Genomic DNA, 142,990 nt, shown 5'->3' on the forward strand with positions numbered 1-142,990 from the left:
CTTAACTGTTACACTGCAAATTTTTCTGCATCTGCTTTTCTTTACTTGATAGTTGCCATGATGCATTCATGTGACATCAACATAACAGCTGTGTGTGTTGCGTTCAGGGACCGCTCAGAAGGATAGTCTACTAGTTTATGTAATTTTCTTTTATCGCAGAACAAAGTCATTGCTGTCTAGAGATTTATTTTTGTAATTCTGAGCTGCTTTTTATGTATTTATGAACTGCCTCGAAGGCGATCTTCTACCACTGCACCTCTTCACTTTGAGTAAGAGCATCAGGTAACAGGCTAAAATGTAAATCTAAGAAAATTACAAAGGTGCAACTACACCCAAGCTCTTCGCTGATGCTTTTAAGATGGTCTGCTCTCAACAGTCAGCAGTTGAAGGTTATTTTTTTGGCTGTAAACGGTTCAGCTCATCGTGGTGCAGGGGGGCTCACGGGGCTTTTAGTTGGGTTAGGGCTGTCACTGACAGACACTTCGTTTGCAGGAGATTGCATCAGCCTGAAACCAGTCAGAGCCGCCATGCAAATATGAATCTAAATTTAATATATCTCACTGTCAGCGTCATTCAGACCATCTCCCATCGCTCATTGTTTGCCAGCCGTTGTTGTTCCAGACTAATATCTTGTAGTCGAAAATGCTTTCAGGGGCTCCGGTGACTTTTCTGACACTAACTAACTGAAGCCTGAGAATTAAAGGGCGGTTTTCTTTCCCTGCAGGCAGGCTGGATGATTAAAGCCTTCAGATTGAAGAGTTTATACGGAGAGGTGAGCAGAAAGGTAGAGGACAGGATGTTAGAGGCAGAAATGGCAAACACTCACCTTCTGGACGACTGACAAACAGCCTCTTCAGAGAGTTGTACGTTCCTATCTTGATTGTCCCGTAAGAAGCTTGTCTCAACAAGGCAGGAGAAATCCTGAGAGGAGAGGTCAAATATGTTTATTAACCTTTGCCCTGGAGGTAAACTCAAGGCAGGTGCAGAGGAAGAGAGAGCTCATCTGTGACTGTCCTCTCCTCAGTGTGTTCATGAACAGCAACAAAACGAGGAGCGTCAAGTCTCAGCTTACTGTCAAGACCAATCTTAATATCACTCGAATCACGAGGTGCTCATTGCTTTAAAGCTGAACACTGTCCCGCTGGACGTCTTTCAAATCTGTAGCTGGATTCAGCAACATCACAGTTCAACCACCCACAAAGTGTGACAGCTCCATAACCAAATCTATCACTGCAGACTGTACTGAACACATGCTGTTTCCATCAGCGTGGAGCATTTCAGCCTGTAGCTGCAAGAAGGAACTGAATTTACTCAACAGCACATTAAGTCTAACTGAAAGCTCTCTCTATCTGCGGGAATGGCAAAACACCCGCGACTGTATTCACACCTCCTGGAGCTTAGTAATGAAGTTTTCCACGAATTCACCCATTAACTTAAGACTGAATGCTGGTTTAAAGCGTATTAGCCCCTAATATAACGAGCAGGTAGACTTTTCTGTAGCTTAGGTGTTCTTCAGCAGATGTGCCTTCAGTAAAAGCAGGTAAAGAGGTACAGAGAGTGCAGGGATGATCCATGCTGCTAACCCCGATTCATATGCAATTAATGTTATATCACAGCCTGTTTACTCCATCCCCATCAAACATGCACTCCAACTGAACAGCTTTAATGGATAGACAACCGCTGTGCCGTCAGTCTCACTGATGGCGTCCACGTCGATGTCAGCGATAGCTTATTTTATCGAGATCTGCCAAAAATACAATACTTGAGTAAATACAGCAGTAATTCATCTCTTCATATGTTGAACTGACAGAAAATGATTGCCACAATCACGTCACATTTCTGTGATTACGGAGTGGTTTCCTGTGGACACTGTGAATGATGAAGGAAGCAGGCTGGGATTTCACTTGACTGAAGCGACAGCACTTGAATGGAGCATTATGCATAGCAACACGGTCAACACCACCTCCCCACCGAGACACTCGATTTTTGTGCATGTTGCATACCCAGAGTACAGCGCCCGGATGCCTTCCTCCTTGCCGATCCTGAAGAGGGCGTGGAACATGCCTCTGTAGCGCACCTCTGTGTACTGGGACTGACCCTGGACCTGTAGCCGGGTCTTAGTCAGGTCAATGGGAAACGTCCCTGAGGGTTAAAAGCAGAGTGAGAGGAATGATAATAATAAAGAGCCACTGAAAAAAGATATTTAAGGTAGTGGAGTTATGAAAATGATTAGACACAGAGAATATTTTGTAGATATACTGCAGCTTTAATCATTACATTGAAGTTATGGAACAGGACACGTTTTCATGATTTTTAATAGATCTGAAAGCAACATCAATCATACAAAGACAACCAGTAAATTTTAAAGTTTTGGGTCAAGTCTTCAGTTAGGAAAATGGGTTAAATACATTTTTTTTTTTAAATCAAGCAGCAGATGATCTTCATATATATAGTTTTCTGAGCTGTGACTCAAATGTAATAATAATATCTGACAGAAAAAATCTAAGGCTAACTAAACTAGCAGGCTAACGTTACTGTGCGCTGTTCAAATGATAAAGTAAACAGCGTGCGTGTGTGTGAACAACCCTGACAGATCTCTAACTTTGGGGTTTGGGTACATCCGCAGTTGCAGGAGGTGCATATATAATGAGCACCAAAGAGCTTTGATATTTATTAATCTGGATGAATCGATGCCTTTTTGAAGCCAGCGCTACCATCACTTTGCAGGTGCCGATGCAGAAATTTCCAACGACAGCAAATACATGGCATTAAAAAAATCTAATATTTGCATAAACCATATAGTGCAGTGGCATTACAGCGAATAAAGCCAAAGACATACATGACGGTTACAGAGCTGCATGTTGTGGTGCATCACGTAGCCTACCGAATTCTGCGACAATCGAGGCCATCCCTCCGTAGATGAACGGCTTCCAGTTCAACTGAGCCATCTCCGCGGCGGCGGCTGCTTCCACCTGCTGCAGCCCCGCTAAAAACAACAGTAAGCCCCCCAGACAGAGGTCAACACAGTACTGCAACCTCAGACAATACAACATGTCGACAAACATTGAGATGCACTGATGCTACAGTTCAAGGAGGCTCCTCAGCATCAGCATCCCAGCGTACTGCGCCGGAAAGAGACGCCCGCCGTGTCGAACACGGCACGGAGAGCCATCATATTTGTTGTGGGGTTGCTATTGGCTGTGAGTTCAGTCAATCAAAATTTTAGGCGATTTAATTGGCTGGTGTGCCGGGGAGGGCAAAACATAAGGAACAGTTAGGTGACAGCAACAGTGTCACGAGAATTAAATGAAGTTATTTCACATGGGTAACGCTGTCATACCACATGATAAACACACATCGCTTAATTAAGGGATTACAAGTCATCCTTCCAGTAATGATGTACAGTTGTAATAACTGAAAACCGTGCATTTTAATCGTCTTTATTACAGAGATGGCCGTCCCAACTGTTTGGAGCGGTTAGCTCGAAGCAGATGGCTCCTGCTAGGCTAACGGCTAGTCAGCTAGCACTTGTGGAAATTACTAGCCAGCTTGTTAGCGAGGTTTAACAGGTAGCAAGTAGTTCCCGTAACATTCAGCCGAAATGTCACGTACCTGTGGTGTCGATAAAAATCCGCGAGCTGCTATTTGACTTGGTTTTCCATCACTTAAGTCAGATACGCGGCTTGACTTTACTGAAGTGCAAGCAGAAAACTTCACCTGCTGTTAGCTTCCCATTTCAGCTAATGTCAAATACACCAGAAGTGAGTTTCTGCTTCTTCTTTTCCTTTGAGGTTTAACGGCAGCTACCATGCTTAGTGTCGCATTACTGCCACCTTGTGGAGATAGTGAACTCCTGCAGGGTCCTGTTGGTCAGTCCTGACTAATCATCCACATGAACTACAGGTTCTGGCAGATTAAAAAAAAAAAAAAAAAAACATAATAAAGATGTTTCTTCTCTTTTCTTTTTTATGTTTCTTGTAATAGATAGATAGATAGATAGATAGATAGATAGATAGATAGATAGATAGATGGAGTAAAAATTAAAAATGACAAAGGCTTTTAAAGAAAATTACTTTTGCTTTATTGGAGTGGACCTGTTTATATTATATTTTAATAATCATATTAAGGAAGAGAAGGTATCTGTATGTCATACAGACTCTTTAGGGACTGACCGCAGTGAAAAATAAGACCTAAAGTTAAAGTCATCAGTCATTATCACCTCAGTAGACAACTGTCATATCCCAGCTTTTAGTCACCACTGGTTAACAGCCACAGGATTTTTCTAAATTAAATTTATTCAAGCAAACATCTTGACTTATAACACCTTGGGATTTCTTCCAGGGTGGAAAAGCTAATGCTGGAGGGAGTGTTACACATTCACTCAGTTCATACACACATGTGGAAAAAGTCATGTTGTCACCGCAGCCACACTGACACTGAAATAACTCAAATGTCATTCATAATCAAACAATCACTGCAGTGAGCTACCATGCCATAGGCTGTCTGTGTTGTTGGCCGTCCACCTCTAGTGGCCATAGTAATTATGACGGGAGCAAAGGAGGAAGTCATGTGATGTAAAGAGCAAGAAAGTCTGCATATGGAGGAGGAGGAGGGATGGATGGATCAAACAAACACAGGACTTTCACTCAGGAGACTGCTCTTCATGTCCCGTGTGAAACCAAAGGTTAACGCTTATTTTACGAAGCTACTTAAAACTGTTCTGTGAACTTTCCAGAGTAACAGCCACTCGTGTTTGGGAAGACATTTTGCGCCTGGATTCTTTAAATGTAATTTCTTGCTGCTGGAGCACCACAAACTACATTCCATTCACCTCCTTAGGCATAAATCTCAGCGATATCTCAAAACCTGCATAATCTGATGCTCATGGTTCCTCTTTTCCAGTCATTGAATTTGACTTGTCTCTTGCTGTATTGTCCCTGCAGAGCTCTTTCACCTCCACAAAGACACGTCGAGTTACAGTACATTGTCGTACTGTGCCAGGTACTTGCAAAGCACAAGCCAAGTTGACGTGGCCTGTGTGTGCTTGAGTAACTGGGTGTGGGTACAGCTCACTGGTATTGCTGCAGGTTTCAGATATATGTTTGATTGAAGAGGACTCGCCGTCAGCTCTGATCACGTTGTGTTTCAGGGAAAAATCATGTGTTGCTGCTCTTTTTGACTACTGCTGCCAGTGCTAGAGCTCTGTTTGTGTTGACTGCATTTTGGCTCAGATCTGATTATCCTGATTTTAGATTCAGTCGCCTTCCAGATCTTTGCTTGAAAATTCACCCTTACATGTTGAGTTCGGATACGTTTTCCCAAATTTTAGACCAATATGTTTGTTTCAAGCTTCACTCTGAACAGCTCACACTCAGACTCCAGGTGCTATCTGCCGGCTACAGTGCAGCCCCACTGAAAACCTTCTGCCTTGCTCAGGTAAGGGATAAAGATTTGCACCTTCATACATTGCAGCAACACTGCCAGCGTGTCCAAGGATTTCTCCTCCTGGTGACGAGCCTGTTTCTTTAAGCTTCATTCTTCTGCCGGTGTAGTGAACAGCAAAGCAGCCAAGCTCGCACTGAACCCTTAAATGCATTTAAACGACTGTCTTTTCCACCTCACTCGCATCTCACGGCAGATACCCACAATGTTTATCTACGTCAGTAAAAAACAAACATTTTCAGACACTCCTCGCCTCCTCATCTAGAGTTAAGTCAGAGAGCTGCAGTGGTGAACACAGCAGGGCAGCTGGTGGAAACTTCACAGTCCAAGAGTGGAGCGACACCGACCCCCTTCCTGTGCTTCTTCTTCTTCATCAGTGATGCACTACTGGAGCGCATGCTTGACAACAGCCACAGTGGCAGGACAGGTGTGGAGTTATTGGTTTAAAACCAGGAAGCGCTGCAGATCAGAGAGTGGTGCGCAGCAGTCGAATGACGCGCTGGTAAAGCTGCTGGACGACTGACACCAGATTCCTGCAGAGGAGGATCAAACAATGAGGAGAGTGAGGAAGGACCAGAGATGTGGACAGAGAGAGATGGAGAAGATATGGTGGGAATGAAACGAAGGAGTGAATCAAGGGAAAGAGCAGCAGAGAGGGAATGCCAGTTCAAACCATTAGATTTTATCCCACATGACAACCCTTGAAGTGAAGATGACTCACTAGTTTGTTTGGTTTGGGTTTCTATGGGTCTTTGGGATTAAGAACTCAGGCTACTGGTTAGCTGCTTGCGGCACAGGCTGCAGGGGTGAAACCAAGACTAAATAAAAGCTCCTGTGCAGGAGTTACAACAGAAACCTTGAAACAGAAACGTCCCCTCTCTGTAAAAAGGCATAAATGCATGGTTTCCTGTCAGGAGACATCTGGAGTCATACTCAAATATCTGGTAATTCTGTTTTTAAAGACTCACAACTACAAGGTAGGAGATCAGGTTTTCTGTGATTTTCTGTTTCCATTCAAGACTTAAAAATCCAGCCAAGAAGTAAATCCCAAAGATCACGTCTGCTGCATACCACACTGTTGTCTACATACGAAATGCATCACAGAGGGAAATATAATGGGTGTCTAGAACATTTGTTGTCACCGTAAAAAAAAAAAAATTCTACATTTGCCCATACACACACACTCACCGAGCTCCGATGGAGAAGCAGTTGTTGCGGTTTGGGTGGAGGCAGAAGAGCGAGGCCACGCAGTAAACACAGCACAACAACATGGACAGCAGCCGTCTCTTTAAAGACATCTTCAGTCTGATGGACGCAGAAATGAACTTTCACTTCAACACACCATGAACAGGAAGTTTATACTGGTGACTGTGGCTGGTACACAGATATCTGCTGGACGCAGATAGTTAGTGAAAGTTCACTGAAGCACAGTGACGTAGGACCGGAGCTAATCCCTGCTATTTAGGCAGCTTTTCCAAATGATGCTTGTCTTGTGAATTACTCCAGGCCCCGGTGCATAGCATGAAGGTGCAGTTTTGCCAAATTCAGAACAAACTTTGGTGACGCTGAAGTTTGTCTTCATGATCTGAATAAACTGTTGAACAGACAGGAGAAATTTTTCTGCTCCCATATTGAATTATATTATATAATTATTACATTTTTACAGCTGCAGGAGGTTAAAGAATGAGATCGTGAGGTGAAAGTATAATAAATCTGGTATTTTTTCTTGACAGTTTGGTTGTTCTTGCTAATCAGGCACAACCCCAGGACCTCTGATACACCTCCAGCTCTGCTGCAGGGCACATGATGCGTAACAACAAAGGGAAGCAGCAGCTGCTCCCGTTGAATCGCCCTCCAATCACCACTCACATAACATCATCAGCATCACCTTAACAATCCCGTCCAGAAGAGCTCTTTCCTTGCAGATTGATCCTCCAAAACCAGAAAACTCCTCGCTTTGGTTAAAAAACACTCAGCAGCTCCTTCGAAACAGATCCCAGGCCCGGCTGGACTCACAAGAATCCGTCGCAGCGGTTGGAGGACGGCGTTGGCAGAGGTGTAAACAGGATCCTGGCTCCCTGGGTGCTGCTGGGCACTGGGCACAATTACTGCTGACCCACACTTTGTTTTGAAAGGTCCTGAAAGGTCTAGCAGGGGTGAATAACATTCCTACATTGTGTGTCCGTTGGAGCTATTTTGGCTAGCTGGGAGGGAGGGGGGGGGGGGTGAGAGGTGATAAAAAGAGGATCTTTCCTCTCAGGTTGCTGTGGACTCATACTGAACCCGGTGAAACGGTGCTCTGCTGCTCCTGGCCGGCTGGGATTGTTCGTGCTGAGGTTTAAGTGGCTGAATGCGACGTGAAAACACTCATGTCTGGCTAACACATTCAGATTTCAACCAGGCAGTCTCATTTACAGTATTTGTGGCAGATTATCCACCAAGGTCCAGTTATGTTTAGCTCTCGGTGTGTTATTCTGCACACACTGGCTGATTTAATGACAAATTTCAGTTTTTGCAGTTCAAAGTCGAGCAAGATTAAGAGTCTGCAGTCATGCTAGCAGCTCAGTCAGGCTGTTCTGAGCTAAAATAACGTTAAAATGCGACTAACATCTACCAGGTTCACCGCATGTTGTGTGTTAGCATTTGCTAATTAGCACCAAACAAAAGATGCAGTTGAGACTGATGGGAAAGTCATTCATTTTACAGGTATTTGAGCACATGCTCAGTATTGGACAAGATCAAATTTGACCTCATGATGGTGCAAAGCCATTTCTTCAAGCTGCTCTTTTGTGTATTTCTCAGTTCCTCTGGACAGTTTGGGGCCACCATTCTGACCTCTGAAATTCTGATCACTTTGAACAATCCCGTCCTGAGTTGTGTCAGGCCCCGTTGTTCTGCTTTAGCTGGAAATACGTTGACTCATGGAAGCGAGTGCAGTGCTGCGTCCTTGAGACTTTGGCATGATAAATAAAGAGATTCTCCAGAACACAACAAACAGAAAGGTCACTGGGATGTCTCCAGTCCCTCGTTTTTCCTCCAGTATTTTTCTCACAGACTATAGCAGCGACTCTCTACTTTGAGAAGCTGGTGTGATGCCAGGTGATGTCCTGAGTGTGTGCAGTGATAATGCATCATTAGTCAGATTTATTTGTGTGTGAATCTTAGTGGAAAATGGTCCCCTCATGCCAGATGTCTCCCCTGGGGACTCTAGGGCCGGAGTAGGACAGCAGCCAGCAGGGTTAGAGTTTAACTAGGCCCATTCAGCTCTGCACAGCACACAAACACGGTTGTAGCTGCTTATGTTTCATCTTACTGAATGGATTTTGGTAAACGTCTTACTTGAGTGATGCCATCTTAATGCCATCGCACTTATGATCAATACAGTACATGCAGGAGTCCACAATCCAGTAGATTTATGGAGGTGTCTGCAGGAAGATGGAGCTCAATGGCGGGTTGGAATACAGTCAGTGTGACTATTCTGTAACATGCTCCTCTATGTTACTGCCCTGCAGGACACTCGCCTGCATTAAAGCTGCAGAGCACACCGCTTGCTTGAGTGCACGTTCTGATAAGATGCTCTCAGGCTGAGGTATGAAATACTGTGTTTTGCCGGCCATATATAGAGGACCAAACCTGAAAAAAAAAAAAAAAAGCATGGATCAATAAAATGCATAAAAGTGTTGAGGAAGGTGCAATACATTAGACGCAGAGGATTAGTTTTAGCTTTTAATGTTATCTCTGCATTTATAGTTCATCAGTGGAGTTCATTTTTCCTCCTGCGTGGTATGACTTAGATGTAAATGAGGATGTGGTCTCTTTCTTTAACATGCATCATCATGCTGGACTAATAATTTCACATCTCCTCTGTATCACAGCAGTATCATGCTTAATGAATTATAATCTTATCATGTCTTCTTGAATGTATTTGCATTGAGGTAGTTCATGAAACACACCCTGACTCACATTTTATTTTGCTCAAATTTCTGAAATTCACTTAGTATTTTTTACCCCATTATAAATTCCCATTTGAAAAATTCCTTTTAACAGCAGCCATGTTGGAATCGGCCTTTCCCCTCCCCCCCCTCTGTGTCTTATCAGTCTCTCCCTGCCTGTCTGTCTGTCTGTCTGTCTGTCTGTCTGTCTGACTGTGTTCTGCAGGTGGCAGGTAGCAGATCAGCCCCGCCTTCCCATCTCCTGACCTCACCTGATCCCAGTCTCCGATCAAGGCCAACCTGTCTTTAAGGACCAGGATTGGATTATCATGTGATGTACATTTCTTAAATTGATCATTCAAGATCATCACTTACTCACCACCTCCAGGTCTCTGCATCCGAGTGCTGCATTTGGCTCGAAAAAGACATGACAGGCTGTTGCGGCTCAAAGCAATGAAATGAAACGTTTCTCAGTGACAGTAAAGCCATGAAGGCAGCAAACTAACTCAATGACAGCAATATTCACCTCAAGTTAGCTAACGTTAGCAAAAGTTGGTCACACCGGACCAAGCAGAGCTCTTTTAATGGTTTGTTGTGTGTTATGTTACAGTTTAGCTCCTTGTTTGACTCTTCATCAAAGAGTCAGACATTTTCTTTTCTTTTTTTTTCTGACTGATGATTCAGTCAGTTTCATGTACCTCCAACCCTCGATGTGCTCCAACTGTCAGTCACCTGTCTGTAAGGACATAAATGGGATTTTTACTTCTGGAGCGCCTCACACCCAGAATAATTCCTTCTACTTTGCCTGAAAACTGAACAAATGATCACTTTAGTGTTGGCTCAACATGATTCCCCATGGTCCTGTGATCCTTTAATGCGTTAGATATGAGTCACAATGCTAAAAACAAGATGAAATGAATCAGCCTAACGTGGACCAACAGACATTTCACAGGAAAAGCACATGTGTTACTAATAACTTTAACAATGGCTCCATTCTACTCAAGCGTCTCAGTAAGTCAGGACTCTGCGACAGTGAGCCAGCAAGCACAACACCAGGACCCTGAAACTGAAGCAGCTGAATGGAATTCAGCCACCATTAAATTTATTTATTATTAACACCAGAGCTTTTTCTACTGTGGCAAGAAAAGAAGGGAAAAACGCCGGTTTAGCCATTCATTCATTCATTCTACACTGATTCCATCTAATTTTGTAGAGTTTGCGACTCCAGAGTATATTAACCCGAACCAAGCCGTAGTTTAAAAAAAACTTTCTTAACTAAAAATTATAAATAAAGTAAAGAAAATAAAAATAGAGATCTTCCTGCCTGGCAGAGAGCCAGCAGGCAGGCAGCTGGGACAAGGGTCAATCCAAGAGAGGCAACAACAGCAACGGATGAGCAGTGGAAGGGTCTGTGTGTGTGTGTGTGTGTGTGTGTGTGTGTGTGTGTGTGTGTGTGAGGGGAGGAGACAAGCCAGACCTGCTGATAAAGCCGAGTGTTTTTGTCTTTCTGAGTCTGTTGAAGAGATTTTAAGAGCACTGATGAGAACAGTGAGATAGATTTGATGTTGTAGCAGCTTTCCTGAACTTTGATATGAGCCACCGTGGACGCGCTGCTCGACTCTGGATTAACAGGACACGACTACACTGGCTGAGAAGATCCTTCATCTTGTGGTGATTAACAACTGAAGCCTTTGTCACTTAAATACAGTTTAGCTGCTGCAGCAAATTCTTTGATATATTCGGTATCTCATTTTTTACATCATTTTAAGCCTTAAGCTCTCTTAAAGTTGGAACATCCTTCATGTTTTACGTCTCTATTTTTCTGATGGTAATTGACTTCAAGTGCCACATTTTGTGTCTTGATGGACATCGGCTTTAAAGGCTAAAACACAGTTTCTGGTCACAATGTCAGCTCATCTCCACTGCACACACGTTTGGTGAATTTCAGCTTCAAATCTTTGGGATTTTGCTATCAACATGTCATATTTGTGCGGACATGCAAGCTCTGAGCTCTCTGTTAGCGTGGCTCCTGAGTGCGTGGACTCCATGGAGCCAGTGAACCCAAGCGGCTTAAGGCCTCGGGTGATGGGTATGATCCTGAGCGTCGCCTCCTGCCTCATCATCTGCACCAACCTGCTGGTGGCAGCCGCTCTGCTTAAGCTGCTCCTCAAAAAGAGCAGCCAGAGCTGGTGCTTCGTCCTCAACCTGGCGGTGGCCGACACCCTGGTGGGCGTGGCCATCACTGGCCTGGCCACAGAGGACTTCAACAGCGGCACAACAACAAACAACACCTTTCAGAACCAGTACAGCTCCATCACAGCCGATCATCCCACAAACGCCACGCCTCCTGCTCAGGGCAAAACCCGGTGTTTGTTGCGGATAGCCTTCGTGACGTCGCCCTGCACGGCGTCCATCATGTCCATGTTCCTGATCTCACTTGACCGCTACACAGCCATCAAGATGCCCCTGCGGTACTCCCAGCTGTGTGGGAGGGGGGCAGCAGTGGGGTCCCTGCTGGCTCTGTGGATCAGCGCCCTCATTATAGGATTCTTGCCAGGTGAGACTTAAAAATGTTCTACTGATTCATTAATTTAATTTGTATTAATTTATGGTGTGTTAGACTAAAAGAAGCTGGCGTTCAGACAGAAAACAGTACTATACAAATTAAGTTTGAGTACTAATTAAGCAAGTAAACCGTGTCCTCTGTTCCTCAGTCATGGTGCGGCAGCTGCAGACGGATGGCTACAACGGCTTCTGTGCCTTTTTCTCCGTCAATCACCAGGTGGTCATGATCGTGTTATTCAGCGTCTGCTTCTTCCCCGTGTTCTCTGTATTTGTTTACATCTACCTGGACATTCTGAAGATTGCCTGCAGCCACCAGAGGCAGATCCGCCAAGTTCGGCAAGTCGGTTCCAGGACAGGTGACCGCCGTGACCATCAGCATCACAAGCATCATCATCACCATCAGCAGCTGAGGAGCTGGAGCCATGTCAAGGCCTTGAGGACAGTGGCGGTGCTTGTGGGCTGCTTCTTGGTCCTCTGGTGCCCCTTCTTTGTGGTGTGCATAGTACACCTTCTGTGCAAAAGCTGCAAACTCACAGGCGTGTTGGAGAATCATCTGTGGCTCTTGGGACTGACCAACTCATTGATCAACCCTCTGGTGTACGCCTTCTGGCAAAGGGAGGTGCGGCTGCAGTTAGCAGCCATGTTTTCCTGCTTTGCGTGCAGGTCGTCAGCTGCTGGACCACCAGGTGTCACTGAAAGAAACTGCCTGCTAAATGTGCTGACTCAAACTGGTTCCCCGAGTGAAGGTACCCTCAACCCTTCGCTGTTGCAGCCAATTGTCAGCAGCAACAAGGTTGTGCAACAGTCTGCCACGACCAGCTTATGAGAGAAAGTTGAAATCCAGAGAAACAGGAGCAACACAAACTAGACAGAGTGCACTCTCACTGCGATAATCTCGGTAATCCAGAGGCTCTAGAGTTAATACAAAGAGAGGGACGAATGCAAACAACTTCTTTTCAGAGCTGTGAAGAGAAACTTCCTCCATGCTCCCCCTTCGTCTGTCCAGGTTTAGAGCTAAATTAATTTATCTCTGAGCCAAAAATAAATTTACAATGCTACACTGATTAGAATTCATACACATGTCCTTATCTCACTCCATCACTCCATTGTGCAGCAGAGCCATTCTGTAACCTGCTGTGCTTTATGACCCCCGACCCGATTCCACCCAGCTCCAATCAGGGTATCAGGCTCAATCAGGGCCTGACAATGAATAAAGTTTTAAAGTCAAAACTTTCTCTCCCTTTCTTTTACTCTAGTTTTTGGACGAGCCATCATCATATGTTTAGTACTATCTGCAAAATATCAGGCGGCTTGTTTTTAGCCATGCTGGCAACATGGCTCTGTGGATCGCAATGTCGCGCTGTCAGTGGGTTTGTTGCTGCATCGATTTGGTTTATTATTTGCAAGAGAAAACAGGCGAGCTACGAAAGAAAGATCCAGATCATATGAAACCAGAACTTTCTAGAAGTTTTTTATACAAATGATCTTACATGAAGCAGCAGGCTGGGATTGTTCCACAGTTTACCTGCTACATGATGGGCAGACTATCAGCGTCTCTGTAGAGTGATGGGGGACTCATAACAGTGTTATCAATACAGTATAATTTGTCCCATAGTTCCCAGTGAAGCAAAGAGGGGTCAGAGGTCAGTGGCAGCAGGGGGAAGAAAAGAGTTCAAGGCTCCACAGAGTTTGTCATGCATTCCTGACAAGTCCACAAGGGTTCAGGCCTGTCCCACTGTAGAATCAGCAAGCCCATGACTTCATGAGCCCTTTATGCACACTTACAAGGCCGATACCCCGCAGAGACTCGCAGAGGACACTGTCTGTGCGCAGACAAGGGAAAAAAACACAAGAAAGTGAAAGAAAAATTCAAGGATTTTTTCTAAAACAATCCTTGAACAGAAGAGTGTTGGTATAGTATAAAAAGGAAAACCTCCTTGATGCTTGTTTTGTGTGTGGAGCCACCAAACTGACACTGTCTGTACTGGTGAAGTGACTGCTCACTTCATTTCCAACGGCAACACAGGCAGTGAGCCACCTGTGGGTCTGACGTTGTTATCTCTGGCTTAGTCCCATCTGTTATTTGAACACTTCCTGCATCACTCCTTATCATGATTCAAATGAGACGGTTAGTCATCGCTGTTTTGATGGAACAATTCTAGGATCTTTCAGGCTATGACACGCTCCAGTCAACACCACAGAAGCTGACCCTCAAAGGTCAGTCTGCAGTGGGAAATGCCCACCTGGAGGCTTGAAGCTGCGCTGTCTCCACTAATAGGCCAAAAAATAGCTGCAGTGACATTAGAAGTAAAGGAAAACGTGAAGAGAGTTCAAATTTCAGTTCAAGACAAAAGCACTTGGATGGAGCTGACAAGAACATTTTATATGTCGTCTCTGTGTTTGTCCTGCAATGATTTCATCTGGTTTGATTGAACAACAAAAGCATTTTGTGCATGAACAGCAATCATTCCTGCTACTTATGAAATATGAACCTCATTTCATTGCCACAGAGTGCCTCGTACCCCTGACAGCATCCAGGGTGACAAAGTGCTGCCACATTTCTGGTGACCCCCGTGGGGCCCCCGCACACTTCACAGTCTCACGTTCATACTGATGTACGAACACCGTTCACATGTTAAGACTTTAAGGTAATTTAACGAGCAAAGTGCTATTAAAAGAAAACCATGGAAGGTATTTTTACCCGTCAAATGATCACTACAGTCATACAACTGTCTTGAGTTTTCCTATGACTCAAAAGCAAAGTTGTAAACACGGGACTCTTTGTGATCGCTGCATGAATCCCACATGACACTGAGGACCAGTGCTGCCAAACTGGGACAGTTTTGGAATGGCTTTGATAATTTGGGCTGTTTTCAAGTTGAGTTCAATAAGGTCAGCTCGACAGTTGAACAGCTCTGTGAGATGTCGCCTGGAAAAGCTCATGTATGTTCAGACAGTTTTTAACATTTAATGTAAATTTATTTGAAAGGCTTTTATCTTATTTTAGGACTTCTAAACGTTTCATTGCTGTAACCATGGCTGTGAATTTGCCTGTATTTTTAGGTCTAGGTTCTGATTGGTGAGTATTTGTTCAGTAGAAGTTGCAGAATAGAAAAAAGAAATTACAAAATATTCAAGACTTATCAAGAGCAACCAATCATAAAAACAGATACCGAAAGAAATATGCAATTAAAAAGTAAAATATAGGTAAAGTGCTGTGACCTGTTTAAAGTCCATCTTTCGAGTAGTTGAAGCTTCTGCAGCTTCTTCCCAGAGACTCTCCAGAGGCTTCACCATGCCGCATCATTTTGACCCTAACCTCAGACAAAACAAAACAAAGGCGCATTCATGAATTCGTGACGTTAGAAATGTCCAGGCTCTGCCCCAGAAAGAAAGATATTACTCTTATTCAAAATTTGAGCCCCAGCTTTTCTCTGAAAAATCACCATATTTCAACATTAGACTTCCGTTGTCTCTTCTGTGCCAAGGAAATTGAGGCAGGATGGATCACAGATGACACGCCTCAAAGGTCATGAGACAGACTGGAACCCTATCATTATATGTAAACTGTATGCCTTGGCCCAGATCCACTGTGTTTCATACTGCTTTATTACATCCGTGTGCTTTAGTAGCTTTAAACTGATGGATCTCAGATAGCAGAGGAGCCTGCTGCCGGCGGCCGCTCCGATAAGCAGCACATGTAATATTTTATAGCTGGATAACTGTTCAGTCATGGAAACTTCCTCGGCTGCTTGAACCTTGTTAAATATCGTCCACTTTACGTGTCAGCAGCCTGTATCAACAAGGCCGTTGCACCAGGTGACATCAGAGGTTTGGAACATTTCCTTTAGACTGATAGACTGCGGTGTCTACATAAAGCCTAACCGGCTGAGCTGGAAATAGAGCTAATTTATTTGGTTTCATCGTCATTTGTCATGCTGTTACACGTCTAGGCTTTCAGCGGTGCCCAGCGTGATCACGCCGCTTTCTTTGTGTGTCCACCTAAAGAAGGCATGCAGCTGGAACAAAATGCATTAAAGGCAAATGGATTCATGCCAGCTTTGTTAAGTCTTATGAGTAAGTTTTGTCCACATTTTGGATTTTAGCTCCAAATTAAGTAATTTAGTCTTAATTTGGCTAAAATGGCCGATCAGATGATCGCTCTTGTAATTGCGGCAGATTCCCAGATCAGTATGATGGATTTGGAGAGTATAATGTTATAATAAGTGATAGAGATGATGATCAAATCTAATTTTCTTGGTGATTCTACCCTCCTCTGACGCTGTGTTGTTGTAGAAATTAACTGTATGAAGCAGAATTAAGACACACCAAAATGCAAAACATTTATTAACAGACTGCAAACCAAGGAAAACAAGGAATTTCTCAGCATTACACTCGACTTTGTACAGTGACAGGTGGACTGTTGGATCATGATGGCATGTCAAAAAATAAAATTCAAATAGACAGGAATGCTCTGTGAAGCTGTCGTGACTGTAAATGAAACTCTTCAACTCAGAACTACAAACCCAAACAGTTTAGTAATGATAGCATTTATATTACAGCACAGGTAGATGTTGAATGTGTGTGTGTGTGTGTGTGTGTGTGTGTGTGCGTGTGTGTGTGTGTGTGTGTGTGCTAGCTGCGTTGCTGCTGCTTCTGCGTCCTCAGCGGGCTGAAGAACGGGTGCCACAGCGCCTCCTCCAGGGTGATCCGTCTGCAGACGTCGTACTCCAACATGCAGCTGAGCAGGTCGAACAGCTGCCTCTCCTCCTCCGTGTTCCTCCGCATGCACTGCTGAAACACAGACAGTCACTTTGACTTCCTGCTGCCTCCTCTACCTCACGGCTGCAGCTGATTGGCTGATCTGAGATGCTGTCTACCTTGAGAGGTTTACAGTGTTTCCTGATGTAATCGTTAGAGGAGCTGTGCTCGTCCCAGTTCAGGCTCTCGTTGTGCACGTAATGCTGCTTTCTGCACACAACACAGCACATGCACACAGGTTGTACAGTAGTTAGTAGCAGGTAAGGTCCAAACACCTTCGCCACCAGCTCTCCATTTCAAGTCACACCTGCAGCAGTTGAGCTTCAATCATAAGCAGGAAACAGCCATCAATTTTGCCATCTAAAAATCACTAAATGAGGCCTAAACGTCACTCAAGCTGGCCACTGGAGTGTCTTTGTGTGTGTGTGTGTGTGTGTGTGTGTGTGTGTGTGTGTGGTCACCTGCTCTGCTTCAGCAGGTTGGGGGGGATTGGACCCAGAACTTTCTCCATCATGGCCAGATGCTCTTTACTGTCGTGTGTCTGAAACACAGAGCAGAAAAACTAATTACTGTGTTACTCACCGTGTGTGTGTGTGTGTGTGTGTGTGTGTGCGTGCGTGCGTGCGTGCGTGCGTGTGTGTGTTTGTGTGTGTGTGTATACCATGAAGAGTGTACGTCCCAGGTAAAACTCCATGAGAACGCAGCCCAGACTCCAAACGTCACACGACTGGTTCCAGCCCAGATCTGAGCACAAACACACGGTTTAAACTTAAAATATGGATTATTGGACATGCAGCTAAACTGTTCCAATGTAGTAATTCTGTGTGTGTTTGTGTGTGTGTGAGAGAGAGAGTTGTGTGTGTACCCAGTATGACCTCCGGAGCTCGGTAGTGGCGTGTTGACACCAGGGATTCATGGTGCTCATGGTCGAATGTGGCAGTGCCAAAATCCACCACCTTCACATTCAGATTCCTCTCCTCACTCTTCAGACACGCACACACACACACGCACACACACACACACACACACACACACACACTGCATGACAAACCTTGAACTGACAGCGTGACAGGTTCGATTTTTTGTTTTTACAAAACTTTTACCGCCTCAACATCGTCGTTGTCAGAGCAGACAAACAGGATGTTCTCCGGCTTCAGGTCCGTGTGTGTCAGCTTGTTACGATGCAGGACTGCAAACACACACACACAAAAACACACATTCAAGTTTCCATCATGATGTGGAGCAAATCTTAACAAAATTCCCAGAAAGTCGACAAATAAAAACAGGAATTAATGCATGTTTGCATCCACTGTTGGAAGCACCAATGCTCCGGTCAGGTGCCATTAAACCATTGCAGAAGAAGAAGAAGATGCAGTAATTAAAACAGGGCCAATCAAACACTCTTGACTCACAGCAGACGGCTCTGAAGATCTGGAAGGCCATGTGTCTGATCTGCTTCACGCTGAACGGCAGGAACTTGTTCTGCCGGAGGAACTCGAAGGTGCTGAGGCCGAGCAGCTCGAACACGATGCAGATGTGGCCTTCGTGCTCGAACCAGTCCAGCATCCTCACACAGGCACTGGCGGGAGAGAGTCAGTGATTCATGAGGCATCTGAACAGCTGAAAAGCTGAAGAATTCAGCTAATTTTGCACATGTATCAATTGAAAACCAAAAACCCAGCTATCCTTAGCGTCAGCCCACAGGCAAAGGACATGTGAGTCTGTGCTGCAGCTGTACTCTCACAATCTGTTATCATCATCCAGGCTGTTGATCTCTTCCAGCACTGCGATCTCGGACCTCGCCACTTCACGGAAAGAGTCAATGTTCTTCACAATCTTCACGGCTACACGCCGCTCTCTGTAGGTGCACACAGAAGCAAGTGCAAGTGAAAACTCAGGATGTCGTCGTGATGGATGGGCAGCATCGGCCGCCCCACAGTTAGGAGGTGAGGGTTCAGTCAGCATGCATGCTTACGTGTGTCTATCAATACACTCCACCACTTTCCCAAAGGCTCCTGTTCCCAGTGTGAGCACCACCTCGTCTGAGGAGGACAGACAGGCATAGATTTGGGTCAGCGGCGTAGGCAGCAATGTCAGCAATTGCCAAACCTCTCACATAACTCAGTTTGTGATGGATGAACATGTTCAGACTCTTTCTGTCAACATCTAATCTGTTTTTCAGAGTTGGACCTGAGTTCTTAAAATTTCCTCAAGTTTTAAGACATTGTGTTCACGCCACTGGCAGCCTTTCTGCTACTGATCCACCTGGATCGACCTGACGGTTTGCATGACGAGTGTGACATAAATACTGATGGCTGTGAATGCAACGTCACCTCCAACCAACGTTTCTCCACAAACAAATGAAAAGACGTGACATGGCGGCTGCAAAGTATTCCTGGAGTTGCTGATGTTGTGCGTGTTACCTTCAGGCTGCCCTGTTAGAAACTCGAAACATGAACACCACGACACGGACAGAAAAGACACTGAAGACAAAAGGTTGGTGTCAAGTACATCTTTCTTTCATCAGGAGGCCGACGTGGTAGACCAGGTGGCCCTCTTCATCGTCCTCACAGCTCTTTCCTTTGGGACCACTCTTCACTCCATCATCCTCAGCGTTGACAGCATTGTCACCAAGAAAAGGTGATTCGGCCAGCTGAGTCGAGTGTGCCGACAGGTGACGGATGGGAGATGAAGCGATGAGGCGTGTGGTGTGAATGGTTGTGTTTCGATACGTAAAGGTCGACGAGACGGACAGTACAGACAAGAGAAAGACAGGACAGGGTGACAAGAAGGACGTCAGGACTGGAAACCACCAAGAAGAGCAGTCTCACAAGCTCACATCTGAAGCCGAGCTGTAAAGCTTAAGATGTGAACTCTCACCATAGCTGATAGCAGATGATTCAACAAAATTCAAAAAACTAAAATTTCTGTCCCATATTTTTAGCTTCTAGCTTCATAGCTGGTACGTCTACATAGGGTCAACCAAAAATAATAATACATGTATTAATCTGTTAGAAATCAAGATGTTTAAATCAATCAGCTAAAAATAAAAAAGACCCTCACTCTGACCATCAGTCAGACAGAATCTGAGAGAAAGAGGAAGGTAATGAGGAGGAGGAGAATCGTACCGGGTTGCCAGTTTCTGCCGGGGTGCAGAGCCTGTGCTGGTTGAGGCTTCCAGGCTTTTTGTCAGCTTGGACGTCCGTGTTGGGGTCGTCACCGTCTACCAGCAGAGAGAAAGACAGAAATGAATTCACTTCTGGAAGGAAAAATGCTCTTCTTTTTGGACATCTTGTCAAGATGCTCCTGCTCCACTAAATATGAAGACAAAAACATATTTGGAAATACGGTTACCTCTCCAAGAACCACAATCGTTGTCCTGAATGCCCATAGTGTTGCTGTGCACACTGGGCTCTGTGACCATGTTGTGCTCCCTCTGCTCCAGACTCTGCAGGTCTGATCGCTGCACAGATAAGACGAAGAAAGACAGACGAGTCTCAGTGATGTGACGTGTCCATGCTAACGCCTACAGTGTGTCCACACTGCCATCGCTTTACAGCTGATAAGTAACAAAGCTGCTGGAGGAACAGGTGGTTTATCCTCTGCAGCACATCTCACACTCTTGCCTGCTAACTTTGTACTTTAGCATTTAGCTGAAGATCCAGGTAATGTTGACATTGCAACATTTAGCATTGCAGTGGAGCTGAATTGAATTATTCTTACATTAAACTAACTGAATTAATGCATACAGAATGAGGGCTTTGTTTATGTTTTGATCATCATTCTTTACATTTGCTTGCATTTAAATGAGACAGTGTGTGTGTATTTATGTAAATCCTGCCCCGTCTGGGATCTTTGGGGATTTTATATATCCAGGCTGTCTGCATATTTAATCTCACGTGAGCCCAGTTTTTTAAGCAGTTGTGCCGTAAGATGTCGGGATATCAGAATCAAGGTTCATGGCTCATTAACGCGCCTGATTAACTCCATGAGCGATGGTTCATGTTCATCACCATACTGGAAAATGTTCATTCATTATTCATTCATTCGTAGCAATAGCATTAGCATTACTCATTGCTCACAAAATGTATGTTGATGTAGAGCTTATATAGTTTTCTAATGACAGAATTTCCCTGAACATGCCAACCGTTCGTGTGTTACAAGTTTTTTTTCCAGTAAAAAGTCTGCGTGTCAATGGGATTCATCCTCCAGGGACCAAAATGTCTGCACCAAATGTCACAGAAATCCATCCAATAATTGTTGAGGTTCATTCCAGATCAAACTGGACCGTCAGACTTGCAATCGACCTTCATCGCCAACCCTTACTGACAAAAACAAAAACCTTGTATATCCAAGCATACAACTCCTTTAACGTCATACCAGTGCGAGCAAAGTGGTTTAAATAAAATCAGTGGGAGCGTTGAAACTTACGAGATCTGTCGCTGCACCTGAATGAAGAACCAGATCCCTGAGAGTGAAGCTGAAAAACTCTTCAGCGTCCTCCTTTGTGATTTCTCCTCTCTGCGCTCTGCCTGGTATTCAAACCCTCCTTCCTCCACAGGCCTCGATCTGCGAGTGCAAAGGTTTTACCCTGATTCCTTCTTCTCTGTTTTCAAAGCTATACATAGTGTTACATCCCTCCAACCCACAAACCCACTGGTGTCTCTATCTCCAGGGCTTTCCCTGGCCTTTTGGAAAAGGCTTAGTTACGACCCCCCAGCCAGAAGGGCAGCCTCTAGAGGGGCGAGAAGATAACATGAAACTATAATGGCCCCTCTGTGGAAATTAGGTTTTTAGAGCAGTCACTGGATATGGCAAAGGAAAATAGAATATAAACAAGAATCGATTATATCTATAGAGCAAAGTAGCCTACATAGAAATACATGGATGATGTTTGAAAAAGGTTTTGCTTTTATTAAAAAAATCCAGCTCTTTCACCAGGTCAGAATATTTCCAATAACTGTGGCTCTCAGCTCCAAGCCCATTGGTTCCTTCTGAAGCCCTAAACCTTAAAAACAGCACAAATAAAAGCTGAGTTTCTAAAAGGGCTGTGGGTCTGTGTGTCAATGTGCTGTAGGTTTTAGCAACCATTACTCAAACAGGAGGCTATAGTGCATGTTTTGTGGGACTATTTTCAGCATTTAGCATTCTCGTTTTTCCGGCAGCAGCTGTATGTGGGATAGGCTCAAAATACACTAATGTGACCGTGTTCATGGCCATGGAATATAATGTGACCGGTGCAACAGTGTGGCTCACCCTTAACAGTTTCCGGACAACAATGGAATGAGCGACATCGAGATCTGTTCGTAAATCGAATCATGCTGGTTTTAGTCTCACGGTGAGAGAAATATAGAATATTTCTTATAAGCTGCGTCTTTGCATTCCAGTAGCTAAATGCATGGGTGACGGGCATCTCGACAACAGCACGTCAACAAGCTTGCAGCCTGCGGTGGCAAATCCAATGCAAAGAAAACCTCCCCCCGTCCCTTCCACAAATAGCAGACATGCCATGCACAGCGGGGGTCCCTCTCTCACTCTGAGTTATTTCTTATTCATCTTTTCATCACCTCCTCCTCCACTCCTGCCGTATATATGTGCTATATGTCTTTTTTACATTTGCTACAGGCGTTAAATGTCCACCTACAGTTGCCAGATTTGAATATTTGCATTTGTCTGCAGTTTTCCAAGTAGGAGAAAGTTTTCACAAAAAAAACTCTCTTTTTTTAATGTTTTTCAAATGTATTGCCTGTTTTTTACTGTAATATCTACACGTGTTGGTGCACTGGCCTATGAGATGCCAAGGTTTTGCTTTTTATAGCCAACAATATGAAGGAGTGTGAGCCGTTCCAGATCAGGCCTCCCCTCCTCCCTCTCGCTCCATGCTGCCGGCCTCAGCTGTCTCTGATCAACTGTAAATCAGCGCTGAGGACGACTCAATCCTGCTGACAACCTGAAGGACCGTTGTCACTCACTTAAGATCCTCCAGCATTCACCACTCACCAGGCGGAGATAAGAGCGTAAAGGGTTAGAGGCCCCATTCCAAAAGAACACGCTAGTTTAGACTGCTCTAAAAACTGGCATGTGGAGCTCGGCCTTCTCTGGACGCTGTTTGTGTGGTATCCCTCAGGGATCGATGTCTGCCCCTGTCATGTTCTGGTTTTATAGAGAGGAAAAGAGGGAGGAGCAGGTAACAGGAAGAATCTGTCATGCTAACAAGCTTATAGGACAGCAGTGCTGGTGTGCTGGTCAGTCAGCCACTGACATACATGTAATAAACACTGGATGGATTGCCATAAGATTTTGGTGTCATTCATGTTCCCCAAAGGAGTCCATCTGACTTTGGTGGCCCTCTGGCCTTCAGCTGAGCTACACTGTGTGTTACTCGTGGTTCCTCAGTGATGTATCTCTTGCTGCACCTTCAGGTTGACATTTGTGGTTTTGAGTGAAATGTCTGTCGTTAAAGTTGGTCTACACGTTCACGACGCCCTCGGGAAGAACGATAATGGTGATGCTTTAACTTATAACCCAGAGCCATCATCCGGTCAAAATCATCATTTGTATAAATTGTAGAAATTGTCAGATACTTTTGACCGAACAGCCAACCTGCAAAACTAATGCCACTCCCATCAGCCCCAGCTGCGCTGTGTGTTCAGTGCTAATTAGTAAACACTAACAGGTGATAGTATGCAATATGCAATATCACCCAGAGAGACTCTCAGTCCTGCTTACCTGTCTTTGTTTTTGCCGCTGTGATATCTTCTGCTTCTCCTCCTCACTGTCTCGCTGCTGTTTGGTCTCCTGTTGGTCTGTTTTAGTACCTTACCCTCCTCTTCTTCAGCTTCTTCCTACCAGTCTCTCCCAGGGGGCACGCAAGCACTTGTTGCCACGCTGCATAGCTGCCAAACAAGGGACAGAAATGGCGTCCGAGGTGCAATAAAACCTTATGTCCCTCAGAAAACCAAGACGTGAACATTCCTGCGTACTTCTAGGCAGTAAAATCCAAAGCCAGCTGCAGTGAAAAGGGACACGGGGAGCTGCTCCAGCCTTGACCCCTGGCCTGACCCAGTGGGGGCTCTTCTTTCGTCCCACATGAGGAAACATAGTGTACTGTGTCTGATCTGGAACCGTTGCTGCAGGATGATGCAGGAGATTGTGTGATGCACTCCGTGAATAAAACCGGACACTCAATACGCGTCCAGTGTGCATTTCATACTAGATTATTGCTCATGTGTAAACACAGCGTCCACACCTGTTGGTCCATATACTGCCTTATGTTGTTTTGTAGCAGAGTCCTTAAAACTGGTTGGATCAATGTTGTTTTCACTCGAGCTTCAGGATATTTTAAAAATGTGGTGTATTTTAGGATTTACTTTATTTTTAAGCTCTGGAAGTAGTACAATTTAGTGTATTAGAAATGTAATTTAAGCATAGAAAAGTCATTACAAATACACTTTTACTTTTGTGCTTAATTTGAAGAATGCGTTTAAAAAATACTTCTATGAATACACTCATTCTTCATTACTTAACGTGGTATTTCAAAGCACTTGTAAAAAGTGTTCTTTATTGTAAAAACAGCTGTCGGCTAGACATACAACAAATTTTAGTCTAAATTTTCAATTAGCATTCAAAACTGTTAATTGAGTCGATCCCACCTCTTAAACAGCATCTGCTCATGACAGCTAATCAGCAGATGTTGGCGTGCTGTTCCTCAGAGCTACGTTCAAGGCCCACTGTTGATCTCTGTATGTGATTCGACTCAGAAACATCATGAAATGATTGAAATAATAATCACAGACCACCTCCCCTGAAAGTCTTCCTGTTCATTAAGGGTTGGAGACTCAATGTGCAGCCAGAGGACGCTGCATGAAAAATTAGACAAGGCGAACTGAGCAGCCTGTAACTTCCCTTTTGCATTTAAAGGTCATGTTTTCACCATAAAAGTTCCAAACAAACTGTTTTAGCTTTACAACCTGCGGCAGAGCTAAATGTGACAACAAAACTAAAATTAACATCAAAACACTGCGGCTAAACGAAATGCGGCGGTGGACGTGGCAGACGGACAGGCAGCCAGACGCCTCACAGATCCTCACACTAAATATTTTGTGGTGTTTTCCATCAGCTGCCAAAATTCAAAGTTCCCACAGTGACACCGACGTGCAGCAGTTTGTTGCCTCGTGTGACTCAAGTGTAGATTAATTCTTTAAATGGAGTGAGGTCAGCCTGGCAGCAGCCACAGTGAAACACTATGTACTGTAGATCCAATATCACGACACCCGATTGCATAAAGAACTTTATGTACTTTTACCACATCTATATGTTCTAGATGTTTGCAAATTTATCCAAAAAGCAGGAATATTTGCAATAATATATCAGTTTTTAGTCTGAGTTGAACACCTGCACAACTTGAAGTCATGAATTTAGAGAGCCAGACTCATTTGAAAATGTTTAATGCTGCTGTTTGTGCTGAGATGAGAAACAAGTCTATTTCCAACATGTATAACTTTATCACTGAGGCCTTTTTACCAGCCAGATGTTCAAATGCAGTTTAGTGGGAGGACGTGACAGATGGCATTTTCCCTGCAGCTTTGACGCACCACCGCCACAGGCTTGTATTTCCATCCTAAACATAAAAAATAAAAATATCCTCACCTTTGACAGCATAGTTCAAATTCCGAAACTAGACGCCGAGCCCATCGCGAGGAAACACGAGCGCTCCTTTTCTCTGGAAATGTGATTATTTACCACTAATTTCATATTTTATTTAATCAAAGTCCATATTTCTGACTTAACTCTCACTCTTATCTTAACTTTTTCTTCCTCATGAGTGCGTGATGGTGGTTTCTCAGATGAGGCAGTGTCTTTTGTAACTCACTTTTAATGCTTCAGTTCAGTGAAAGCAAAGGAAAACTCCATATTTGTATAACTTCTATCATGTGAAGTCATGAGCTGAATTAGCTGTGCTAATAGTCACTTGAGGGTGCTGCTGCTGCTGGACGTCATGTTTTTACTTGAAGATGCAGTGAGGTCAGTTCTCTTGACAGAGACAGAGGCCGCAGCATTTCCATGCATGTGATTCACTGCAGACATGCAGTCAAATTGAAGAGGAGAGGAGGCGACACATTTCATTTAGCGGAGAGCGCACACACACACACACACACACACACACACACACACACACACACATGCACACATGCATTGGCACATAGCACTTTGTAATGAAGAGCATGCCGTCCGCTCGTATTGACAGACGGACGTGGAAGCTCTCAGCCGTGATTGAGGTTCAGTCCATCAGACGCTCGGTCAGGCAGATGTACAGTAGCATTAATATATATTAGCCTGTGAGTCTGTCACACTAAAAATGACCTATTTTTTGTTTGCCCGACAAAGACGTCTGTTTGTCTGTCAGTGCAAGTAGTTCAGCGCTGTTCCAGCACCACAAAACCGCTAATGGAGGAAGTGAAGGCGGACTGTCGGCTCACAAAGTGTCTGACTTTAACACCACAAAGTGCAACTGCGTTTTCTCCTGCTTGCAGTCAACAACAGATTATTTTAACCATGACAATGATGTTTTGCTAACCCCTAGTTAGCTTCATCTTGGCTAACACAGCTCCATAATTTCTTTTTCCTGTCACTGTCCATCGCCGTGCAACCTTTGTGATGTCAAAACCTAATCAAACCTCAAGTATTGTGGGTTGTTTTTGAAGGGTAGTGTAGGTTATAGGACTGGATAGACAGGCTGCAGAGAGACAGTGTATAACATTAGCTATTGGATCGTGAGTCTGTCAGTGTTTCTTCAAGTACCAATAATGGCATTCCCATAAAAAAGTGCCATCATGATACCTGACAATGTGTCTCACCTGTCTGCACAGCACAGGTGGACACTCGTCTTCACCACAAAACGAATAGCAACAAAAACAAAACTCGGTGGAGCGCCCGTGGTTTTGGATAACTCGTCCAATGGCTGCTGTGGCTGTGATGTTAACATGTCCTCATGCTTTTAGTGATGCAGTTATATCTGGTGTATATTTCAGCCTGTAGGCAGGACAGCTGTGAATATTTGATTGCTTATATTGATTACTAACAAAGCTTTAGCAATATATTGTATGCCGTATTGTACTTCAGGCCAATGAGGCTTATTGAATTGGACTAGAGAGAGAGAGAGAGAGAGAGAGAGAGAGAGAGAGAGAGAGAGAGAGAGAGAGAGAGAGAGAGAGAGAGGTTCTTCATACTTTAATTGAGTTCAAAAGTTGACTGGGCCGACCAGCCTCTCTCGCTTTTATGTCCACTTGAATCATGGTGACAGTGTGTGTCTGTGTGTGTGTGTGTGTGTGTGTGTGTGTGTGTGTGTGTGTGTGTGTGTGTGTGTGTGTGTGCTGCAGCAGACCATACTTCAGCAGCAGCAGAATTTGAGCCAGATCATCTCTCTCTCTCTCTCTCTCTCTCTCTCTCTCTCTCTCTCTCTCTCTCTGTCTCTCCCTCTCTCTCTCACCATCAGCTGTGATTACTTTGGTAAAACAGCACTGCGTCGCAGAGAACCAATTTTCCTAATGCACAGCCTTCACGCACACACAGAGCATGGTTATTGATGAGGCAAATGGGGAGGGGGGCGACAAGGGGGCACACACACTGCTGGGAAATGGAGAGAGAGAGACAGAGAGAGAGGGTGAGGATAGTGGGAACAAGGGAGAAGGGCGAGCTGGACAGGGACAAAGACAGAGACAACGGGAGAGACAGAGGAAGGAAGAAGGGACGGAGTGAAGGAGGAGAGGAGGAAGAGGGACGGGGGTGATGAGGAAGACGTGGACATTCAGTTATGTAGGCTGTGTTCTGGGGATGGAGAAGGGCGTCCACCTAAAGAGCTAATAAAGCAGAGGACAGAGAGGGAGACAAGGAAGGAGGGAGGATGCAGAAGGGAATACTAAGATCGTCTCCTTCCTCACGGACGATGGAGTAGTTAGACTCCCTGGCTGGTGGAGGAGGCGAGAGAAAGAGTAAAATGCTCCTCGAGGATGGTTTAACTTTTTGTCTGCTGCTGAGAGAAAATGTAACACGAAAAGAGTGAAGTACAGAGAAAGAGACAGAAATCCTGGTCCTCTGACGGTCATCATGAAATCCTACAAAGACAGGAAGCAAAGTCAGACGTCTCACTCCTGCTGCTTCGGCGGACCGGAGACAGTTTGGAGTTCATGGGTGTGAACGGGTACAATCTCCACAGAGTCCGTCCCCTTTAAAGCATCAAAAGGACAAATTAAGATTCTCTGTGTCTGCGGCTCTGGACATGGACGAATGCACCCTGAATGATTTCCTGTCTTCTGTGGTAAAGGTAGAAAGGTTCTACCGAGAGGAACCGGCACATCCGATCTGAAGTTTCTACAACGAGCAACTTGGAGCATTTCGAAGGTTGTGTTTCTCACTAAGCATCCATGCACATGTGTGTTGACATCATATTTTGAACTGTCTGTCGGGAATTGCTCAGAAATCAGAGGGACGTTTGTCTTTTCAGTGGCTCTGCAGAGATGGCTTTTGTGAGGAGAAGCTGGAAAAACTACCGGAAAGTGTCGACTTTGTCTCGTGAATGAAACTGTCTGTGCATCCACGACCAATGGAGACTTCAGAGGAGAGCAGGGGAAAATATTACAGCATCCCGGGGCTTTTCTCTCTCTGCGACTCCATTTTCAGGAACATCTCTTTAAGAATATCTCCTCAAGGTTCTTTACTGTCCACCAGGAACTTCTCTTTCTGCAGCAGACTCTCAGCAGCCGCTCCTGAAGGTGTGATCCTGCAGCCAGTGACCTCCCTTTAAGGCTTGGTACCCATCAGATATCTTTTTCTAAGGCCCCACGTCTACAAGGACCCTCCTCTCTTAAAGACATATATCAAGGACAAGCCTTTTTTAACAATAGGAAAAGTTCTTTCTCTTCCAAGATCCTTCATAGCCATTGAGGCTAACTTGGGGTTAGCATAAACAGCAGGAACCTTCCTACACGTTTACACATATTTGAAAGTTTAATATCCAAATGCAGCCCTTTGGGGCCCTATGTTCTCCAGCCAAAGTCTCACCTGTAACTTCTCCATCATGCTAGTTGAAACATCCTTTAAAGGTGGAATTTCTTCCCTTTTTGAAGCCTTTTGAATCTTGGAATCTCTTATTAAGGCACTATATCAACCAAAATCCTCTCTTTGAAGTTCTTATAAGACAATATCCATCAGGAACATCAACCAAGGGCCTCCCTGTAAACTCTATCCACCACTTGAACTAATTCTTTCAGCTGAAATATCCAGGAAGCTGTATTTATGGGTCCATGTGCACCAAGAAAGTGGCTTTTTTAAGGTTTCCCCCCCAGGAGCATATCTTTATGGCCATACATCTACCAGGATGTTAAAGACCAAGAGCTTGACTGATGCATGACAGTGATTTCTGTGCACTGCTGCTGTCTCACCTTCTAGATTTTCACAACTGCGGAAAAAATCCACCCTCACATCCTTGTGTGTAATTTGCATTTAGCATCTACAACCATTAGCGTAGCAACCGGAGCAGGAGTGCTGCAGCATGGGACTCAGCTGCTTCAAGTCCTGGAAACATGACAGCACAGGCCACAAAGGTGAGACACACACACACACACACACACACACACACACACACACACACACACACACACACACCATCAACATATTATTTGTTAATCCCTCCAGAACTGCTTGTGTGTGTCGCCCTTAAGTGACATCTGCTAAATGCTGACTCTGGTCTTCAGGCTTCTATCTGAGGTGACATTGTGTGTGTACATTCACGTATGTGTGTCCGTGTGTGTTTCATGTGACTTTGAGGAGGACAGACAGTGAGGCATGATGGGACATGGGGGAGAAGAGAGGAAAGTGTATTAATGAGTCCATGTATTGTATAGAGATGGGGTCGGGGAGAGAATACTTGAAGTATACGACAGTAGTATTCAGTCATTGTAACGTCAGCAATGATCTTGGTAATAAAAGCTTGAGACTCGACTTTACCAGCCCCCTGAAAACACCATGTTTGTAGGTAACAGAGACGTGTTGGCCAGCCCAGGCTCGTATTTCTTCCTATCTAACAGCGCCGGTCAGGGTGACGAGTGGCTGAAGAGCCTCAACAAAGGAGTCTGGATCCCTTTCACAGGTGCGCACATAAAGACGCTTTCTCTACAAGATGCGTCCAAGTGACACAAGCATCCTGACGTATGCTAATGTTGCTCTGTGTCTGTTTTAAGTAGGAAACAGTTTGATGGAAAGTCAGCCATAACAACATTATTGATAACATGTCACAGTTGTGTCTCAGTCAAACCTTCATCCCTTGCAGGGGTCTTCGGTCAGCGTCTGGAGGAGACGGTGCTGTATGAGCGACGTTATGGGGTGCGTTTGGTTCCTCTGGTGGTGGAGCAGTGTGTGACCTTCATCCGGGAGCGGGGCCTGCATGAGGTGGGCTTGTTTCGCCAGTCAGGACAGGCCAGTCTGGTGAAAGAACTGCAGGAGGCTTTTGATGCAGGGGAGAGACCGTCCTTCGACAGGTACAGTCGCTCTCCTTTCCACCTGTTCTGGTTTCTGATCATAGGTTCTTTAAAGGGTTAAAAGCTAGCTTGCTGTGTGTTTTGCCTGCAGCAGCACAGACGTCCACACGGTGGCGTCACTGCTGAAGCTCTACCTCAGACAGCTGCCGGAGCCTCTGGTTCCGTACAGTCGCTACCAGGAATTCCTGCTGTGTGCTCAGAAGCTGTCAAGCGATCGCGCACTGGTAACTGCAGTTCTGTTCACTACAAGTCAAACAAGTCGTTCACTAAAGGAGCAGTGTGTAGGATTAGTGGTGAGCGAAGGGTGGTTTGTCAAAAGATTGCTCTTTGTCACCTGAAATGGTAAAAATTAAAATCACTTCAGTGTGTCGGCATCGATATTAGAGGAAAAAACATTGTCTTCCTTCTTAACTTGTCTTTGCTTTTGTCCTTCATTTCCTTCTTCATTCTTGACTTCCATCCCTACATCCTCTTATTCTTCCTCCCTTCTTCCTCCATCAGGGTTTGGGGGAGTTGAGAAATCTTCTTTGTGAGTTGCCAGTTACAAACTTCAACCTACTCAGGTTTATCTGCCAGTAAGAGCCCTCCTGCCTCGTTGTTGTTGTTGTTTAAATTGTTAAACTTAATTGAGACTGAGGAAGAAATCGTGAATTTTTATGGATATTAATCAAAGCTTCAGATCAATTAACCGTGTGTGTGTGTGTGTGTGTGTGTGTGTGCAGGTTTCTGAATGAGGTCCAGAGTTACTCCAGCAGTAACAAGATGAGCAGCCAGAACTTGGCCACTGTGTTCGGGCCAAATATCCTCCGAGCCAAAGCTGAAGACCCACAAAGCATCATGGGAGGTAAAGCAGATAAACTGGCCCACAGAGACATATGAATGATTGATTATTGAAAGATGCTGAACTCACATAAAACATGTGTGCTTATGAGCTCCACAGGTCACAAGTGAAATTTGAGTGCATTAAGCAATATTTTGACAAAATCATGAATGTTTGGATCAAAGAGCGTTGGATGGCAAGCACAAAGTGGATACTTTCACAATGAAGCTGGATCCATTTAACCACAGAAACTTAGCCCCAGAAACCCATGGGTAGTATTAAATAACACTGTTAATGTATCACAAGAACCTGAGAGAATTAAAAGGGTTCTGCCTGGATATCTTAATCTATGTGTCCCAGGTGCAGCACTGGTCCAGGTGCTCATGTTGGAGCTGATCAGAGAGCACGAGTCTCTGTTCGTCAAAGTCCCTCCGTCCATCTCCGCCCGTCCACCAGGAGGTTCGCGTGCATCACCGAGTGCTTTGAGGCAGCCTCATCTCCACCCGTCACCCTGCCTCCGCCAGCTGTCTCTGCCTCTCATCGCTGAGCGCTCCAGAGAGCCAGGCCAGCCTGCCGCAGATGCTCAGAAGACCAGGTACAACACACCTGCTCTAACAAATCTTCACCATACAAACATCTCACAGGCACAGGTGCCCATAAACTTCATCTTCTGTGCTCACCACTTCTTCATTCATTCATCCTCAGTGCCCACCCTAACCTGTCTTTTGTTGCTTTCTGTAGCTGTCTTTACGCTGCGGTTGCCAAGTCAGACTTGTCGTCTGGCCAGAAAAGACTTCTCGGCCATCGCTACACCTCCTCCCACCCAGAGAACTGCTTTTACCCCTTGCCTTCCACCAGTCAGCCTGTTCAGCACCACTCTGGCGAAACCAACATAAATTATCACCAGAACCACACTGGCCACAGACCATCTCCTGGAGATATTCAAGCCTCTACAACCAGCCTCCAGCTACAAGACTCACTGCCAGACAGCTCCAACCCCAGAGCGATGCTCATGGGCTGGGCAAACGCCTGGACAGGCCCAGGAGCAGCAGGCGCTGATTTCTGGACCTCTGGTACTGCAGAAGAAGAGGTTGCAGTGCCAGAGATAGCCAGTGGGGGCAGCAGTGAGGCTCAGGAGGACAGCACACCTTCTGCCTATGACAACCTGAACAGAGTGTCTCAACATCAGAGGATGGAGGATGTGACTGGTGGACACCTTGAATCCAACGATCCAGGAGGCCACATTGGAACTTGTGAAGAGGAGGCAGAGATAGAGGAGGCAGGACAGACAAGAGACTCCTCCTCTTCATGGTCTTCCTGTGAGGTTCTACCATTGGATGAGAGCGGTGATGTTGTGGGTGGAGTTAGTCCTGACGTGTCACCAAAGAGACCTAAAAGGTCACTTTCATGTCAAGTAGCAAAAGAGGAAACCGGCCAAAATGACGAACGTGAAGACAACAACAATGACAATGATGATGATGATGATGATCAAGATGATTATGAGGATGGCCATGATGACGATGATGATGATGATGATGACGATATCCACCACCCTAACTCCCCAGCCTCAGGGTCCCTACTCAGTGACAGCTTTCTGAGTACAGGCAGCTCTGAGGTATTCCTTCCCTCTGGTCCTCCAGACCTCCAGGGGCCTGAGCCTCAGTCACAGCCCGGCGACGCTCACTCACTCCTGGTTGAGCTGCGGCAGCAGATGGCCCAGCAGAAGGCTGAGTATCAGACCAGGATACTGAGGTGAGATACCAGCACGAGGAGGAAGGTAGCATCCTTTCATCATCCAAACATTATTCATCCACATCCAGTACTTAAGTGTTGAGTATTAAAATCCTTGTTTTGTAGAAGATCTGTCCTTTAAAACTAACTGGGTGTGTTTCTATTTCCAGCCAGAAATGTGGGTTTTCCTTTTGTGCATGCGTCTCTACTCCAGCCTTGGAAACCATTGGCTGGGTCTTACACAGACCTAACCGAATGTGTTTCATCAGGATATTGTCTTATTTGTAATCGTAGTGGTACACTAATGTGCATGGAAATGTAGTCAATAGTTTTGAAATGAGATTGTTAAACAAACAAAAAAACCTTTGTTAAGCTGCACCAGGTACTGACACTGACATTAACAGCCTCAATCAATACAAACAAAACAAAGAGAACATAAAAACATGCTGAACTTGGAAAACATCAATAAATACTTAAAGGAGCCTTAATTTAAACTGATGTTTCACATGTGTGAAATTCTAATGAGCTTTGCTGTATAAGCCTGTGTATGTACTATGTGGTCCACAGTATGTGTGTGTTTGCTGCAGGTTGGAGCGCTGCAATGACGTCCTCAGGCGTCAGGTTGCGGTACTCCGGGTCAGTCTGGAGCAGCAGAGGCGCAGCCAAAGTGTCGCCGAGGTCAAGATCCGCAACATGGAGCGAGCCAAAGCTGACGCCGACCTCCGAAACAGCACGCTGCAGAGAGAGATGGACCTGTTCTTCCAGATGTATGGAGAGTTCAGAAGAAGAGGGGGGGCTGAGGGAGAAAGAGGAGGAGGGACACTCTGAAGAGGAACAGAAAGAGAAAGATGGAGGAAACCTTCAAAGTGGATGGATATGTCAGAGGACGACGGGGACGGAGGGCTTGTTGTGCAGAGCCTGCAGAGCAGATGATCTCGACCGGAGATCCAGCTCCTCTGAGCAGACCCTGAAGGCATCATGTTATCGTCTGATCCATAAGACAATCAGTGAAATAAAACAGCTGTGTGTCAGTTCCCCTCAGGCTCCGTTGGTCAAGTTCACAGTTAAGGCTTCACCTGTCTTCACCTGTGCAGTAAATGTCTGGACTTCCCCATCAAGGGCTTATTGGAGCAGCTGATGAACGCTCTCAGTGTCTTCCTGCTTCCTGCAAACCAGTCACCAAACTGCGTCTTTCCAGGAAGCCTGAGTTTGGGTACCAATCAACATAAACCTGTGTGCCCTTTGAGAAACCAAACTCCATTCTGAACTATTCCTGAACAACAAAGATCAGGTACTGGAAACTAAGAGCTTGTCCAGGCGATAAGACTTCCAGAAGTGTTGTTCACGCTTTAGACCTTCTGTCATGTTGATATGGGGGCTCAAAACCCACACAACTGATCTCAGATGAGGTTTACAAGATTATTCCAGTTGGAGAGAACGGCGACTGGAGTGCATGATGCCAGAACTCCAGCTCAGTCCGTCCATTTCTAGGTAACACAGGGACTGCCAGTGCTGGTCTTTGAAGCCATTTTCCATTATTTTGGAGTATTTGCTGCCTCCCTCCTTCCCCACCCCTAATTTCCTGACAATCCTATTGGGTAATAATCAGGCTGTCTAAGATTTGTCTCCAAGATTTGTCAGCAGCAACAATGATAGAATCAAATATGTTGAATGTTGAAAGTTATGTATCCTGCGTTAGGCTTCAGATATGACAGACAGGTGATGTTTTTGAGTTTCTACCATCCGAATGGAAGTGACAACCTCTCAAGTCCCTCGTGTGAAATTCAGTCAGGATGTTTGAAAGATTTGCCTGAAGGTTTGAGAAGTGCGAACACTAATCTTTTTACATATTTACCAACTGCAATATACAGACGTCTCATTCTCTGCAAGTGATCCACAGATTCCTAATTGTACTGTCAGCTAATGTAAGATGGAGCACAGGGAAAAACTTGAATCTGAACGTCCACGTTTCCTTGTTTTTGCACAGCTCAGGACCAAAGTCACTGAGAATTCTGACTGTGACCTGAATGCAGCATCATGACCTGTTGTCTTTGCTATGAAAGATTAAGGAACTTGTTAGAAATAAAAAAAAGTATGAATCAAATGGTGTTATGGAGCAAACATTGGCGATCACACTGTTTTTTTTGTTTTTTTTTTACTATAATAATAATACTACTGACTGGATGCTTTACTAAACGACTCGTTTTTTCAGGAACTGGACTGATTTACAGAGCAGGGACTGAAACACAACCAAGATAAACATGTTTTTGTGTTCACAGTTTGTGTGCCAGGCATCACAGAGACCGAACAATAAAGACACCAGAAGTCCTGCTCACTCTGCGTGAAGATGCTTCTCCAATAAATCACTCTGCTCTCGACTCCACCTGAAACACACTCAGATAATTTAATCCAAGAATCCTTTCTGTGCAGGTGTGCAGTGGGGCTGGTTGACTGTAAAATCACAGATTATTTGATTTAGTGGTAATCGCTGGGGTCTGATGGATTACTCAGGATGAGAAATATAATCGGACTGATTACAGTTTTGTTCATCCAAATTGTGTTGAAACGTGGCTGCTCAGGATTTGGAGGACGGGAGCTGCAGGAAGCTGCTCTCAGACTGCAACAGGCCACAAGAGATTCCCTTCATTATGGAAGCAGATTCCTTTAAGATAATCCTGATTTTTTTCTTTAGTCCTACTTGCTTGTTGAAGTGACTCAACACACTGCTGTTGCTGAATGGTGAACTGTTGCCCTCTAGTGGCTGAAATAACTTGCTGCAGACACACAGAGGACATTTAAATGTGGACAATACTGTGTGTGTGTTTCACGGTAAAATGATGAAGCCTGCCTCTTATTTTTCTCATGAGAATATTTAACATTTATTCTCAAATTCCAAACTGTGGCAACGAAACAGAAACAGTACAGAGACTGTATAAGACTCTTAACATCAACTGGAAAAAAAATAAACAGAAACATACTGAAAATCAGTCAGTCTGCACTATGGAGTCACATGACCACACAGAGGAGATTGGGATGTGATACTTGAGTCAGGGGGAGATTTAAAGGGAACAGCGTCACACTGTCAGCACAGAGCACTTGTGAACACACACCAGGAAACAAGCTACGACGGAGCAGAAACAGTCATATTCAGTTAATAGATACAGCTGCTGACGGCCGACTGTGTTTTCCTTCAGGATCGTCTGACTGACACCACCAGAGTTACAGGACACACATGACAAACTCCTCCGCTGCTGTGTCACGTTATGCATGGGATGTATGACCAGCAAACAGAAGCGTTTCCATTGAGTAATGAAAGTGCAATAATAATAATAACAATACCACAAACAGCCAGGTGCTACATTTCAGCTCACAGATGAGCTGTAGCGCTCACGGAGAGCTTCGAGGCTGCGCACACACGTCATCGTGCAGAAACCTTGTATGAAACGACTTTTACTGGCAGTCAGCTAGCACTGCAGACATGAGACAAACTGACTGCAGGTCACTGTACTTCACTCATCTTCTGATCCTGTAAGGAAACATGTTTGCTCAGGTCTGCACGACGCGTCTGCGCGCTGTGACGGCTGCACTCATCTTTAAAGGCCAAAAGCAAAAGTGAGTCTTGTTGTGAGCGACACGAGGTTTCTGCAGGATGTGGCCTGCGTGCACAGCAGCTGTCTGTTCAGTCACACACACGCACGCACGCACGCACGCACAGAAAGTGGAATCCTTCATATTTGACCTTTCACCGTTTTTAACAGGAACAAAATGTGTTGCTACAGTAGCAGATAAAAAAAATCATCATCTATACATTAAAACATAAAAAAAAAGCGTACACAAAAACACAGAAGTGGAACGTTTCAATGAGCAGGAGCCTGCCGAATTTCCCAAATTTCCTGAGACAAAAATTCTACAATTATTTACGGATTTCTTTTTTTTTTGTTCTGTTGGTTTAACTCGTATTAAACTACACTTAAAGGAATTGATTCGACATATTGTTCCCACCCTGCTTGGTGAAATGCCCCTTTAAGAAGAAGAAGAAGGTTTTTAGACAGACAGGATGTGAAGACTTTCAACACTGAAGCATGAATTTGTACCCTGGATGACAGATGATGGAGCTCGTCTCTGCGATGGGGATAAAGTGCACGTACAGGGGATCATCTTAAACCAGGACCACCATCATCTTCACCTTCAGCTGGACCGAGTTCTCAAGATCAGTCAGGATCTGGACTCAAGGGTTGATTCATGCTTGTTCGACTTGAGCCCACGTTCATGTCAGCAAGCTGCAGCTCGATGTGACAGTTAAACAGATGAGGGACAACAGGCGAGCGACACAGTGAAGCTTCAAAGCAGCACAGATGGAAAATGGTCTTTTTTTTTTTATCCAGAATGGTCTGATGGTGATGGTGGTGGACAGAACAGTGGTTATCTGGTGTTAAAGGTCCCATGAAATGGCTCGTTGATTACATGTTTTAACATGTTTTTAACTTCAAGACTGTAAAATGGACGCTGGTAATAGCTGCTCTCCTCCAAAACTGAGGAGGAAGACAAGAAGGAGGAAATGTCACCATGAAGGCCCCTCAGCAGTTAAATGGATGAACATCATTGATAATGCTGCAAACTGGCAAACCTATGCATTTGCTGCTAGGAACAGTTAGCTTACAGTTTAGCAAGATTAGCTAATCCACTTCATTTGCAGGGAAATCTTAAAGTTAGCACACATGAGACATCAGCACCTCATTAGACGGGAAAACTACGGCAATTATGGAGGGTCAAAGGAAGCAGGAAGGTGGACTGTAAGTCGTCTGTTCTCTCCTCAAAAAACATTTGTCTAACTCGGGCTTTGTTTACCAGCTAAGCGAAGTTTTGAATGATGTACAAAACAACAAAAATGGAATAAAACAGAAACGTCATCCCGGGTTCAAGATGCTAACAGCTAAGAAATGCTAACAGATGAAGCTACTGAAGATGAAAGGACTTGGAAATGAATGAAAAGAAGTTGTGTGACAGCATGTGGGAGCAGCTTTCACTTCATGGGACCTTCAGGATCTGCGTGACGGGCAGCTTCCGCGCCGCCTGTCCTCTCAGAAGCCGGACGGCGTCAGGATGTTCATGTCTCTGGGTTTGAGCTTGTGCGGTCGCGCGCCCTGACGTCGACCCTCCACTGTGGGGATCTCCATTTTGGGAGGGGCCACCGCCTGAGCAGCGGGGTTGTCTGCCAGCCGCGTGGCCTGCGACTTCATTACCTCCATGGGGGTCGGCTTCTGGGCGCCGCGGTACGCCTGCAGCGCAAAGCCTGCTGGGAAAGAGAAAAGAAGATAAGTCCAGAGATCATAAGCTCCTCCTGAGGATCTCTACTAAACCCGTGAGCTTGGTGCACAGGCTCAGGGAACGAATGAGAACGAGTGACGCAGATGGTGTGTTTGGGTTTTGCAGGAAAACAGAGCACTGCTGGTGGAGGCCTGGTGGAGGTCAACGTTGGATTTTTGGACACAGTTTAAACATCTGTGTGTGTGTGTGTGTGTGTGTGTGTGTGTGTGTGTGTGTGTGTGTGTGCGTGTGTGTGTGCGTGCGCAGTGACCCAGACATCAGTGAGGACGCCTGAGGTTTTTCATCACTGGGTTATCACAGGAGCTGGAACGCAGCCAACAGAAAAGGAAAAGTAAAGAACAGCTCATACATGTTGTAGCTGTTAAAAACTAAACTGAACTTACTGAGATGAGACGTTTGAGTCCGTCTCTCGTGTTTCCTTCTATGTCTGTTTATTCTCATTTACTGAAGCTTCCTGTCCTGTTCTGTTCTCATCCAACAGTGTTTGCTCGTCTTTGATTGAAGATTATTTTTGTAACTATGAAGCATTTTGTAACCCTGGTTATAAACAGCGTCAGTGAAGTTTTACTTATTCACTCCATCTTGTTTCTATTTTCTCACTTAAAAGTTTCTTTAACAGTTATTTTGAATACATTTTAAGATTATGTCAACATTCCCGCAGTACTTTAACACCACTTCAACATGCGTTTGCATGTGAGAAGAACTGAAGAGAACTGAAGTGACACCTTCATATTTAGGTTGAGGGCAGCAGTTATCACTTATTAATGCTTGTTCAAACAAGCAAACATTAACCTGCAAATCTATTTTTTGCATTCTAGTTATAAAAGGCTTCCTGCTGAGGAAGTTAGTCTGTCATGTTACTGCAGCCTTTCTTCTAAATATCAATATCTATGAATTTATGCATTTTGATGCAGATAAAAAACAGCTCCACAGGTTATTGTAAAGTCTAGAGAGCTTCTTCTTCTTCTTCTTGACTGTTTTCGCTCCTCAAACTAAACTGAAAACAAACGTGTATTACTTCTTACCTAAAGTCATCCTGGGAAAAGATTCGTAGTTTCCAAACAGACCGAAACGTCCCACATGGGAGCATCTAAAGCAGCTGCCAGCGGTCTGAATTTCAACTTGTCCGATCTGATTTTTATGTCACAGCAGTGCAAAGAAACACGTAACAAACAGAAAAAAGTCAACAAAGCTTACAGACTCGCAGGGCAGTGAGCTCTTTTGGTTAGTGTTTACTGTCAGTCTGAAGGTCATTTGTTTGCCATTAACCCAAATCCTGGAGATGTAACATCTGCTTATATGGGACAAAACCCACCATTCACCAAGGTTCTGTTTACGCCTGAACATGCAGAAGAAGTCTTTAAAGCAGGCTTCGCTGGGATTTATCAGAGCTTTACTGAAGACTTCCCATCTCCACTTTGTTTTGATGCAGAGGGACGCTGGCGGACAACCAATAACCAAAGCCCTTCATCGTCTGAGAGAATCACAGTGTTTCATTCTGTTTCCATTCAAGCACTTTAACGCTGTTTACCCGCAGTGTCTGATCCCAGGTCAGAGGTCGACTTATGGACGAGCGGCCGCGGCCCAAACACGCCCCACCGTTCCACCACGCCTCCGACTCCTCCCGCTGCTGTGTCTCCTATGTCCACGCTGCTGTTGGAGGAGCTGATGCTGATCTCCGAGCTTGTGCTGCCGAACCAGGTCCTACAGGGACCCACAAACATGAGCAGGTTGGAGATTTGTCGATGTTTATCCCATTCTGTGGTCAGGATGGATGGTGGATGCTCAGTGTGTGTGTGTGTGTGTGTGTGTGTACCTGCGTTGTTGTTTCGGGGAGCTGTGGGGTGTGTTGGACGGAGTGGACTGGGCGGAGGAGCTCTGCCGGTCCTCTCTGGACTCCATGCTCTGGATCTGCAGTTTCTGAAAAGCAACGACGAAGCAGGCTGAAGTAAAATCTGAGATGTACAGGAGGAAGATTTAACTTTGATAGGTGATAATATGTTGTGAAAATATGAGATATTGACATAAAAGCAAACCAACAAATACAAATTTCAGGTTCAAGGTTCAACCAATCACAACAAGTGACGTCAGAAAGCAACAGCTTTGACAAAGTCCAAAAAACATGTTTTTCAGACCCAGTTCGGACTAAACTGAGAAAACTTTCTTTAAATACATCCTTACTTTCTGTAAGAATACCCAGTTATAAAGAGTCTTGTGGAAATTAGTGAAAATTAGTGATTAATAACAGTTACTAGTTACTTCTGTCAAAAGTAAATGAATGATTTTATCAATAACTGCATATGAAATTAGTTAGTTGGTAAGCAAAGTAACCTTTTAGCACAGTGTGGAACATGACAAATGTCATTATCAATACAGCCATTGCAGTACTACAACTTCCGACCACCAGAGGGCAGCAATGACCGGCAGTCCTACCAGTAAAGCTTGGTTTAGGCTTCTGCGTCGCGGCGACGCCGTACCTACGCCGTCGACGCAGACCCCTACGCGGACCCTACGCCGTAGCCTGACAATGACCTCCAAAAAATCCTGACTACGCGTCGCGTCGACGCGTAGTGACGTGAACGTCGAGGACTGTGATTGGTCCGTTCAGAACGTAATTTTCGGTTCAGTCGCAGCCCTATGGTCGCAGCACAACAACACCGCCATTTTCAAAGTTTCTGTGGTGAGAGCTACAAGAAAAACTGGACCAAGCCGAAGAAAGAATTATCGAGGAGGTACGCAAGTACGACCACCTCTACAACTCCTCTTCGCGGCAGCAAGAGCCCCCCAAAACCATACAAAGACACAGCCGCACCCCCCTAGCGGCTTGGCGGTGAATTGCGGAGCAACGCGTTCCCTCGACGCAGAACTACGAATGCTCAGTGACGGCGTAGGGTGTACGCCGTAGGTACGGCGTCGCCGCGACGCCGAAGCCTAAACCAAGCTTAAGACTTCTGTTTGGTCTTTGTCAGACAGCAGGATTTTGTAGACGACGCTCCACGCTGCCCCAGCTTTGTTACAGTAGGTCATAAATACTGTGCGATGCCATCGAAAGCAGTGGACTTACAGTGACGTGTATGTTGGCTGTGCTGTACGTGCGTGTGTGGTGCGCTCAGCGTGTATCTCACATGCAGGGATTCGGGGATGCGGTGGTGGTGTCTCGTCTCCTCGGCGGTGAGGCCTTTGTGGGGCGTGTAGCTGGCGTTGCTCAGCCCCACCCGCTGCTCAAACTTGTACACACTATCCTGAGTCTGCTCTGAGAGGCGGAGGAAGAAATACTGTTAATACGTGTGGAAATCGAACTTTTAACATCAAACATTCAAACCCTGTACCCACAGACGGTGGCTTTAAAAGGTCTTTAAGAGTTGTGGGTCCCCTCAATGACGCACAGTGTTGACAGTCCACCGTTCTGTGGAAGCACTAATACATGTATAACATGACGTACTGGTGATGAGAGAATTCATGATGACAGAGGAGGCCTTGGCTTTCACTACAGTCGGTGACCTGGAGGGGGCGCTGTCCGGCACTGAGTGAGTCACAGCACTGCTCTCGTCCTCCTGGTGAACAAACACACCAGCATCATAATAGTCATCATCACACTGCAGCCACTCGAGAAGGAGAACGTGTGTGTTGCCGATGCCCCGTCTCACCTCGGCCAGGTGTGTGAACTTCCTCTCCGGTATGATTGGTCGCTTCCACAGGTTGTTGATGCTGATGTCATGGGGGGGCGTGGACATGGGGGCCTCCAGGTTATCGTCGTAGCTGAGGGCTCGTCGGGTCATCCCGACGGGGAGCTTCATGCCGCCCATCCCAGAACCCTCTATGGCTGCGGACACAGAGGACAAAGACGACTTACGAGAGAAGGAGCAGAGTGACGACTTTTTAAAGGCAGTAATTCATCAAACTACGTGTGGAAATATCTTCAGTGAACATGCTGCCATAAGTACTCGATGTGTATTAATCCGCTGCCAAAAATAGTCCCCAACAAATGAACCATTTACTTCACTTTGAGCGACAGCTGCTAAAAACAGCTCAGCTGCTGAAAAATTCTGTATTTTTGAGACACTTTTAGGATCTTCAGGAGGAGCGAATGATCTCTGGACTGAAGGACACAGATAAGACGCCGTAGGGAAGACAGAAAGGATTCAGACAAATGAGACAAATCAGGAAAATCTGAAACACTGCAGCCTTCTGCTTCAACATGTGTCTGGAGTAAATCCATAGAAATGTTCGTCACCCTACAGAGACTTCATATTTGCAAATTGAGGTTGTTCACTCATGGATACTGGGAGGGACGTCCATTAACTGGCTCACCAGTAAACATATTCACATGCAAACTATCCGTTTTTGGAGTATTTCTTTTCAGAGTTTGTGCATGTAAACATGTTTAGAACTGGCTTAATTAGCAAAACTGAGAAGAAAATGGGAAAATAAGTTGATATCTCAGTCTTGGAACATGTTATATTAGTAGGTTCATAGTTTTTTTTACTGCCTTTTGGTTTGCTGTTGTGAAATAGCAGCGACTGCTGGAAGCTCTAATTTCATGCAGCATTCCTGTAACCATGGGACGAGTTTAGGAATTCATATTAGAGCCAGCAGTTACAGACTTCCCCAATCAGCTCCAACAACCTGCGTAATCCCGTTCTACCTGTGATGTAACTGTATTTTCTCTGTCCGCCTCCAAGCCACAGATGAAAACATGATGCTGCCTTCAAGTTCAAGCTCACACAAAACATACTGGAGGTTGATGCAAAAATCAGCTGAAATGAGGCCTGATTTTGAGGACAGAAAATTCACGACAGGGCCAAAAATATGTGGACAACTGGACATTACATTACTAACATGTCATTCCTAATCCAATCACAACAGCCTCCACTCCTCTGGTTTCGGGCCTTCCACAAGATTTTGGAGCCTGGCTGCAGGGATTTGCTCCCATTCAGCCACAAGACCATTAGTGAAGTCGGACACCGATGTTGGGTGATAAGATCTGCCTCACAGTCAGCGTTTCGAATTCAATCCACAGTTGTCAGTGGGAAAATCACTTGTTTGTGAAGCTTTGCAGCAGAGGGCATTGTCGCATTGAAACAGGAAAAGCCACAGAGTCAGCAGCACACTATTGTCCAAAATCTCATTGTATTATAGCCCAAACCATGAAAAACCAAAACGACTTGTGCTGCAAGACGTGCTCACCTGGTAAGTCCCCCGGGCCAGACATGATTTCAGTGAGACAGTGAACAAGAGCAACGAGGACAGGGCCTGGAGAGAGAGACAGACACAGGCTTCAGCATTATTACATCTGCAAAGAGGTAATCAAGAGAAAACGACAGCACAAAAGAGCCTCTGCTACACATTTTATCCTGCAGGTTTTCCCATAAATATCTACACGCCTCAGATTACAGCATTGATGCAGGAGAGATGCAAACACAGTAAAAGAAGACAGAGGGTGAACACGCTCCGACCTTCCCGCCGTGCTGCTGTGATGTGGACCGGCTGATGAAATAGCAGCAACAATGGTTACACTGGTCTGTCTGAGAGACACAAAACCCTCTGGCAATGCATTGTGGGTAAGCAGTCAGGCCAGGGGAGGAACTAGGGGGAGAGCAGAGGTCAAAGGTCAATTGTATGACAATCTCAATGAGCTTCACTCTTCTGATGTTTTGTCCTTCCTTCATTATATTTCTCAGTATATTGGAAATATACTATTTATTTGGGATATTTGTCCAAAAATAAAGAACTATAGAGGGTCTGTGAAACCCATTTCCCCCCATTTGTCAGAACAAAATATCTTTTTCCAAACTGCATTTTTTTTCTTCAAAATTTACCCTTTTATTTTGGAAATTTTTCCAAATATCTATTTTATAAAGAGAAAAAAATGGAACTTTATTGATCCCACAGTGGGGAAATGATGTTGTTACAGACAGCAAGAATAGCAATAAAAAAGGAGACGTAGAAAAAAAACAAATGCACAATAAAATGGAATAAAAACTATTAACTTTTCATAAATGTACATTCTGTCCAAACAGTGGATAAAAATCCAGCTGCCTTCAGACGGATGGCTCAGTTCCTCTGTGGAAACATAGCGGACATGTATCACAAAGGGATCTTCGCCTCTCTTGTGACTGCAGGATTATTCCAGAGGATGATGGCAGACAGGCTGGATTACATAACTGCTGCTGCAGCAGCGGAGGCGCTGCATCACTGCCAAAGAGCAGAGGTTCACTTCAGCATCAAGGCTTTCATTTTGGTTTGAGGGGTTATTTTCAAGCCTCGCACGTCCACACTGGGCTCACTGCCAGTTAAATGATGAACATAATTACATGCTACACGCCTTTTCCGACGGTTTCAGCAAGCTTGTATACATCTAGTCCTTTGCTCAAATTTCACATTTTCACTCTGCATTCAGGAATAAAAGATTGCAAACACAATCAATCTAACAAATATGAAAGGATATGTGGACAGATGAGGTCAGTATTTAAGACATGACAGTTTTTAGCTGCTTGGCAACGGTGAACTGAACAAGCTACCACTTAAAACACGTTAAATATGTTGTTTACCTAGTTAGTCTAAATAATAATTAAGTACAATCGCATGACTGTTATAAAATTGATTTTAAAATGTAAACGTAACATTCTGCCTGCGACAAAGGCCACAATCTCGTCCTCGCAAAACTCCATTCAGACATTCGGCATTTTAAGGTGTTATGAGGTCAGACTAACAGGTGCATTTATCTGTGATACCTCTGACATTCACATGATATCATGATAGCTTCGGCAAATATCTGAATCACCCGAGGTCATTTATTTCCAAGCAGTTCTTACAGGTTAATCGTTAACGTGCGTGACGGTGATGGGAGAAACACAGAGGAGCCTGTTTTAAAACGTACTTTTTTATGAAACACTTGCTGCTTAATGCGCTTCAACTGATCCCGAATTAAAGATTGGCAGCGACAGCATTCGCAAAATGCCTGAAGTCGAATTTTAACATTAAAATACGTCAACCGACAACGTTGTGTTGTTAAATTATCTATTTTCTCAACGCAGTTTGGTAAGCTACAGGATGCCCCCATAAAAGGTAACGGAACTAGCCGGAGTTGAAGGACAACAAGATGCCAACGCGCCGGCGACTAAAAACGCAACGACACATTGTGTTGTCAGAGAAATCTGTTTTATTTTCTCTCACCGGAGGTAATGGCGGCTTCAGGTCGACGACTGACACATCGCTGACCCTCCACAAACGACTGGAGCGTACAGGAAACAACGGACTTCTTGGGGAGCAGCCATTATAGTGCCCGATAAATAAAAGACGCTTCCTCATTGAACGCTAGATTACGTTGGCTGTTCTCGCTACACATCGCGAGAGTAGACGACATGAAGCTCTATGTGTGTAGCCCGGTGTTTATGATTTTATTGTTTATCTGTTTTTATCTATTTATATTCATCATTCTTTTTCACATTTATTTCACATTGAACCCTTTGGCTCTCCAGAACAACAACAAAATTTCAAAAAAGATTTGCCGACGACGAATAGCAAATGAATTGTTGATAAATAAATAAGTCTTGTGTTAAATCTCATGTTAGAAGGCACTATGTCCAAGGCAAAAGTGGTTTTCCGTGTGATAAGCTGTACATCTTCCTGCCACTTAGCAGTGATGGAAATTAACATTTACTCAAGAACTGGAGTACTTAAGTACAATTTTGAGATACTTATTTCTTGAGTACTTCAGAATCAGAATCGGCTTAAGTCATGTGTACACAAGGAATTTGAGTCTAGTTTATTTTAAATGCTCAACTCTTACTTGTGGTATTGCTACTTGTACTTAAATAAAGATCTGATAACTTCTTCCACCACTGTCTCTTCGCATAAAATGCCTTAAACATTTTTATTGATGCACTGTTGGACATAATTAAACACCTACATGCAGTGAAAATCATATGTTTGGCTTTGAATGGATTTCTGTGATGCGGGCTGATCACACCTGTGCCCCGCAGCAGCTCACCTCTGTCTGTGGCTGTTTGTCTCCACCTAGCGGCTGCTGCAGACTCTTTACCTTTGCCTCACCTGCTGTGTTTTCTCCAGGTGTTCTTTCTGTGGGTTAAATCTTCGGGTCTGCTTTCCTCTGACAGCACTTTATCTTAAGATATCGTCACTTGCATTTGCTTTAAAGTGTCATCTTTCACCAGAGAGTTTGGGGAATGTGAGATGAGCACCTGGACTGACCACACAGACATCCCACAGAGACACGTGAACCAATCCACGTCTCAGCTTTTCAGCTTTGAACCTGCGGGCGCATCCTGGCGGAGGAGCCAGGTGGGACTTCCCGCAGCACTGGGCCCTCCCACCTGATGCACACAGCTGTATTTGCATAGAGGAGCAGAGCACCTCCCTCAGTTGTTTGGTGTTCCTCCCCGTGGTATGACTGCTCTAAACCGGCCTTTCCTCTCCAGTTTGTCCCGCCAAGGAGGAAGTTAAACCGGGGCGGCCGCTAAAAACGCTCACAGGAGAACAACCTGAGGAGAACCTCCGTGCTTTTATTCCGCAGAGACTTTCACAAACCAAACTTTTTCGGCGGCTCTACTCGTTTTTTACCGGTTTTGTTCGGGGTCTGAGCTGATCCGCTTCAATACATTAACATGTCTGTCCAGACGAGCCAGAAGACGTCGACGACCTATCGCACCGTGAAGGTGGCCTCTCCGGAGCCGGTGACCAACACGGTGACCAACACGGTGATCTCGGCCGGGTCGGTGTCCCCGATGCAGTACTCGGTGAACGGCTACGAGACGGTGCGGTACCTGGTCCCGATGCAGCAGGCCGTGCAGCAGCAGTCCTACGTCCTCATGCAGCAGCCTATGATGCAGCAGCCTATGATGCAGCAGATGGTGTCCCCGGTGTACCTGCCGACTCTGCGACACCTGAGCGTCAGCAGCCAGGAGTCCGACCTGATGTACCAGCAGCAGAACACGATGGAGGTGAGACCATGTTCAGCTTCCTCTCCTGTGAAAATGCTTCTTTAAACGTAAGGGGGGCTGGAGCAAAACTTTTTGGGGCCCCAAGCAGTATGCCCCCCCCCCCCCCCCATTAACATACAGACCTCAAGGGTCAGAGCTCATATTGTTTGGTCAGTGCAAGAGTTTAATAACTTGTAAAACAGTGATATTGAAAGGCAGCATCTGCAGGGAAGAAAGACCAACATAGGAGCTGCTTTATGTAACCAGTGCAGCCCATTATACACCTGCAGGCCACCTGGATTTCCTAAAATCCATCTTGCACCATCCTCACCAACAGTCAGCCACCTCTAAATCACCTCAGTTACTATTATGAATGAGTAAACATCTGTTTAATGTATGGATTTCCTACTTATGCAAAGTTAAAGCATAAAAATGTGCATAAACAGCTAAATACTCTAAAATGATGTGAAATAAATAAACAGACCTCTGCAGGTGTCATTTCATGCTGAGCTGTGCTGCAGCTATGATTAAAGGGAACAACAGGACGACGAGCTGTCAATGTAAATCTCCACAGATTTATTGTGTTATTTTAAGAAATGAATGAATTGCTTGTTCTTTGCCTCTGGGCTTCAGCTTTTTCATGTTTTATGTCCTAATGTGACCAGAGTCCAGTCCCTGAACCATCAGCTGTGCACACTGAACTAAACACATGAATCCTGATGGTTTATGCTCTGATTTCATGACCGACTTGTCGTTAAAGTCGGCATCTGTCTCAAACTGCACGTTGGCTGTTAAGCGCCTCACAAAGTTCATTAGTTTGTCAGAATGAGGTACGTCGCAGCTGTCAGAGGAGCACCAGCAGTGTGAGCGTGTTCCCACACAGCCACGATTTATTCATTCTGACACCGAGCTTTGAATTTTCACAGCTTGTGATCGGAGATGATCACTGTAGGTGAATGTGACAGAGTGTTGTGGGAGCGAGTGGAGGCCTTTCTGCAGAACAGACGAGGAGAACGTACAGTTAAAAATCAGGACGTTTTGAGAAGCCAGTCGCGCAGCAACAGGAACAGTAGTTTTCACCTTTTTACTGTTTTGATAAACTGGGTGTGGTTCACCCTTTCTTTCTTCAGATGTCAGGATTTGATGTTTTCTGTGTCATACATGATGTAACATCTGATCTCGGGCTGTGGGGAATGTTATCTTCTGACGTGTTATAGACAGATTTTTGTGATTCCTCGAGAAACCAAAGGGCAGATTAATGGTTAATGAAAATAATTGCTAGTTGCAGCCCCTGCGCCATCGCCTCGCTGCCAATAAAAGGCTACAAATGGCAGAAATGAAACGGCCGAAATGCGTCTGCTGTCTGCTGTCTGCAGCTGCGAAGCATCACGAGTCCAGATTCAGTCCGAAACCTCCTGATTCCAGCCAAACTTTGCTGCTTCTGTTTCTCTGGATAAATTGCGTGTGCGGCTGCTCGTGTAAACTCCAAACACTCGTGCAGTTAACTTATTTTGTTAGGTGGAGAAACGAGTTTTGAAAGGAAAGAAAGGCTGTTTGTTTTGCAGGGTTTTGGTGTTGTTGCTCAAACTAAGGAACCGTATCTGCACTGACATCAAACCCTTCGTGTCCATTAATAAGGTTTGGACGTGTCGCCCTCTTCCTCACATGGTCTGCTCACGCTCTCTGAGGGACTCTGAAACTCTTTGCCAGTCGACTGATGAATTAACAGCCTAATTGCTCCGTCCTGCAGATCAAGTCAAACTGAGCTGCAGGTCTTAGAGTTCGTCACCTGTTACCGTGCTGCCTCACAGCTCCGGTTTATCTGACTCTTTGCCCGCACTGATGACTTTTTGCCCGTCTGTTCCTGCACCTGCTGACATCCTGCCAGCGAACTCTTCCCTTCTCTGACGAATGATCACTTCCTGAATGCCGCGGCCTTCGCCCTTGGCGTGGTTTGCTCAAGGTCTGTGCTGTTGGCTGAAAACATTTGGATAATATCTTCCTCTTCCTCCGTCTCTTTGATAAAAATATTCTTTCCACCTCTTTCTTCAGCCCCTGCTTTCACTCGCTGTCTTTCGAGTGCAGCAGAATACGTGGGGGTTCGCTCTGCACCTTCCTCGTAGCTGCTTGGTGTTCTGATAATTTGCTGATTCGAGCTCATTCTGCTGTTTGAGTCACCACGCTCTGAGCTGAATTCTCATGGCGTGTTAGATAGGGCAGCGGCGCCACACCCGGTCTGATTCTCCTGATGCGGCACACCCTCACATTTGAAGACAAACACATTCTTCCACCTGGTTGGATCACCTGTGCTCAGTCAGGTTGCAGTCAGACAGCAGGCTTTCCTCGCGAAAGAATACTGCATTCTGATTGGCTGGAGGGTATCCTTTATTTCTATGTAATCTACAGTGCTGTATAAACCAAGATGTGTTGCTGCGGTCTGTTAACGGCTGTAAAATAAGAGCCATTAATTGCTTCAGTGTTGCTTCATGCAGTATTTTAAACATCTGCAGGTTTTGACATGTTGCTGTAAGTCATGGTGCTGAAGAGAGACACTGACTGACAGAGGATGAACTCTGAGAGCAGTTAATGGTTTATCAAACAAAACTCCAAACATTTCCTTATTCCAGTTTCTCTCGACATGTATCATACATCTGGCCTCATCTGAGTTTATTTGGACTATTTTTGGCTCTGATTCAATTTTCGCTCTTGCTAATGCCCTCAGAGTGATGAGCGCCAACATCCTGTTCACGCTGTCAGGAAGCAGTGCTGCTCTACAGTGTGCAAAATATGAACTAAACCTGCATGTGGCACATTTTTAAGGGCGAAGATAAGTTTTTTTATTTGCTGTGACAGTGACAGTTTTGTTGTTTGTCAGTGGTTTGAGCTTCTCAGTCAGATTCCGGTCTGTAATTTGGACAAAGGAGGGTCAGAGCACAGTCGACGTACTGAAAGCTGAGCTTTGGGCCGCACGCTGACACACGGTGCATCGTGCTGAGAGTCTGTGTGCTGTGACGATGTGATGAACAAACAGAACTCCAGAGACAGACTGTGAGCAGAGATCTGAGCGTTGGAGGCAGTGATGGGAACACTATCTGAGGTCATGTGGTGCTTAAAGGAAGAGTCAGAAACAAGCAGATCCCTTTTTAGGTCCGAGTCAAGTCTCGAGTCCATCGGAGAATATCTGAAGTCAAGTCTGAGTCAGTCAGAGCAAGTTTCAAGTCAAATCCTCGTTTTAGGACTGAAGTCTGAATCCAGTTCAGGTCTACAGAAAAGAAAAAGTTTTGTCAGTTCGCAGCTGAGTCTGCATTTTTCTCCTTTAACAAACGCGTCAGTCAGGTGGAGTCCTGGTTTGACGTCGCCGTGTCACCGTTGACTTGAGATCGGCATCCTTATCTTGCATCCTGCGCTTCGATAAGGACGCTCCCTTTGCGCTGCCTCTTGATTCAGAAGAGAGACATGTTTTTAAGACAGTTTCTGAACCTTCACTCCCTTTGCAGTAAATGACCACGTTTCTACCTCCACATGATGCGGTGCACTTCAGAAACAAATGCTCGTTCTCTTTTGATGCTTTTGACACAACAAAAATGTCCTTGAGGTGGTGTTGGACTTTGTTGGTCAGATAAATCTAACACTGTCGTATTTGTACTTGTAGATTGTGTTGTGTGTGTGTAAATGGAGTGTGTGTTAGTTGGCTAACTTCCCTGCCTCAGATTACCTCTCGAGAGACAAATAAAGTGTTTTACTTCAATGTAAGTGCACACAGGTCTAATCCGTTAATTGTACTAAGCAGCGATGACTTACAGGTTCAGCTGTGGCTGATTCAAGATGGAAGTAAGCTGGTTTAATGTTGACTGTGTGAGTCAGAAGCAAACATGTTTATTGATTTGCTTTGGCGTCAACATGGTTTTAAAACATTTTCCAGAACAGTTAGATGATAAAGACGATGCCATGCATTGTGTTTGTAGAGGTTTGTCATTTTCTCGTCACATCTGACAGTTTCTTCTTTTTCTTCCCCTCATTTGTTATTTCAGAGCATCAGCAGACAGTCCTCATCAGTGTTCAGCCAGTCGTCCAGCCCCATCAAGAGCCCTGAGCCGAGTGCTGAGGAGGCGAGCACACACACACACACACACACACACACACACACACACGCACACACACGCACACACACACACGCACACACACGCACACACACGCACACACACACACACTCAAACACTGTACACACAAAACTACAAATTAGCCTCAGCATGACAGCCTGCTTAGTGAAACTTCCAGTAAAACCAAAGTCTGGCAGTAACACAGGTATGTCCTTCACGCCGTGTAAACCGACGGCAGCAGAACCTTGTTAAGTCTTGCCTTCGTTTGGTTTAGCTCAGTTTCTCTCGTCCACTTCACTTTGTGGTTTTTTTGTGCACATAAAGTCGAGGATAAGCATAAAACAAGCACATGAAGTGGAAACCCCCCGACACACACTTGAGGTCAATGGCCTTGGCAAACACAACACACTCCCAAGCTGATCAGCCTGGAATGTGTTGTGGCAGGTTGTGTGTGAAGCCGCTCACTGAAGCGTCTTCAGATGATAAGAGTGCAAACGCACTGCCGTGCTGCGACTGTGGAAGAGCGGAAGAGCCTTTGATAGACGTCTAAATGCTGAGCCATGAACCCAGCAGACGCTACCTAACCCTCACTTTAAGCACATTTAACAGAAGATGCCAAACTTCCTTCTGAATATTGAAGATTTCCTAAAACACAAGCAGCTGAAGAGACAAAAATGACCTTGAGGTGACTCTGAATCTGAGCTGCGATGCCGACTTTTGACACCTGATGCTACTGACACATTTTGGGTGGTACCAAAAGGTATTTAGAGTGAGTACCCAGCCCAGGTTACACACCCAGTGACCACTTCAGAGGGCACACCTGTATAATCTATAGCAAAGCAACACAACAGCTCAGCCAGAAATTCTACCTTCACGAAGTCTCTCACCAGTTTCTGGTGATTTGTGTATCTGAATTAGGCTTATTGCTCAGGTCACAGTCGAAGGTGTTGTTGTGTTGGACTGCATCATGTTTTGTGATGGGGCCAGAATATTAGAAACACCTGTGAATACAAAGCAGTTCATTATGACCTTAATGCTAAAATCCTATAAATGAATGAATGAATGAATGAATGAAAGTGTACCTAATAAAGTGGACACTGAGTACAGCCTTGACAAAATGTACGTTTTTCAGCCAAATGCAGCCCAGCTTCAAGTCTAAATGACCTGCAGGTGTTTACTGAAGTAGTTGCTGAGTGTTCGAGTACACAATCTCTGTCTAAAGTCTCCATTCTGGTCAAATCAAAGCCTGCCGTGTGGTTTGTGCCAACCCTCCAAATGATTCACGGGTTCAGGAGTCAGAAGCAGAGGGTGTGTGGAGTCCATCTGTTGGCTCTGTGCAGACACACCCGTCAGACTGAAGCCTCCACATGGGAACGTGTCGGTGTGGAAGAACAGTAGTGCTTTTTTATAAAGAAAAAAAACCTCTGTCTTCATGAGCAGCTACGCCCTGCCTCCACATTCACACTGTTACAACAGCTCTGTGCTCATAATGACAGGAACTTCAACTGTCGCAGCCCATTCAGGGTGGGTGTTAAATTTGGGTGTGTCCGGCCACTTCCCAGAGGCCTCTGCTGTGGGTGGGTGCATTCCTGTGATTTGAACCTGCAGCGTCATGTGTATGACTGTTGTCAAAACAGGCAGGTTCTCTTGATTTACGGCGCTGTCGATTGGCGTTTTGGTGTTTGTCTTGGAATGGTCTGACAGAATCATTTTGCATTTACATGCAGCTGTAAATACGTCTTTGTTCACTGGAGCCTTTGAGAAACCAGCTTCTGTCTCAGTATAGAAAGTAATTTCTCCATTCACTCTGTCTTTGCTTTAGCTTTTCATCTAATTTAGCGCATAAAATGTTAGATAAATAGTGAAAAATGTCCCTCACAGTCACCCGGAGAGACATCTTCATATCGCTTCAGGTGCCAGACAAACGGTCCAGATCCCAAAATATGAAATTCTGCGAGTATAATGCAGAAAAGCAGCAAACTGTGGCATTTGAGATGCTGGAACAGGCTGATGTAACATTTTGGTGGCCTGTCCTTTTGTCACTTTCACTGTTTGATTAGTGTCTGTCTGGTCCGCTTTGTTCAGTCTTTTTACAACAAAGCACAATAAAACATTAGGATAAGATATTAGAACATGTTTTCAACTCTCAGTGCAAAAGTCAGTAATAAAACAGATAAGATAGTAATCAAACGGCTGCTGTATCTGAATTCAGTCTGTTTATTTCATATGGAGAAATGAACATCTTCAGAAGCTGTTGTCTCTGCCTGCACCAGACTCTTCTGTGAGTGTGAGCCACAGGATTTCTTTCTTCTTCTTCTTCTTCGTCCTGTGAGAATCAAACCTTAAAAAGCTTTTTGTGATCACGCGTTGAGCTTTTTCGTCTCTTCTGCAGAGCGCGAGCTGGACGTCCTGCCGCCTCTGAGCTGTTTTCACTGCAGCTCACTCAGCACGTCTTCAGTCTTGAGTCAGCTGCAGCTTCAGAAACTGATCTGAGCCGTCAGGCTTCAGTAATCCGTTATTCCACCTCACTGTGATGATTTTATTGTTCGGTGAAGCTATGACCACACCGCTCTGTTTTCCTTAGGAAGATTGTTTTATGTGACGTATTTTCTGTCTTTCAACACTTCGGTTTCTTGAAGAACATTTCAACGTTTCTCGTCTCATGATAATTATACCTCAATTAAAGTCTGACACACATTATGGATGTAAACGGACACACCCCTGACTGACGCGGGGTGTGCACTGATTCAGCCTTATTCACATGTATTCATAGTCACGGTGTTGTACGAGGTCGGGAGGTTACACAGCGTACAAAGCAGTAAAAAGGTTTCAGAATATGGAGCGTAATTATAAATCATCATGTGTCATCATGTATTTTGGAAAATCTAAGTGCTTTTTATGTGTAGATACACATCAGGAGAAAGAATTCATGTCATGTAACACACCCTGTGGCAGCCACAGGCAGGTTGGAGGGCTGCCTGATGACTGTGTCAAGGGCGAAGGTAAAGAAGTAGCATATGCTTAACTGCATATTGTTGTTACTTCAAACGCAGATCAGGTAAATGGAAGGTGTCTTCACACCTGCGAGACGAACAGTGTGATGTCAGGACTGACTTCGTTTGATCTTTCTTAAGGATGCACAGGTGCCTGTTCAGAGCAGACCGAGTGCTTGGCCTCCGGTGTTCCAGCTTCAATGCTGCGACTCGAGGTGATGTTGTCCAAGCGGGCGCACAGCGTCCAGAGAACGCGGGCTGTCACCAGGATGCACCATGCATCTCTTCCAGGTGTGGCCATCAAAGCAAAGCACAGCCGACCCGCTGGCGTGGTTACAGCTCCATCAACACATGATCTGAGATGTCAATCACCAACAACCAACAAAAATAGTGTTCAGCTTAATGGCATCCATGAGATAATCATCTGGCTGCTGTCATTAGATCACAAGTTCAGTCTTGTGGTATCACAACATTGTGGCAAGAAGCTGTGCACATTTTGTTATGGTTGCAGTTAAGTCCCTCTTCATGCTCTTTTGACTGCATTGACAAAACCAACAGGACCGATCACAGCCTGAGTGGAAGGTGTGGTGAAATAACAAAACCAAAAGCCAGATTTGATCAACCTCCAGGGCTGAAACATGAAGCCAAAAGCTGCAGTTCTCTGCGTGGCCACCTGAGGCCAGCTCCAAAACTGAGCCAGCCCCCATAGACCTCCATTTTAAAAATACTGTTTTGGTCTGTAACTCGCTCATTTAAGTTATATTAAGATTCAAAGTTAAACATAATTATGAGCATGGCCACTTTGAGTGACAGCTAGCTGATAGATTTCAGCAACCAGGCTTCATTTGACCCGCCTCAGCTCCACCCACGCCCCACCTCTTTGCCCATTTTTGGAGTTTTAGTGGAGTCAGGCGCTGAGTCGGGCAGCCTCTCCACTGATTGGACGACACGGTCCTTATAGTCAAATCTGCAGCTCTGCCTGCGGTTGCAGGTCTGAACAGGCCACAGCTATATATGTTGGATGTGAATCGCCCGGGGTTTCACAGCACGAGACGAACATCCTGAAGAAGAAGTGAGGCTCTGCTTTCGCTTTGCTCCTCTCTCTGGCCGCCATGAAAACATTCAGCACCAACAGCAAACAACACACTGGTTTCATCAGTCGGTTTTGGATTTACACAATGCAGCCACAAAGCTTTTGTCTGCTTTTCTTGGTTTGGGCTGAGCTCTCGGAGGTCCAGTGAGGCGAAACGTCAACGCTGCAGTAAACAGTGATGTTTTTGACAGCGTGGTGTTCCTGTTTCGACACGACAACGCCTCCATGCACAGAGTCTGACAGGGAAATAACGTCCTTCACTGCATTAAATCTGACAGCTTCAGATTAAGATTTTTGCACAAAAGCACATGAATAGTTTATGAAATATGTTGTAAATCATCTTTATGATAAACGACCCAACAGTATAGCTGAAACGATTGGTCAATTAATCATTTAGTTGATTGGAAGAAACTTAATCAGCAACTGTTTCAATTGTTTTCATTTTTCATGCTTTTTTCCAAATTTTAATAATTTAAATGTATTTTTAACCAAACATTAATAATCAGCAGATTAATGAAGAGAATCCTCCACAAAATAACGTTAAAATCCTGCTTTTACATGAACTACATGAATGCACGAGTCCCAAAAATCTAATGAGATCAGATAGAAGAGGACAGCAGTCACAGGGGACTTAAGGACTTTTTCTTGTCAGAGAGTATTTTCACAGTGTACTCTTAGTACTTTTACATTAGTTTTACTTTTCCATTGTTACATTTTAGGTATCGATTGTCCTTTTATCCACCAGCAGGAACAAACCTCTAAATCTTTAACAGCATGTAAACAATCAGCTTCGTGAGGTCAAAGGTCAGAGCCGTAGTTTTCGAACAGAAAAGCTCTGATGACAGAGCATCTCGAGGAGCTGAGTGAAAGGTGCGTAATGCTTCTTAAACCGGTGGAAGTTCAAGTGTGACTGAGCAGGACGGCCGCTGACAGACGTGTTTGCTGCCCGTCATCCTTGAGTCACCTGAGACTTTCCCTTCACCTGCTGCTCTAACAGAATGACTGTGCAGCGTTTGAACCCAGACTAAACTCAGGGATTAGGGGAGTATGACGAAGCGTGTCTGACAGACTGGATGGACTTCAGCGCTCTTGCTTTCAGAGTAGTTTTTGGTCTCTGCTCAGCCGCGTCTTAAGAGGCTTTTCTCACCACTGTAGGGTATGTGAAGCATTCAGGCTTAATTATAGGACAGTGAAGGAGGGCGTCATGTTGTGGTTAGAGAAGAACGCGAAACAGTGCGTCTTGTTTTTAATGTTTACTATGAGCAAATCTCTTCAGTATCTTTGTGTAGGAACGTAGTTGTGTAGCTTTAATTCAATGGACAGAAGTAAAACTTTGTTTCTTTCTCGCAGTAGGAGTGTCGATGTGTCTGCTTTGGGTGGATTTGCAGCTTTTAGGATTCACTTTCATTGCCATTGTGCAAGAGAAAGCTTTGCACCAACAGTCGTTTAAAACCCCTTTTTACGGCGTCAGCAGCATTCACTGTTTTGTTCCTGCTGTTCAGGTTTGCAGCCGTGTTCTTGTCACGGTCAGCTTTCACCTCCTCAGTGCTTATTTGTGGCCCTCAGACGTGTTCACAGGCAGGTAGATGACTTCGAAGATAGCGTGTTTGATGCAAAGTTGCTCATTTACTGTCTCCTCCCACGCTGTTGACTGAGCTGACTGACTTGTTTTCATTCAGATTCATAAAGTCATCTGAACATCTGGACTCCATCTGCTCTGCTGCTGCTGGTAAATATTCACATTTCTGAGGCTGGTGGTGCAATCGCTTTGTATCTGCACATGGTGGAGTCGAGTTGGTTCCTCGGTGAACTGAGCGACTTCTCCACCTCGTCATCATATCTCTCAGTTTACACAGTCGCTGCGATGTCAGTTCAGAGGAGCAGCGAAATCTGCTGATTTACAGCTGATGAAATAAACGTGCCATTATTCCACATGTGACACAGAAGGAGAAAGACTTTCTGGCTCATAAGCTGGAGAAAACCCTGAAACTGCTGGTGCAAAACATGAACGTCACTGTAAACTGATGTTAATGGAAAGAGAACTGCGTCATTATGTTATACTTGAAGGAATAGTTTGACTTTTAGGGAAAGAAACCTGAGAAGCCTGACAGTCATGTCTGTACGGTAAATATGAAGCTGGAGCTGGAAGCCAGTTAGCTTAGCTTAGCATAAAGACTGGAAGCGGGGGGAACAGTTAGCCTGGCTCCACTTGAAGGTTAAGAAATCTGCCTTCCAACATCTCTAAAGCTCAGTGAACATATTGCATCTGGCTGCTTTAATCAGTACAAACACTGAAATGGAAAGCGAGTTAGTTGTCAGTCTGATGAAACACACGAGGTCCCACAGAGCAGCTCGGTCCAGCTTTGTTCAGCTGTTTATCGTGTTTTGATAAAGTGATTCAGGAACATGTTGGTGTTTGAATGAGTTCCATTATCGGCTGCAGTGACTCTTTCATACCCAGAACTTGGTGAGCCTCAACATTTTTACATATTCTGAATTAATCTAAGATCATATACAGCAGAGAGCAAGAAGATGACGACATACAGGAAGAGATAAGATAAGATAAGACTTTATTGATCCCACACTGGGGAGATTCAGTCGTCACAGCCAGCAAATATTACAAAGAGCAAACACAGTGACATGAAAGGGTCAAGAACGCTGCACTTCAGTGATACTGTGTCTGTGTATATGCACAATATATGTAGTTTATAAAAATACTGTTTCCAGATGGATAATAAATAGTGTTATTGCAGAGCTGAGAGAAATATACGCCTGAGGTCTCCTGCAGAGCTGTGCCTCTTATTTGTACACCTGTGCTGTGTTTTCACATCGCACATGTTCTTCATCCTGTGAGCGAAGCACGTTCCTCACTCAGTGTTTCACACAGTCCGTCCTCATGATTTAAAACGATATACGTCCTGTTCATTTAAAAACAGATGCATACATTTTTAGGTAATTTCCAGGTTTTTAAAATGTTTTTATTGTAAATTTCTTGACGCTTGCAACACTTGAAAAATGAGTCTGTATCTTTACAGCAGACGGAATTTGGCTGCAAGAAGAATCAAGTAAAATGAAACTTAACTTTGGGAAAAAATAAACAAAAAATCTTGAGATACGTGAGATTCAGGTGGAAATGTTCTTCCTGCGCTGACAGACTGAATCACACACAAACGACTTCGGTGTGTGCACACACAGACACACACACACACACAGACACACACAGACACACACAAAGAGCCAGTGTTGTAAAGTGACTCTTCTCTCTCCAATAACAACCTCTAGTGTTACTCCGTCACACAGAGTCCTGAGAGCCTGGCTCACACACTGACCTACATCACTGCGCACACACACACACATGCTGGGGAGGTGGGACGATGATGTATTGAGTTTGAATATTGGGTTACTGCTCCCTTCAGGGCCTGTGGAGCTGAAGCTCAGTCAGCTTGTGGTGCTGAAGTGTGTGAAACAGGAAGGAGCTGCTCGTTGAGCTCGTGGGACGACATCAGATTCACCTTAAAGAACTCCCGAGGTTCCACCACATTTACAGGAGGTTTGCCCTCCAGGCAGGGAGAAGAAAAATAAACCTGGTCTTATCTCTCCTGTGGGAGAAAAGCTGACGGGATAACCCGAGAAGCTGCAGCTAATTATTGTTTTCATTGTGATGTTATCTATTGATTACTTTGTGATTCGTCAGCACTTTTTTAGGCTTTAAGATAAAAGCAAATGAAGACCAACAGTCAGAGACTTTTGTCTGACAAACTTCCAAAAGTTTCAGCAACATCTCACACTCTTTCATTGTACCTGTTTTATGATTCAGAGGCTTATTTGTAGAAAACAAGACTTTTTTCACGTGTTTTAAGAAAAATAAGGTCTTTTCTGACTCGGACAGAATTTACTCGATAAGATGGAAACACTTTGACCGATGGCTGCTCTGTTCTCTGTGCTCTCACACTTTTCTAGGTCAGTCTGCCTTACATACACACACACACACACACACACACACACACACACACACACACGCTGCAGCCCTACTGACCTATCATCATACAGCTCTTGTTATCTTCCCACTCATTCTGCACAGCGGCATGAGCTCAGGTCTGCACTGGATCCCTGGAATTTAGCGACTGCAGGTTAGCTGCGTATTAAACTGTGTGAGGCGTTTGTGTGACCCCTGAAAACTCAAACCACAACCAGCAACAACAGCCCTAAGAGGGCAGTTTGAGCCTCACAGCTGCACAGCGTCTGTGTCCTTCATGCTCTTAAAGCAGAATCATTTCTGTCCGTTTGTCCGTCCATTTAATTCTTTCATCCAACGCTTTAGTGAAGAACAAGACTGCTGTAACTGGCCCGACTGCCATGAATCAAGTCTCAGTTGTCAGACTCCCAGAGGGTGAATCCTGATTATTTTGGTGACTTTTTAAGCGTTCATATCCAAACTGAACTTAAGTCTGTGACAGGACATCTTTAAATATAAAAGCTGCATTTCCGTGACTTTTGTTGTGTGTATTCATGATCCTCAGAGGATGACCCTCACAGGTAACATCAAGATGTCAGATCACCATGAAAGGTTTCAAAGCACCTTCCTGCTCCTCAGAGGAAGAACTCTTTCATTTTGGACTCGCCGTGAGAGGACCTCCCTCTGTGAACCTCATCCACTGTAGGGCTGCAAATCTTCAAAATGAGGCACCGACTTGTATTTCTGATCATTCCAGTACTGCTCAGGATGAATGTCGTTAGCATAAGCAGCTTCTCATCAGCAGCACTGATGCCTCCTGGTATGTGTGGCGATAACGAGCCGGTTGTCCTCGAACCTGCTCTGCATGCAGACTAGTTCAGGTTTGCTCGTCTGTCGTCTCTACTCTCCCTTTCTCTGCAGGAATGACAGGCATGTTATCGTGGCAGCCACAGCCCTGCAGCTCTGACACACCCACCTCCAAGTGATCACATTCATACGCTTCTTCTCCTGAATGTTGCACTCCTGTGTTGTTTGTGTCTCTTGTGTAACGGCCAAAATGCCCTGAAAATGCTGCCCTTTGGTCCTGGCGTGACTTCTGAGCTCTTCAAGATCATAAACTAAACTGCAGGTTTCGTATCGTCTTTACTGCTGCCAGACAGGGTTTGACTTTACAACCTCAGTCCGTCAGGTACCAGAGTGATGCGTCATTTCACTTGCTTTGGTGCCAAACCCTGATTCAACCACAGTGAGGCTTAAATCAGTTGATCAAGATGACTCCACATGTGCGAATTGCTGCATAGAAAACATACATAAAGACATGAAACACTTTTTATTGAATTTGGGTGAATACACGACTGTGTTCAGGTCAGTTTGACCTGCTGTGTTTCAGGTTCTGGAAGAGTGAACGCAGGATTTTAAACAGCAAGAGACCAATTTTTCCTTCAGGTTGCAAAGTCTAAAAAACCTTGTTAGCAGGTCTCCGCCTTGAACAACAGGCTCTCTGCAGGAATCACATTCCTGACAGCCTCAGTTTCTGTCGGTTCCTGCAAAGTTAAAAGAACTGAGCTTGTTGGAGTTCAGTGAAATCAAACCCGTGATCTTTCAGGCCTCCTCACAGCCTGTGTTGTTCTTCCCGTCTGTGGCGTTTCCTTGATGTTTTTGTTTCAATGAAAACAATACTAAAAGCTGCAGTGTTTCCTGGTCATGATGGCATTATTTTGTGGTGGTTCTGCTGCGTGGGCAGTGGCTACAGGAGGCACAAAGGGCCTCGTGCAGACCTGCTCTGAGCCTGCACATGAAGCTCATAATGTTCAGCTTTTGTTGACAGTGTCACAGAAGAGTTGACTCAACCATCAGGTTATAGTTACCGGCTGCACCCAGTGATTATTTTCATTAATGGTTAATGAAATTGCTTGTCATTTAGGCGATAAAGTGGAAAATTCCCATTTCCCAGTTTCCCTCATCAGAACAAATCTCCAAATTCTGATGATATTCAATTAACAATGATTCTGAAACGGAGAAAAGCAGCAAATCCACACATTTGAGAGGCTGGAACCACAAAATTGTTCCCCAGTTTTTGTTTGTTAAATTCAATATTTATCATAAAGTGCCTGTTTTACATCGCAGGACCTAAAAATAGAAGAAAACAGGTAGAAACAAGACCAGACAAACACTCTAAACAGGGTTGGTGTGGACCACCCGTCGTGTGTCAGCACACTGTGTGACAGCCAAGTGTTTGCACAGAGCGAAAGCACTTTCTGTGTGAGGAGCCACACGGCAGGCAGCTCAACTCGGCCCAGCGTCAGATAACAGGTTAAGCAACAACTGTTTGACTCGACTCTGTAGCTGCATGTCAGATAACAGGAGGCGACGGGCGTGTTTGGCTTACGTCATGTAGCCGCAGCGCGCACTGTGCAGGATGGTAGGTGGAGATCCTGGGACCTCAGATTTCATCACCGAGCCTGTTAGAGGTGATTGAGCACCAGATGATCAATGTGCACGATGTGGCCAAAAGTATGTGGACGCTCCCATTCACAGCTGCCGTCCCAGTAATATAAGCAAAACACTCCTTCAGACACAACACATCGACCTGCAAACACACAGCGGTTAAAATCTGTCTCTGCCTTGTTCCTCCAGGAGGAAGAGGAGGAGGAGGAGGAAGAGGAGGAGGCGGTGGAGGTGGAAGAGGTGGAGATTGTCAACGTCATACAGACCAAGCCGCCGCCCGTCGTCGAGAAGATCTCCAGGACGGAGGTGAGGACCGAGCTGAAGGAAGTGCCCCAGCCGACCAAGATGGACACGCGTTACTTCGGCGAGCTGCTGGCCGACGTCTACAGGAAGAACTGTGACATCCACTCGTGCATCTCCGAGCACGTGTCCAAGATCCGTGGAAAGTAAGTGCATTAGTTCATTCAAGTCCACTGCAATGCAGTGCAAAGTGATTAAAGACAGACGAAGAAGTTCATACTTTTATAGACATCCTGCAGGGTCCTGAACTTTAGGATGCACGTTAATTAACAGGATTTGAATGAAAGGACAGAGCACGATGAGAAAAAGGAAATAACACAAACAAAATGCACAAAATGAGAAGAACCTTTTTGATCTTGTGCTTCTAGTCTTTGGTTTGAGAAAAAAAAACATTAGAAACACTCCGTCTACAGCAGCATGATTCAGATGCACTAAACTGTAGACGTCATAAAACTGAATCAGCACCTCTCTGATTATTGGATTATTGGATTTAGACTTCATTAGTTTTAAATATGTGTACCTAATAAACTGGCAGCTGAGTGTATCTGCTGAGTCAGACTTTAAACGCTGTTAAACTGGCTCTCAAACGTGAGGCTCTAATCCTCCTGCATCTCTGCTGCGGGACTTTCTTAGCGGAGGAAACTCGTAACGCAGACTTTAATGTGATGATGTCATTCACAGTCTGGCTTTATTATCCTGCCAATGGCTTAGCAGATTCCTAGACAACCGTCGTGGGTTGCTGTCATGGAGCTAGACGCTGGGTTTGGCAGCTTGGATCAGCCCCGTGATTAGCATGCTCAAACAGGTGACGGGCGAGTTTCGGTCGGTTTGTATCCGTCGTAATGCCTTCAGTTTGTTTCCTCCTCCTGCTGCAGACGTGACAGGTGCACAGAGGTCCACAGGTGGATCACGCTCTGGAAATTAATGTTTGCCTACACAACATTGCATAAAGAGAAAAAGTCTCATAAAAAAACCTGAAAAACTGACTTCAGTTCAGTTCAAGCTGTCAGATCTGAAAAGGCAGATTTTTTACGGAGAAGTTCTACGTTCAGTTTCTGTTGTTACTCTGACGCATTACGTCACCTGAAAGTCCTGCATGAGGCAGGTAGCTACAGGAAATGTGGGTGGGAAAAGGGAGGATGACATGAAGACGAGGGAGAGACGCAGCTCCGCGCTGCAGGCTGTCAGTCAGGCTTTTGTCCATCAAGTTACCTCCCAGGTGATTCATGTGGCGTCATTTCAAAGTGTGTGTGTGTGGTTAGAGCTCAGGCTACTTTGGTGGACACGTTTCTGATCCAAGACCAACAGCTGATTTTTGGGATTAGTGGTTAAGGTCAGGGTTGACTCCAGGCAATGGATGAAAGTCTGTGAACTTTCCCAAACATGACCTACGTCAGGCTGTGCCTGCTGTTTGTGTATGTGTGAGAGTGAGAGAGATTAACCATAAGATCTTAATCGTCCTCCAACTTTTCACCTCTCTGTCAACCACCTCTGACGTGAGGCTCCAAATCCCTCCACGCCGACACCTGTGCGAGCACGAGCATGTGTGGCCGTCGTGTTGACTTACAGCTGTTGACGGATAAGTTTGGTGATATGCCTTTTTTTTTTCCTATTGTCATCAAATCCCTTGAAAACAAAGTGAATATTAACGATTAACGAGCACCGACTGTGAATCCTGACGTTATCCATCCGCTCCATAGAGCTCTGCCGTAGTTTACTTTGACTCAGTCCCAAAACACACACTCCTTTCACCACAAACACTCACTAGAGCTCTAAGTGTGTATTAATCTGCAGATGAAAATAGTCCCAAACAAAGCGCCATTTCCTCCAGTTTGGCTAAAAACAGCAGAGTCCAGCTGTTTTAGAGCATCACTTTTCACTGCCGTTTTATGAACTGAAACTACATATCTGTGAGTATGTCGAGTGAAGGAGACCCTGTGCTTTAATAAGAATATGATCTGATATTTACGGCTGAGGAAATGCGTTTTTCCTTGAATTCCTTGAAGGCTTCAGCTGACCTTTAATGTAGCTGCTACACACTGTCCCTGTAGAAAGACTCATGAGTCTCCATGAGAAACAACCGGGTTGTGTGTTCGCTCTGCAAACGCACGCACGCACGCACGCACGCACGCACACACACACACACACACACACACACACACACGCAGGCTGCTGTTCTCATTGTTTGGCTTTCCTTTCTGTGTGTTACAGGAAACACCAGCTTGATCCCTGCAATGACTACAAGGTGAGAAACACATCAACATCACACACATCTGATAAACCCATCTGATCTGAGGTCAGCAGACACAGATTCATCTGCGGCCCGAGTCAGAAAACGACAACGACAAACATGTGGAAGTTATTTATTTCAAGGATTTTCGTCACTCTTCATTCTTTCGTTTGTGTCTGCATGTGTGTATGTGCAGGTGGAGAAAGAGGAGGTGGAGGCTTTACTTCCCAAAGGCGCCACTGAACTGACCAAACAGCAAATCCGCTACCTGCTGCAGGTGAGCCACAGATTGAGTGTCACCCTCAGTCGTCGCTGCGTTCATGTCATGTTGAATCCACCGAGGAGGTTCAGAGTACACGAGCTTTAAAGAAAGGATGCGTTCACTGCTTCCTTCCTTTTACTTCACCGTCAAGCAAACGACAAGTTTCACCTTTTGGGTTGTTTTTTAAATGTATTTTCTTGCTCTACTTTTTATTTATCCATAATTCAGTTGCTTCAACTTGTGTTTTAACCTCCCAGTCAAACACTTCATACACAGCTTATGATGTACAGTATCACAGTAAATACTCACAGTATCACGTAGCTGGAATCATTCAGAATAATGTATATTTACACACATGGACAAACCTTTAAGGAGTTCTATGTTTATAAACTAACATGTTTTCATATTCGTTTACAGCTTCATTAGCTTGTCTCATAAGCCATTGAATACCGTTAATAAATACTAAATAGTAAAATGAAGTGATATCCAGCGGCGAGCCTCATCTGTCACCTCTCAGAGATTTGATGTGTGGCTGCAGGTCAGCGCAGGACGCTGGAGCCTCTCTGGTGTTAATTCGTCTTCCTGTGTGTGTGTTTCCCCGTCAGACTCGTCTCACTGCAGATAAGAGCATGCGTCTGCTGCTGTCCACCTTCAGCAGTCTGAGAGAGGAGCTCCTCCACATGTCCGAGGACCTGCGGGTAAGAGCTGAACGCCGACTGTGACGCCTCCAACATCTGGATGATTACACATCTGCATAGACCATGAAATAGACAAAAAGACACAACCACAAGTGATCCTTTTCTTCATGGTTCACTTTACTATATTGTAGAGTGATTGAATTTACTCAAGCTAAAGTCCTAAATCACATTATTTCTTTGGCAAAATCTACATTAAACATCTTCCTTCCTTCCTCCTGTAAGCAGCATTTTAATGCTGGAGCTGCTGGTTGTGGGCTTAATGAATTTAAAGTTACTGCATAAGAAATAGGTCATCTTTTTATATTATTATGTATGTTTTTAATTCCTAATTTGCTCAGTAACTAAAAACTATAGCTGTTCAATAAATGCTGTGGAGTTAAAAAGGACAATATTCTGATCAGAATGCAGTGAATTAAAGGTGAAACATACCATAAAATAGAAATATGCAGCGCTCCAGTTCTATAAATTGACTTTATTGTTTTCCCACCGGATACACAGATAAAAAACTTAATGGTTCATCAGAATTCTGCAATCATTTATCATTTCCATGTGGAGGTGATCCTGCTATATTTACCTTGATGTAACTGACCAAAAACAACATCAGGCTGTCTGGTTACACAAATACAACCTGTACAAACATCCAGATCCAGATCCAGAACAGCGTGTCCTGGTGGCCTGCCTCGTTCCTGTACATGAGCGTGTGACAGTCACACCACAAGCTAATTAAAAGCTTAAAGTTACAGCAGATATTTATGAGCTTCAGGCCACATAATAACAGCCGATCATCAGGTGGAGTCACTTTGGTTTGGTGCTTACATTCCTCAACAGAAACAATTCGACACACGAACATAAGCAGCAGAAATATTCTTTCTCAACTCATCCAAATTCAGAAAGTACAAACAATAAAATAAATAAATGTGATTGGTCCACTGATTACTCATCGGTGTGTGTCTGCGGCCGCAGCGTCTGGAGAGCGAGAAGGAGGCTTTGGAGAGAGATCTGAGTTTCAAAGCGGACCAGGCTCGTCAGTATGACTGCCTCCTGGAGGCCGTGAGGGAGAACAACAGACAGCTCCAGGTACAGAGTGTGTGTGTGTGGGTGGGTGTGTGTGTGCGCGCGCATGTATTACTCACATTGTGGGGACACATCTGTTTGCAGAGTCACATAGTTTGAACTCTCTGTACTTGTGGCAGGTCCCCATAATGTAAATCATCCAATTTTAGGGTGAAGACTGGGGTTAAGGTTGGGGTAAGACTCCAGGACATGGATGTAAGTCCATGTAACGTCCTCACAAGTGATGAAAACTTAGAACACTTAGACTTCCTGCATCTGTCTCGTCCCCGTCCAGCTGTCTCTGAAGGAAACCACCACCGCCCAGCGGAGCCTGGAGAGCCAGCTCCAGAGCAGCCAGAGCGTAGACTCCAGCCGCAACTTCAGGCTCAAAGAGATGGAGGGAAGGATAAGAGCGCTGGAGAAGGAGAACGAGATGCTCCGACAGAAGGTATCGCACCGCCCGACTCTTCCTCCACCTGCCAAGAACTAAAGAGCTCTTTGTTATCATGTGCTGTAAACAACTCATGGACAGAGCTCATGTTTTCCATATTGCAAAGCTTCCATATACACAGCTAATGTAAGGTGATGATGACGATTTTCTTTCTTCTTCCCTTCCTGTCCCATCCGTCTGTCCTTCAGCTGGCAGGCCAAGGCACTAGCACCACCCTGCACATCAAGACTGAGGAGTTGTCCCGTCAGTACAAGGACCAGCTCAGCTCCCTGAGACAAGAGAAGGAGGACGAGATCCAGAGGCTCCGGGTGAGGCTGGAACGAGACCAGTGCTTGGATTACAATGAAGTTTGGTTCAGACATTCACGTCCACGTTGGGCTGAACTGGAAATGCTTTGGAAATCTTTGAGAATCTCATATAGCGCCATCACCAGGTCAAAATATTAATTTGTGCAATTCTTTAATCTGTTAGCAAACACCTGCAGCAGTAATGACGTTCCCTTTAGCCTCAGGTGTACTTTCTGCTCATTAGCAACTGTTAGCATGCTAATGGCCTGATCTCAGACGGCTAATGTGCTGAACAACACACCTTCAAGCACTACATTAGCATTGTCATGGTGCGCATATTAGTGACGGGTTTCCATAAATATTAAACTGACTTCACTGAATATTCAAAGACTAAACGCCCTCAGAGAAGACAAAATCATGCCGAACAGGTTCTTATAAGAACAGCTTTAATGTGAAATGTTGTCATTTACATGTATTTGTTTTCACTTACAGTCCCAGATAATGCAGCTCCAGACAGAGTTCAGCAGCACCAAGTCCTCCTCAGAGAAGACTCTCCAGCTGAAAATCTCAGAGCTGCTCGCCATGCTGGAGCAGCGGCAGACCACCATCACCCGACAGGAGGAGGTCTGCACCGTAACACACCGACACTGAGCCCCTGCAGCTCACACGAGGCACACCTGTTGGGCATTTCAAGCAAATACACAGTATACTTCATATGTATTTCATATTGTTTAGAGGAAAACGTGTCAACAAGATAACCTTACAGTTATGTTTGCATGTTTGAGCTTGTCACACATTCTTCCTTCAGTGCAGCCATTGGTTTCCATTCATTTCCATATGTACGGTCTGCATCATTACTCTTGTCCAAGTCAAACTTTCTTCTGATCTGAAAAGCACTGCAGTGATGGCATAACTGCTGAAAATGAATGCAGACTTGAGGTTCATGTTTCCAGAGTCTAGATTGTCATGGAGGATGGAAATGAATGGAAACCAATGGACGCCTGGAACTGTAGAGAAGAAACTGATTTCTGAGTCACAGCAGCAGGTTTGCTAAATGGTTAACTGTGAGGTAAAGCTTGCAGGATTTGTAGTGCGAGGCTAATACATGCAAAACCGTTCATTACAACTTCTGTCATGTTTCCAGAATTGTGGCCAACTTTTCTATCAGTTATTATAACATTCACAAAGTTAACGGCTGAGATCTGAAAACAAGTCAACGTTAAAAGCACGAGAATCCTGAGTGGTTAGCCAGATTTACCTCCAAATAAAGTCTTCTTTGTTGCTGAAAGTGCAGGAGAGCTCACCTGAAATGTCACTAAATGTCAAGAATCCCTCATTGTTTGCGGAAACCGTGCAAAAATCTGCGTAACTAAGCTCAGGATTGTTCTTGAAGTCGTCAGGTTACAGTCACATGCGCTCCACACGGAATGTGTGTTCGGTCATGCAGACATCAAGTATGCAACTTACCTGGAAGTGTATAAACCATGCAAATCAAGCCAACTGGTTTCTATTACAGCATACTGATCTGTTTACACTCGCACAGGCACCTGGCCTGCGAGCGGATTTGTTTATTAGTTTTCACCTTTCAGGCTCGACTGCATTCTGGCCGGTGTTTTTTTTTGTGCAGCGCCAACTGAGACGGCCTGTCGGTTAATTTTAACCTCAGGAATGTTTTTGTCACCTCGAGGTGCTGGCATGACATACCTTTGTTATAGTTTCTCACACGAACGCACACGCAGAGCAGCAGCCAGTTGGTTTAAGGTCATTGGCAGTGAACTAAAGTGGAGAGGAAGAGAAGCAGATGAGAAGATGTGAGGAAAGAATGAATAGACGAGGCTCGTTCGAAAAATAAAACACAGAATGACAAAGGTATGAAGTCAGACATGTGGTTTTAGTGAACGTATTTTCCTGAACACACTTCCACACCATGGATGGCCTGTAAGCACACTGTTCCTGTTGCTGAGTGTCTGACCTCTGACCTTTCATGGCCCGCAGGAGATCCGGAAGTTGATGCAGGAGAGGAACGACAGCTCCAAGAACGTCACCAAGACCATCATCACCAAGAGGTACACCACACGGCAGCCTAGTTTACACGTCTTCACACTTCATTATGGAGCGGAAATGAAAATGAAATGTGGAACAGAAGAAGCAGTTTACAGTTTCCTGATGGACAGACAGCTTTACTAAAGTAACCGCTAACTGCTGCTAAGTGTAGCCACTGTTAGCTTGTTAGCCTTGCAGCTAGCGGTATCAGCCTGGCTGCAAAGAGCCAAACCAGGCACGAAGACCACCTCAGTGTGCTGTTCCTCATCAACAAACTGGCCTCCATCGAGGTCGTGTTCACTGGGGCCGAGATGGTTAAACGTCTGCTCTTTTCAACGCTCGGTTCAGTCTGTCCCTCTGTGGGCGTGAAGAACAGCGGCTGTGGTCAGTTTATTCACAGCTTTGCATTCCAACGGACGCCCAAAATCACAGCAGCAAAAGTGACAAAAACATGTCGTAAAACATGCAGTTTAACTCACCTTGTGTTTGTGTTTGTAGGTACAGGAACCAGTATCCTATCCTCGGTCTGCTGAGCGACGACTACCAGGTCACCTCCCCCATCAAAGAAGCCAAGACCATCGTCATCGAGAGAACTGGAGAGATGATCAAACAGGTAAGGACAGGAGAGAGGAGAAAAAAAGATCAACATACTACAGAATGTTAGCAGGCAGCACCTCAGCGAGCTGTTTAGTGGGACTCGTGGATGATTTTGCTGTGCTGTAGAAGAAGTCAGAGTTTGTCATGTGATGCTGAGTCGACTGGTCCAGAGAAACCTGCTGGCATTGAGGCCTCGTGCTAAATTCTGTCCCTGCTGACTGCTGCAACAGACCACTTCCACCGAGTCGCACCACATTCAACACTGACATAGTGAAGGAGGTGGCAGGGAGGGCGAGGGCTGTCCAGCTCTACATGCAGTACAAGACGTTTGCAGGATATGTGCGTATTTTCAGAGATTAAATCTGGACATATTTTTAATTGCGGCTAACGGTGTTCAGGGCTCGAGGCGAACAAACCAACAGGAAAGGGAGGAAATTTTAGTTCAAAGTAAGAAAAAGACAAAACAATTCAAGTTGATATAAAGAATGGTTCATTTACTGCACACACACTCGCTGCTGGAACGGTCTGAGAAGCTCCTGCATGAGGATGTTAAACCAAACTAAGAGCTTCCACAGCACAGAGAGAATCTGACACACCTGAAAGTAGTGCAAGTTTTCATTCCTCTGCAGACTAAACTTTGTGTCGTCCAAAGCTATTTTTTATCCTGAATATTCAATAATAGAGATATTAGTATTAGCACTTCTTATGGTTCATGATAACTTAGCTTACATAAGGCTGTGAAAGCTTATTGGTAAGTAAGGTGCAGTTCTTCTCTACTCTGGTGTGAAATCAGATGAGCTGCTGCCACCTGTTGGTAAAAAGGTGCTGCTGCAGACAGAAACCTCAAAGCATTTTGTGTCTGAAGATCCATAATTATCTTTATTATCAGCAGACGTAAATGTGCATGTGCTCTCTGTTGTAACATACAGTGTGTACGGGATTACCGAAGGATTACTGGCGTTTGTGTTGCATTTAAGTGAATTCACGTGAATTTTCTGAGTTTGCATGTATGCATTGCTTATTTTAAAATCAATTCATACGAGGTGATACTTTAATGCACAACTAATTATAAATTGCTATCTTTTTATTTTGTGTGCTCAAAGATCAGCTAAAAAAACCCACTGACAACTCTTTAAAATACCACTTGAGTTGGTATTTTTCCATTTCCTACATATCCTAAATGCAGCACGGGGGTTCGGTGTCATCCCAAACTACTTAAGGTGCATTTGTTTTATTTTATTTTTATGTATTTATTCATTTCAAATAAATAGAGGTAAAATTCATGTCCTACTCAAAATGTACCAGCTGTTGTTTTTTTGTTTGTTTGTTTTTTTGTTTTCCAGATGTGGCCATCATTCCTATCACTAATGATAGCCTTTTAGTCATCAGCACTAATGAACACAGCTTTACAAAGACTTTGACCTTAACCAGGTCCAGTCTAAGGTCACGCACCTGCAGAAAGTTTTAGGATCACAGCATTTTGAAATCATTACAATTGACTTCACTTTTGTTTGCACCATCATCTGCTGCACATTTCCAAACCCTGACGTGACAGACAGGTGTGAACAGATGTGTCTCAGCTGTCATCAGATCACATGTTCATATCAGGCTCTAAAAGTGACTTCCACCTGTTCTCTTCGGTTCTGAATAAACTTGGAATGATGATCAAAACTGTGACATGACATAAGAAAGCTCGATGTCCAAATCGTGGAAAGTGTTTTTTGTCCGACATCCAGACCTTCGTTTCTTTCTTTCTAAATCTGACTGAACATTTGCACCAAATGTAACGACTGTACCTGTTTTTTGTTTATTTCGAAACAGGAAATCATTACAACCCCTTAAAGACACACTGCTTCTCTCCGACAGGAATGATTGAACATCAAGAAGACCCAGATGCCCCCCCCCCCCCCCCCCCCCGCATGCACGTCCCCCTCCCCTCCCTCATCCTCAGGGCTCCCAGGGTTGGTGGTGGTTGAAATCTCCCTCTCCCTCCCCAAATTTGAGATCCCTGGTTCAAATCTCGGGTTTGAACAAATCGAGCTTGTTTGGGGTGTTTTATTTGGGCTTTTTGTAACAAGGGAACAAATATTCAAAGAGCGAAACTTTCCAGAGTGTGCCACAGCAGGTTGGTTGCGCAGTGGATTCAGGTGGCAGTAATGAAGCAATCGTGACAAACTGGGCAAGATTTCAGCTGAACAGAGGAGGTATTGGTTTAAAGATGGGAGCTGAGACGACGTCCTGTTTGGTACAACACTTATTCTCCTTATTTAAGTGAAGGTTCGAGGTTGGAAACATCTCAACAAATGTCAGATTAACCCAAGAAAAGCCTTGTCTGTGTCCCAAACTGGCCTGTGATTGGCTGCAGTCCACACCGCCTGCAGACACTAAATGGTGAGAGATAATGTCATAAACGATGTGTGTAACATTCTTTGCTATTCTAACATCCTGACAGCTAAATTTAACATTTAATCTCTAAATCTCATTTATAGATTAACACATAAATCCGCCGTACAGTTTTTCAATGAAGAATGTAAACTGAGTGTTTTGACCTGGTGATACATTATTTGCACTTTGCAGTAGGTTTGGGAAACCACGATACAAAGCTACTGCTGAACCACTGAGAATGTGATTCTGTCATATACTGCAAGACAGTCTTCTGTGATATATTAAGTATGTAACTGAAGAGAAACACTAAAATGGCAAAATATATATGAAAAATCTGACAACTTCCTGCATGACGAGGAGCTTTCAATGTCACTGAACTTCATTTCAGACAGACAGCAGTTAAACATTCTGGAGTCAAAGAATGTTGCAGCTAGATTTCAGTATCACAGGAGACTGGATTGTGATGTATTGCTGTATCGATTATTTGTCCCATCCCTACGTGGCAGGCGAGCTTAGAACCTCTAGTACAGCTGCATTGAGCTCCACGTGCACGTCGTCTTCCCTCGAAACAAAAGAGAGAGAGAGACTCCCCGGAATGTTTGAATGAGACATAGATGCCGAAGAGAAGTTGATGCTGTGTCCCAAATCCAGACTGCATACTAATTCTGCAAATAGATTTTCAGTGGATGCTGTTCTTCCACAACAGCCAAGAGAAAGATATCAGTTCTTCTCATCTCAAAAACTTAATTGCATTTTGCAAAGTTTGACTAATTCCCTGTTAATAATCGTAAAGTATGCTGATTTCTTTGTATATTTTCTGCTAAAAGCAGTACACTGTGACGATTAGTATGTAGTAAGTACTTAAGATTGAATGGATCTGGGACACAGCGTGAGTTTCAGCGTGAACGTATCAAACCATTGGCGGCAAAGCGATGCTGCAGATGCACTACGGCAAGAAATCCTGCCCACAAACAGAGCTCGGCGTCACTCAAAGCATATTAATACGAGTTACTTCACCGCCTTTTTGATAATATTCAAATCAGTAAGTATCTGATTAAAAAACTGCACCAGCGAGGTTATGAACTTGGACAAACATTCAGTGCCACATTTGCTACTTGACAGTTGTTGATACGTGGTGCAACAGACACGCCGGTCGATACCTGTGAAGCACTGAATTCACTGATCAGCCTCACCTACAAATGTCACACATCTCACATCTTGTACGTCCTACATTTCCCCACTAGGGGGCGCACTGAAGGGAAGACAACGTGCTAACGTGGAACCAAATGCTGCTAAAGTTACCAAAAGAGTGTCGTCTCAGCTTCCGTTGGTCACTAATGCGCGTTTAGACGAGCCCGGTGCCGTCGAGCGTATGAGACCCTCCTCAAAGCCACCACAGCCATGCTAGCCCAGGGGACGAGGAAGAGGATGTGTTACTATGATTGCATGTAAATATTTATATATATAAATATCTATTAGTACGACGGGCACGCTCAGTGAATGTTTTCTCCGGTGTGACTGTAGAGCAGCCCTGCATTACAGTTGTGACGAACATTTGAGAAATGTTCCGATCGGGTAGTTTGCTTTGCTTTTGTTTTGGTCGTTTTTATCTGTCCACTGTGTAACGGCCTTTGACAGCTTTTGATTTCGAGGTCTTGTTCGCCTCGGAGGTGCATGGGATCACACGTAGCATTCATGTGTTTGTATATGAGAGTGGGATCTGGGTCGGGACTGTGTGACGTCTCACATCCATGAGAGGAAGTGCAAGCTTACGCTGACTCCCATGGGTGCAATGTACTGAAGGGTGGGTGGGTTTTAGGGGTGGATGGCTGGATTTATGGAACTGGAGCATGATTTTATGGGGTTTTATGATGGTGGAAGAACATTTTAAAGCACAATACTGTATAAACTAAGTCTTTCTCTGAGTTTTCCTGGTTGTCATGTTCAGGCTTTTTACACAAGGATGCATGTCGACGGCGTCGTGTCCACTGGGAGCTCGTCTTTCAGGTGCTGCGGCCTGTTCGCTGACCTCCAGCTGGATTGCAGTTCAGGGCAGAACGTTTACGGCTGGCTCTTTATTTATTGTTGCTCCTCGGAGCCAGAGAAAGATTTTAATAAGCTGAATATAAAGAGACGTTTTCACCTTCCTGCTGCCAATAAAACAAGCATTTATTTGAGGTTTGGCTGTGGTTAGCATGAGAACGGGACACATAAGTAGAAAAATAATGAAAAACTGTACATTTCGTAAAGCCTACTGACAATTTGTATATATATTTCTGATATCAGTCAGCCTGGTGAGGTGTACTGTAGCTCGTCAGTTCAGCGGTGCGTTGCCGTTTTGGGTTTTCTTTCTCCACCTCCACCTGGAGGTTTTCTGACCGTCCGACACATGAATTATGCTAAAAGCTCTCACATGATTTTACTGCTGGGAGGGGTGAGGATGAGTTTTAGTTTGTGCGTCAGATAAAATATACAAAGTACTATAACTGGTTCAACAGGCTGCAGCACCGGCTCCTAGATGCTGCAATATTTTAAAATGTTAAAACAGGTAAAACGTTCCTCCTCAAGATCTGATCAACACTACTGACAGGAAAGAGCCGCCCAGTGGACACAGAGCCGCATTTCTGTTGGAAGCCTGTAAAATATGTTGACTGTTAAAGCACCTCAAGTGCCTTATTGTGTTAGCTTTTAGCATGCTAATGTTGTGGCCGGCTTCACCGTTTGGTTGACAAAATATCATCGTGTGGTCAAAATCTGGCATCTGATCACAGCTTTGGCAGCGCCGGCCTTCACATTGGCTTGCTACCTGTGAGGAGAGCTGATCCTGCCTTTCTTTGCCAGTGGACAATAAATTGTATGCTGAGCTAAATTAATTGGTTGTAGCTAATCTGCAAATAGATGTGTCTAAATATATTTTCATATGCAAACTATTTTCTTTACTTCCCAGTTCCAGGAGGATTTGGGCTGCCAGCCTGGCTGCCTCAGTCCTCTCCAATGAAAAAATGTTTCAGCTGTCATAGATTGTGATTAAAATCAGTTATGCATCTTTGCAAAAAGCACTTGTTTTGTGTTTTACTTAAGGACTACACTCGCCGCTTTCCCTACTTTTGTCTTTCAGATGTGATGTAATGCTTTGATTTCATGTTCATCTCACCTGAGTCAGCTCCTTTTGCTGAAGGAAGTGTAGTTGAAAGCCAAGAAAAGCAAGTAAACGGACCATAGAGCTCAGATATTTTGGTTCATAAACTGTTCCCAAAGGTCAAGAATGGAATAATGAAGTGAATTTACATTTACATTGGCTTTAAAGTGAGTTTCAGCTCGTTGTTTAGCTGTACAGACCATAACTTAACTGTTTTCATTTGCTGTCACAGCATTGTTTTTGGCCACATTGGGCAGCTGCTTTCAGCAAAAAAACCCACTGAACACTACCTGCTCGTCCCCAAATGACAGACAGAGACCGTTAGCGACTAGCTGGTGATCAAAGTGGAACATTTAGCAGCTAAAAAGCCAGATATGTCCCTCAGAAACTGGTGGAGACCAAAACCAGAGCTAAAACTGAATATTTGACTTCAGGTCGAGACAAACACGACTCCAGATGAAGAAAACGTTGGTGCAGAGCTGCTGTATGTGTGGCAGCTGTTTGCCAGCACATATCAACTGAAAAGGTGATGATATGTCAATGTTGTTTCTGCTTCCTCCAAATGGCATAAAAATGCAGGTTTAAAGGCAAAAATCAGGTACATTAAAGCTTGTAAGCTGTAGATATTTTTGCATGCATTTGGTGAAAAACCACTGCATCACATACAAGCTTCCCGGGACCCTGCATAAAGCTGCTATTCTGAAGTATCTCCAGCAGAGGGAGCCAACTTCCCTCAGCAGCTCGCTCCTCACTCAGGGTCAATGAGTGGAGCTGATGGAGCAGAGAGGCAGAGAATGAGGTCATAGCAGCTCTGTAGGGCTTGGCTCACTTGGCTGCTTGTCAACCATTTTGACTTCAGTCACTGTTCTCAAAGCTCACACGGCCACAGAGAACACACGAACCGTCACGACTGTCCTGACATACAACCAGGCCCAGGCAGCAGCACCGAGCATGCAGAGGGATTACAGTGAGCACATCAATGATTAGCTGCTGCAGCTGATACGGAATCAATTAATCTGATTTGAGATGATGGGGGAGACGAATGTTTCGGGAAACACTGAAAAGTACGGGGTCGTCAAGATCCTTTGTTTGCAGAGGATCTTCAGATCATCTTGAGATTTTGGTTAGTAAACTGAGAAAATGTGACGCGTAATTTAACGGATTCCACGAATTTAAAGAAAAATTTGGGGTGAACACACTAAATTGGACAACATGATGGCAGATCATTTAAATTCTGTCCTAAAGATTGTGATTTTTACATTTATTTCTGCACATATTTTATTCAAGCTGCATTCACTGTGATTTTATTTTACTGATTTATTTTTTAATTCGTGTCTCATGTTCTTATGTTTCATCTCAGGCCTTCCAGAACGGCCTAACGTGGACCGATGAAGTGTATTTTTATTACAGCTGTTAGCGGGGCTAAGTTCATGATATGGCTGAAATCATTCTCCACGTTTCTCCCTCCTCACTGACACATTTCTTGACTGAATCGATTATGAAGCCCGTTCTATGTAGGCCTCATGAATTAAGTATGAGGAGCGCTGTAAACCCGCTGCATTGTTTGAATCTACACAGGAACAGACTCAATGTGTAAATGACCTGCTGGCGACCATCTCTGCCCGCTGTGGATTAAATGTGTCCGACCTGATCTGAAGAAGCATCAGATGGTCGTCGAGAGAGAAAAAGCAAATTCTTGCTCTTCCGCTTGTTTTCCAGGCTTGATAACACAAACGGATCTTAAATGTTCCAAAATGAGCAGATTTAAAGGGTCAGTCCACTGAAATTATATATAAAAAAACAAACCCTGAATCTCTCTGTCGCTCTCCCTTCGTTTAATAAAACATTTCTTTGACACTACATTTGACCTTCGCTACTGTTATTATCGCCCCCTGCTGGTACTGCACCTTCATACACACATTCACATGTCATGCATAGGCAAGGCGGGCGGTCACACTGACATGCTATCCTGTGGATCAGTGCATATTTTTACTGCATTATTCTACTACTACTACTACTACTATTATTATCACTATATACATTTATATATTGCTATTACTATATACTATATTACCATATATCTTACTATATATTATTATTATTATTATTATTACAGTATTAATGTTACCAGTATTAGTATTCTAGTTACTTCATGCAAAATGTTGCACAACAGATACATTTCTATATAGATGGTTGTTATTTATTGTCCACATAGTTTACATGTTTATATTTACATTTATTTCATAATGTTTATTATGTAAGGTTGTTGCAGTATGTTTTTACATATTTTTACATATTTCTGTTTTTTATGTTATTTAATGTTCTTGTTCTACAATAGGAGCAGCTGCACCTGACCCGATTTCCCCCCGGAGGTCAATAGAGTGTTTTTGCTTTAAACCTTCAGTAATTAGTTTTGTCCACTTGGAGGCAGCTGAAACAAGCTGTAAACACAACAAAGACACATTATCATGTTTTGTATGACAAACTTGTTACCAACGAGTGACCTGCTACACCAGCCTTCATTTAGAGTCGGGTTATTTGTTCTTTTTTGTTCTCCACCATCATCTGAGGGAAATATCTGCTAAATGCTCCACTGTTCACCAGCTGTTTGTTAACTTTGTCTGCTGTTTGTTGCTGCTCAAATAGTGTACAATGGATTTGTCAGCGTGATACAGCTGAAAACACGCTGATGAGAGCCGTGAGAGTGAATCAAGCTAGCTAAGATGTAAAAAAAAAAAATGACAGAGCTCTCTCTCGTCAGCAGACACCGTGAAAACTACGAACACGTGAAAACTTAAATACAAACCAGTAAACATACAAAAATGTAAGACATTAAAGACAATGCGCCTCTGGAACCATGCACAGAATAAAGTTACTGAAGTTATACAAACAGGCTTTCCTTCAACATCTACGTTGGCTTTTCCCACAACACCACAGTTCTGACCTAAACCAACTCTGGTCATGTGACCCATAACTTCCTGGATGAAAACTGCTGGATGTACTCAATCATGAAACGTATCATAAAACATCTCACTGAAATACTGTCTGCAACAGTTACAGCAATAATAATATACGACAAATTAGTCACAGTAGTTTAAGGTTATGGGACAGTTGGCGTCATGGTTTCAAGAAAACAATGACTGCAAACACAAATCAACCTCCAGCACTTCGTTGACCCATCCATCCAACCTGACCTCTTCTCTCTCAGGACGTTGTTGCTCTATAATAAAAGTCTTACTCGTCACTTCAGTGTAAGCATGTCGTTTTTGGAAATCTTCTGAAATGACTGATGCTGTTGGTTTTCTTGGGAGAATGATGTCAAACTGTGTCCCTGCACATGAACTTTCTTCAGCTCTTTTCCACATGAACATATACTCTCCTCCACACAGCCACATGCTCTCTCTCTCTCTCTCTCTCTCTCTCTCTCTACCATATAGGACTTCTTTCTGTCACATTCAAGCTCATGCACCATGTCTGATGTATACTCTCTCTGTAAACCCAATATCCTCTGAGGCCCGGGGGTTTTAGAGTGTAAAGGCAGTGCAGAGGCAGGAAGAGAGAGACTGCATTATCCACATCAAAGAGCCAGAGTTAACAGCCATAATCAATGCTTCCCCATTACGCACTCCAGTCTCTCTCTCTCTCTCTCTCTCTCTCTCTCTCTCTCTCTCTCTCTCACACCAGATTAATATGCTTTATTGGCATGAATGGATGTATGATATTAATGTTGGATAAAAAAGGGTGAATTCATCAACAAAAGGTGGAAATACACACAGAACGATCGCTTGATGGTTTGAAACAGTTGCTCTAAGTATGAATATGTTTTGAGTCATGGGAAATATTAAATCGTTTTTATGAAGCCAATGCTCAACTGATGATATTTTACAATATATAAACTCACTGTAAACATGAATATGTATTTATCTATTTGCCTTACAGCTGTAAAAAATAAATAAAATAATAAAATACAAAGAGTTAGATTTTATATCTTCCATACAGGGGTAGATTTACCCCCACGCATACACAAAATACATGTATGCAAGCATTCAGTGCATTTATATGCTCTTAAAGGTACCCTGTGGAGTTTTTGACCACTAGTGGCGCTATGGAGTTTTTAAGAAGTGCATGTGCAGGAGGACGCATGCCTGCTCCGATTGTACAGTAGCTCACATCCAGACAACAGTTACAGGGAGATCTTTTTTCTCTCAGCTCAGTTCAGTTATGCTGAGTCTCCATGAAAAGATGGCAGCCACATCACAGAAGAATGAAGTTACACACAAAGTCTGTGGTGATTAAAAAGTGTGTTCAATGTAGTTCAGAGAATCAGTGAAATGCAACAAGGCAAATGAAAATCACATTTTCTCTGTCTTTCACCCTTATTGACCCCCTCTCCCCCACATAGCCGGGCCTATCGACCCCTCTCTCCCAGTAACCAGGCCCCATGCCTGGGGTCAGCGACCCACAGAAGCCCCCTGCCTGGCTGTGGGGTCGGGAAGTGTGTGTGTCACCTACCCCCCACCTCCACACACAGGCAGGCATGTGTGGAGCTGAAACGGCTGCAGCTCACGCCGTTCAAATCCAACAGCAGTACAGAATAAGGCACAAAACTGTGAGTTAATCACATCAACTCTCTTTCATATTTCTCTTTCTCCCTCTGAGGTGGAACACACTTAATGAAAGTTGCTTTGGATAAAAGCATCAGCTAAATGAATGTAATGTCATCTTCTCAGTCTAATAATTTGGCCCTCGTTGTTATTGGTTATATCATTGTACTCAAGGTAATTGCTTAGATGTGGGAGCACGGCAGCATCACTACAGCGAAGTCTGCTGGGCAAGAAACCCAAGCTGTGAGGCGATCTGATTGGTTGGTTCACTCAGATGATGGTGGCGATACTTCAAATACCAGAGAGGAATATTCTGAGCATGAGGACTGAGCTTTTTTCCTTTGGTGGCAGTAACTTAAAAACACAAGCAGTAGCTAATTATTTCTCTATTTGTAGTTAGCAACTTCACTTCTTCTGCTGCTCCAGATAAAACAGCTCACCCCTCCCCGGGTCGGCGGATCTGGATGACGGTCCAGGTTGCATGTGATCAGTCTGGATATTTTCAGTTTTCCACCAGTCACGACAGTCATCACTCTCTCTGCCCCGTCTCTCCTCCTCCGTCTCTCCACCCTGCCAGGAAAGCGTTGACAGCTCTCGTCTTTCATCCATTTGATGTAATTATGCTCTTCTATACACATTTCAAGCTCCCCATTGACATTTTATGGTGTGATGAAAGGCCACAAAGTGTTGTGTCTCTCACAGCTCTCAGCTTCTCCTCCTCAAACTTAACCTCAGGTGCTCGAAGCAAATATTAAGCCTCGCTTTCTCCCACTTCCTCGTTGCTCGCCTTCCCACATCTAGCTGTGGCTTTTCCCCCAACTTTGAAGGGACAGGTTGAACCGAGAGTCATTCAGGTTCAGGGGCGGACGGCATTATTGACCAATAATTGACGACGCACAACATCCAAACTCTCTCTAGAAGTAAGTTAATAGCAGGGGAACAGTAGAAAAAACACTGCTGCTGCAACATTTATAGATATTTTAAATAAACATGAATAAGAGCTGCTATTGGTGCTGTCACTCCCACTTCCACAGGTAGTACAGTACTACAAATCATCCAGCGTTATTAATATTGCAGTATTGAGTTTCCACAACAGCCTGGCTGCTTCTTTTACTGTCCCATCAGATCAGCTGAGCTCAACTGGTTTTGCTGTGCGGTTGAAAACTTTTGCATAAGATACACCTGTGGAAGGGATTCAGCTCCACAAGGGGGCACCAGTGAGCAGCCCACTTGTATATTTGTTCTAGCACCGACACCGAAGGCCATAGAACATGCTCAATAATGCCGGCCCTCGAACAGTTTCCGAGTCAATGAAAAGCACCTTTAGAGGCTCCAGTCATGCTAGCTTTAGACACAGTGTTGCTGTGAGATAAATGCTAATGTTGACGTGCTAACATGCTCAGAATGACCATGCTAGCATTCTGCTGTTAAATGTTGCCTGTGGGGTTTTTGGCCTCCAGTAGTGCCACAGCAGTGCTTTTCTATGAGTGGCTGGAATCTGCCAACAAAGGCAGTAATAAAGACGACGGCAAACATGGATGTAAACGGCACTTTTTATCTGTCACACTGAATGTAAACATGAAACAAGAAAGTCAAAACACAAAGTAGAGCTGAGGCTCATGCGAATGTCATTGGTTTTGCAGGTATTTGACCGTGAACTGAACTACTGGAGCCATTTTGACCTGATGGAGCCAGATGACAGTCAGGGGATTACAATTAATCCTCAGGGGAGCATGACATGCATAAAAAAACGTAACATTTCCAGATGCTTTAACTGTTTTTTTTTATTTAAATGAACCATCCAGTGGCTCCAGACGTGTTTTTTTAAGAGTAATAATCAGTCCTCTGATTTTTGGGGAAACACATATAAATCAACCTTATATCTTTTTGCTTGAAGTGGAAGGAAAGGTGCGCTGAGTGACCTGTGCTGCATTGGTGCGTAATGGAGTTACACTGTAAGAGATACTGCAGGCTGTGAGCCTATAGGAAACCTCCCCCCTATCTCTCCTTCTCTTTTAATGTCTGGGCTCTGGTTTGTTTCACTTAATTCTATCTCCCCATCTCCTGATCCATCCATCAGTGTCTCTCTTCGTCTCTCACACACTTTCTCCCACACACACCCTCTTCCTCTCTCATCCTGCGCTTGTCTCACAACTGCGACTCATTTTCACTCCCATAATCCTCTCTTTCTCTCTCCCTTGATGAGAGAGTGAATGAGTGGGTGAGCGAGTGAGTGTGGGCGAGCGGGCATAGCCACTGATGCACTCCTGGTCATTAATAAAAGTTTTATACACAGTCAGGAAATGCATTTGAGCCCCGGTGGCTGGAGCTCCTCTCAGACACGCAGGAAATGGGCGCTTGGCCGACAGCCAATCCTGCTATTTCAGGGGTTCGTCCGGAGCCAATCAAGCTGGGCCTGGTCAGTTAATGGATGAGTGGCTCTGCTTCTTCTCTATACCCAAATATCAGCAACAATTAGAAGGTCTGGGGGGGGGGGGGGGGGGGGGGGGGGGGGGGGGGTGACCAGGGTGGGAGGCAAGTGAGCACAACATCATTTACCTGGTTTGAAGCTACATGCACGTGACACAACGCAGGTGGTCTTCCTCATGCTTTTGTATATCATCATATGTCCTTAAATATTTCTAACACAACATCTGCTGCAACAGTTTCAACAAAGGTGTTAAATAAAAATAACTAACTGAGCAGGTGCCATGATTAAATTATTTTCTCTGACAGATTCATTCTGCCTGCAGGAGCTAAGTGCTAACATCAGCATGCTAACATGGTCACAGTGAAGATGTGGATGTGCCGATGTTAAGTGTAAGCTTCATCCATCAATCCCTCTAATAGCTGATGAGATATTTCTGTCTGGACCAAGGAGGCGGACTGACCAACTGGCCGACTGCTAGCATGGCTAAAAAGATTTTTCTTTTTCTTGTGTCTGATAGGTGTAAGAGTGAAAATGCACTCTCAGGTATCTGGATACACAAAATAATGGAGCTAAAGGAAAGAATGGAACGCTGCGTCTAATTGTGCCATTCCTCACTTCCTGCCTATCCATTATCTTCCTCGATTACATTTTATCATGCATTATTTCTCACATAGCTTCTGCACTGAAACTTGCTCGTCCCGCCTCAGCTACACTCAGGTTCTGGCCGTAAGAACTGACAAACACACACAGTGGAGTAGTAAACCCCGTCATCAGGCTTCAGAACATCTCAGAAACCAGACGGGTGACAGCATGGCAACATGTTTCTGCAGTCTGAGCTTCAACTAGTCTACAAACTTTCATCATTCGTCACCTTTAACTAAATATGTCAACCAAAACCACTAAAATTGCTCTGCAGCTGTCAGTCGTGTCACATCGTTTCATCAAACCTGTCGTCAGTGCAAAGTGAGGAGAAATTTACCCTCACTTCATGTCTGAGTGTTCAGCCGGGCACTTCAGATAAAAGCATCCAGTGAAAGTGTGTGTGTGTGCGTGTGTGTGTGTGTGTGCGTGTGTGTGTGTGTGTGTGTGTGTGTGTGTATGCATGTGTGTGTGCGTGCGCACAGTGTTGATCACGTGAGAGACATACTGTAATGTGTTGTGTAAGTTGACACCCATGTGCTTCATGGGTGGGACGCCTCCTCCCCATCCAGCAGGCGTTTGTTACTGCAGCACAATGACACACAACCAGCTCATATATACACACACACACACACACACACACACACACACAGGAAGAGTGCATCCATAGTGGAGCGCCGGCAGAAATGAATGACTTTGTCAGCTGTATGCTGTTAACCAGGCCATTTGACATTGATCCCTGCCTGACCCAGAACATCTCTCCTACCCCCCCGTCCGCCACCATGCACGCACTCACACATACACACACGCACGCACAAACAAACACACACACTGCTCTTCATTTAGTCGTTTTTGCTTAATTAGCATGCAAGTCACAAGTTAGAAAAGCGATATTTCAGGAGTGCGTTACACAAGAAGATTAATGTGTAAATTCTGTGTGTGTGTGTGTGTGTGTGTGTGTGTGTGTGTGTGTGTGTGTGTGTGTGCGCCCTAACCCTATGTGTGTACTGCCATGCTGAAACTGAGACTGTTCTGCACACTGGTTTAGAGCTAAATGCTAACATGCTAACACGTTCATAGCGACAATGCTAGCATGTGGACACAAAGCCAGTATAATGTTAACCACATCCATGTTCCAGCTGGGTAATTTGCATTAAATACACAGTAGAGCTGAGACGGATGGGAATGTCAAACCAAAGTATTGGACAAATTAAATTTTGACCTGATGATGCCGCTGAATGAAGGCATCGCCCAAGTTATTCCGATTCACCCTGAAGGGGACTTGAATGAGTGAAACCAAAATTCATGACAACACTATAACAGTTTTTTAAACATTTCAGTCCTAAAACACCTGTTTGGGACGTTCCACAGGTAAACAGGCTCATTGGTGACAGGTGATAGTATCATGATTGGTATGAAAGGGGCATCCTGGAAAGGCTCAGTGGTTCATAGAGGATGGCGCGAGGTTCACCACTTTGTGAACACATGACTGAATAACGGATGTCACTACATGAGCTCAGACGTCTCCCAACCAACAGAGGATGGACTGTGGACGCTGAAGGACACTCCGGTTGTGCCTTCAACAGAAGGACAAACAAACATGGCTGCATTTGGAAGAGCATTTGAAATGATAAATGTTCAAGTAAATCAAGTCAGATGAATGCTGGTTTTTATCTTTTTATACACTTTGCATCCCATTTCTGAATCATCATTTGTATTTTTCTTCAAGAGCACGTCAGCCCAAAGAAAAAGACAAAGAAAAAACACTAACGTAGTTTTGATTTCTTTCAGATAATCACATTTTCTTTGTCTTTATTCGCCCTCAGTGTGTCTCTATCAGCAGTTTGTTTCATCTCAGATATTTTCCTCAACAGGAAACAGAGCTCCCTCCACCCCCATTAGGGACCAGTGTCCGGTTACTTTAATGTGTGTGTGTGTGTGTGTGTGTGTGTGTGTGTGTGTGTGTGTGTGTGTGTGTGTGTGTGCGTGCGTGCGTGTGCATTTGTGTGCCTACACTGGTGTGTCTTGCTTTAGTCCGGATGGTTGCAAGTTGCTGAGTAAGGGCGCAGACAAAAAGAGACAAAAGCACATACGCAAACATGAACACGCATGAGCATCCACTCGCACACAGATGCACAAAGGAAGAGGTTCATATTACAGACATGCAGCATATTGTCAGTGATGTCACTTGTCCTCATGGAGCGAATGAATGAGTGAAAATCTCACTTGACTCTTTTGTCGTGACAATTATCAAGTACACTGGTGCCAACACTCGTATCTTAGGAGGATTAACATCCTAGTACAAAGCAAAAAAAGCAAACAAATGGTTTGCAGTTTGCGCATTACAGCATTATATAAACTGTCATAAAGTGTCACTTCCAGGAGTCACTCGTTAGCGGGTCAGCCAAAGTCGCTTTTTATACTTAACGAGGCAACTGCTAACGCTGTTGAGTCAATGAACGAAATATATAATTGAAATAAATAAGTTGAAGTTGAAATATACTGCATGTATTATTGGAAAAATCACCTGTTAAACCACAATTCTTCAGAGCCTCATTGTGTGTACAGCACTGTAGGCTACATAGGGAGTGCTTTCTGTCTCAGCTTGTTTTAACTTATTGTCCAGTTAGGCAGCGCTAGCTAGCAGTTAGCCAACAAACTGGGCAGACTTTTGTGGCAGGCTAGCATTAGCATGTTATTGGCTCACTAACTATCCCCTCAAGTATGTCGCTAAGCTTCCAGCTCCATCTATTTTGCCTGGTAGTGCAAATGAACTCCCCTGTGCCACTTTGTGGTCCAACAACACACTGATCCTGGATCAGAGAGGGAACAAAAGAAAAACTGTTAAAGCCTGATCCGATTAAAATGAATATAATTTGGATTTATTTCAGAGAATCAGAGATGAACCAACATCTCTCTGACCCAGTTTCAAATGACAAAACTATCCCAAATCTAATTTCTGGGTTCCATTAAATTGCACCAGTGCTGCAGGTGGAAACTCCGGTCGAGCTTCAAGGGAAACAAACTGGTCTGAGCTGAAAATAAAACAAATCTGTCACCTGAAAGCGCCAATGTTTGGCTTCTGCCCCGTCATGTTCAGAAAGCAGAACTGAATTCAGTGACGGAGAGGGAGGGGTGGAGAGAGAGGAGGAGGAGGAGAGGAGGAGGCGAGGAGGAGGGGTGTGTGTGTGTGTGTGTGTGTGTGTGTGAGTGAATGTGTGTGTGACAGAGAGAGAGAGAGATCCAGCTCTCAGTCATTCATCTCTCGGGGAGAGGAGAGGAAACTACAGCAGGACGGGAAAGAAACAGTTTTCTGAGTGGAAAAAAAGGACGATTCTTTTTTAAAGTTCTGCATTCAACCTCCGACTGTCCTCCAGCGACACTTTTCCTTTTCATCATCATCATCAGCAACACCCTAAAACACCGCGCTGCTGCAAGTACCTATTTCACATCGCTCCTTCTTCTCTGGGTGGAGATACTTCCACTTCTCCTCCTGCAACCGAGGACACTTCTCTCTCTGAAAACTGACTCAAACGCCAAAACCGTGCCTGTCTCGATGAGCATCTCTTCAGCTCGGACAGAGAGAGCGGAGCACTTCGATCAGCGTGCATAAAGGGACTGGTTGGTTTTTTTAGGGAGGTGTAGGAGGAGGTGACTTCAGCAGGACGCACCGGGACCAGAGCGCTCCTGAAGAGCTCCGGGAAGAGGAGGAGGAGGAGGGTGCGTCACGCTGAGGGAGAGCATCCTCCCAGCCTTCTCACTCCCTGCAAACACACACCCTTAACACGACAGGGGAACAGTAATCTGAAATAATATCACAGAAGTATTTTAGCAAGGTAACGCCCCGCAGCACCATAAAGTGAGATTAAGACATTAAAAAAAAATCACTAAAGTTCAGATTAATTCATCCCTGGGTTCCACAGTCACACCACAAGTCACTCGAGGGATCTTGTAGGATAGTGTAAGATTATCGTAGAGTTCATTTGTCAGAGGCACACGCACACACGGACCCCCAGGACGCCCAGCACGCCGCTGCAGAATGGATCTCCCTCCAATCAGAGGTAAGCATAAATTCATCCCGTCGCCATCTGATCTGCTGATGAACTATTGATGATTTGCGTGACCTTGGAATGGAAAAAGTTCCTTTGGGATTGTTCAAAGAGTTGTTTAGCTTTGCAGACATCTGAGTTTTTACTTGATCTGTAAGCAGAGTCGAACGACTTCCCTGCAAGACAGTTTTCACAGATGCAGAAATTTAACGAGTTCGCAGGGATGTAGGATGTAAACTGTGGCTCTTAAAAGTCTCAAAGGCATATTATAGATTTATTTTTTCATGTTCAGTTTTTTAGCTTTTGTTACTGGTTGGGTTCACTTTCTCCTCTTCGGAAGACAAACACGGCGCTAACCATCTGCAAATAGGCAAAAAAACTCTTGTGGGACGAAGCAAGAAAAGTTTTTTTCTTTGGTTTTACCTGCTTGGTCTGTGATCCCGTGTTGGCTTCACCTCCAGAGGGAGCCTCCTGATGTTCAGCTAAGTGGCTTGTTCAAATACACCGAATCTTACTCAGATATATTTCCTGCCCTGATTTCCATCTCATGTTTTGGCTCATTGGTGGAGAAACAGTGACTGAAGGACGGTTTTTGTTTCATGTTTTATCAGTTTTAAAATCAATCAATATCCCTGCTTTACAGATACAATACTGAGCGTTTCCTAGAGTTAAAGATCTCAGCGTGCACTCGGGCCTGTGGGTGGGTGAAGTGACGGATGTCCGTCTAACGCTGGTGGACAAGTCGTCATTTTTATTGGCACTGGAGGTGAATTCAGCATCTGTCTTTTTACAAACTTCTGGTGACTTGAAGCAAACTCTTCTGAATGACTGGGAGGAGTGAAAGCGTGAAGCAGTCACATTAACTGATTTTTAGGCTGCGTGTGTGTGTGTGTGTGTGTGTGTGTGTGTGTGTAACCGTGATGGGGACATGTGGGGTTGGGATTGATTGTCCTCAAGGTCGGATGCAGAATGTCAATACCCATCTCCGCTGGGGTGGGACTGGAGGGGCGGGTGGATGAGCAAATGATGGGACGGACTGATGGGGGGATGGAGAGAGAGAGAGAAAGTGAATGGGAAGAGAGGAGCGGTGGTGCTGGGTGGGTGGAGGGATTGACCAGGGATGGATGGATGGATGGAAGGGAGGGGACAGTATATGAGGAGTGGAGGAATATGGCAGAGAGATGAATGAATGATGAAATGCATGGATGGTTAGAAGGGGCGGGGGGTGAATGGAGATGGAGGGTTTTTACACCACAGCAGAGGAACTAATGCACTGACTAATGCACTGGAGGACCGCAAACTTGTGGAAAACAATTTGTAAAAAAGAAAAAAAAAAAAAAGAAGCCTGGACTTTCTAATGAATTTCATATGACAGAAAAAGAAAAGTATGTCGTCTTTAAGGTAACAATGCTACTGCTGCAGCACAGAAAATAAAAATTTAATTTAAAAAAAAGAGCTGAATAATTTGCAGGATGCAGGAACACAAACACCCACTGCTCAAAACTTTGAAGCGAAAAGAAAATATCTTAACAAATGTCAAAGTGTCGCAATGAGCACTTGGCTACAAGAACTACCCACTGACTCCGTAAGACATGTCTTATGGTGTAGTTCCTCCAAAGGCCACTAGATGTCACAAGAAAAACAAAACCCCATTGAAGTGAATGGTAAAACCTGATTTATCCGGGTGTAAATTAAAGTCAGTTTACTTCTGGAAGAACACATAAAGGCTGAATAAAGAGTCCACGGTGTGGCTTCCTGCTCAAACCTGCAGGGACTTGAGCTCCACTGCAGGACTTTGTGATGAAATGCTGCCTAATGTGGGGAACATTTGAGCGACAGATCTCTGAGGCTTGAGGAGTGCTCGCTTGAACCAAGTCCGATGAACCCACCCTCTGCTCCTTTACCTACATTTATCTCTAATACAGCCGACAAGATTGTTGCAAGTGATAATCCCAAACTCTGAGCTTCATGGCCACAGATGCTGCCAGGAGATGGGATTTTCAGGCAAAGCTTTGAATTTGTGTCAAAGTGGCAAAAACACACAACACAAAGCAGCAAAAAACAAGTGGCAGCTGTGAATCTTTACTGTTCTGCTTACAATTTAGACCTCTGTTGGACGATATCATTCGGACTGAACACAGAAGCAGTAATTGGCTGCAACAGTTGGAGCCACAGTTTGTATGTTTGTCTCATATGTGTATGAGCGATGCCGTTTAGTTTCGATTGCACAAGGTGCTTCAGGTGGACTTAAGAACTCCACCTGTAACATTGTGCCAGCACAGAACTGTGGGAATCAACGCACCTCCACTTGGTCGGTGCTTGTTTGACCACCACCTGCTGCTTGTTGCTTGTAATTTCATTACCAAAGTACCACAATCCCCTTAAACACACAACATGTGACATTTCTGTGATACTTCAGAGTGTGAGGAAGGAAGTGAGCGACTGTGACTGATCGTAACACGAATAAAACGTTAACGCGTAACCTCGCCTGTGAACATTTCTGCCTGAGTCACGTCGGATGGGTTTTCACTAGCAAAGGTGGTCGTTTAGCAATGAAAACTTCCACGATCCCACGCCACATCACGACACCATCTTTTGAAATACCCGATGCAGCAGAAATTACACAATGTGCATTTATCAACCTACGTATGGACAAACTTTGTTGAGTCACTCCACTAACCCACATTCAGTTTCAACAGATCCTGATGTTTCTCCAACAACATTTAAGTTTGACTTTAGTGAAAACTCCAATAAAGGAGATGAAGATAAAACCAAAGCATGCAGTTGAAGAGTTACCAAAACCGTGTCCAAGAGCCAACCTGCTTGTGACTTCAGTTGCAAACGCAGCATCACATGTAACTGAAGTGACTGTAACAGAAGGCTGACAACTGCTCGTGCTGCAGCCAAATACCTTCATTTCACTCAGTCCCAAGATCACAAGTTTACTGCAGGTACTGTGCCATTTTCTGATCAGTGTTTTTCCATACATGTATTGGATTATTCTGCAGACTGGTGAGCACAGAGGAAAGCCCTTAAAGATGAAATTTACACCTCAGCTGTTCAGTTACATGCTGACATGTGGCACACAGGGAAAATCTGTCACTAAAAACAATGCGACCCTCATGAAACTCATTGGCTTTTCACTGGTTCTCATTTGCACGTTGCTGCGAGCCCATATTGATTCTGCACCAGTGACTGCACCAAAACCAGGAGCGAACGTGGACAAACATGACCAATCTATGTCTTATCATTATGGCTTTGATTTAGCCTAATGGGCAGAGTGGATTGTTCCGCGACAATCTGGCTTTATTCAATTTGGGTGAACGTGTTGTCAAATCCAAAGCGACTCCCACTTCCTGTCCAGCTCGCTCTCCTGCTTTCCTTCTCTTGTTTTGACTTTTCTGTCCATCTTATCTCTCGCTCTACATCTGGCTCCACCACTTTCATTTTTATCATTATTTGTATCACCATCCCTCACTCATTCACTGCCTCTTTCCTTCCTCTTTTCCTTCCTCCCCTCTCGTTCTCTCCCCCCAGCCTCCCCCCTGCCTGGACTTGCTGGTCTGCAGTGTCTATTTCAGTCTTTCCGTTGGGGTCAGATTCGGCACATCCGGTATCTCATCCAGTTTATTGTCATTCAATCCTGCTGTGCTCCCGGAGGGCATCAGGAGGAAGGCCCCTGGGTCTTAGTGCCTGACGGGTCTTGAACACACACACACAGACACACACACACACAGACACACACACACACACACACACACACAGACACACACACACACACACACACACACACACACACACACACACACACACAAGCTGGCAGCATTGTAATCAAATGTTTTGACCCCATGAAACAACTCATGACTTCTGATTGCATATGTTGTTTCTTCTTCTCTGTGATTTTTATGCCTTTTCACGACGATAGCGACGCTCTCATGATGCTGTTAGACAACAAACGACCTGTTTTCGGTGAATCAGAAATCCACAATTTGATTGACACTGGAATGAGCTCTAAAGCTGAAGGTGGAACTATGGAAAGTGAATGTTTTGAGCTGATGACAGCAGGTTCACAGGCCCACCGTGGTCCTAAAAACAGAGCTGGGTCCTGGTCCTGAGTCAGACCGGGTCCAAATTTCAATTTTCAATTCAGTCTAACTGGGATGAGGAGGGTCCTGTTGTTTTGCTGAGGGTCTTACTGTTGGGTCTGGGCTCTGGAGACTTTAGCGATCATGTTTACACCAGACAATGTCGATATTGGACAATTTTTCACATCCAATGCTTTTTAAAATTCTTGCTTTTTGCAAAATCTGCACATTGGCCATGCTAAAATGAAGGAAATGTAGGAAGAAGAAGCAGCTCTGGTTACTGTTAGACAACTAAAACACTTTGGGAAGATTGTGGTAATGTGTGGTTTATTTAATAAAAAGTCATATTTTGAAACTCCCTTACTTTCTGCCTTACTTTCATCCAACAGCTTTGAAGATCTGGTTTTACTGCTGCAAGCAAAACACAACTTACAATATGCGAATAACATTCAACGCATTACTAAACACATCAAAACACTGCTCACATGTTGATGTATTATTCATTTTACACTAAAGAATGTGTAATGCTACTTTCATGCAGTGAAAGTTAAAATAGAAATCTATACAACAACTGAACTGAAGGTTAATAGACTCAATACTGAGGATGTAGACTGGAAACCAGCCTGCTATCCTTACAGGTTTACTCTCATTGGATTTAACAGGACTGAACTGAAGGCTTCTTCCAGGCTTGTTGCTCCTTGTGCCTCCAAATTATGTGCAAATATGACAATATTTTTGGCTGCACAGTGTAGCAGAGTAGCTGATTTAATAAAGGTACTATCACAAAATATACATAGAGAGGTTTTGGTGGTAAGTCTAGTATTTCTTAGGGGGAGTCGGGTTGTGTTGAGGGACTCAGAGTTTGTAAAATCCAGACTACAGCCCAGTTAGAGTCTGAGGTTTTCTGGCTTTTCTTAGTTTCAGAAGTGGTAGGTTCACTGGACGCTGAGAGATTAAATGAATACTGATCTCAGTTTAAAACACATTCGGACTACTTGCTGGGTTATTTGTTCAGAGAGGCCAAAAAGCCAGAAAAGTAAAGGAAGTGAAGGGCAGGACAGCAGAGAAGGTATGAAAGGGGAGAGTGAAGGTGATGTGAGGGGAGGAGAGGATGTGAGAGGACAGGGAGAGAAATGAGAGGAAGGGAGGACAGAGGAGGAGGAGAAGACAGGAAAGAGGAGGAGAGGGCAACCCCTCCTCATTCCAAGGCGAAGGGTCACTGCAGTCGGTTTTAAAATAGCCCGAAACCATGATGTCATCGGCGAGAGATGCAGCGACGCTCTGTCCATTAAACTCAATCGACCATCGGCAGGTCGAGTCCAGACTCAGCGGAAGTTAGAGAGTCAGCGGACAGACGAGAGATCAGCACAGTCTATAGGTGTCCGTTTACTTTTGACATTTCACTCGGTCCGTTTTTCTGACCTCCAGCTGATTTTCTTTTACTTAAAAAGTGACCCATGTTTTAGTTTTAGCGAACAGCATTCCCAGAAGACCTTAACAAGTAATAACCATGAGCCATAAACACAGAGCTCATTGAGAGTAATGTCCTGATTTCACCATCGAGAACAAAGACAAGAGGCCCTGAGACAAGTATTTGTTTGTGTGTGTCTGTTTGCTGTTTATTAGCACTGGTTTGAAGAGTCATTCATAACCTTATAAATTTATTCATTTCTACTGCTGATGCTTTGCTATTCATCGTTCTAAACGCAAAACAGTCTTGTGACTCATAGTTTCTGCTTTATCTGACACAAGCAGAACAACAGAGAATGGCTAGCATGAGCAATGAAGAGAGACAGAAAAGACAGGATGTCTGCAGGGTTCACCGGGTTCAATTTTAAACTTTTTAAGGCCTTTTAAAACCACAGAGAATGAATTTTTTATGCATTTCATGGCGTAGGAGGACATGTCCAAGCCATTGTCATATCACATTTATCAGTAGTTCCCAGAAGTATAGAGCAATAACTCTTAATGATACTATTTAATCAAATTAACCTGGACACAGATGGACGGATTAAGTTCATAGAAGTGTTTGCTATAACCGACACTTTCCCATTATGAGACGAGGAGCTTTCTGGCTTCTGAAACGAGCATTAACATTATCATCAGCCGGCGAGAGAAACATTCATTTTGTTTGCTGTGCACATGCCTTCCTGTGCGCACTCATGGCGATCTTCCTCAAGGCTTCACAGATATATTGCTAAAGCTACAGTGAGCTAGCTGCACATGAATGGCAGAGAAAGTGCAGCCAAATCTACCGAATGCTAACAGGTTAGCTTCACAGCAGTGAGCGCAAACAACAGCCATGTTCATTGTTTATGGTAATGCCAGCTGGACTTCAGACTGAAAGACACCTCCATGATGGCTACTTCGCTCGTGTTTATCACTGAGTTGTTTGTTTATGTTTGTATGAAACCAGCCTTCTCATCACTGCTCCTCTTCCTCTCTGGTGGAGGCAGCATCACTGTGTTTTGGGGGAGGCCTGAGGGAAGGGGAGGGGGGATTTTTCAGTTGTATACATCAAAATCCATCTAACTCCTGCTCGTTTCTCCAGCGTTACTGACTCCAGCTTTGAGACATCTTCTGAGAGCTCTTTTTGAGGAATTCAGTGATTTCTGCAAAGCATGTACGCTAACATCCACACAGCTAACAGACCTGGCAGTGTGGATGGTGATTGGACAGCAGAGAGTGAATACAGTTTGTGTTTCTGTGCACCAGAGTGATGGAGCAGGAGTGTGTGTGTGTGTGTGTGTGTGTGTGTGTGTGTGTGTGCGAGTGTCCCAGGGCAGAGGCTCAGTCATTACTGATACTCCCCCAGCACAGAGGTCCATCCTCAGGTTACCACCAACCGCCTCTTGAAACAGCAGCTCTCTCTCTGTCTCTCTGTGAGGGACTGTCTCTCAGATGTTATTTTTATTTTTCTGCTTTATTGACATTCATTTTTCACATTTTACACGTGCAGTGTTTGGAAAATTTACCACAGAAAGAAAGATGGATGTCAGAGAAAAGCCATTCCTGCCTTTTCTGCCCTGCTCTCTCACTCTGTCTGTCACTGATGTCATTGATCAGATCGTATGTGCAGCACAGTGAGACATGATATCATCGACGGTATACTATGAAACTCACATGTACCACATATTTATTGAAAAATGATGGCGCTGCTGAGCACCAGTTTCAGAGAGAGAGAGAGGCACAGAGAGGATGATGCCTCTCCCGTCCTCTCTCCTCTGAGCCAGATGGATTGTCTACTAAATAAAACAGTCGTGTGCTGCCGGCCATGTTGGTTCACTTTTAACCACAAACCTGCTTCTCCTAAAGTGTCGCCTGAATCACCTTCGTATTTGTGGGAACATCAGTGATGAAGAATGAATGTTATCCTGCAGAAGTTTTGCTACAATATGTGTGGAAATGCTTGAGTTTGTGATGAGGAAGTTTCATTTTATGAAGTGTGATTTTGCAAATAAACAAAGAAGACAACAGCTAAAAACTTCCTGGTCAGGAAAACTTTTGGCTTATTTTAGTAAATAAAAGGGATTTGCTCAAACTGATATTTAAAAAAACTGCTGCTTTTGGAATCACTGCTGAGACTTGGGTATTGTATTGGCACAGGTATCAAATGTTTAACAATACTCAGCTGATAGCATGAAATATAAATATGAAGTACTTACAGTTGAACTAAATCAGCAACAATTGCATTTGACTTTGGGTTATTGTGTTTTTTTTATTTTTATTTTTTTAAATGGTATCCATGCGGAGGGAGTGGCAGGAAAACAAAATCCAGGCGCACAAGTGAATGGTTACAAATAAAAAAGCCTTCAACAAATACGGGCCAGCACATTTTAAAAATACAGTGATGCACGTTAGCCTACGTGCCTTCCTCAGGGGTCTCGACATGAAATAAACCCAAACCCAACTTCAGGCTGTTTTATTTACTACATGCAAAAGTTTTTGAGAAACAGAGACGTTCTGAGCTGAGAATTCAGGTCCAACCCCACTCATCTTCAACCTCGGTTTGCTATGATAGCTTGCAGTCTTCTCACCTTTGCAGGTGCACTGCAGCATATCTTGACACATTACCGCCACCTGTTGATCAGTGGAATAGTGACACTATTGGCTGAATATAGCGTGACCCATCCCTACACATTCACGTCCTCAGGAACACCATGCAAAACAGCTGTAGAGCTCTGCACAGCCAATCAGTGTAGCCGATTCAGGTCATGTGCCAATGCTGACACCAGAGCCACCGATGTTATTTTCCTGTGATGGCTAAAAATAATGTTTGAAACAAAGGTGAACATAAAGAGAAAGTACCTTCTGTGAGGTCACATGACTAACCTGTCCGTCTCACTGTGACACACCTGACGTTCAGGTGTGATTTACAGTTTATGAATCTGTGCTGAAATAAGCTGAAGTTTGGACGGATGTTTGTTCTTTGGCTGCAAAATATTCTGTTTTCATAAATAAGTGTCAAAGCTGATGAGCAACTCATCAATTGACTCTTTCAACATCTGTTTGTGTGGCTGGACTCGACATTGAGACTTTCATCTCAGGTGCAACAGTCCAACTTTTTGACATGACTTGCACTATTCGTGCTGCTCTGGGGGGTGGGGGGTGGCAGTGGTGGGCTCAACCAGCCAGTAAATATGAGGTCATGGAAATGCACGGCAGGCCTCTTCTTTTTAACAATTAGATGGGCTGATAGGCGGGCAGAGTATGAGCGAGCCGCGGCCGCCGCTCCGCCTGATGAGATTACTCACCAGGACTTCTCCTCTCTCCTCGGACTAATTTGAAAATGCATCCTCATCTAACAAACCTGGGCCTTCTTATCTGCTCCTTTATGGCTGGACCTCTGGAAGTGGCAGATGCAGACAGACGCTGGAGGGTAGAGCACCTTTTACGCTCAGGCTGCTCCTCGGAAAGCCTGGCGGACAGGAAGACTTTTTGTGTTCTATTTGTTTTTACAGCCCCGCTTGCTAATCACCTCTCCTTCCCTCCCACTGATGGATCGCCATTCTTGGGTTTCATCCACATCCTCCATCTCCTCTCTTATTGCTTTTGCACTGCATTTTCCCAAAGCCACTTCTCTTCTACTTTCTGTATTTGCCTGTTTGGCTGTACGTAACAGGGCAATAATGTGCTCGTTAATCAGCCTACAGGAAATCATACGGTGACAATGTGACACATTTTACACAATTCTGGGGCCAAAAAACTAATGATTCTGAGCAAACCTTTTCAAAGCCATTTGAGATGTGCACACTTGCTGTCTTTATTGTCTTCTATAGCAAACTGAATATATTGGAGATTTTGCACCATCACTAGGACAAAATAAGCAATTTGAACTCGTTCTCTGTGAAATTATAACATTTTTCACTATTTGGTACTTAATAGTCTCTTATTAATAGCAACTTGCATAATGCACATAATCAAATTATCATTACAGCAGCTGCAGCCCCGTGTTCATTGCAGTAAACATCCATTTATCTAAAATCTGATTTACTACTTTGACTTTTCTTCTTCTAATACATGCCTTTTTTAAAATGTATGATGAAGGGGCTGGAGAATCTCTCTCTGGGCTGCAACATGCTTTTTTCATTTTCTGTTTCAAACCTGCATCAACACAAAGTTGATCAGTCACTTTGTTATCAGATGACCATTAAACTAAAAAACAATGAAGGAGAAGATTTTTAACAGTCAGTGAACAATGTAAACTACAGGCAAACGATCTGAGAAAAGATAAATTCCTCAAACATAAACACCTGTATTCACGTGGGCGTGGCCTGAGATGATTACTTGCGGCGGCTCCTTCTTACCTCCATCTAATCTCACGATCTGTGCTGCTTTAAATGCATTTCCATTTGGCCTCATTACTCTCTGAGAGAACTGGCACCATGTGAGCAGCGAGTCAGCTATCTCTCCCCTTTGGCCACTTGGCAAGACTGCAGTTTTTTTGTGTACATATAGCTGAGCGTGTGTGTGTGTGTGTGTGTGTGTGTGTGAGTGTACAGTATGTGTGCATGCTGGTTGGGGAGGGTTTCTTCTGTCTTTATGAACAATGAACACATTTTCCTTCCAAAGCGAGCTGCAGATATGAAGCTCAGTTTTTTTCTTCCTGCAGGCCTCATCTGATGTCTGAGCAGGGAATCAAATCAGCTGCATACTCAACTAGACTTGGAGCTTTTATTTAATTTAGTCTTTTCTCCTCATGCATTTACTGCATGCATAAGCAAATTCAGTTTACCTTTTAAGCCTTCAGTTGCAGTCTTACATGGTATTACAGTGAGTACACGAAGCTTTCTCATGTCAGAGAGTGAACAGGTGAAAATATTTTAACTTAAGCAAGAAATTTGCATGTAACCAAAAACATGAGAGACAGACAGACTTATCAATGAAACTTAAAAACAATCAAAATTGACGAGAAATTGAGTTGGAAACGGAGGCGGGACATGAAAAGTGAAATCAGACGCTGAAAAGAGTTTTTAGATATCAGTCTGTCAGTTCTCAAGAATTAAAAACACATATAAAAAAGACACAATCTCATCTTTCGAGAATCAGTATCCCAGTTACTCCGGATAATCCTCACAAGAGAGCTGCTTTTTCCTATTTTTGTTGGCAGATATTGTAGAAACCATGTCTTAAGGGATTCTCTGTACTGGCTTCAGCATTTAGCTGTGGCTGCTGTTCGGTTCGAACCACAGACCAACACTCGGCGTACTTTATATTTATCAACTGCTTTTCCAAAATAAGTCATCCTTTCAATGAGGTTTTGCAGAATGGTACTGATCCATATACACGAGCGGTCCTGTAAAGCCCAGCAGGTAAACTCTCATCCATCAACAGGAAACCGGTCTGTTGATTTATAAGCTAAATTTTGGAATGAAACCAGCTCCTCCGCAGTCGTCTTAACTCTAGCTTGCTGATGCTGCCAGTCTCTGTCTGCAGGTGGGTTTCCTCCGTGGCAGCAGCAGCTGTGTCCAACAGATGCTAAATTACAGTGTGGACCTTATGGTTGTATCTCTCCGGCTCTGGCAGGCTAATAATAGCGTTAGCCTGAGCGCTGGAGAACCTCAGCGGTCATGATGACATGGCTTATGGTTGTGTGGAGTCTGTGTGGCTAAAATCTATCTTTGATCAAGTGAAGCTTAAATATTAATATATAGTGTGCATGCTACTGTTTGCTACATGTGATGTGGCGCCCCCTTAAGGCAAATTCTTAATTTCTTTGCTTTTTAATAATGATGTGATTTTTAAGCGTGTGTGTTTTGTGTTCTCAGAGCTCATTTGTCAATCAAACACTGGGAGACTATGATTTCGTCTTTGGGTTTTATGCTAATGCAGTCTGACTTTGTGTAGGCGGCACTTCTTGGTGAACACAGAGAACACAGAACACAGCCTGGATTGTTCCCATTGGATCAGAGAAATTATAGACTATATAAATGCACATGTCTTTATATGAAAATGTTCCGTCTTGTAATTTTAAAATACAAGAAAGCAACGTTACTTTTCTCCAGGTCTGGAATCTATCAGGGAATTTAGGCTAAAACTTCCTCAATGATATAAAAAAGGTTTCAGACAATAACCAGCCATAGTTCTACTAGATGGATATAAAGTGAACAAAACTTGGATTTGTCTTTATATAATTATTCTTATTATATAATTAGAATAACATGCTTGTCTGATATGTTCTCAGGTCAACATCACTAACCACTATCACTTCCCTTCTCTGTGTGTTTGTAGGTTTATCTGATGTGCCGTGAGAGTTGGGAGCACCTTGCCCCAGCCCCGGCCTGCAGCCCTGGTGCCACCCAGCCTGGCTCACCAGGATGGACCCTGCTCATTCCTTCAGGGTGGAGCTGGACGGGCTGGACCTCCAGCAGGTCCCAGTGCTGTCGCTCGACCAGATACATGCCATCCGGGCCAACAATGACTACGTGGAGAGGCCCGTGGCACTGGAACTGGCCTCTCAGTCCGGATTTTTCTATGCCCATGAAGACCGTTACCCTCATGGAGTATACACCCACCACCCCCAGCCTTCTTTCCACTCGGCCCTGCCCCGCAGCCAAAGTCAGCAGCAGCACGCTCACCTCTCCCACCTGAGCCGTTCCAGTACTATAAGCTCTTCCATGTCTCGGACCAGTGCCACCTCAGACCAGCGGCTACTGGCAGGATTGACGCCGTCTCACTCTGGCCTCGGTTCGGTGGTCCGTTCTCAGCCCAAAGGAGAACTCAAGCCTGATGCTTCTTTGGGTAAAGGCCTGACAGAGGACGAGGCTGAGCTGGGCCTTCATTTGTTCATCTGCGAGCGGTGTGGTCGCTGTAAGTGCCAAGAGTGCTGCGCTCCCCGCCGCCTGCCTTCCTGCTGGGCCTGCGGACAGCGCTGTCTGTGCTCCGCCGAAAGCGCTGTGGAGTACGGCACCTGTTTGTGCTGTGTTAAAGGCCTGTTTTACCACTGCTCCGCCCAGGACGACGAGGATAACTGTGCCGACCGGCCATGTTCCTGCGCTCCAGCCCACGCCTGTGCCCGCTGGGGCACCATGGGGCTGCTTGCGCTCTGCCTGCCCTGCCTCTGCTGCTACCCCCCTGCCAGGCTGTGCCTTGCCCTGTGCCAGTGTGCCCACGACCGTGCCACACGTCCTGGCTGCAGGTGCAGCAACACCAACACTGTGTGCCGCAAGATTTCCGCCTCCAACCCTAACCCTGGTCATCCCTCGCTCCGTAGCAAGGCCCTGGAGAAGCCGTTATGACAGGCCTAGATGAGTGCCAGGCAAATCCATTTCCCCTCAGCCGTCGCCAAAGGAAAGCTGTCGCCATCAGTGCCACAGCTGTGACGACAATGCCATTGTGATCCACCTACCTACATACGACAAGCCAACCAACCAACCAATCCACCGTGAAGTGTTGTTCACCTGATGTACCTTGAATTTACTTCTTCTCCAGCTCAGGAGGGACCAAAGCTTTACTGTGCCTGTTCATGTTGGAGACTTCATGCCTAAAAACAAAACCCTGTCCTGAAGAAGCTGTCGTGCTTTGCTGGACTGCCCTTCAACCTTAACCAAGACTTCCAGACAGAAATCACCTCTCTCCGCATTCTGTGGTGTAAGTTGGACGTGTTAAAATCTATTTATTTATTGCCGAACTTCCTTCCTCCTCACCCTTTGCAAAGAGAACGCACAGAGCACAGAGACGGGCGATGGACCAAATCAGGAAGGAAAGACGCCTGTGGCAATGTGTATGGTCTATGCCAACGGAGTTTCTGTTCTCTAGAAAGAGAGAATCAGAAGCAGAGAGCATGGGAGACTGAGGACTTTGACCGCAAAGACATTCGAAAACTACACAAAAGGTTGAAGATGAAAGAATGAAGAAACCAACGTTGTGCTGTGGTGAATATCAGACTGGGACTCTGAGCAAAGCACCAGGACATAAAGTGAGAACAAAGACACTTGTACCATACCTGTAACAACAGTTTGACACCAAAAAGGGACCATGCACTGTACAAACTGAGTGAATTTCAATTCTATTAAGCTCATTTGTAAAGGAAAAGCACTGTGAGGTAGACAGACAACGTTTTCCCCAGCAGCCTATAGCTGAATGGGGGATTATTTAACCGGAGGGAGGGTGCATCCATTGTGACTAGGCAGCGTGTGTGTGTGAGTGTGTGTGTCTGTGTGTGTGTGTCCTCCCACTGTACAACAACCTGTGTATGTAGAGCCTGTGTGTATGTTGTTTTGTCAGCAGAAGAAGCCTCCCTTGTCTTATTTTTAGCAGTGCTGCTTCAGTGGAGCTCTGAGGGTCTGGTCGGGTTTCCTCCCGAAGTCAGTCTGTCGCCAACCTCCCTCCTCTGTCCGACCTCCTTCGCTGCCCCCACCTCCAGGCTTCTCTCCTCCTCCTCTACCATTTAACCCACTGTTGTCCCATCCTCAGATCAAATGTCCTCTCCTCTGAACCATCTTTGTATCTCAGCCAGTACCTTGTTCCAGAATGACTTACAGCGGAAAAACAGTCGCTTTAGCTCTTCGATTCACAACAATAACGTCAATCCTGCAACCATGGAGGTAATGATGTTTGTTTTTAACCAACCAGGTTGAACAAAGCAGCAGTAGCTGAGTAAGTTAAGACAGGTTAAGTTAAGGGAAAACAATGCCAGACCATAGCATGTTTCCACTTACTGTCAAGCAAATTTTAAACAAAACTTTGAACTGTTGCAAAGAATCAAGCTTTTTGAGATGTTTTAAATGTGCATAGAAACACCTTGATGGAAACACGCCTATTGTTCAACTTAAGCTTTTAAGCACTAAAAACTAGCTCCTAAATTTTGCGTGTTAGTGCCTTAGAAGTCTTCCGGACAACCCCAAAGACCTAATAAAACTCAGTTTGCGGCTCCATTATTTGGATATGATAAGAAGCTTTTAAAAAGGTATTTGCTCCACTGGGCACTTTGCAGTGGAGCTTAGCTTTGATGGTTATCCCTGGAGTTTGTTAGGGTTAAGCCCACCCGTTCCCAGAAGCTCAAGCATGGAAGATACTTTGAGAATACGGCCCAAGACCTTCGTGAGCTTGACGAGGCCTCCGACTGGATGCCTATTTTTAAGTGACATATAAAGATAAAAATTTAGAGAATTATCTTCTCATTCAGTTTTGGAATTACCAAAGCACAAAAAGAAAAAAACAAATTACAACCAAACCCATCCAGCAGAAGCCAGCTGACAAGAGGCGTATTTTTCCCACACACCCATACATCCCTCCTGCCTCACACTCACAGGGCTAAAAGCCTCCAGTTCCTGGTCCACAGAGAGTTGATCAAACAGGCAATTAGCTCCATGATAGCTCTTAATGGGCCGGAGAAGAATGGAGCGTGGGAGGGAGGGAAGTGAGGGGACAGGATGAGTGGAGTTGTGGTGTTTGGCAGATGGACAGCTGATGAGGAGCGAGGGATGCTGGGAGGAAAGAGAAGAGGAGGGAGGTTGGATGGAGGGAAGGAAGGAAGGAGAGGCTGTTGGTGTCACCATTGAGTCATAAGGAGACCATGCATGCTCTAAATAAAAAGAATTAAAAACGAGCAGATGTGACTTTCAGGTTAAAAATGACTTTGATCGCTTCAATAAACTTACTCAGCACTTCAGGTACAAAGTTCAAATTTAATGTCAAAACGCAACAACAGTGCACGGCTCTTCGAGGAGGGAAGGATTCAAAGCTGATGAAAACAACACAGCACCAGGCGCGTGCATGTGCGTGTGCATGTACATGTTTTTAGGCAGGTGTGTGCGCGTGTGTGTGCTCTTATTTGGATGCATATGGGCTTTTCTGTGTGTGTGTATGTGTGTCAGCGTGCGTCACCTAAGCTCAGACACACACAAACTGACCTGATTTGTTAAATGTTACTTTGCTATATTTTTATATGTAAATATGGGCTATTAACAGTATAACTATTTTTATTCTGCATTTTGTTTCTATGAGATTGATATTATTATGGCTGTTATCCATTATAGTGAATATTTACTTATTTACAGTCCACTTGGGATCAGTTCAGGAACTTTTGGGGCAACTCTGACAGCCGACACTGAACAAGGACTTCAGAAAATGCTGCAGCATCAGTTTATTAGCACGTCCCTCAGCATAGCTCAGAGTTATGGCTTGGTTTTGAACCTTTTTGACATCAAACACACCTCTAGCATCAAGCATCAAATGTTCTTCCTGCAAAAGCGAACAAAATCAGGATTTCTCCAACACTTCTTCTCAGATGTGCAACGTCGGTAGAGCTTCACTCAAATGTAGCCTCGCAATATCGCAACCGAAATATTTTTTTTAATTCATGCATTCTAGTTTGTTTTAGCAGCTTTGATGTGTTACTGACGTTTGCTTTTAGGATGTGTGACTGTTGCCCCAAATGTTTCTGAGCTCATCGCTGGTTTCACTTTGATCGACGGGTTGGCAACTGTGGAGGACACACTCAACTTAACCTTTTTTTTTCTTTAACGTTGCCACTTTCTCCACTTTTAGTGTTACGTATGACATCATTATTATTATCAGAAGTATTGGCAATCAAAAATCAGAATCTTTGTAATTGAGACCTATCAAATTACCTAGGTTGACATTATGTCCACATCAATGCTGATGAATTTGAAACTCTTTCCCGTCATGTTTTCATCAACACTGAATAAACGTTTTCAACCACCCGAAGCAGAACAAGTTCGTACACTGAGAGAAAGCCAAAGGGAAAAACCGAGCTTTTCGAAAACGCCGATGTGATCTGATAATTCGCTGACACATTCTATCCTGCATGCATGCTCTGTGAATGACAACGCTTCAAAAGCAGCAGAAAACCACTCGGCGGCCGTGCGCACACGCTGCTGGTTCGACTGGTCTGCCTGACAGGAGAGAAACACTTTTCTATCGTTGTGGTGTTTGAAAACAATAACGTGAACGTCGACTTTCCACATGAAAACTTCTCAAATTTAACTGCGTTACTGTGGTCGTGGCCTCAGATGGGTTCTACACACACACACACACACACACACACACACACACACACACACACACACACACTGTCTCCTTTACGTTGGCTGGATGACTTCAGTCAGATTTGGTGCTTTGATGACTTGAGGAACATTTGTAGCCGATTGTTTTCTATCTGAGCTGAGATGATGTCACAGAGGAAACTGCTTATTTTTTAACTGCTTGTGTTTCATCTGTGCTCAGAGGAGCCTTAAATTACCTACAGTTTCCGTTCTCCAATCACAACCCGTTCAGTACGTGACGTTTCGTATGTACTACATATACACACTGAGCGGTGCAAGCAGTGCATTGTGGGGTACAGCGCAGATCGACTTCCATTGAGTCTAAAATTTGCCATTTTTCAGTTAAGAACAGTCTTAAAGTCCAGATATTCCCTTCAGATATCCTGTTTTCTAAAATTATCTAAAATTACTTTAACTGAAATGCACATTTTTGACAGCTTACCAAAAAACAAATTTCTTTACATTTTAAAATCATGGTTAAAATGTTTTTGAAGATGCTAAGGGAGCTAGCTCGATGATGGCAGCAGAACGTTGCATATGGCATCATTAAATCAAAGGACAATATTCTGCATCTTAAGGCAAATGAAGGACAGCCATTATGATTACAAGACTTGGGAATAAAGGGAATTTTTGGGATGTTTAGTGGGATTTATCTCCTGGTAAATTACACTCATTACATGTGTGTGAGTTCCACACCCTCTGCTGACTACGCTGTGTGTATCTGCATGTACAAATAAAACAGTCCATCATCCAAATGTTTTCATCACAAGATTTCCAAACGTTTCCCAACATTTCCGACATCCGTCCCTCAGGACCGGAGCTCGTGTCAGGAACCTGTCTGATGCCGTACGTACGCAGGCTGCCGCTATAACCAGGAAACTTCTCCTCTTGTGTCTTAGCAAGCATCGCTTCTGGTACAAATTGGCATCCTGTATGTTGTAAAAGAATTTAAGGAGAGTATATGGAACAAATATATATAGAAATTTATCTAAAATGAATATATTATATATGGAACAATATGCATTACACATTTTGTTTCACTGCTGAGATTGCTTCATGGGTATTTATTTAAGTGGTTGCAACCATGGCGGTAACAATGATCATGAGGATGGTGTTGATGAGTGAAGTATTTATTTTCCAGTGGTCAGGGGAGATGAAGAGCACCAGTGTTGTTGTTGTTTGTCCTTTGAGTTTGTTTCTTTGTTCCTCTTGGTGTGGTGTGGCTGCTGCTACCCTCCTGGCTAAAGACGAACCAATAAAAAAGGAGTTTCCAAACAGAACAAATATGCGCTTTGTGACTGACTTCATGATTTATCGTCACGCTGCCCCATCTTTTCTGCAAAGTGACACGGTATTTATTAACACATTAATACAATTGATATGACCATCTGACAGCAGGCTGTATTATTGCACTGATATAGTTATGTCACTTTCATTACTCATACAGTCTGTAGCTATTTACTGGTCAAGAGCGAGCTGAGCCCAGGCGACCCGTCCTCGTGAAGATGTGGAGTTCACACGTAAGCCAGCTAAGAAGACACAACATGTGCAGTCCAATGCGGACCCGGGTCAGGACCCCTTGGTGTCATTTTTCAATGTGCTAGGTTAGCAAGTTAGCAATAACAAATCTGCAGCGTCCACATACGTTAGTTACAAACATTACTTAGATGCATTTAGCTGCATTACTTCACTTAAAAAAGAAATCAACCTTACGCCGTATACGACGAGTTGAGAGCGGTTGGTACAGTACGCAAGACAAATATGGAGTCATAGTCCTCCTCTTCTTGTCGAGGCTAACAGAGCACGCTAACATTCTGCAGCAGTCTGTCCACAAAACAGAGAGCAAAGAGATTTCAACCCTCCATCTGAGTAAAACGGTGTAGAAGCTGACGGCACCCATTAATCAGAATGAAATCTGCTCGTGCAGAGGATGCACCAAAAACGTGTTCTCCTCTGCACATGCACATTAGCATCGCTTAGCCTTTCATAATACAAAGAGAGCAGCTTTATAGAAGGTGACAGGAGATTTATTTTTGTTGCTTTCTGTTTGCAGCTTCAGTTTTTAGGCTCAATAATTCTGTGTATTTCACTGAACTGCTCCTTGGGAGTCGTAGTTGATCTTTGAATTTTTAATCAGAAGTCATTGTCTCAAACAGTCGTCATCTTTTGCACTGATGTGCTGATGTTTCAGGTCCATCCGAGCCGACTCTCAGTCACCTAACATGAAAACTATTACTTCCAGAGCCTTAAACATCTGAAGTGTCTCCTCCCACCTCTAAACTATCTGATCAAGCTTAATGCAGCCGGTACCAAACGAAAACATCTCCAATGGATCACGAGTATAGCCACTTTAAATGATGTGGATATAGCTCAATGTGTTTTTCGCTGGCATTGTTAGAAATGACAAAATGAACTGTGGTGAGATCTGGGTGAAGTCAAACAACAGTTTTATAAATGAGGCCCCCTGGTACTCCACTCCCCTCACTTTACTCTGTTGGGCCCATAAATAAGTAATCAAGGCTGGGTCACACTAATGGCTTCCCAGAGCAGTGGATACAGATGTGTGTGTGCAGAGCCGACGAGAGACACGCAAAAAGAGATGAGGAGCGAGGGATTATTAGAGGAAGAGAAACAGCACGCAAGTGTGTGTTTGTGTGTGTGTTTGTGTGCACATGCAGCCTTGGAGGAAAAAAAAAAAAACAGTGCAGCCTTTCTGTTCATCATCTCAAATCAAAGTGCATTAAAGCAGAGCTCTTAGCATCTTCCACCCTTACACACTTCCCTCTGGAGCCACGCACGCACGCACGCACGCACGCGCACGCACACGCACACGCACACACACACACACACACACACACACACTGCATGTGTACATATATGTGCAAACACACAGAAAGTGCACAGATACTCATGGAAATGAACACACACACTTTCTCTGTCATTTCTGACACACAAACACTCAGTAGACTGTGTGTGTGCGTGTGTGTGTGTGTGTGTGTGTGTGTGTGTGTGTGTTAAAAGTGTGATAGAGCAAATAAATAATGTATGGATGTTTCCCTCCACTAGCTTTTACCAATAAACCCATTCACCAGCTCTGGGCTCTGACATGTGAGTGCTGACCTGGTGGCCTGACAGTCGACCCCAAACGCAGAAGGCTGCTGGTTCAATTCCGCTGCTGCGTGTAACACACATGCTGTTAATCTTTGTTTGGGCTTTTTCCTTTTACCTGCTGCAGGTAAACTGTCACCGTCCACCTTCCCTGACCTCTGACCCCTGTGGTGAAATGAGTATGTGTGCGCCTAAAGAAAAACATCAAAATATCACCACAGATTTTACACTTCAGTGTTTCCAATAGAAACTAAGTGCAGGAAAGTGCAATGGAAACCAGCTTAGCAAAAAAATCATGATGTACACATGACGCCTCATGTGACTTAAATGTCCACTGAAGCTTCTTCTCCTCTGAAAGATTAATAAATTTACACATGAAACAAACATCAGCGCCCTGTTCCCACCATGTTTTGACCTTTGGTGCTGTGTCGGTTACATTGTTGCATCTCTTCTTCTGCGATGGTTTAATGTTAGTGCTGCGACTGTTTATATCGATGAACAAACTCCTAATGTTTGCATCGTGGACTGAACGCGCATTGATTCACGGAAAGGTAAAACTTAAAGGAAACAGCAATAATACTTCATCTCATGCAGGAAAACTGTGTGCCCACAACTACGGCAAGTACTGTCAGTCAAAGTTCAATCTGGAAATCTGGAAAATGGAGTTTTGGTAATAATTTTGCCAGTAATAAAGGTCCATTTTAAAACTGGCATTAATGTGACAAATGGAATATCTATCAACATGTTTGGGAAACAAACAAATGCTTTCATTCACTAAACAAAGCTCTCTCTTCCTCCACTCCAGTGATGAGACGAGCTGATGAGCGATGCCACTTCCAGCCGTGACCTCTGACCCTGCTGTTAAAGCAGTGGAGGAGCCGCCCTCCACCCTGCCCGACCCCCTACCCTCACCAACTTGTGCATCGTCGCTGTGGTCCTTGTTGTTTCTATGCAGGCGCTGTCCTGGTGCACCCTGGGAGTCACCCTCACAGGCCCTCGGGGACAAAACCGCCTGTCCGTCAAACACCCATACAGCTGTCAATCACTCCAACGGCTATTCTTCTGTGTTTACGCAGACGATACTGGAGCTCTGCTGTTGGTACGGACCATCAGCGGGTGAAGCTAACGGCCTCACGCACACCCATCACCGCCGTTTATGGCTGTCAGTGGCCAACCAAACAAAGCAGCAGCAGCAGGGTGACTTTCCAACCTTACATGGCCAGTAAATAATGTTTTTAAAATATTCAGTCAAGTTCAGTTGTGTTTACACTCCTGTAATTTTCAAGGGGAAACTTTCCAACTTCTGTTTCGATTGTGGATCAAAACATCATCATTCTGTGATGTTACGACTCAGGACACAAAGGTACTGGCAACATGTTTGGAAAAGATAAGAGGTCACAGCTGTGGCTTTCCTCCGCGTGTATGAGTAAGCCAAGGTACAGCTTGCTGCCGTTAACGGACATGTCAATGGATTCTTAATGGAAATGTAAGAAATAAGAACTTGACAGCTGTCACAATGTTATTAAAATCCTAAAAGGGTTTTCCAGGTTTTATGTGTTTATTTGTGCAGTCATTATGGACACATTATGGACAGAGCACCAGAGGATAGGCCACACAGGAACAGATCAGCGACTCCACAGACCCCTCGGTCGGTGTGAGGAAGAGGAAGGCTGGAGATGATGGAGGGATGCCCCGCAAGAGGATGAGGTGCAGTAGGCCCACCTACAACCCCCAAACACAGTGGGGATGTGGAGGATGGAAGGATCCGGCATGTCAAGAGGAAGGCCAGTGCTGATGCTGGGGCTCCTAAAAAGAGGAGCAGGTGCAGCAACAGCCCCAAAAGGAAGCCCAGTGATGATGGTGAGGCAACTCACAACGGGAGGAGTTGTGGCTCTGACCTCTCCATCTGTAGCACCTCTGACTCCTTCATGGAAACGGAGGATGTCAGTTGTGATGACAATGGTCAGGTCATCCACAACTCCAGCAGCGCCTCAGCCGAGGAGGAGACGATCTGTCGGATCTCCTCCTCAGGAAACACCAGCACAGGTAAGCTGACAGTGGCTAACAGAAGGACGTCTTGAATTAACTGACTTAGACGGCGTGTTAAATGAAAGAGGTTTGCCACGAGTGCGGATCATCGACTTTGGCTGCAGCAGCTTCTCAGTGGAGACGGCCCTCCATTCCCTCCTTGGTATGACCTCCTTGTTGAGAAACAAATCCACAAGTGAAGCTGATGGAAATCAGAGCAAACAGCTGCTTTCTCTATCATCATGATGGTTTAAGTGGTTTTTATAGCTGCACCTGTTGCATCCAGCTTCCAGCTCCTGGGGCTGATGCCCAACATCGACCTGCCCTCATCACAAGTCTGGGCAAACATCTGCCACTTTAACGCATTTCATCAGCACAGTTATCAACATCTGGAAACCAACCCCAAGTTTTGTAATGTTAACATGTGCCTGGGTTGTTTGTGTATCAGCGTAAACACTGCACATGTGTGACATGGGGGGGGGGGTCCTAAAGCTCATGACACCGTAGCAAAGGAAAACTTCACACTGGAGATTCATGGAGCTGCATTTACGTACAGGAAACAGCGAGGAGAGAAAGATCCAGGGAGCGAGGGAGGGCGTCACACAGCTGCAGGGATGGGGGAGGGTGGGAATGTTATCTGCAGGGGTCGAAAGGTTAGGACAGAGGTTTTAACTCACTTCCTGTTTCTGCTGCTGGGATGACAAAACTCCTCTCCCTGCCCTCTGGAATTCACGTCCATCCCTCCCACTCTCATTCTTTCATCCCCTGTCCTGTCTTCAGCTTTTTCCTCACTCCGGCGACTCACAATGCACGTTCCCATTCAGATAGTCTCACCTCAGTTTTGATATGTGGAATTAGAAGAGCTGAGAGGAAATACAAACATTTAAATGTCCTCGATTCTGCATTCAAAGGAGGTTTTGTTGTTGCTCTGAACGTCATGTTTTTGTTGTCCAAACACAAAAAGATGTTTGCTGCTGATTCAGTGGTCGAAATGAGAAGTTGGCATCCAGTCAGAGACGCAGCTGCGTTCAAGGACTCAGATAAAACATTTGGTTCAAAAATGTTCGCACCCACTTCATAGAAAGGCACTTTTGAGACTCCTTTGGTTGGATGCATTTGGCCAAGAGAGAGAAATACCAAACTGTGGCGTGGTTTGTTAAGAAAGAGGATCCCAACCAAACAGCCCCAAAAACACGAGGGAGGAGACAGACGTTGACGTGAGATTTCATATCTGGAAAGCAAACTCCGCTAATGAGCGAGCTGCTGGACTTTATTTTCCAAAGTCAGTGAAAAAAAAAATGGACCAAACTCAACGTCCTCTCTTTGGCTCAAACCAATGGGCAGACTGATCACGTCATGATATTTCCAAGCACATCGCAATTCACGAGATGCACGATTCTTTATGCTAAAACACAACGTTTGAATACTTTTTACTAAGTTTTCTTGTCAACTTGTGTAAATCTGTTAGTAGTACAAGCAGGCCACATAATGTAGGTCATGCATTCATGTGCGCACACACACACACACACACACACACACACACACACACACACACACACACATACACACACACACACACACACACAGACTTACATTCATTTCCTGGTGACTAACCATAACCATAACACTACTTGCCTAAACTTAAACCAAACCTTCACCAAAGTCACATCCTAACATTTAATGATTTATATTATGGAGACTTTTGGTTTGTCCCCATAAGGAAGGCGAGTCCCCACAATGTGAGTTATACACTTACATCCGTCCACACACACACACACACACACACACACACACACACACCCTTTCTGTGATTTTCAATAGACTCTGTGCATCCTGTAGAGAATGCAGAGAGGAAGTGATTGAATAATTCAGCATATTTCCTGAACAGTAATGGTCTGCTGCTGCTGCTGCTGATGGCGGTGTGGTATTCAGCGATGGGGTTAAGTGCTGCGTGTACTCAGCCAGCCATGCAACCAACCAACCAACCATCCATCCATCCACCCATCCACCCATCCATCCATCCACCCATCCATCCATCCATCCATCCATCCATCCACCCATCCAACCATCCATCCATCCACCCATCCACCCATCCATCCATCCATCCATCCATCCATCCATCCATCCACCCATCCATCCATCCATCCATCCATCCAGGGTTTGGCCTTAGTTTATTTACAGCCACAAAGTGTAAAAACTGGGAAATTACAGAGGAAAAACAATCTCAAACTGAGATTTTAAGAAACCTTCACAAACAAAAAACACTCGATGAAGAGGAGTGTTCATGTGTGTCAAATCTACCTATAAATTATTTTAGATTTTTAAAGGATATATCAGAAATGCGTGATCTCGTGCACATCAAGCACCTCTATTACACAGGTCGTGATAAATGATGAGTCATTCATACCAATATATACCATATATTAAATAATTGATAAGATATGAGGATATAAAGGTTTAACTGGGTGAATGCATCTCCTAAAATTGAGTTATTGTGACTACAAAAACACTCCACTGGAAGTAAAAGAACACGCTTGACGCCAGCGCTGCATTTTGGCTCCATATTTTGGGACAGGGCGGGAAATCCACGGCCCTGGGTGTATTATATTTAGACGTTTGGTCCAGGAAGCAGGATGAGAAAAGGGGGGGAGTTGTTAGATATTAGCGAGCCTTGTGGGACGAACCGGGGTTCCCACTTTCCCACAGTCTGAGCTGGAAAACGCTGGACAGAGGCCCTGACAGCTGGCCCCGCCAAGGACCCTGGGTAACGGACTGCCCGCTGCCTCCACAGGAAAGAAAGGTCACAGAGCAAAAACACACACAATCACGCCACTGGTCCAACACACACACGCCTGCCTGGAAATACCTCAGAGATCTTTTAAATGCCTGCATTTAATCTATTAGCCATTGTTTTGGATGATCAGCTTCCATGTTGGATCCATAAGTACTGGAATTATAAAATAAAATATATCACTGTTCGCCCCAAGCGGCCAAAACAAAGGCTTAAAATGTGCTTTGAAATTCCTTTCAGCTTAACACCACCAATTTCCCTCGAAACAGGAAAAGTAGTCCCTGTTGTCCTGCACTGAAAAACTGCCTCATCCTCAAACTTTTCCTCCTGGGATCTCGTTCATTTCATGTCTTAAATATTTTTCTACCTAATTATGAATCAGCAACAATCAATGTCAAAGTTCAGGAGAAACATTTTATGCATACTTTCATACGAGTCAGCGTCACTTTGGTGGTATCTGACTCTGATTGGCCTCTGTGCAGCGTTCACTCCCTTCACTGCATCATCTTTTCGATTCTTATCTCTCTTTTTCTTAGTTCTTCATCATTTTGCTTCAGCATTGCTAAAACGGCTTTGAAAACTCTACATGAATTCACTCCTCAAAGCCAACAAACAACCGTTTGCAAACTGTCCCCAAATCTAAAGATGGAGTCTGGAAACACACACACACACACACACACACACACACACTTCCTGCTCTTCCCACAGTGTTCTGGTCGGAGAGCAGAGAGTGTGGGAATCTTTTCTGTGTGTGCCAAACGTACGATGAGTCACACACCCACTTAAATGTCTGCCGTAATTTAAAAAGTGCATTTATTCTGCGGAGTCTTTAAATCTGCTCCGTGCTCATTGATTCATGCATCACACAGCTGAGAACAGAAATATCTGAAAGTGATAAGTTGCCACGTGCTCTCATGTACAGCCACAGTACCAGGTGCACATGCATGCGGAGGTTATGTTCTGTGTGAATATCAGCTTGGTGTTTGAGGCGGTCCTCATAAATCCGGCAGTTTATCAGCTCCTGTGGCCGAAAGGAGAAACGCCTTCATCTTATTGTGCGGTGGTAGCGCCCTCTTGTGGTCTTATTGAGACGCTACTAGAAAGGAAACGGATGACACGCTCCAGGAGGGCTCTGCAGCTCACTTTTGGATGTGATGAAGTTGCCTAAGTACTTCTCCATCTCTGGAGATGTTGCAGGCACAAAACAACAAAACCGCAAAGGACAACAAAGCGTCTCAAGCTGTCGGTGAAGAAAGACGTTTGACTTCACACAAAAAGCAAAGCAAGCGTCCATTTCTTCTTACAAAGCCACCATCTGCTTCTAAACATCTCTCCCAGAGGACACACGTCGGATTTCCGTATCCAGACACACTTTATGAAGCGCAGGTAACGCTACATCCTAGAACTACAGCATCTCTTTCCAACCAACCAGGACCCTCCATTTCAGCCCAATCCAGCTCCTGCATCAGTGTGTTGGTCTCTGCTGTGTTTGCACTGACTAACAAACTGCCCACAAACAAAACACTGATAACAGAGTGAAAGTCATTAAATTAAAGCACAGTACAGCAGAAAATAAGCAATACACAACATATCAGCACCACAGCCGGGCTGCTGTGTAAAACCAGACCACAACAAGAAGCACAAACTTCAGTGAAGTCATGACAGGGCTGCAAATATCGATCAATCGGCTGGTTACTTTGGATGAATCGACGCAGCAGCTCTAAAACAAGCGCATTTTGCAGCAGAGTCATGACTCCAGTTCGGAATTAAATTTCCTACCTGTGGTCCATGACGTGTCCACGAGATAAACAGCACGTGCAGCTCAGCAACAAGTCCTTGGAAATGATTGACAGCTTAATTTTGACTTTCAACAGTCCCGGAAAACTTTACCCACGCGTTAATAATCCAAAACTGGGTCACGTCGCGGCCTGTGCGCGCCCGTTTTAGGGGGAGGTGGAAAAAAAACGCGGAGTAGTCGAAGCCCCCGCCCATCTGCACACCTGAGCACATCTGGCCAATCAGTAGACCAGCAGCGCCTCCGGGGTCATTTTGGGGTTTGACTATTTTTTACCATAATGTTTTTTCATACATTTTAGTTGATTTAAAAATCAAATCTGAATAAATAATTTGAAGAATGAATAGATAGATAGATAGATAGATAGATAGATAGATAGATCTTTTTTCTTTTACTCTTTTCATCTAGACATGAATCATCCTTTATCTAAAAAGTGTGTGATACATTATTTAGCTGCACAGCATGAACCAATAACCGAGTTAATGATATTTGGAAACAGCCCGTGAGGTCCCAACCAAACACAGTTACTCTGACTGACCAGCAGAGGCTCCACGTGTTCCCACATCAGTCTTCAGCGGCTCACGTTGTACCAGGCAGTGATGGATGAGCCATTCAGATCCTTTGTTTTAGGAAAAGTACAAAGAGCACACTGTGAAAACACTCCAGCACCACATTCAAAACCTCACTTAAGTAAAAGTATGCAAGTATTATCTGCACAAAGTACTTAAGCATGAAAAGTAAAAGTACTCACAGAGCAATAAAGTGTCCCCTGTCAGTGTTTTACTATCAGTGAGAACCATGTTTTTGCATGTACTCCTATAACATACTTTAATTAAGCTGTGTTTCTTTTCAGTTCAATGCATTGATATCAAACCACGTGGCTGCAGCTCCTTTTAACTGTTGGACAGATTTAAGAGATTTTTAGGAGGTAAACACGTCAGATTTGTTCAGTCAGATAAATTAAAGTTTAACCTCGGCACTACTGGCCCCCGGTCGACTGTACCCCAGCAGCAAAACCCAGGGAGCACAAAAGTTTGTTTTCCTGCCTCCATTCACCACAGAGCTGCCCTCATTAATAATAAACTGATGCTCTACTTTCTACAATGAGTTTGGGGGGGGGGGGGGGGGGGGGTAAGAGGAGGAGGAGGAGGAGGACACCAAGGGTGAGGAAGGCAAGAGGGACCAGGAGGACACGCACATCTTCTGCTGAAGAAGAATTTAGGAGGATGAAAAGGAGAGAAAGGAGGAAAGGAAGAGGAAAGAAGGGGAAGGAGGTGGTAGAAAAGGGAAACAAGGAGGTAGAGGAAGAGAGGAAGAGATAGATAGGAACAGGAAATAGAAGAGGAAAGCATTTGTGCTGGAGCTCATGAGTGTACTACAGTAAGAGGAGGACAGCCAGCAGTGTTTCTGGCCACACGGTGTCAGTATTGGAGCATGGTAACGATGACCAGGCTGAGGAGCCATCAGCACTCACTGTGTGCTCCTCCTGCTGCTGTGAGGAGTCCAGGGCCCCTTAAAGCTTCAATCTGCTACAAGCCTGCTACCTTCAGGGAGCTCCAGCTACAACAAGCACTTCCTGGCAGCAGTTTTGGTTGGATCCACCTGTGCAGACTGCAGCCAGCTCTTCCAGGTCCTATAGGGGGAGGCTGACTCAGCAACGAGACTCGGCGAGGGCATGTTACGCTCTGATGAACACACTCACACCAGGGAGCTCAGCGAAGGTTTGGGCTTCAGGTCTGCAAAAGAAGCATTAGGGGAACATTCAACCTCAGACACTCTCACGCTACGAGATATAATCATGAGTTTATGACGTCTGACACAATCCAAGTGTTTGACTTTGTTTTTGGCTCCATTCTCCCTCAACCTGCCTTCACTGTTTCTAATTTAGTGATTTCATGCCTGCAGAAAACAGATGTGAACATGTGGCATTCAGGTGTGGGTTACATGTTTTTCCAGGATTTAACCTGCCCCGTGTTGAATTTAGGTTTATTTCTGACCCTGTAGATGCTGACACAAGTCTCAGTGTCTCTTTTTAAAATCAGAAACATGCTTCTAATTTTTTCTTTTCGTTGCTTTTATTTTACAGTCTGGCACTCTTTGGATTTGCGGTTGTATGTTAACTTTGGAGACAGCAGTGGATGAAACAATCTCACCTCATCTTCCATTTAGAAGCTGTTCTGGAGCTTTTGATCGTACTCACACTGTTTGAAGCTCATAATCAAAGAGGCAGCTTAAGGAAATAAATGGTGATATCATGTCAGCTGCAGGATGTTCACACAGCTCAGACAGAGTCATGCTGCATGGACCTGTTGAGCAGAACACGTATAGAGTTCATACAAGGGTCACTGAAAACTGTTTTTATTTTTTATAACCTCTTAGAGACCCCCCCCCCCAACACACACACACACACACACACACACACACACACACACATCCCTACACAAGCATGTGTGTATAGCAGCAGCAGCAGAGTCCCAGGCTGATCAATAAGTTGCACTGAGGGAGGTTAGTTGTCACTCATCCAGTGTCTGACATCTGCAGAGAGAAGGCCTGAGCCCATGATACCTTCACTGTCTGTCTGTCTGTCTGTCTGTCTGTCTGACTGTCCATACGTCTATCTGTGTGACTGATCATCTCTCCATCAGCATCCTTTGGACCATGCACATTTCGCACCATCATTTCTCTGAGTTAATCGAGACAAAAAGTTGTACTTCTCAGGTTTTAAAATCCATTATTCTGACAAAAACTCCAGGAAACATTTATAACCTTTTCCATATCGAGGCTCGTACGTTGTCAGCTCTACTCCAACACCGCTGTGGCCATACGTATAGAGCCGTTGGATAAAGTGGATGTGGCAGGCAGGAAAATAAATGTTACATCTGTACACTGAGGAAAGAAACTGGGTCAGCGAAGAGGCATGTGGAGCATTTAAAGGCAGCTTTTACATGCTGTGCAATCATGCTTACATTGAGAGATGCACAGTGCAGTATGGCACATGTACCATGCGCAGGTTGTAGAGTTAGCATGTTCTGATGACAGCTGAGTTAAGGCTAGCAGAAAAGCACAGAGTTGCCATTTTGCAGACACTCACATACATTATTACTCTTAGCAGTCTCCTTATGCAATGCTGACTTTCAAACTAAGAAACAGAAAAGCAGGAGGCAGAGGAACAGGTAGGCAAACTGGAAATCAAGCAGGCAGAGAGGCTGTCACGCAAACTGACAGCTAAGACAGGCAGGTCAAAATACAACAAGTCTGTCAGGTAAGCGGGGAAGCAATGAGATTGACAAAGAAGCAGGCGGGAACCCAAACAAGCAATCGGACAGTCAAAGTGACAGGCAGAGCGGCGAGTGAGGAGACGGACGAGCACAAAGCCGACAACAAAACACACCAAAGACGCATCAGTCAGGCAGACAAACACACAAGTGTTGATGTGGGAAGCAAAGCGAGCCGCCCCGCACTCCCCGGCAGGCGGACTCCACCTCTGATGTTGTGGCGTCGAGGTGAGGTGTCTCGCTACAGGGTGCTTCTGATCCACCATTGAGGTGGAGTGTTAACACTGACTTCAATGCAGCCAAACCACTGCAGCCGGTTCTGGGCTCCCTGGCGCAGCTCTGCCAGGAGGCTTCAAAGGCTTCGGCAGCCAGACTTCAGTGATGTGTCTGTCTGATCGCTTGATATTCAAATATATGTTTGATTTTGCTTTGGAGCGCAGAGAAAAAAAATCCACTGATCAAATATCGCCACTGGTATCGAAACATTTTAGACACCCCGAGTCAGAAAATGCCTCGCTTCCTGCTTGTAAGTGGTTGCGGCTTCTTTTAATATTTGGGACGTTCTGTCACAATAACAGCAGAGAGGAAATTCTCTCTTCTTCCGACGGCATGATGGCAGTGCAAAACGAGTACAAGGAGTGATTAAGGAAAATGAAATGCTACCCAAAACCATGCAGTCCACACCGTCTGCTCTCGTTATTTATGGTCCTATTGTTAAAGAATCAGTAATGTCTTTAAAATACTGTTTGCATCTTCTTCTTTAAAGAACTTTCTTCGTTTTAATAAAAGAAAGATTTTCCAAGCTGTCAATGACACTTCGCTGGTTGTCTGAGTCTTCTTGCTGCAGGAAACGCAGCTGTTGATTGACTGGACCTAAAATCCAGGTGAAAATACGTCTAAACTCATGTGATCCTTCATAAAAAATCCAGGTATTCTTCTGTGAAAATCTGAGCTGAACACGATGAGCTGTGTATATGGGACAGCGTGGACACGGCTGGCTCTGTAACCATTACATCAGTGCTGCAAGACTTTTGATAACCCTCACAGCTGTTTAGCAATGTAGATTTCTAAGACGTTTCTCACCACCTGGGACAGTCTGACCCAGCTGACCTCGCCTCTGGCTCAACCTCACCAAATAAGTTGCACTTCATGACAGAGGAAAGACACAGAAATTTGAAAATTTAGGCAGAAAATGACCGCAAACTCGTGCAAACTGCTAAAATAATACTGAGATCCTACGGAAAGATACGCACTCATAATAATAGTAAGTGTGGGGTTTCTTGCAGGTTATTTTGGCCTGCAGACAGATGTTGTGTTTCAGCTCTCCCAGGAGTCCAGGAAATCTATTAGTGCAGCTGTTATTTCATGTGGACATTAATCTTGACAGGTTCACAGAGGTCTGGAGAAACTAAAGGGTGGCGACACAATACGCTGATACACGACGAGATTTTCTCCAGACCTGCGTGAACTTTATGAGACGAAGGTCGGCTAACGGAGGAGTCAGTAACACCGGAGCTTTGTTGAAAGATCGTGCTTTAGTTATGTGCTATTAGATTTCCCAGAGAAGGCATCACACGTCATGAGGACACTTCACGCTTCAGGCATCCAGACAGTATCGATCATGGCTGCATTTGAATCCAGAAGAGTAGTAGGTGCTTTTTAAGGCTCTATGTTTATTGCGTCCCACCTGTGTGGACCTTGGGCACCACATTTAGAGTGAATTAAAGTGGAAAAAGATGGAGGAGGGATGGAGTAATGTTTCTGTACAGTGGGGGAGCTGCTGTTTTCTGAGAGGAAAACACCGGGAACCGCAGAGACCGAGGAGATGATGTGGAGAAAGAGTGGGTTTGTGTGATAAAGAGGTGTCTGAAATCTAATATCAGAAAGATTTATTTATTTTCCAACGAGGGGAGGGCGAGAAGAGGGCTTTAGAAATTGTTGGGGGAGTTTTAAGCATCGAGGTAGTGCGCTGAGAGATTTCAAGGCCAGAGGATTTTGAGAGCACAAAAGCAGAAGGAAAAAAGAGCTCTTTATATATTTTTTTCATTATCAATCCTCAAAACAAAAATTTTTTTTCAACAGAGTAAGAAAGGGAAGGGGTGGGGCGGGGGGGTGTTGATTTTTCTTTTTTCTCAGTTTTTTCCTTTTCTCTTTTCTCCTTATTTTTCAACAGATGTAAAAATGATTGAAATCCCAGCAGGCCTCATTACCGCGGTCCTCCAGAGAGCCGGGGTAGGGCTTAAGGTCTTCAAGTAACGATTGAAACATGATTTGTATTAAAGCCAACGATCTTCCTCACCAGAGCATCAAATTAGCGAAAACCTCTGGTGAAGAAAGGAAGAGATATCACCAAAATGTAATTGTCTCTGACGCCTCGAGCCACGGATAACGTTACGAGCTGAGACTCGGGGAAGGCGCTCAAGGAAAGTTTACTCACTGACAGCGCTGTTGTAGTTTACCACTGACACTGCTGTAATATTCAATAAAAGTCCTCCGACAAGGACAAAACGTCAGGCTGTCAAATGTAAAGGTGCCGGCGAATCGCAGCGCTGATCTTCAGCATGACAGCAGATCTACGCGTCGGTCCGTTGAAGCCGGTGAAGGAAGCTTATTGTCTGTGGAAGCCTTTGATGAATGGGATGGCAGTCCCACAGGAGGCCCTACAGTGGCGCGTGTGTTTGAATAATCAGGGCTTTGTTTTCCCTGTTTGTTAATGGATACGGTTTAACCTTACAAATCTCAACCCTTTGCCTCACGGAAAATTATTTCCCAGAGCTTCTCGTCTTGGAATCGTCCCCTTTTGCAGACGCAGAACGATGCTGTAGTTTGGAAAACACTCGTTATCTCAAGGTCACTGTTTGAAGTTTCATCAATCAGACATGTCAATTAAAACGCTGTGTCCAGACCTGTATGTGCACCGTTTGACCGAAACATAATGCCACACATACTGTAAGTTCTATTAGCACAATAATAACATCTGTGATGCTAACGACATCTGCTGCTGATTAAACATTTTTATGTTGCAACTTGTTCTCTGTAAAAACTATACACATTAATAGTGTTAATGTAAACATATGTAAACCTATTGAGCGGGTTTCTGTTTTACAGATCATACAAAATAATCTCAACTCAAAGGTCAGCAGTCTCTCAGGCTGTGAGAGGTGAGTAAAAGCTCTCAAAATGCTTGATTTGAGATTATATGAAATGTGCTTTTCCTAACTTCCACGTTGTTTTGCACTAATCTCACTGCAGTGAAAAAATAAGAGCAGGCGACATGACGTCAGGATCACTGACATTCGCTGGAGGACACATCAGTGCAGCACGCTGAGAAGTTAAACCACTGGAGGTCAGAAATAACTGACACATGTGACCTTACAGCCCGTCCTCACCAGACGTCGTCCGTGCAGGCAGGTTATTACGACCCGTGTGTGCGTTTTATTAGGTGGCGACCTCTAGTGGCTGCAGTAAATACGACAGGAGCAGAGGAAGGAAGTCAACTGATGTAGAATAAAACGCAAGAAAGTCCACATTGGAGGAGACGAGGTGGATGGATGGTTCAAACAAACTCAGGACCGCAACATGACGACGAAGGTCTGGTACGCCTGTCGCTGCTGCTCTCCAACCATCGTTCATGTGATTCTGAGAGTCGCTGTAATCGACCTATTGAATGGTTTAGATATGAGGACGTGCTCAAGCCGGGCTTTAGATTTACAAACTGTTATCTTTCGTGAGCAATGAAACACCTGAAGTACGTTTTTCCAGACGTGATGTCAGAGTCACACGTTTGAAGAAGCGGTGTCGTGTCTTTGGGCGCAGCTTTCCAACTCGTCCACTTCTGGACTGACAGAGATGAGAGAGGACTGTAAGCACGAACAGACAAAAGAGGAAGAGGAGGAGGAAGAGGATGCTTTAACAACCTTGAATCTCCTGAGCAGAGACAGCAGGAGTCCTTGCTGAGACCCGCTCAGGCCACATCTCCACTCCGTCTGTGGGCGTTTAGACTCCATCTTCTGCTACTTTTTGCATACTTTGCTCCGTCTTTCCCTTGTCTTTCCTCCTCCCATGTGGCTTGTCTTGTCTTTCACCCTTGTGCTCGCTTCATTCTCCTTTTCTCCTCACCTCTCTCCTTCTACCTTTCCTCTGTCTCCCGTGGTTGACCCTGAGGCCAAGCAACGAGTCCAGAGAGGATAGGAGAGAAAGGCGAGGGAGCGAAAAGAAAGAAAGGAAGAATAACTCTCATGTCACTCACTCTTCTCCTCCTCCTTCCCCTGCTCCTCACGTCTCCTTTCTCTCCCTGTTTGTCTGTGTGAATGAAAAGCTTTGAAGGGGAGAAAAGGAGTCGGTATCGATTGGCCCTCTGAAAGATGCAGCCCAAGCAGGCAGACCCCCGCCACATTGTGAACGCACCTCCCACCACTATCACACCGGCAAATCGATAACCCCGGCTCGGAGAGGGCTGGGAGTGAATTAGGTGTGGAGGGCTTGAGGAGGAAGACAAGGAGGAGGAAGAAGAGGAGGAGGGGGAGGAGAGGATGAGGAAGGTTTCCAGCAGCCCTGCTGAGGAAGGACGGAGGGTGATTGACAGCCATAAAACACACATAAATCAGGATCTGCTACCGTTTGGCTACTTTGGGAAACACTGGGACACTCTGAGGAGCGATTCCTGAAAAGGTGGCAGATTAAAGTTTTGTTCAAGGTTTTCTTTCTAACAAACACAGTCCGTTGATTACCTTCCTACATCCAGGATGTAAAGGTTAAGTTTTAGCCTTTACTGTTATTACGACCGCTGATGCTTCTCGGTGTGACCAACGTGTTTAATAATTCACTAGAAGTCCTTTTCAATTCAAATAATTACAGAAGAACAATCATCTCTTTGTGTACTTATGTTCCATGTTGCAGAACAGTTCATACAATATCTCAAATTATGCAGCGTTCAACACTGTTGGTGCAGTCAGAACATGTCAAAGAAAAGTCTTTGTTTCGTCAGAGCTTCTGTGAAAAAGTCTCATTATCACCGAACAAGTGCAGCATCGTGGAATCAACTCGTTAGGTATGAGTTTGAGGCGGAGAGAGTGAAGGCAGCCGAGCGCTCAGGCCGAGTCTGACCCTGCTGGTTGGTGGATTATGACTTTATCCAGAGCTAATGAGAGCGGCTCAGCTCTGAATCCCTTCTCCAAATCAATAAAGAGAGCTAATAAGAGCCGGCCGTTACCCAGAGATCACAGCAGGCGGAGGCAGGCCGCACTCTCAGGACAACAGGCCCAAGCTGGTGGACATTATCTGGTATCAGAGAGGAGCCCCTGGGAGGGGAGGGTGTGTGTGTGTGTGTGTGTGTGTGTGTGTGTGTGTGTGTGTGTGTGTGTGTGTGTGTGTGTGTGTGCGTGTGTGTGGACTTTAAAGGCCTGAATATCATCCCATGTGAATAAACACTATATGCACATTAAAACACACTCAGTTCTTACAGCTCTTGTATAAATGTGCATTTTTTCCTTCATAGCAACAAGCATGTGGAGAACCTCGAGCGTTATCCAGTGCTACACGTTTTGTTTCATGCCAGTTTAGTGCTTTTTCTCTGAATGTGCTTTCACAGATAGTCCACGTCCCCATGCAGCCTGTGCTCGTTTCCTGCATTTCATATGAGCAGCCGGATCTGAGTTTACTCAATGAAATAACAAAAAACAAGGTTTGTTGTTGTTAAAATTGCTAAAAATGTCTTTAAAACCTGATTTTCACTTGAATTTCTATATTTTCAATTCTCAGACTTTTCTAAAGAATTGAAATAAACCTACATTCTCCTCTTGTTCTCATGTAAAACATGCTCAAACATCCACAGGTTTTATCCAAATTATCCCTGCATGTCTGTGCTGGATCGCTGCAGCCCTCGCACGTCTGAAAGAAGAGGTCACGGTGATGATTTCACGGAAAAACATGCTCTCAAATATGCTTTTCTTGTTTTTGTCTGCAGCGTTTAAAGAAGGAAGTGTGCACCCGCAGATTCGTGGGCCTGCAAACACACACACACACACACACACACACACACACACACACACACACACACACCAGTAATAAACACACAATGCAACATTTCCGCGTCTCTGCAGTAACCTCTGAGCTTGACGCTTTCTGAGATGTAACGCGTGCACATCATAAGTGACAGTCAGGGAGCGGGTGGAGGAGAGACTCTTTCCCAGCAAACATCTCCTCTGTCTTTGTTGTCCAGCGCCCCCCACTCAAAAACCCCAGGCCCTCATGGGGGAGGTGGAAGTGAGGGTGTGTGTGTGTTTGTGCGTGTGTGTGTCGATGGCGCCTTGATCAAGATTTAATCCAGGGAGAAACACCCCCTCCACCCAACACACACACACACACACACACACACACACGTCCCACTTTGGCCTGATCTATGCAAACACCATCTCTGCATGGTAAACAGCCTCCTCCCCTCTCATGACGGAGAGAAATGAGGAGACAGCGAGGGATGACAGACGCAGGAGGAGAGAGGAATATGGAGAGAGAGCAAAACAAGCGCGAGACTGAGTGTCATCAGGACCAGACTCTGTTCATTCAGCCCAAACCGGTGCCCAGCTGTGACTTAGCTGCTCTGAAAAAGGGTTAAAAACATTCTAAAACATAATTTATCTCACTGAAATCTGCGACTGGTCTCCACTTTTGGCTGTGGATAGATGTTTTGCTAACACATTTGTCATAAAACTGGATTATTCACCCAAAATCAAATCACTACGAAATGTTTTATTACAGCATATACATGCAAAAAAAATGCAATTATCAACCATTATAATTAAAGAATGTTATAACAGACATTATAACCAACAGGAGATCATTTCCTATCAATGAATCTGTCTTGTTTAAAACTTATTTCACCATATTTATCATTTATTGGATTACTTAATCATAAAAAACGTCAGCAGAGCCCGACATGTTTTTATATTGTTTCCTATCTCTGACCATCATTAGAGCGCTGACAGTAACTGAACGTTCTGTCATGTTTAACCATGTTTTGATTGACTGTGGAGCTGCAGACCTTTGATAAATGATGGCCCATTTCCATCAAGTCCCAGTGAGCCGTGCCGGTGACCCAGCATGCACCTCACCAGGGTCAGCTCAGCGAAATGGACTGCAGTCATTTTTAGTGTTAGCAAATACACCTGAGCTTTTCCTGCTTCAACAAACCAAATCTCTGCTTTTCAAAAGGTCTACTGGGAGCCGAGTCTAACACAGTGAATTATGCGCTGATGAGAAAATGTACGGAGGGATCTGCAGCTCATAATGGTCATTACTGTGATTGAGTCACATTCTTTCTGCACGCCGAGATATTCAACTGAAAGATTAGCGGTGAGTTTGAGCTCTCTCTCATTCCAGAAGCCAAATATCACCTGAGCCTTGCAGCTCTGCGCGTAACAGTCCAGACATGCTTGCATAAAGCCATTACAGACTATTTACGTAATGGAGACCTACGTTTGAATGCCAAAAAGCCATTATTTTAAGAGACTGATGATGAGCGACAGATTCCAGGGCTGAAAGAGGCTCGAGATGAAGGAGGAGAAACAAGTGAGAGAAAAAGAAAAGGAGAGAGCGACAGACCGAAAGAGGAAGAAAGAGTGATGATATGGAGGAAATAAAGGAAAGAGGAGCGGAGTAAGAGAGGAAACGTGAATGACAGGGAGGGGAGCATAGGAAAGAAGGAGTGGGGAAAAGAGAAAAGGAGCGAAAGAGGAGGAGAGCGGGATGGACGTCGAGAAATCGGGGGAGGAAGAGCGAGCCGGCGAGCCAGCCAGGCGCGGGGTTAAAATTCTTTCAGATCAGGTACACATAATAGGCCTCGTTAATATTCATAGTTTCCTCAGGTACAGCGAAGGTTAAATTTTACTTACTTTTCAACTCTCATTACTAATACATGACGGCAATAAGAATATTCAAAGCGGACGGGTGACCAAAGGTTGATGAGAACCGTACCTTTCCTCTGACATTTAAACACATTACCATTTCAGGGCCCCTTCCTCTCAATCGCGCCCGCCAGAATAAATTGCCAGCTAATCACGACTCGCCCTGTGCGCCCGGCCTGAATGATGATATGCCAGACGAATCCACCCCTCCTCCTCCAGAACCAACTCTCATTATGTGGGACGAGAGAGAGTCAAAGTGTGTGAGAGAGGACTTGATCATCCATCCATCCATCTATCTGTAGCTAGCTCGCTAACAAGCTAGCTATTCAGATGCATTTGGAAATGGAAATCAAGAGATTAAAAAGTCAACTGTCCAGTTCGTGTTGCCTGTTAGCTCATTTCTGGGTCTCTATGGGTGTCCGGGGTGTCATAGCGATCTGCGACTGCACTGGAGGTTCAAATCACTTTGTTTTTGATGAAACAGCTAAAATGAAGGCATGCTGCAGTGCTGAACCCATCATCTGAGCTGTGACTGTTGAATACTAACAAAACAGTTATTGATTTATCTGCTTAAAATTAATCGAGGTTATTCTGCTCCATTAGCTTTCTGTGTTTCTATCTTTATTTTAACCAGTTTGCATTAAACAACGACAGCTCTGATGCATCTTTAATGCTCACAAAATGATCATTCTTTTATGTTCTTTGTTGCCTGTTTCGAGAAATGATCGTGCTTCTATTGAGAGAAGTATTCAATAAATACAGTGATTTTTATGGCTGCATCATTACACATCATTTCATAGATGATGATCCACAGTGTAGCAGGAACCTACTGTTACAAACTTAACTGTAAAATTACTCCAAAGTAAGAAAAATGTTTTGTGTTTCAGGAAAAACAGACACGAGAACAGTGAAATCTGGGATTTCAACCCAAAGTGCTGCCAGCGATCTTTGTGCTGGAAGAACGATGTCACAAATTAAAAGCTGTCAATCATGATCCCACGTCTGTCGCTCTTTGGTCTCCAAAACTCATTTAGGAAAACAAGAGCTGCCAAAATGTCAAAGGATGATCAAAAGTATTGAAGTATTCAGTGTGTGTGTGTGTGTGTGTGTGTGTGTGTGTGAAAGGCAGCTCCCTCCCAGGTGGTGCCGTTACATGCCGGTGCTTTAGGTGAACAAACAGGGACAAAGCTCTCTCCATCAGGACCGATCAGCATCAGAGCCACCCAACACGACATGGAAGTGGCTGTCGCCCCGAGGCGGTCGCCACGGCAACAAGAGGGATGACAGGAGAGGAGAGAGGATGAGAGGCGGTGAGGGCAGGTGACAGATGCAGGGAAACCGCACACCTGCACAGACCGCCGAGAGCCTGCTGAAGACGTATTCCTCCACCAAGTTGTTAGCTCAGTCAGCGACGTTGGACGTCTCTGCCTGGTGGTTGGACACTGGGACACTGGGACACTGGGACACTGGGACACTGGGACGACTGTTCCAGCTGTGTTTGAGCGGTTTTTGTGCCTGAACCAAAGCAGACCTTGACTACAGCTTCGTCACAACATAAAAGTTACAGAATCGTAAAGTCTCGCAGTCTTGGACCTCAGAGACGTGAGTCCCCGAAAGTTCAAACTTTCCTTGCATTAACCGATTATAACTCGCAGCTGCTCTCCAGTCTTGTTGTTTTCGTGCAGGCCGAGGCTCTCGCAGTTTGTCTGGACTTGAGTGACAGCCGACGGTATTTGAAGATGCGCGATAGCGGCTGTTTTACTGCTTGTCGTGTGATTCTCCAGCGTCGACTTCAAGGCTTTCTTTGAAGTGTTCAAAGTGAAACAGTGATGATGTCAAATCGTCCTTCTGGACAGAGTTTAAGGAGGCCATCAGCCACACGTCAATCCATTCCTCCATACACACCTACGCCGACGTTTTCACTCTGCTTGTTAGTCATTCAGAGGCTGAAGGTGAACAGGTTCTGCTCTGAAAATCCCTGTTTACTTCCATGAAACGCTGCTCTGTGCTGCTGTTATCTTTGCTCTCTGAAACATCTGCTAATAGTGTTTTCATGCATGTTCCTTTGAGCCTGCTCATGCTTTTCATCATGTTTGAGATTCGATGGAGAGAGAAAACAGGCTTTTTGGCTCTTTCAGCATACATGCTTCTACCATTGTCCAGGTTTCTGTTCATTAGTGCGGGCGTGTCCGACTCCTTCACATCCAGCATTTCTTTACCAGCTGACTTACCGCCGCAGCTCAGGATTCAGTTTGCTTCCTGGACACTGCTGCATTCATCACTCTGCTTGGCTTTTCATCTGATTAGCACTAATGGCACAGCCTGAGTGGAGGCAAAGCTGTGCATTTGGCGGACAGTGCTCAGACACCTGGGTAAGGTGTTCTCCAGCTAGCATATTCAAGTATTTCTAAATCAGAAGAAGCAATTGTCAATTGGTTTTCGTCACCTTAGAATGAGCTCTTGATATCTATAGAGGGAGCAGGTCCTTTTCCACAGACGCCATATTGCATCGTTTCTACAGTAACCCAGAATGGACAAACGAAACACTGACTCTGGAGAGCGCCTTCACATTTCGGCAGCCACCACAGGTTCTGCTACACGCTTGTAAAGGGAAAGTGAGGCGAAGGCTTTTCAGCTGGTTGCAATCTGCAACCTCACCAGTAGATGCCACTAAATCCTACACACTGGTCCTTTAAGTGCATCAAACATCTTTAAATTAAAACACCTGCATCCATTGTCATGTGACCGGACTCCTGAAAAACAGCTTTTTATGACAGTCACATTCTTCTTCTGTCTTTATTATGTGTCTGCTGTTTGCGACGGGCTTCAACTGATGCAGATCAAAGAACACGTGATGCTTTTAGTCTGACCTAAACTGTTAGACTGACAGGTGAAGTGCAGAGCAGATGAGCACATAAAAAACTGACTGCGAGAAAAGTCTCTCGGATGACTCGATGATGAAGGTGCAGCCGCACAGTTTCCGCCCCGCGTCCATGCCCACCTCGTCCTCCTGTTTCCTCCTCCTCTCGCCTGAATCCCTGCACGCCTGTTTGTCACTTAAACGAAGGCTCGCAGACTGACAGGCCGATATCTGAGTCTTTAAAACGAAACTACCAGCAAATTAATTTTTCATCCTTTCTTATCAGTGACTGATGGGCCGCCGGGTCCCTCCCAAAACCCTCGGTGTCCCCGCGGGCAACTCCTGCAGCCCGGGAACCAAGGTTTTCATCCTAAACGGTGGTAAATGGCTCGCCGCACAAATAATGCATAAACAGCTGTTTTGCCCAAGTAAGTTATCCTCTTAAAAGATTCAGAACCCTCTCTCTCTCTCTCTCTCTCTCTCTCTCTCTCTCTCTCTCTCTCTCTCTCTCTCTCTGCCGTCCCACAGTCTCCTGCTCTCTCTCTGCCGATCTCTCTCACTCAGTTAATTCATCAATTTCTTATGATAGCAACAGTTCTGCTCGGCGTGGGTGTTTAAGTACCAATTAGGGGGGCGGGTTCCCCTCGGCCCGTTCTGCCACACCTCTCCTCCTCCTCTTACAACGCTTCTCTTCCTCTCTTGCCTCCATTCCAGTCCTCCTCTGTCCATTTTCTTGTAATGTTTTTTTCGGGTGATTCCCCAGCCGCTAAGCGTCCCCTCTCCATCCACACCACGAGTCCGTCCTTCATGTCTATCAAATCTTCTCTCGTCTCAGAAGTCCAACTTGGAAAGATTTTCTTGAGTCTTTATTAACTTTTTAGTACTTTAAATTATTTATCCTGGATAATCACTGATCAAAAGGCAGAAAACACACATCAATCAGGGAACTTCTAGTGGGCGGATGTGTCCTCAGACCAGCACCAACCAGGGACAGTTCTTCACTTCTTTCAGTTTTTTAAGTTGCCTTCTTCTGCTTCCGGGTTCCTGAACACCTGAAACACTGGAAACTGAAGTCAGACTCAAACTAGTGGGTGCAGTTGGGTTTGCACTGATGCAAATGCCACAAGAAAACGCTGGTGGAAAGCAGATGGCGGCCGTCCTTTGCATGTCAGATCTAAGGTGGTGGTGTGCACATGCCTGCGTGTGTGTAAAAATGAGTGTGTTTTGATTATGGGGTAGGATGAAGAGGATCTTTTTTGTTTCTCCTGATAGCAGTTCTGGCATCACGGTTTGGTAGGATGGGAGGAGCAGGCCAGCATCTTGATTTCTGAAGTGCTGCCACTTGGCCCCGGACTCGTCTTCAGGCTCCGGCGCCTCCGGAGGAAGCAGAGACGGAGGGAGCCGAGACTGTTGTGTCTCGTGTCTCTTGAGCCTCTCAGATGTCACTGCCAAACGTCACACAGGCCGCCTGCTCACAAGACAACGCTGCTGCCAACCAGAACACATACAGACATGTAAGAAGCCTGTGTGCGGTTAACAAGCTTCTTTAGACACAAAGTGGAACTAGAACTCTCCATTTTGTCCTGCAGTAAACAGATTCCCTCAAAATCACCACATTTGTGATATTTAATTTTAAAATCTCAACACATATTTTACATTAAATCATCTCTATTTTTCTATTTTGTTAATTAACCTCCATTTAAATGAGTTAATGTTGATGAATAAGTGAGTAAAAGCTTATATCTGCTCACAACTGCATCATAAACCCTTTATTAAATGTTTATGTACTGCTTATGAATGCTAAATGCTAACTCATTCCTCTCGTAGTAAGAACTAACCTCAAAATCTAGTTTTTCTCCAAATCTGTGAGAAAGCGATGCGATTTCTGATGCCTTTAAATGGAGCTTGTGAAGTTGTATTTTCAGCTTGGAGGTTGAGTACAAACTGTCCTCATGGTGTTTAAGGGATTTAATGTGTAGGAACATAACTGCTAAGCAGCTGGCAACAAAGATTTCTCAAAAATGGGGAATTATTTTCAGTTTTCTGTACTTCAGCGTCACACTCAAGACAAGAAAAGATCCTCAAACATTCAATATTCTTGAAACTTATGTGTCCTCTTGGGACTTTACATATTTAGGTTATTTTTAAATATTTCATGACAATATATTTGGATGCAAAATACGCAAACATATACGGCATTGAAAGGAAATATCGCTTAACATTTCCTCCACGTGTCCGTCCACCTGATAATCCTCTTCTCTTTTGTCTTTTTTTTCATAATTATGTTAAATATCTCCAACGCTCTGATCTATGAAGGGTGGTGTGTGTCTCCTTTTTTACTCCCAAATCCTTCTCCAAAAACCTGGCCCTGTTCCCTTCCTGCTCCCTCCTCTTCTCCTCTTGTAGGAGGCGTTCTATTTTCTCCAGCTGACACAGAGTTTAGACAGATCTCTCGTCCGGTCCAATCATTCTTCGCAGCAGCCTGTGAGCCGGAGCCCAGGGAGCGCCAATCCGAGAATATAAAACCCATCTTTGAAACTGTCCCCAGATTCTGCGAGCCTTTCAAGTGCGCCATCGAGATTCATTTACTTCCCCTTTCATGTTGGAAATTTGGTTTCATCACGGCAATTAGTTCCTTCGTGTCCCGACCAATTATTCCATTAAATTAATGACTCTTCCAAGATAATAAGGGCTGTAATTGATTTTATGTGGGTAGCCAGGCTTCCTTCTTCTGCAGCTCCAGTGTATCGTTACACCTCATTTAAAGGGCTTTTCTACCATCTTGCCCTCATTAGCGGTTCAGTGTGGAGTGTGTGTGCCTGACAAGCGCTTCATCTCCTTACCCCCACACACACTCAGCACACACACACGGCAAATCAACATCCAAGCTGTGTAAAGTAATTTGTCAAACATTGCCTTTAATGGGACACACGGAGGGATCTGTGACACAAATGGGCGTTTGTTCCTCCCTTTGTTGTTTCCTCTGTTTCCTTTTCATGGCCACCAGCAGCACTGCGCTGCCACCCCAGCTGTTCTTTATCGAAATAAAAAACCTCCCCACTTGCAGTGAAATAGGAGCGGAGACTGAAAATGAAGTGTTAAGGATTGTAAGACGGGTAGATGGGTGGTTGGGTGAAAAGGCGAGGAGTTGGGTGGTGTTGGAGGTGGTGGAGGGGTTAAATGAATCATTCATTAGGTCCACAGAGAAAGGGAGCGAGGGGAGAAGGAAAGAGAGCGAGCATGAAGGAGAGACAGAGCAGCAGGAAGAGGAGGAGGAGGCTGTTCAAAGGGGAACGAAGTTGATTTTTCTGGCCCATCCACAGAAGCAGGAGGTCGGTCGCGAGGAGCCCAGGGGAGCCCGGCCCGTCTCCAGTGGAGAGACGGGCGTTCGGTTTGGTATAGACCCCCGCCCCCCTCCTGCGTGCCCCCAGGCTGATAGGGTCGGCCTCCAGATCTCTCTAATGAAGCCCCTGGCCTCTTCACCGCAGGCTGGGCTGCAAATGCTGCAAGAAATGTCAGATTTCTATCAGGTTTAGCTGAGAATCACAGAATCTGCAGGTTCTTCTTCATGTCTTTCTACTGTTTCTCTGAAAGTGGACCCCTCACCACAGACTGCAGAGCTGTAAGCTGCTCAACCAGGATACTTTCTAGAGGCATGAACAGGTTTTCCTTAAAAAACAAAGACTTGAAACCTGGAAAAATAGCACAAACATGTATTTTCATTTTCTTTCCGAGCTTGTTAACCCTCCTGTGAAGCCCTGTAACAGCCGCATGCTTTAAAGTCTGTACAAATTATTTTACATCCACTCAGGTGCACCGAGAAAAAACTAAGACATTCTGATGCAACAGTCGTGCAGTCAATTCTCTTCCATTTTAGGAACGGCTGAACCGTCTCGCTGCCTTGGCTGCTGTTGGACTTTGGCTAAATGCTGCCGATTTCAAATAAAAGAAGTAAATTGCTTGATGATGAAATCACTCCCGCGATTCTACCCTCATTTTTTGCAGCGTTTGGATCTCCATCCTCAGCTTCATCTCTTCATCCCTCCCTCCATCGTCTCTCCAGCAATGCTCCGCTCTTCTTCCCACCGAGGAGCTGAACACACACTGAGAAAGGCCAACGCTCCTTCTGCCTCTCTCTCACACACACACACACACACACACACACACACACACACACACACACACACACACACACACACACGAACACACTCCCCTGTTCACCCAGAGTCTTTGATTTCTGCATTCCCAAGCAAACAGCCACCATCCAGGAGCCTTGAATAACCCACCACCAGTCACTAATTGCATTTCCTCATTACTATCAGTGCTGTCATTAATCCCATTAAGCGAACTATTAATCAGAACAGCATGAGATCAGGGGCCTTGGGGGGGGCGGGCGATCCCGCGATCGTGTTCAGGCTACTTTAAAAATCTCTCCAAACGTGCTTTTTGTAACATTTTACACAGAAGAGCAAACAGTTGTTAAGAAAGAACATATTGCTCATTAACAGCGTGTGTTTAAAAGGCCTCATTTACAAGAAATTAAAGATGCTTTGACCAATTTTAAGACATTTTTTTTTTTTATCTTAAATCAACCGAGATTTTCTGTGTGAGTGTTAAATCTGGATAATAAAGGTGTGCTTTCAATAAGGACCTGCATGCATCTTATTTTGCTTCAGGTTTTCAGGCACCGGTTATCCAAACATGTTTGAAATTGAAGTCCAGGGTCAGTCTAAAGTGCAACATACAGCAGCGTAGCATCCACCATACAGACTGGAGTGCAGGGTATTATGTGGTAGGCCTACAGCAGAAGGTACAGCAGCCTGGATCTGGATCAAAAACGATGAAATTACTGCTTCTCTGGAGAGTTGACATGCTCACAGTAAATGCTTTAAACTAAGACAGCGGTGTGTCCCGACACAGACTTACAGACACTGTGCATCGTTAAAGAATCAGCTTGTTTGTGATGTATAAAGGAATAAATTCAGTTTTGCTTGTACGTGAATAAAAGTAGGTGCTCTGCATGCATAAATCAATAACATTTATTTTCTCCGGTTTCTCATTCTGGAAGTGCTAAAAACACAAGCACATCAACTCACTAAATCTATGTGTGAAGCCTTTTTGCAGCTTTGTGCTGCCGGCTGTTGTCTATTAATGGATCCTGGCATTGATAAAGTCCATTGACTGACTTAATATGCTATTGCATCAACTTTGCTGCTGTTAACAAGGGAGGGAGACGCACTTCTGCAGGCAAAACTCTTCCAAATCTCCCCCCTCTCATCGCTTTTTCCCCTTCGTTTTCTGATTTTTCCCCTTATTGTAATTCCACAAATGTACAGATATCCCCGGGACAGAAAATCTAAGAAACCTCTGATAGTGATTTTTCAAGCAATTTCCTTGTAGGGTTTTCAGCTCTCTTTCTCTCTTCTTTTCCTTCAAATCACTTCAGGGAGGCAGTCAAGCGCTGTGGTGACTAACTAAATTAGCAGCCAAATTAAAAGTTGATTATTCCCCGGATATCCCCTGGAAATATATTTACACAGTGGCATTTAACTTTTAAAACCAGCGGCTTTTCGTGAACTCTCAGGCTCGTTAGCGCAATAGCTTCAGGCAGGGCCCGCAAGGACTGAGCGTGTGTGTGCATGTGTGTTACCGTATGAGTGTGTGCGACCGTGCACGCTCGTGTGCATCTGTGCGTGCACGCTCACACACAGGCGGCGCGTACCAAAGCTAATTAAGCTAATCTAAACACTTTGAAAGTCCTTCTGATGAGGCTAATTATGGCTTCGGCTCATCATTAGCGCAGCCGAGGCCTCGTTAAAGGAGGACACTTCGAGTCAGATGAAACAACATGATAACGGCCAATGAGGCGCCAGGTTATTGAGTTCTCTCTGTCCATTTATCTGTCTGCCTGTTGTTGCTCTGTCTATGAGTGTGGTTGGTTTGTTCGTAAAATTTCCGTTCTGGTTTAGTACATCTTGGGCGTTTTTGTATCTTGGGTTATTTGGCCATTATCAGACACTAAGTTACCTGAACTAAGCTGGTCTGTAAACCATGATGGACGTTTACAACTGACATTTTCTCTTCCAAATATGTCTGGAAACGGGAGGTTTGTTCAAAATCGTCTGCTTGTTTCTCGCCCTGTTGGACTTCAAGCCCATTTCTCAGGAATCCATTTGGTGAGTGGTTTTAATATCGTTAGCTGCTGCAAAATCAACTGCAAAAGCAATTTGATGCAGTAACGTGTTTCAAACAAGTCAGGACAGGAGCAACAACAGACTGGGAAAGATGTGGAACGCTCCAAAAACACCTGTTTGGAACATTCCACAGGTAAACAGGCTCATTGGTAACAGGTGAGAGGATCATGATTGGGTATGAAAGGGGCATCGTGGAAAGGCTCAGTCGTTCACGAGCGAGGAGATTACTACATGGACTCAGGAACACAGTTTATTTGCGAATGACTGAATTCTGTTTTTATTTACTTTTTACACAGAGTCCCTGCTTTTTTGGAATCAGGGTTGTACAAAATAACATGCAGTTCCGATTTGGTTTAACATGATTTTGCAGGATTTTCTGCTGTAATGCTGCACAGCTGAAGGGCACGTGGCTTGTGTGGCATGTGTGTTTTATTAGGATTTTAAAGTCCTTTCACCTCCATCGTTCCGGCTCTGTGTGGTCAGGAGTGCTGAAGATGTCTCCAACCTTTGCCACACAAAACCTGAAGCTGCAGCCACAGCCAGCCACAAACAATAAAAGAAAATGTCCAAAGTGCTTGAGCTGTGTCTCATCATCTGTGTGTCTTCAGCGGTGACTACAATCATCTTGAGAGTCGTACAAACTTTATCACCATCGATCTGATCCGATTCCTCGCTCCATCCCATTTTGCTCTGTGTTCAAATGTGATGTGTGCATGTACAGTAGAGTGCACTGAGTGGACACCGGGCCGGCCAGAGGTAGAAAAACAAGGGGCCCCTCCATCCATAATTCACTAGGTGGAAGAGTACTGTAAGAGTGTTGGTGGGGGAGAGAGAGAGAAAAAGAGGCAGGCGGGTCCATTAATGGAGTAATCTCGTCCTGAGTGGTGGGGGAGTAAAAACATCTTACCTCCAGTTTTGATGGGGTTTTGTTTGTGTTTTTTACGGCAGCTGAAAGTTAACGTGGCTGTTCAGGGGTTGAGAGAGCGCTTAATGACCCCTGACCCCCAAAAAACCTGTAAACACACCTCCAAAATACATGTGCGAGTCTTTGATTCCTAAAAAGAGCAATCGTTTTAAAGGCCGTGTTTACTCAGCGGCTCAGTTCACACACACATGCACACATGGACACGCACACACTCATACTTCATCACTCAACCACACAGATGGTTTTATCTGCTCAGGTTTTGACAATTTCTGAATCACCTCAATATAAAAGTGATTAATACAATTTTGTTTGTCGTCCACAGATCTCTGCATCAACAGATTTCACTGGAACTACGACAAGTCTTTTAATCTCTTCATGACAATAATGTTCATGTGTTGAAAATGACAAACAAGCTCACGTTGTCCAGAATCGGACGTTTTGAAATGTTCTGAAAAGTCTTTCCAGCCAGCCCACTGGGACAAAGAGAGAGAGAGATCTGCCATTAGTGTCCAGTGAAGTGTGCCAGTGAGTGTTTTGCTGCTTTTTCTCTACACATGTGGCTGTTCTGTCCGCTCATGAGACACGTCTGTGGGGACGTAGGTGCAGTCAGGTTGGCTGCGTGCTTTCCAACATGCATTTATGTTTGCAGCTTTAGAGAATCACATGTAACTGACAAACCAAAATTCAATCAGCGGTGACAGTTAAGACAGCAGCTTGACCAGCGCGAGCTAAAACACGGAAAAACACCTTAACATGCTGACACGATGATAGGTGCATTCATATTTTATATTTACACGAAACACAGACTAACACAGACTCAGATGGACAGCACAGAGACATCCCAGCCAACCATGGACAGCCCTGATTATTTGAATAATAGGAAATGTGCACCTGGATTCAGATCAGCATCAGAGCAGACTGACCAATTTTTCAAGTGCAGTATTTAATGAGAAAATTGCCTTGTGTCACTATGTACACAAGCACTTTAAAGCTGCCTCTAATTCAAAAAATCTCAAATAAACCTTCTAAGATAAAAGACAAAGTGAGTGATGAGCTGGTGAAACATCGAGCAGCCACACATAGATTTTTTTCAGATGATGGTGGAGACCAAAAAAGAGCTAAAATGAGACTAAATGTTGGATCTGAATTGGTCAGGTGACCAGAAACATCACTCCCAATGAATCCTAATGTCAGAGTGCCGTTTAGTCATAACAACAAAGTGCTAATATGTCATCATTGTGTTTTTAGCTTGTTCGGTTTCCCCCAAGCAGCTCGTTCCAAATTAATTAATTCAGCTTTGAATAAAACATGACTTATTTTTACACTAAATTTCACTGAAATGAGCTAAAAATGTTTTAAGATATTCTGCTGACAAACAGGTGAACAAACAGTCAAACCAGGACCAGGAACATAAGCAAACTGCAAATTGTGAAAATCTCACATATCCTTTAATCATTTGCAAACAGGTCTGCCGTTCACAAGGGGGCACTGGTCTGATGTTGAGATACACAATGATACACACAGTGGCATACCGAAAGACGCACACACACACACACACACACGAGTGCATGTAGCTCTCAGTCTCAGACACACAGGGCGTCGCAGCCTCCTCATTGATTCTTGCTCACTGACTGTCCCACCGGCCTTGTCCTTTAAAACACGGCCGTTAGGAAATGCACTGGCGTGTGTGAATCTGTGTGTGTTCCCGGGTTACTTCCCGACATTATCTGCATGGCTGGACTCGGAGCACTAACAGGGAGTCATGATTTCTGTTAGCCAGGCGGCTCTGCAGGGAGAGACGGGTGGAGAGAGCGTGTGTTTGTGTGGACTGAAGCACAGATCAGACCAGCCTGGTGCTTTGCTCAGAGGTTAGGGTCAAGGATGTCAAGCCAGTGTGTGTGTGTGTGTGTGTGTGTGTGTGTGTGTGTGTGTGTGTGTGTGTGTGTGCTTTCTTCTCTTCGCCTTCATCTTCTTCCCTTCCATCAACTCTCTTTCTTCTGCCTCACATCAGCCTGTCATCAATCCTACCTCCTTCCCTTCTCTTCTCCGGAGACTCTTGAAGGTCCGATGCAGTGTGAAAGGTGGAGGTCATGTGACCCAAGGAGGCTGCCAAGGCACTGGGAGGTTCTGGTACTTGTCTTGTACTTGCACTTCAAAGCTTGTTCTGTGAGGTGGTAAAACAACCACTGGAGTAACTAACTAGATAGAAAAAATGTGATGCATTAATTAACACGTGGCACATTTTTATTTATTTTCTCTACGTAGTTTTGACAAAACAGTACATTATTTGTATGATATGAATATTATCATCAATGCAAACCTCATGTAAAAGCTGTGATTTCGAGAGGACAGTACATCCTTAATGGAAATCCTCGTTTTCTCTTCATTGGTGGATGGCTGCACTAGCAGAGCAGCCAGCTCCTGCTACCGTTAGCTTAGCGCCCTCCATCAGTCATGTGACCTGGCCTTGAGCGTCGTAGCTTTTCCTCCAGAGTCTCCTCCGCTTCTTTGCCTCTTTCCTTCTTGCTCTCACCTCCCATAGTTCTATCTCCTTCTTCTTCTCTGCCTCCATCCTCTCCTCCCTCTCTCTCTGCTTTCACCTGCCATGCTCCCAGCTCTTCTCCTCCACCTCCTACCCCAGGAGGATGTTTCATGCTGGCCATGCTGGTTTTTACGTGCCATTGGCTTTGCCATGTTACAGTTCTGTCTGCCGCCTCCTGCATCATTTAACAGAAACCTCCCACAGCGGGCGGCAGACAGGTAGAGAAGAGGAGAAGGAGGTGGAGATGGATGGGGTGAAGCGGGGCTGAGGGAGGCTGTGGGGATGAAGACAAGATGAAGAAAATAACAAAAGTAGACAAAAGGAAAGACATGAGTGGAGAGGAGGACAGAAGAAGAAAGGAGGAGATGAGGAACTAAAAGGAGGAGATTTAGAGAGATTTAGAGAACCTTTAGTGTGCTCAAAGCAAATCTTTCTATGTCTCATCCTGATCAAACGTTAAATACTGGACAAATTATTGTCACTTTTTCTGATCTTAAACTTTTATCCCCCCATGGTTCATCAAAAGAGACGCCAACGAACATCAGGTTTTAGCTGAAAGGGTACAATCCACATTCTTAGATACCCGAAGCTGAGGGGCGCTGCGTCTCTTCAGGTGCATCACCATGAACCAACCGCTTCACATTTCCACATTAGTTTCACATTTGATATATTATTTTTCATGAATATTGATTAAAGCCCTTTTAACTTATTCCTTATTTCAACTCAAACCAAACTGTGTTTGTGTTGAAGCCAAACCAAACCTTAAATCTCGGTCGTGAAAAGCCTGACAAACGATGTTGTCCCCCATTCTGGAGCAAAGTTAAAAACCTCAAATCGCTTTAAAACAATTTGAAAGAACTACATTAGTTTCACTTTGGAACTCAGATTTCAGAGACTTTCTCACTCAGCTCATAACAGCTGCTTTCTGATTCATGCTCTTTGCTGCTGATCACCTAAATGTTTTAGGAAATGACAGAAGTGCAAGTGTTATTAATTCATCCTGCTTTTAGGCTTTTGGGCTGGTTTCTTCCCTGCCTAGCTGCCCAGCGGGGGGCTTGGTGTGGGTGTCTTCTGGTTGTGATGAAGTCCAGGAGGAGTATATCTTTTTATATATTTTTTTTTTTTATTTCCCTCACACCTCCAGTGCCCAGAGGAGGGTAAGTTATCCTGGCAGCTGGCCTTTAAGCATTTATCCAGCCTCCCTCAAACCCGCTCAGTCTGCAGCATGAACATAATTTCGTGAGAGAAGCTGGCAGATTACAGGATGGACAAAATCAGAGAAACGGAAAAAGAGGCAGGATGTTCATATGAGTATGAAATTTGCATGAGTGTATACATGCTGTGTATACTTTTTTAAAGGTTAAATCCACGTGTGCGCTCATAACATCCTCCTCTCCTCATAAGAAGCAGTGATTCTAAATGCTCTGACCAGACCGACTAAAACCTAAAGAATAACTTATTAAAGAGGGCAGCTGGAAAGACAGAAAATGGTCGTTTTTAGTTACACAAGCATTACTGGCAGCCAGAGCAGAAATAATCTGATTGGCTGCATAAAAGTCAGTGGGCGGAGCCAAAGAACCATCTAATGTGGAAGTGGTGGCAGAGATGGTTGCTGTCAATAAATTATTTAGAGCAGAATTTAATTTTCTCAGCTGCAAATTTCAGTCACATTAATGTCGAGATATTTGTAAGAATACGTGATATTAAAGAACACGACACGAGGCTGTTAATTTGAGCGCTCTGTTACCAAGAAATGACCGCGCAAGGTTGTAAACAATGTCCAGCCTTCAAAACCAATCGAAATCGATCGAGAAGCCCTCACTTCATCCATGCTAAAGCCTGTGCTGCACAGGGGAAGATGAAAGCTTAAATAAAGCTCAAAATGGCAAGACAGCAGAGAGGAAACAGACAGAAAGAAGACGGAGAAGTTAAAGAGGAGAGACATGCTGAGAGAGGAGGTGAGACAGAAGAAGAAAGACTGAGATGAAACTGAAGAGATGAAGACGAGACTGAGCGTTCTGCCACACCTGGCAAAGGGTCAGCAAAGCACTCTGAACCATAACCAGGTTAATGGGTGGGTGTGTGGGAGGGGGGACAGCGGGGGGTGAGATAGGGTTGATGGGAGCAGTGGTGGTGGGGGGGAGAGGGAGGGGGAGGTTGTTTTTGAGTGAAGCTTAAGAGTAAAGTAAAGCAGACGGGGGGGGGGGGGGGTAAATGGGAGGAAGAGGGAGGAGAGGAAGGTTCTATTTTTTCTGGCTCGCTCTCTTCTCCCTGCATCTGTCCCCTCTCCTCCTCTTCCTCCTCCTCCTCGTCTGTTTTAATCTGACTAAATAGGATAACCTGCTCTTCATAAAAAATGGATGCCACTTCATTCGGCAGGACCCACGGGCAGGGCCCCCGGAGGCCTCGGCCAGCCGTGCGCGGGGGCCCGCGACTACTGGGCCTGGCCAAAATCACTGGCCGTAATTAATTACCACCCCCAGGTCACCCTCGCCCCGCCGCCACCCCATCCCTCGGCATCCACACACCAGCACCAATCACCAACACTCAGGAATCAAATTTGGTTAAAAAGCAAGATGAGTGAGGTGAGAGGAAGGAGGGTGAGACAGCAAACGGAGAGAGAGGACGAGCGAACACAGGAGAAAGAAAGAAATGTAGAGAGAGAGAGAGTGGAAAGAGGAGGAAGGGGTGATGTGGTGGTGGGGGGGGGGGCAGGACTGGTGCTTGCTAGGCAATGCAAGCAGCTTTTTACCCAATCACGTGGGAGAGTTTGTCAAGCAGGAGATTGCAGTGTGAAATATTAATGTGGCCCCCCTGCTCCTCCTCCTCCCTCCTCCTCCTCCTCCCAAGACAGAGCGAGCCAGCTCCTGGAAGGGACACTCGCCCGTCAATATTTCATGAGCCGGGCCCCGGCCCAGACACAGGCAGGCGCTGCTGGGCCGCCCGCCCCTTTAACGCTACACGCATCAGCCATCCTACCTTTAATGTAGCCAGCGGTGGTGGTGGGGGGTGATGGTAAAGTGAGGTGGGAGGTGAGGGGGTATCTTGGTGGTCTCGGGCCAGAATAGCCTCCCCTAAAAATGAAGGGGAGGAAGAAGAGGCGAGGGAAAGACATGATGAAGATGGAGTGGGAGTCTCACGGTAGAATAACTCCCTCAAAGCATGTCGAAATCGAGACGTGGAGAGAGGGCGAGAGAGGAGGCAAATGTAGTAAATCTTGATGATCTTGTCTTGGGGTATAAAGTCCTCAAAACCCCTCAGAGCTGGACAGCTGCTGTGCTGCTGAGAGAATAAGGGATTTCAGGAAGGGATTTACAGCAGTTTGAGGAGCTGAAGTACAATTCCAGGGCTGCTCTGAGAGGTTCAGTACATCTGCTGCTCGGCACACTTCAAGATGAACACATAACACTGCACATGCTGCAAAAGCTCATAACTGCAGTTTTGTTACTGATTCGCTGTTATTTCTGTGCAGCGCGGGAGTTTCATGACCCTCAGTAGATGATGAGATGACATAACCGCTCAGTCTCGTCAAACACTGAGCATAAACTCTGCTGAAGTGTCCATGAGCAATGCGTGCTGGCACACTGGATCGTTCAGGCCAACCTCTGCCATTGAATTATAATAAGAAATGTCATATTTGACACAATGATCTGGACTCTTCACTGATAGAAAACCTGTATGTGTGTTTATGTGAATGTGTGTGTGTGTGTGTGTGTGTGTGTGTGTGTGTGTGTGTGTGTGTGTGGACGGGGTGAGGGACACTGAGGCCCCTGAAAGCCCGTTGGAGTCCTGGTCTCCTGACCTGTGACCCCCCCTGAGCTCTCAGTGTGTCCTGACGCCTCAATAATTGATGTGAGGGAAAGGGACGTCCCGCCTTGGGAACATCTCTCTCACCTGCACACACACAGATACACTGGCCTCCCCCGTCCTCCCCCTCTCACGCTCATACACTCCTCACGACACGTTCACACACACGCAGGCTTATTGATTTTGTTAACTGAGCCGATGCTGTGGACACACAGGCTGAGTGGCAGGGTTTAGGAGGAGAAGAAGTAAACACATCCTCACATCTCAGACTGTCTGTCAATCAGCGGGGAATCAGTTTCATCCCCCTTCATTGTTGCGTCAGGGACGGCCGGGTGAGCGTGCACACGCCTTTTCAGCTTTGGCCTGCTTCATATTCACACTGTTCTCACCTCTGAGCTGCCCAGTACAACCACAGCATGCTGCTGGTGGACGGTGAGCAGCTCCACTACGGCAGCTCAGGGTTCAGTAACTTATTCACGGGGGATACTGACGTCCCTCGCTGAGACTGTGGATGCGTACGTACTTGCATCATCTCGTTAAAGCACAAAAATAATCAGCATTCATTGAGCTGATCTCTACAGCGTACTCTTAAAGGGGCTCTCAGGCTTTATTTTACTTTGTTAGTGAATACTGCTGGAGTGTTTTTGTTCATTCAGCACAAACAGCCAATGCACTGACGACACGGACGTTAACTGACTGTGCCGTTAGCTCACAGCTCGCACTGACTGTCTGTGTGTGTGGATTTGTTCGACAGCTCAAACTGGCCTCAAATAATTCAATAATCTGATATTTTCCTCCTGTTTTCGTCTCTGGAAATGCATCCAGCTTCGGGATGACATTTTCAGTTCATGTCCAAAAGTTGGGTTACACTCAGTTTCCTGAGGCGTTCCTGAGCCCATGTGTTCATCGCCTTCATCCAATCATGTGTTCACAAAGTGGTGAACCTCGCTGCTCCTGTTTGTTTGAAATGTGTTGCTGCATCAAATTCAGAATAAGCAGATATTTCCAAAAATCAATGAAGCTGATGAGGTAAAACATTAAATATGTTTTCTTTGTGCTTTTTTCTGTTCAGGATTTGTCAAAAAGGATTAGCACATTATCACTTTCTGTTTTATTTCTGCTTAACGCAGCGTCTCACCCTTTTTGGAATTGGGGCTGTAGAATCAGGAAAGGTTCAGAAAGACAGATTAAAGAAGCCAGAGGAAGAGATTATATGGACTGAAACACAGCCAAAACAACCAAAATAAGAAGATGAATTTTCTGTTAACCTCGACTGTAGAGCTCAGTGTCCCTCAAAGAAACAAGCATCGGCATCACTGCAGTGATACGTACGACACACAAGGAGAAGCAGAAGTGTTATCTTGTGTGGACGTGTGTGGAAAAATAAAGACATTTTAAAACCAACATACTCTATTTAAACAGGTGTAAAACTGGTCAGTGAGACTCCACACAAACAGCTGCAGACCTACTTACCTAAACACCCATCTGTCCAAACACACACATGCACGCACAGTCTGATGAACAGACTCACACACAGCAGATCTTTGCCACTTTCTTCCCGCCGCCTCGCTGCTCTCTCTCTGCCCCAGGTGTCCTCTGCTCCGGTCTTTGCTGTCTTTTGTCCGCTAAGTACCAGTTTACAATATTGATGAGGCCTGGAGGTCCAACCAACAGCAGGACACACAGTCTGGGGGGCTTCTTACACAGTAAGTGTGTTAGAGTGCTTTATGTATTTAAAGACGTGTTGGGGGTTATGATGTGTGTGCTGATGTGCGATGCCGACTTTTACAGCTCATAAGTAGAAGGACATTGACACATTTTCAACCTTATTAATTACAGCCCTATTTATGATTAGCCCCCCAGTCTCATGGAGGATCACAACATATGGACAAATACAACCTACAGTAAAATATTCCCAAAAGCACAGTTTCTGTGCACAGTGCTCTGGTCATGAATGATTGGAGTTCTTAGAAAAATAGACATGCCTCAACACAGAGGGAGGTTTTGTGTTTCGTTTTTTCACCTGGACCGAGATTAAAATCAGCGTGGAGCAAACACTCAGCCGTTGCTTTACAGGAACTTCCACAGAGGCGGTTGGCGTTTTGCGTGTATGTAACATCCGTGAGGACAAATAGTTTAACGTTGACAAGCCAACAAAAGGTTGTGTTCATGTCTCTAGACTTGTGTTGTCTCCATCCTGCTTTTTTGGATCATGGAACCAGCTGCACACACACCATCAAACCTCACGGCTATCCATGTGGTTCTCGATGAGATATGAGCCAAAGTGGTGGACCAACCAACCATCCATGGAGCCATGGCTAAAAATTCAGCCTCTCTTTTCAGGAGCCATGTCGCTG

The 142,990-nt window shown here is 44.7% G+C and overlaps 7 protein-coding genes and 1 long non-coding RNA gene across 15 annotated transcripts in view; 4 read left to right on the forward strand and 4 right to left on the reverse strand.

Annotated features, from left to right (window-relative positions):
- Window positions 1–3,754, reverse strand: part of slc25a14 (solute carrier family 25 member 14) — a 13,814-nt gene extending 10,060 nt beyond the window's left edge. Inside the window, exons 1-4 of one of the 2 annotated variants that reach the window (XM_076750479.1) lie at window positions 3,613–3,754; window positions 2,885–2,986; window positions 2,004–2,142; window positions 827–921 (exon numbers count right to left, since the gene is read on the reverse strand). In XM_076750479.1, coding sequence (XP_076606594.1) covers window positions 827–921; window positions 2,004–2,142; window positions 2,885–2,948 — 298 coding nt within the window. In that variant the 5' untranslated portion in view covers window positions 2,949–2,986; window positions 3,613–3,754. Of the gene's footprint in view, window positions 1–826; window positions 922–2,003; window positions 2,143–2,884; window positions 3,144–3,612 lie in introns of those variants that run through there. The other variant, XM_076750478.1, reaches the window with a different exon arrangement.
- Window positions 3,755–11,351: 7,597 nt separating this feature from the next.
- On the forward strand, window positions 11,352–12,765 carry gpr119 (G protein-coupled receptor 119). Its single transcript, XM_076749696.1, has 2 exons — window positions 11,352–11,931; window positions 12,089–12,765. The coding sequence occupies exons 1-2, from the start codon at window positions 11,352–11,354 to the stop codon at window positions 12,763–12,765; spliced, it is 1,257 nt and encodes a 418-aa protein (XP_076605811.1).
- Window positions 12,766–16,574: 3,809 nt separating this feature from the next.
- LOC143333073 (dual specificity protein kinase CLK4-like) lies at window positions 16,575–28,778 on the reverse strand. Its single transcript, XM_076751005.1, has 13 exons — window positions 28,761–28,778; window positions 20,055–20,163; window positions 19,829–19,923; window positions 19,212–19,353; window positions 18,676–18,742; window positions 18,445–18,558; window positions 18,113–18,279; window positions 17,793–17,889; window positions 17,566–17,681; window positions 17,362–17,444; window positions 17,162–17,241; window positions 16,820–16,910; window positions 16,575–16,733 (listed from the first exon to the last, which is right to left on the reverse strand). The coding sequence occupies exons 1-13, from the start codon at window positions 28,776–28,778 to the stop codon at window positions 16,575–16,577; spliced, it is 1,338 nt and encodes a 445-aa protein (XP_076607120.1).
- Window positions 28,779–29,250: 472 nt separating this feature from the next.
- Window positions 29,251–33,614, forward strand: LOC143332459 (rho GTPase-activating protein 22-like). Its single transcript, XM_076749926.1, has 9 exons — window positions 29,251–29,302; window positions 29,734–29,847; window positions 30,028–30,235; window positions 30,327–30,459; window positions 30,737–30,810; window positions 30,958–31,079; window positions 31,416–31,650; window positions 31,797–32,807; window positions 33,374–33,614. The coding sequence occupies exons 1-9, from the start codon at window positions 29,251–29,253 to the stop codon at window positions 33,612–33,614; spliced, it is 2,190 nt and encodes a 729-aa protein (XP_076606041.1).
- A 2,023-nt stretch (window positions 33,615–35,637) lies between these two features.
- LOC143332692 (putative monooxygenase p33MONOX) lies at window positions 35,638–45,430 on the reverse strand. Of its 4 annotated transcripts, none has more exons than XM_076750426.1 (9): window positions 45,291–45,430; window positions 43,571–43,700; window positions 43,302–43,367; window positions 41,762–41,937; window positions 41,557–41,668; window positions 41,240–41,367; window positions 39,931–40,034; window positions 39,646–39,818; window positions 35,638–38,079 (listed from the first exon to the last, which is right to left on the reverse strand). In XM_076750426.1, exons 3-9 carry the CDS (start codon window positions 43,324–43,326, stop codon window positions 37,868–37,870), a joined length of 930 nt encoding a protein of 309 aa, XP_076606541.1. In that variant the 5' UTR covers window positions 43,327–43,367; window positions 43,571–43,700; window positions 45,291–45,430; the 3' UTR covers window positions 35,638–37,867. The 4 variants fall into 4 exon arrangements, with proteins under 4 accessions (XP_076606541.1, XP_076606538.1, XP_076606542.1 ...); XM_076750423.1 differs by having other exon boundaries at window positions 35,638–38,082; XM_076750427.1 differs by lacking the exon at window positions 43,571–43,700 and having other exon boundaries at window positions 45,291–45,427.
- A 1,085-nt stretch (window positions 45,431–46,515) lies between these two features.
- Window positions 46,516–74,971, forward strand: pof1b (POF1B actin binding protein). Of its 3 annotated transcripts, none has more exons than XM_076751297.1 (13): window positions 46,516–47,077; window positions 51,088–51,165; window positions 61,835–62,091; window positions 64,157–64,190; window positions 64,372–64,452; window positions 65,043–65,135; window positions 66,099–66,212; window positions 66,484–66,636; window positions 66,828–66,947; window positions 67,419–67,550; window positions 68,922–68,992; window positions 69,468–69,582; window positions 71,388–74,971. In XM_076751297.1, the coding sequence occupies exons 1-13, from the start codon at window positions 46,742–46,744 to the stop codon at window positions 71,406–71,408; spliced, it is 1,605 nt and encodes a 534-aa protein (XP_076607412.1). In that variant the 5' UTR covers window positions 46,516–46,741; the 3' UTR covers window positions 71,409–74,971. The 3 variants fall into 3 exon arrangements, with proteins under 3 accessions (XP_076607412.1, XP_076607413.1, XP_076607410.1); XM_076751298.1 differs by having other exon boundaries at window positions 71,433–74,971; XM_076751295.1 differs by lacking the exon at window positions 71,388–74,971 and having other exon boundaries at window positions 69,468–70,849.
- Window positions 65,395–113,332, reverse strand: LOC143333272 (uncharacterized). Its single transcript, XR_013078260.1, has 5 exons — window positions 113,114–113,332; window positions 68,906–69,562; window positions 68,631–68,702; window positions 67,417–67,603; window positions 65,395–66,953 (listed from the first exon to the last, which is right to left on the reverse strand). It is a non-coding gene; the product is annotated as an uncharacterized LOC143333272 (long non-coding RNA).
- Window positions 86,039–104,654, forward strand: LOC143333288 (protein sprouty homolog 3). Of its 2 annotated transcripts, none has more exons than XM_076751333.1 (2): window positions 86,039–86,825; window positions 98,630–104,654. In XM_076751333.1, exon 2 carries the CDS (start codon window positions 98,716–98,718, stop codon window positions 99,634–99,636), a length of 921 nt encoding a protein of 306 aa, XP_076607448.1. In that variant the 5' UTR covers window positions 86,039–86,825; window positions 98,630–98,715; the 3' UTR covers window positions 99,637–104,654. The 2 variants fall into 2 exon arrangements, with proteins under 2 accessions (XP_076607448.1, XP_076607449.1); XM_076751334.1 differs by lacking the exon at window positions 86,039–86,825 and adding an exon at window positions 87,477–87,579.
- Window positions 113,333–142,990: the final 29,658 nt, after the last annotated feature.

The sequence above is a fragment of the Chaetodon auriga genome, chromosome 15, assembly GCF_051107435.1.
Source record: "Chaetodon auriga isolate fChaAug3 chromosome 15, fChaAug3.hap1, whole genome shotgun sequence".
In the NCBI taxonomy this organism is placed as follows: domain Eukaryota; kingdom Metazoa; phylum Chordata; class Actinopteri; order Chaetodontiformes; family Chaetodontidae; genus Chaetodon; species Chaetodon auriga.

Excerpts from the sequence above, each read along its gene's own strand:
- gpr119 (XM_076749696.1), top strand. The coding sequence starts at position 11,352 with ATGTCATATTTGTGCGGACATGCAAGCTCTGAGCTCTCTGTTAGCGTG. Across the intron at positions 11,932-12,088 it reads CATTATAGGATTCTTGCCAG|TCATGGTGCGGCAGCTGCAG; the intron begins GTGAGACTTAAA and ends TCTGTTCCTCAG.
- LOC143333073 (XM_076751005.1), bottom strand. Across the intron at positions 19,354-19,828 it reads CGGCAGAAACTGGCAACCCG|CTGGCCGAATCACCTTTTCT; the intron begins GTACGATTCTCC and ends CACTCGACTCAG. Across the intron at positions 18,559-18,675 it reads GAGTGTATTGATAGACACAC|AGAGCGGCGTGTAGCCGTGA; the intron begins GTAAGCATGCAT and ends GTGCACCTACAG.
- LOC143332459 (XM_076749926.1), top strand. The coding sequence starts at position 29,251 with ATGGGACTCAGCTGCTTCAAGTCCTGGAAACATGACAGCACAGGCCAC. Across the intron at positions 29,303-29,733 it reads TGACAGCACAGGCCACAAAG|GTAACAGAGACGTGTTGGCC; the intron begins GTGAGACACACA and ends CCATGTTTGTAG. Across the intron at positions 32,808-33,373 it reads TATCAGACCAGGATACTGAG|GTTGGAGCGCTGCAATGACG; the intron begins GTGAGATACCAG and ends TGTTTGCTGCAG.
- LOC143332692 (XM_076750423.1), bottom strand. The coding sequence starts at position 43,326 with ATGTCTGGCCCGGGGGACTTACCAG. Across the intron at positions 41,368-41,556 it reads CATGAATTCTCTCATCACCA|AGCAGACTCAGGATAGTGTG; the intron begins GTACGTCATGTT and ends TCCGCCTCTCAG. Across the intron at positions 40,035-41,239 it reads GCATCCCCGAATCCCTGCAT|AAACTGCAGATCCAGAGCAT; the intron begins GTGAGATACACG and ends GTTGCTTTTCAG.
- pof1b (XM_076751295.1), top strand. The coding sequence starts at position 46,742 with ATGTCTGTCCAGACGAGCCAGAAGACGTCGACGACCTATCGCACCGTG. Across the intron at positions 51,166-61,834 it reads CTGAGCCGAGTGCTGAGGAG|GAGGAAGAGGAGGAGGAGGA; the intron begins GCGAGCACACAC and ends TTGTTCCTCCAG. Across the intron at positions 64,191-64,371 it reads ATCCCTGCAATGACTACAAG|GTGGAGAAAGAGGAGGTGGA; the intron begins GTGAGAAACACA and ends GTGTATGTGCAG.
- LOC143333288 (XM_076751333.1), top strand. The coding sequence starts at position 98,716 with ATGGACCCTGCTCATTCCTTCAGGGTGGAGCTGGACGGGCTGGACCTC.